The 144,179-nt window shown below is 43.1% G+C and overlaps 6 protein-coding genes and 1 long non-coding RNA gene across 7 annotated transcripts in view; 3 read left to right on the top strand and 4 right to left on the bottom strand.

Moving 5' to 3' along the window:
• btbd9 (BTB (POZ) domain containing 9) overlaps positions 1 to 615 on the bottom strand; it is a 12,417-nt gene extending 11,802 nt beyond the window's left edge. Inside the window, exon 1 of the mRNA XM_084000823.1 lies at positions 430 to 615. The gene's annotated coding sequence lies outside the window, so the exon portion shown is untranslated. The remainder of the gene's footprint in view (positions 1 to 429) is intronic.
• A 39,819-nt stretch (positions 616 to 40,434) lies between these two features.
• LOC311007070 (uncharacterized protein) lies at positions 40,435 to 44,637 on the bottom strand. Its single transcript, XM_084000157.1, has 3 exons — positions 44,065 to 44,637; positions 42,239 to 42,283; positions 40,435 to 41,190 (listed from the first exon to the last, which is right to left on the bottom strand). Exons 1-3 carry the CDS (start codon positions 44,383 to 44,385, stop codon positions 40,708 to 40,710), a joined length of 849 nt encoding a protein of 282 aa, XP_083856283.1. The 5' UTR covers positions 44,386 to 44,637; the 3' UTR covers positions 40,435 to 40,707.
• A 2,503-nt stretch (positions 44,638 to 47,140) lies between these two features.
• Positions 47,141 to 65,121, bottom strand: crip2l (cysteine-rich protein 2-like; the record flags this gene model as incomplete). Its single annotated transcript, XM_084000842.1, has 8 exons — positions 47,141 to 47,205; positions 49,415 to 49,472; positions 54,170 to 54,264; positions 54,410 to 54,478; positions 55,740 to 55,871; positions 56,011 to 56,068; positions 57,077 to 57,171; positions 65,079 to 65,121. 8 exons carry the CDS (start codon positions 65,119 to 65,121, stop codon positions 47,141 to 47,143), a joined length of 615 nt encoding a protein of 204 aa, XP_083856968.1.
• Positions 65,122 to 79,905: 14,784 nt separating this feature from the next.
• LOC311007068 (uncharacterized protein) lies at positions 79,906 to 86,604 on the bottom strand (the record flags this gene model as incomplete). Its single annotated transcript, XM_084000153.1, has 3 exons — positions 86,392 to 86,604; positions 80,804 to 81,594; positions 79,906 to 80,148 (listed from the first exon to the last, which is right to left on the bottom strand). Exons 1-3 carry the CDS (start codon positions 86,579 to 86,581, stop codon positions 79,906 to 79,908), a joined length of 1,224 nt encoding a protein of 407 aa, XP_083856279.1. The 5' UTR covers positions 86,582 to 86,604.
• Positions 86,605 to 87,658: 1,054 nt separating this feature from the next.
• LOC311007067 (uncharacterized protein) lies at positions 87,659 to 96,311 on the top strand. Its single transcript, XM_084000152.1, has 2 exons — positions 87,659 to 87,867; positions 93,838 to 96,311. Exons 1-2 carry the CDS (start codon positions 87,678 to 87,680, stop codon positions 95,514 to 95,516), a joined length of 1,869 nt encoding a protein of 622 aa, XP_083856278.1. The 5' UTR covers positions 87,659 to 87,677; the 3' UTR covers positions 95,517 to 96,311.
• A 23,421-nt stretch (positions 96,312 to 119,732) lies between these two features.
• Positions 119,733 to 120,893, top strand: LOC311007598. The gene is made up of 3 exons (XR_014596427.1): positions 119,733 to 119,833; positions 119,925 to 119,953; positions 120,757 to 120,893. It is a non-coding gene; the product is annotated as an uncharacterized lncRNA (long non-coding RNA).
• A 15,957-nt stretch (positions 120,894 to 136,850) lies between these two features.
• On the top strand, positions 136,851 to 138,256 carry LOC311007596 (uncharacterized protein). The gene is made up of 4 exons (XM_084000843.1): positions 136,851 to 136,920; positions 137,258 to 137,371; positions 137,463 to 137,491; positions 138,066 to 138,256. The coding sequence occupies exons 1-4, from the start codon at positions 136,893 to 136,895 to the stop codon at positions 138,237 to 138,239; spliced, it is 345 nt and encodes a 114-aa protein (XP_083856969.1). The 5' UTR covers positions 136,851 to 136,892; the 3' UTR covers positions 138,240 to 138,256.
• Positions 138,257 to 144,179: the final 5,923 nt, after the last annotated feature.

Here is a 144,179-nt window from a genome sequence, read left to right as displayed (position 1 = left end):
CTGAAGGCAACGTGCATCAGTGGTTTTACATGTATTTCCCTCTAAAACAACTCTGTGTGGTAACGTTGTGTTATTATCTCATACTAACTAACAGGTATGAACAGTGTAAAAATCAGTATAGCCACTACAACAAACTAGACTACACCACTGGTATTGGCTGTGTAAATGACCAATAATCAGTATTTTGGCAGTAACGTGGTGCCCCAATATGAGATATCACGTTATTAGGGCCCCATGCAGGCTACAGCCGGCCCTGCTAAACAACATACATGTAAAAAACCAACTAATATCAAACAAAGTCAACACAGTGTTTGGTAGTGAACCGAGCCGAGCCGAGTTGTTTACAGCCGCTGGTGCCGCGGACATCTGACACCGGACCAGGCTGCAGCTTCAGCCCGGATATGAGCGCTGTTCTCCGGCTGAACTCACCGAGCGTCCCCGCTTCACTCCGGTTCTCTGTGTGTGTCCGTCTGTGTGTGTCTTGTGTGTCTGTGTGAGTCGGTTTAGAAAGAACAAACACCAAAACACACAAACACCGTCGTAGTTTTCCTTCCAATGTGCATTTAAAAAGAAAAAAAGGAAAAAGAAAAGGCTCTAAATTCACGGCTGTTGCTCCAGCAGCGACGGAAACTGCATCTGGGTCAGAGGACAGGAACTTCCGGTTCAGAGAGCCCGACTTCACAATAAAAGCTCCACGGATGGTTAGACAAAGCCGAAGGACAGGAAATGTAAAATGAAAATACGACTTTAAACTGTTTAAACTGCTCTTTCTGTGTAGGACACCCTGAAGATGTTTTTCATTTATTTTGGTCTTGCCCTTTCTCAACTAAATTATGGGAAGATATTTGTAACCTGATTTGTTTTTCGATTGAACCTCTTTTTTTCCCTGCAGCTTTGAACATGTATTGTTTGGCTTCACTGACAATCCATCTTCTAAAGAAAAACAATACTATATCATCAATCTTATTATACAATTAGCCAAATGGCACATTCATAAATGTCGTTACACTAATCAAAAACCACTTTTTCTTATTTTTGAAAATGAGGCCAAACAATACATTAAGTCTATTAAAAAATCCATCAACATGAAAGCTATAAAGACTTTGAAGTTATGTACACTTTACAATGTTTTTGTATGTCTCTGCATTGTAATGTCTGTATTGAAACCCCCTGGCGAATTGTATTGTACCATGCTGACTTAATAAAGTTTCTAAAAAAAAAACCAACAACAACTTTAGACTGATTGTAGTTAACGTTTAGGGTGGATTCTGGAGAATTTAACGTTTTGGATGATTGTGGTTAAAGGATCATAGGGCAGGATTAATGAGAACGGCCAGTGACGCGACGGCCGCTGCGCGTAACTACAGCAACCAGCGAAGCCACCTGCACGGGAGCGCGCACAGACTTTTCACTGTTTACTTTACTCTTTACAGTCTTTCCTATCTGGGGAGGGAGGGGGGGTATTTTACTGTAGGTTCTCGCTCTCACAGACAGACAGACACACACACACACACACACACACACACACACACACACACACACACACCTTCACTGTGCTGCAGCAGGAGGCTGCGTGTCTGTTCCTCTGAGCTCCTCTGCATGGATCTGTATGGGCTCCTACTCCTACAGGCCGGTACCGAGAATTAACGCGCCGGGTCCGGGTGTCGGACCGCATCTGTCAGGGTCCGCGGTCCCATGAAAACCAATCAACACCGGACATATTCATGATTTCATAAAAAAAAAAAAAAACGGACGCGTCGCGGACACGCCGGCCAGGACGTGAAAAGTGGACGTGTCCGGGCAAAAGAGGACGTTTGTCCACCTGCCTGATAACGTTGTTAAAGTTATAACGTCGGCTTTTAGCCGCTAGCTGCGGCTAACGGCTAATAATAAGACAGTAGTGATGAGGGAGAGGGTGTGTAAGTTAGTGACCTGCCTGCTGCTGTGTGCGTGTGTGAAGGGAGGGGGAGAGAGAGTGGCGGCGGGGAGGGGGGGGGGGGGGGTTAACAGGGCTTTCAGTTGTGCTGGGTCGTTTGCTGGCAGTAACAGTAATTTGGATCCACCGTGGTTCAGAGCGATTGATATAACGGGGAGTGTCGCCACAGTGTTACTATATCAATGGCTCTGCCGCGGTTGCCCTCTTCATGTACCATTCCATTGATCCATTCGAAGGCAGTCGTGGACGCGCTGACGTCAGGTCCGCCGGCCAGCGCGCGAAATTCACCCCCTGAATTGCAGCGCATTTTGCAGCACAGACCCCGTTCAGGGCAATGGAGAGATACGCGGATGGGCTCGTTCTTTTTGGTTTTGAACGCTTCCTCACCCATTATTATTTAAAAAACGTAAAACGCATGGGTATTTTCCGGTATTTTCTCACAAATCCTGCCCTATGATCCTTTAACGTCTGTTGTCTATGTTGTTAGCTGGTGGCTAAATAATGCTTTTAATAACGCGTTCCCGGTTTAAACTACGTATTTAATGACTACGTGTTGTGTTCAACAAAGCATGGGCACATGTATATAAATATATTAATTAAATATATATCAAAACGGTGTCCTTTACCTTTATCAAACTTCTAAACACGGAAGTGGAGAGCCGGAAACAGCTTGATTTCAAAGTAAAAGTTGTTTGTTTTGAACATACATCCATGGTTTTGAACATAGACTGTATAAAAAAGGGTTATACAGCTAAAACAAATATAATCTTCCATCTCTTTTAATGTGTCTTACAGTAAGTGAACACTGTCGTGGTTTATAAGTGCATGTAATCATTCATTAATAGACTAATCAACCTGTTGATCTGACTCTGAAATTGAAATTAAAATCGATTTTTTTTTCTTTGCTGTGTTTCTATTTTAATGGATTTTAGCAACACTGAGCAGGACTGATCCTAAAAACAAAAGGCTTCTTCTAAATAATGTGAAAAATTGTGTAAACTTTGTCAGGAAACATAACGTTGCATTGTAAAAGTGAATCACATTTATTTCACAGATTTATTTTCCTATAGGCTACATAATCAGATATTTAAGAAAAAAATGCCGGTTACACCTCCTGACACTGGGCTGTAGCCTAAAAACCTTTCTATAACCCATCCACTATAGAAGTTGTAGCGGTTTTTATTATTTTTTTTTTAGGCTGTGTAGTCTAAATATTAGCATTTTAGTCCAGGTCATGTGATCAATTGACTTAAAATGAGTGTTGGATCATAGTAGCCTACTCCGCATTTCGGTCTGATCAGAATTTTTATTAATTTTTATAGGCTCTATGGCCTAAATATTAGCATTTTAGCTCAATAGCTTCCAGGACATGACTCACTGTCTCCATCTGGTGGAACAAACTACACACCACAGGCCAAGACACCACATATCACACAATCTTTAATAAAGTTGACTGAAATTCAGGTTTGTTTACTTCTTTTTTTTTTTTTTTTTTTTACCTTTTAAAATAATAGTAAAATAGAGACTGAACATATCACAGTAACAATGAATAACAACCTCATTGTTATACAGCTCAAATAATCAAGATATTTGCCACATCTCCCATGAATTAAATTTATCTTCATTCTGTGGATAATGAAAAGTCACATTCTTTCATAAAAGGGAGGGGAATAAACATGATAATATGAATAATAACAGCTATCTTTGTAAACAGAAATTATGAAAAAAAAAAAAAAGACAAATCCAAAGAGACAGACAGATTCCAGATCAACATGGGTAACGTTTGATGGTGAAATTCATATAAATAATAATGACAGTATAATTGAATCTTAAACAATTAAATAAAATAACACATTTAAGGTTAATTTGTTAACTATTGTTTCAAACAACAACGTTGAATGTTCTGTTATTAGCCGTCTTGTTTTATTGTTTTAATTGTAGTTAGTGTGGAGATTTCTTATTTTCTGCTGTGGACTTGAACGCCATACCGACGACGGGAGACGGGCGTCCCTGCAGACTTCGTGGGGAAACCCCGTGTACCGTCAGTTACAGCGAAGATACCGGTAAATAAACCGTCATAGGTTACAGTATGTTGATGTTGAACGAGCTACGCTAAAATAAGTAAGTTTTTTTTATGGATAAAAGTGAGTTTTATTCACTGTACCTGTGGAGAAACGCTGCTGACAACTCTAACTCATGTTCTGTGATGATGTTCGGTGGTTTAAATCCGTGTGGAGTGGATTTCTATGGCAATCGCTTTGTAGCTAACTTTGCTAGCGTCGTTAGCCGTTAGCTCGCGGCTAATCTGTGGCTAATTACCTCCTAGCATCTGTTGTCTAATGGGGTTTGTTTCGTGTTGTTTCAGCTGCAGAGCTGTGGAGCCTGATTTTATTCATCAGGTACATTTTAATGTTATCTTTTTTAACCTTTGTCCTTTTATTTAGTTTCACTGTGAGTCAGATTTTTCTTTTCTGAATTCATATTAACTCACTTACAGTAGCAGCTAATGTGTGTTGCAAGTAGCCTATTTGTTGTTCCCAGCTTCGTCATGCTAAGTTGGTTTTAATTCGTTATTTGACCCCTTCGAGCTTTTATTTTGGTACTTCTGGTCACCAGCAGCGTGAATTAGCATATTAGCTAAATATTTTGTTTCACCCGAAAGTATGTATGTAACATTTATATTTAATATTTAACATTTAGATTTTGCATTTAGATATAGATTTAGTTTTAACATTTAGCATTTAGGTGTAACATTTAATATTTAGGTTCAACAGTTAAATATATTTCCATGGAAACATATTATGTCCTTTTAATATTATCTTTTTAACCTTTGTCCTTTTATTTAGTTTCACTGTGAGTCTGTTTTTTTCTGTGTTTAGTATTAACCCACTTACAGTAGCAGCTAATGTGTGTTGCGAGTATTTGTTAACGTTAATGTTCCCATGCTAAATTGGTTTTAATTAGTTATTTGACCTCTTCGAGCTTTTATTTTGGTACTTCTGGTTACCAGCAGCGTGAATTAGCATATTAGTTAAATATTTAGTTTCAACTGAAAGATTTAGCCTATGTTTAACATTTAGATTTAATTAACATTTAGATTTAGGTACAGATTTAGTTTTAACATTTAGCATTTAGGTGTAACACTTAATGTTTAGATTTAACAGTTAAATATATTTCCAAGGTAACATATTATGTCCTTAAAAGTGACTTTAGAAAATTCACACCGCTTTTTAAAACATTGTTTAGTGAAAAAAATGCTGCTGTTATTTTCAGCATGAGCCAATTTACCATTTACCATCACCCCACACTCACAAGACTCACCATGAGAAGTGAATGAATGAATGAATTAATTTGAGGAGACTAAGGAAGTTGTAAATGTTCACAGGGGACCAGGAACCTGTTGTAGCTGCCAGACTCACCTGCTCTTCACCTTTCACCTTGAGACGACTCGCCATCATCTTCTCCTGCTGCAGGTGGGAACTGACTGATTTGTGAGTAAAACTGACCAGTACACTATTGTTTTTTTTTCTTGGCAAGTTAAGGGGTCCGCCCGCTATTCCGACATCCCGCTATTCCGACATGTCTCTATTTAGACATCCCGCTATTACGACATCCCTCTATCTAGACATGCCGCTATTCCGACACTTTTTGGTATCGCTAGTCCGACATGTCATCCTTTTTTTTTTTTTTTTTTTTTTTTACAGCTGCGATACCCAGGCGCGTCTCTCTCTCTCTTTTCTTTTCAGCATGCCTATCACCGGTTTGATGAGGGAGTGATGTTCTTAAACTCAACAACTCAACTATCAAGTCGCAAACAGAACTGACACATGATAAACAAACAGAACTATGCTGCAGTTTGTTTGTCAAGTTAACCTGTGACCTTCAGCACCACGGACAGCGCCGCGGATGAGCCGCGGAGAAGCTGCATCTATGAGCGTCTGGGCTCTGGGCTTAGGGCCTGGGGCCTCATTTATCAAAACTGTAAGTAAGCAGTGTAAAACTGCTGCTACTAAATGTTTTGCTTAGGCCTACGGCGAAAAGACACCCAAAATATTTACACCTTTTTCAGATCTATCAAACTGTGCGTGCACAACTCTCCGCAATTTCTCTTTGATAAATCAAACTGGACCCAAGAATGGTGCGCACGTGAGCACACCTCATATTTCCGCCCCCGGAACGTCTAGACACAACCATATATGGTCAGCACGTGCATATTAATTAGCCATGTGCTCTGTGGAGCAAAGTGACAACAAAGTGAGCAGCGCTGCTGCCGGTGTGTTTTTAAACTTGGAGGGTTTGTTTTTTCTTCTCTAATAGGCCTATGTATTTGTGTATGAGAAACAGTGTCTCAGATGGAAAAAAAAAAATCAGAAGGACACGTCTGACTATAACGTAGCCTAATCAATCAATGTCGGAAAAGCGGAATGTTTGAAAAATAATGTTAATGCCGCTATTCCGACAATTAAAAGTCAATGTCGAAATAGCGGCATGTCGGAATAGCAGCATGTAACCGCAAGTTAAACATCCATTCATATTTGGTCACAATGCCTCCGTGTCACCAGAGTTCATATTCGGTTTAAAGTATCCTAATTTAATTGAGTGTGGGTGCCCAGGTGAAAGTTATAGGCCTAACACATATTTAGTGTGTGTCTTATGGTTTTTTGTGTTCAAAATATTTCTTAACTTAATTCTTAACGTGAATCTGTATTCGTATCGCATTACATTTCTTCATGGTCTTTACATTTCATTAAGGTAAGTTTGGAGTTTAATATGAAACAGTAGACAACACATCATTCTTAGTGCGACGTAAAATCGGCATTTCACATGAGAGACACCGCTATTTAACTAAACTGTATTAATAAACTTAAAGTTAAAATAACAAAAACAAAACAAATGGATTGCTATGTCAACCTCACTTTATTTAGTTAACCATCTACGTTCAAGCTTGGGGAGTAATGGATTACATGTAACAGCGTTTTGTAATCAGAATACAAAAAAAAGGTAACTGTAATCCGTTACATTACGGGACAAAAACATGTAGTCACATTACCTGTATATTTGATAATAACGGGAATTACTTGGCAGGATTACATTACATAAAATCAACCACAGGCTATGGAGCGACATCATCATCATCATCATCATCATGACACGTCACTTCCTGTCTGTCGCCGCTCCGTCCTCCACGTTCAACAACACAGGCTGTCGTTGTCCTGTCCGCAAATCTGTTTCCTGGTCTGAGCCTCTTGATTCCATTTTTATTTTACTAGCTGAAGCTGATGAGGTAAGTTAACACTCTTCAATGACTAAAAAAAAAAATTTAACGCTACCTGACATTAGCTAGCACCTAGTAGCATGAGCCGTAGCAAACTTAGGTAACACCGCTAATATTAGCTTCACATGTTCCGACGCGATTCTTGTGTGTTTTTCCGTATCTGAACTTTTGGACCTGGAAGTGGAGATTACGAGCAAAGGGAAAAGAGCGGTGACATGTTTATTATCGTTGCCATTACAAACAAGGTCCGGTATTTACTAGTGCTGTCGGGTTCGTCGTTCAGCAGGCGCTGTTAAAGGTTAAGATGATAATTAAAGGTATAATATGTAGGAATTGCCCCCATCTAGCAGTGCAGTTGCATATCTGAACGTATTCTTGATGTTGCATTCAGGTGAAATGGGGCAGACGTCAGACAGACAACAGACGCTGCATGTAACAGGATAAACAAGCGTCTATGTAAACAAGTGGTCCGCCAGCACGAGGCAAAACAATACAGGCCTGACAACATGTTGTCATGGTGATGTGGTATTGTTTTAGTAAAATGACATCCGGTTGGTTTGCCGACGGCCGTCTGCCTGACTGCACCTGAATGCAACACCAGTGCCTCCGTCCTTCCTCACACTACACAGTGGTGACAGTTTTAACAGGCCGAGCCCACAGCTCCGCTCAGTTTCCGTGGTTACCTACGGTCACGCTGCCACTCAACGTAAAAAATGGCGATGCAACATGGCCGCCTTGGTTACTTATGTATTTGTAACGACTTGTAACAACTCATTCTAAGGAACCAGAAAGCTTTCATTTGTATGCGGGTGTGATTCGACTTCAGTGAAATACGTATTTATGAAAGACATGTTTGATTTTTGCCAATAAAAAAAGCCAAATAAGTTACATAGTACTGGGGTTTTAAGAATATGTTGAATTATGCACAAATGAATATTCAATCTATGGATGCATGTTTGTTAAAGCAGCATATACTGTATCTTTTCCATATGCCCATGTACTGTATTTTCTTCTTAATTCCCACATAAATAGGGACGTATCTTCACATTTTGAGAAGACAAGCATTGAGCCATCACAATGCAGGAAAAAGGAGGGACGACCAGACACAAGTTTGAAACTCATTAAGTAGTTTATTTTTCTTAACTGCAAAGGAAATCAAGCTAAAGATATACTGTCAACCATATATACTGCAGCCACATCAGGTAAAATGAATCACTGACACCAGACTCCACCCATCAGGCTCCTGCAGAGAGGCCTGCCTGGAGATGGTCGTCACAATATAAGCACAAGTATGTATTTGTATAGGCAAGACATGTATTTAATAATAAGTTTATTTGAAAACAGGGACAGTGCACATTAATAACATTACTGTAAATGTGCCAGATTTAGCCAAGAGGCTATTTCTCATCTGTAGTCCCTAGACAGATGTTAAAAAGTCACCCTAAAAACAGAGTATGAATATGAATGAGAAATAAGATTATTTATACTTTTATTTCATTTGTGTTTATCTATATGTATCAAAAGCTGAATAACATAGTTTCAGTTCCTCCTTACACAGGAGCACCATTGTAGCAGCTGAAGCAAGAAGTTGCGTTTGGATCTTTTTTCTGTGGAGATCAGCTTGGATGGACTCGTCTCTGAGGGGACGTTCATGTTTGGCTGATCATTGGAGTCTGATGGAGGCGGGGGGGGGGGGGGGGGGGGGGGGGGGGGTCTGCGGATCCCTCAGAGGTTCTCAGAGGTCACGCCACCATCATCTTCATCGTCTCGCACCTGAGAAACACAACACAACTCTGAGTTGACTTACCTGTCCTTCAGGTGTCCACTGTCACACATTCAACATACAGTATACTCATTGGCCCCCATTTATCAAAGTTGCATACGATCTGGTGTCGATCCTGGTGTGAATATCAGCAGTGTAAAACTGGCGTGGCGTTGATAAATCTGCCGTCTGAAAACGTAATTTAAATGGCATGCCTCTATATATTCCTGCTTTAGAGGCCTCGTCCTGCCCCCTTTACGACATGGGGACACGTAACACGGCCAAGGAGAGGGACTTGAGTGACATTACCACATTCATCAGGGAGAGGGCGTTCAGATTGATGAATGTCGAACTTTGCGGGAAATTTGGTGTGCACCGTTTTTTTGGGGCCGTACGTTTTGTGAAACACATGGATAAATCTTTTCTTTCTGTTTGGTTAAACTTCTCACCACATGGGGGAGTTGTGGTGCCATCAGGCAGACACCGCCAAAGAATACTTAACCATAGAAGTGGAGGCAGGTGTGTTATGCGAGTGAAAGTCAGTTTTGTTTATTTTCTACACTTATTGACAACTTGCAAATAAAACAGTTTGCAAGAGAAAACAAAGCGACACTGTTCCTGTGTTTTAAAACTACTGTAACCGATTTTTGTTATGGCAGCTCTCAGTAGAGCTTTGTCAGGTATTGTTCATCACACAGGATGTGTAGAGTTTTATTGTAAAGGGGAGACCGGAAGTTGACTGGATGTGTACATGTGAAGAGGGAATAAAAGTAAGACACATCCCGTTGAAAACGGTCATTCGTGTCCTTTTATTATTTTGTTATTAATCCAGTATAGGCGCCCTTAGGCTCGGTAACACGATATCCATCCTCTGAAGTCCTGGACCCTCTGAGCAGGATCAGTGGACAGTCCTCACATTTCATCATCAGTCGAATTTTTCGAAATGAGCTGAGAACAAACATCACACAATGTTGCTTTACACATTGTGAGGTCATTTTATCCCTCAGGGGGAAAGACTCACCTCATCTTCATCCGCTGCTGTTGTGTTCCCTAACAAGACAAAGCAAAGAGTCGACTTAAGTCTCTACTGTGAAAATCCAGGCACGTCCAAACTCCTCGTGTTGTATCTGTTTATGGTCTCACCCGCAGCTCTGGAGATGCTCTCTCTCATCATGGCGATGATGAAGATGGTGATGGACACTGTTGCACCCACAGCCACAGTAATTAACAACCAGTCCACTGGAAACAAAAGTGTCACATGATCAGTGTTTCTGACTTTAGAGAGGGACAAACAGAAACTGGGACATCACACCATTGAGTCTCAAACTGTTGCTTTGGCTCTCACCTGCTTCAAAGCTGATTTCTGTTGCCCTGGTTTCCTCCTCACCTGGACAAATGAAAAAAGCCAAGGAGCTGTTGAGAAAACACTTTGTGTACCTGACTCTCATACATTAGCTACTGCTGAATAATAATGTATGACTGTGGTCACTGATGAGGTTTTAAAGCTGCTGTTGTAGGGCCTGATTTGCTAAAGGTTTGTGTGTTGCCAAAGGTAAAACCCACATTTATTACAATAGTGTAGTGGCAGGAAAAACCAATTCACATATAGGCTATGTACCAAATATTGTGTTGGTCATAGTGTACCTAGAACAAGTTACTGCTTGTCTGTTGATTTTTTTTTTTTTTAGTTAAAATATCTCCATGTATGACCCATTCTGGGTCACATTAGAAGTCAACTTAAAGTAAACTAACAAATGTAGAACCCTGTATAAGCAATGTTGAGCTTTTTGTGTTATTCATGGGTTGCAGTGACGTCACGTCGAAGGGACCGCCGCCATATTTGTGTCCGATTTGACAGGTCTCCTCATATGACAGCATGCAAACCGCAGGATGGAAATGACAGTTTCTTGACAAAATGACAGGGTTTCATACATCCTGTCTGGGTTTATATCTCTATAACAACAAACAAACTCTATATTATCCCACTTATTACACAGTTTATGAATTAATTAATTAATTTGAGACGTAATGTTGATCAAAGTCCTTAGTCCGGTCACTTCTCCGCTGTTTGCTCCTCACCCTCCTCTCGGTCGACTCGTGTGTAGTTGTTTTCAACGAGCTTTTGATAATCAATCAGTAGATTGATGAATTATCATGTAAATGTTACGATGTGCGCATTTATGTCGTCCTGTCTGTCATAAGAGATGACGATACGGGACACGTTTGTGTCACGGACTCGCGGTGGCACAGACACAGCTGGTCACAGCTGTGACACTGCGCTGGCCCGTCCGCTCTGATCGCAGGTTTGGTTCCAGCAGCGGTGAGGGAGGCAGAGAGCCTCCACTCTCCTTCTAACAAGCTACAAGTCATTTCTCTAACATCACAATTAGTCTGAAGCTGGTAAAAATGAAACACAAGGTAAAAATCCTTCATAGTTCTTCTGCCCTGCTCCGCTGATCAGAGCGGCGTCCCTAGCAACGGCCCGTTTTACTTAGCAACGGTCTGTTATACAGATATAAAAGACCCTAAATGCAGAATCAGTGAGTAATTAATAAGAAAGTAATCAAAATGCAGAATTCAATATATCCATGTTGTTAAAAAAAAAAGTGAATCCCCTCTTTTTGTGAGACTTGTCACAGCCCACGCTGCCACTGATAGATGCCTGCAGTCAATTTATTCCGCCTATAACTTATGTCTTTTGGGATGGAATAAAACTGCAGTCCGGGGTTTTTTTTGGCGACTGCTATCACAGTCAACAGCACAATATAATCCTGGCATCTTTCAAATAACGTCAATTTTCGGTCTCTTGCTGATTTCCTCCTACTACTCCACCTGTTCCGGTAACGTGACGCTGTGATCTGTGCCCAGATTGCCTTGATTCGGACACAAATATGGCGGCGCAGAAACACAGTGACGTCATGTGAATCTAATGAATAGACCCTATACTGAGGGAGATTTAGGTTCTCAGGAAAATCTTATCAATTAATCTTTAATTGATCGACAAGGTCAACCAACTAATGATTAATGAAGTAATCGATAATTTGCATTTTGTAATAATCTACCACATTTTGTATAAAAAAAATCTTCAATGCAATATTTAATGAACTTTGCAGCATTTTGTAATAAGTTGTTAAATTTTGCATCAGTTATTACAAATTGCGGTTGTTGCACTTTTTTATGAAGAAAATGTATTAATTTGGTGCATTTTGTAATAAACCACCAAAACCCGCCAATGTGTGGCACGAGTAGCCTATAGGAATATCTACATGGACTGGACCATGGACTCCCAATTGATTTGTGTAGTATGATTGTTCCTCTTGTTCCTGCCTGTGGAATTGTGTGTGTATCAGTATGTTGGAACGTGGAGTGCAAGGGGCATCGTTGGTTGACGTTAAGCACATTAACTTTGGTGTTATGTTTGATGCCCTGCTCTCCTTGTGTGAGAAAAGGAGGAGAGAAAAAAGCTTGAATGAGAATGAAAGCGGTACACAGGGGATGTAGCCCATTATAATGAATAAAGTTATATTTTATTTAGATTTGACCATCCTACTGGTTTTAGAAATTAATTATTTATGATTCATGCTGCTATGTTTAAAGTCAGTGTTGCTCTGATGGTCCTAATGTTTTTTCTAATTAAGACATACATTTTGGTGGTTTATTACATAATGCACCAAATTATTACATTTTCTTCATAAAAAAAGTGGGTAACACTTTATAATGAGTACACACTATTAAGCATTAGTTAAGCATTAATAAATATTGAATTCATCATTTATAACACATGAATACTCATTAGTATGTAGTTAGTAAACATAGTTATAAATGTTTTACTCATCATTGATAAGCACAGTAGTTATGGATTAGTAAACACTGAATTCATCATTTATAAAGCATGTTTCTGACGTAAATACTCACAGTTGTAAATGTTTTACTCTTCATTAATAAGCTCATCTATATAAATGATGGATTCAGCATTCCCAAGCGCTCTTACACGTCCAGTATGCATGGTTAGTGAGTGTTAGTAAATGTTTTATAAAAACTCACAAATTTCATTTCCAATGGATGACTTATAAACAGTTATTAATGCAGGAATTCATGAATACAGGCAGTTACAAAGCACTTACTACTTGTTAATTAAGTATTTTGTGTGAGCTCATCTAAAGTGGGCACTATCTATGCCTTATAGAGCATTTACAAATGAGATATTAAGGCTGCAATGCCTCAAGACTCATAAAAGTCTTGGTTATCTTAACAGACCAAGGAGAGACACAACACAAAGGGATAGTTCATATTGCATTGTATTTATTGCAACTTCCCAACATATTGTAACTGTTCTGTTGATGTAAAACAATGGTAAGCATGGCAGAATAAAAACGCCAACAGTGGATCACAGAAGTTTAAAGCAGAAGTAAGTGGTCCGGTCGTTTTCGCTAATGCTGCGTTCCAGGCAGGCTTTTGAAATCGTAAATTACAGCTTCAAGTCACAACTTACGACTTTGTAGCGTTCCAGGCAACCCACTCGTGTTTTTCCGACCTGTTTTACCTGTGAAAGTCACTATAACGGCCACTCGTAACTTCTGACCGGTGAACTCGTACCAGATTGAACTGGTACCACTTCACGGTCGGAAAAATACGAGTTTCCTTGAACGCACCATAACAGTCCTCGTCCCTACGTCACCACATTCACGGCGTTCCTTGGCTGCACACACAGCCCTGCATGCCGTTCTCTCTCCTCATTGGATAAAAACTGTAGGATACGATAAATGTTTTCTCCTGGGCTCAGAGCAGAGCAGAGTGACTGACAGACCCGTGTTTCAGTCCAAACACTCTATGTAAGTGATTGCTGTCGGAAGATATAACTATTTAAGACTTATATTAACACAAATATATCACTTACTTCTGCTTTAAGTTCAGCAAATAATTCTTTGAAAAAAATCCTTCTATAGCCTATTTTTCTGTATCAAAAAATTAAGTCAGTTCCTTATATTTGCTGGGGGCAGCTGCGGTTGGAGCAGTGTTCCAGTCCATCCCAACACGCTTGAAAGCAGCAGACCAAACGGCCAGAGAATTTTCTTGTACCGGGAAACAGCCTGATCCAGATTTTGGACTGCAATTTAGAGAACAAAAAAGTAAAGTTAGCAACAGTTTAAAAATAAAGAAAAGAGGGGGGATAAAAATGGATATTTAACTTAAGTCACACACACAGTCACACATTGGCTTGTAAAATCAGAACAGACGTAATAACCTGTGATTTTCAGCTATGATTATCCTTTACAGCAGGCACATTCTGACAGATGAGAGTCAGGTATTGTCCCCCCTCTATTAAATATGAAAGGAGGCTGCTCTGATGATACAAGTCAGCGGTCCTGAAATGTGTGTTTACATGTCGCGGTAGTACGTCAGGGAGCGAGAGCTAAAGCCTTCAGCTGCAGACAAGCTAACGTTAGCTATCATCCATGGACCATGTGTGGCAGCAAACAAAACAAACACATACTCACCGCTAGTGCCGCTGACGGCCGCCGACTTCGATATCCATCTCCACACCGGCTTTCTTCTGAGCCCGCGTCCGCCGGACTCGTCCATTCTGGGCAGAGTTCTCCGTCTCCAACTCTCCATTCCCGTGCTGCACCAGGCTGCACCATGGGGGCTGCACCGGCTGCAGCGTTGCCGCCTCCCAGCGTCGTCCAGGCGTCGTGACGTTGATGACGTGTAGGGCTCGTCGACGTACACGTCCAGCGACCGCCGGTGCGCGTGCAACCCAAACCAGGGGGCAAAAGACTGCTTCGGGCCGGGGTCATGGCTGCATGTTCGGAGCTTTATACAGTCTATGGTTCGGAGTGAACTGATATCAGTGTAGATGCCGTATTGTTTATAGGGCTGAAGCCGATATCCGAGTACTCGCTCGGCTTGGGCGGTACCCGGGTGCCATTTCACTACTAGGAACCCCCCCCCCATGGGGGGCGGATAGCAATTTGAACACATTAGCTAGCATTAGCATGTTACCGTCACAACACGAACACGACCTGTCCATCTGCCCGTGTGTGCGCGAGAGGGAGAGAGTCGCGGCCGCCACAGACTCGTTTATAAATACAAATGGTAAACGCTGGATGCGCTGGTTGATCAGTTTTGTTTTTACCAGACTCTTATAATATTCCCAAGTTGCAATAAATACAATGCAATATGAACCATATCGTGTTGTGTCTCTCCTTGTGAGTCTTAATATCTCATTTGTAAATGCTCTATAAGGCATAGATAGTGACCACTTTAGATGAGCTCACACAAAATACTTAATTAACAAGTAGTAAGTGCTTTGTAACTGCCTGAATTCATGAATTCCTGCATTAATAACTGTTTATAAGTCATCCATTGGAAATGAAATTTGTAAGTTTTTATAAAACATTTACTAACACTCACTAACCATTCATACTGAACGCGTAAGAGCGCTTGGGAATGCTGAATCCATCATTTATATAGATGAGCTTATTAATGAAGAGTAAAACATTTACAACTGTGATTGTAAACCACTTACTAATGAGTATTTACGTCAGAAACATGCTTTATAAATGATGAATTCAGTGTTTACTAATCCATAACTACTGTGCTTATCAATGATGAGTAAAACATTTATAACTATGTTTACTAACTACATACTAATGAGTATTCATGTGTTATAAATGATGAATTCAATATTTATTAATGCTTAACTAATGCTTAATAGTGTGTACTCATTATAAAGTGTTACCAAAAAGTGCAACACCCGCAGTTTGTAATAACTGATGCAAAATGTAACAACTTATTACAAAATGCGGCAAAGTTTATTACATATTGTGTTGAAGATTTTTATTACAAAATGCAGCGTTATTACATAATGACGTGAACATGTATTACACAATGCGGCGTTATTACATATTGCAGCATTTAAGGGCTCAACACCCCTAAAACTATAACCCTAGGATCACCCCTGGTTTGTTATTTTTAACATTTCACACAACCCAGAAATTAATGTGTGTGAAAGCCCAGGTGCGTATTGACACTGTTCTGAATGAACTGTAGTTCATGTGGCAGCTTTTCATGGTGTTGGTGCATTAGCACTAAGAGACAAGTGGCTTCTGACAGCCTGGACGCACTGCCCGTGGAACCAAACCTATCCAGCGTTGTGGGATGTGCGGCCAGTATTTGCTTGTTTTGAAGTTAATTATGCACATGATCCGTTTGACCCCAAAAAGGAAAAAAGGATCAATTCGCAGCCTCCGTTTCCTTTCTGATGGTGTCCGTCTGTCCATTCAGAGTGTGGGGGGGGGGGGGGGTAGCTTTTTCGGAATAGTGGGGTCTTTAGAAAAAAATGGGAAACCCCGCTATTACGAAGAATGGAAGTCTATTTTCGGAAAGGCAGGGTGTAACCATTCTACACAGACCCGGAAAGCCTCACTCTGACCCACACCATGACATGTGCAAATGGGTGACATGAAAACACACTAGGTAAATATAACTTAATATCAGCCACTTCCTACAGAGAAGGAGGACAGAGAAAACACCTGAAGCTGGTAAATGCTGATGAGCTCAACAGGTTCTTACCTGACTTCTCAGGTGACAGTCCAAAGAAGAAGGTCATCGGCTGTTTGGTTAAATCATCAGTGACCTCACATGACAGCGAGTTAGAGCTTGGTCCATAAATGTGATGAGATTTCTGAAACCTCACAGTGGCCTCACAGTCAGACTGTGATGTCGACACCTCACTGTGATCTTCACCCACAGCTTCACCCTGATACAACCACCTCACTGAGAGTGGACACGGTCCATACGTCCAAACAGAGCAGGTTAACGTCACGTTCTCATCGTCCTTCTCTTCTTCCACTGTGAAGACGGAGACATTGAGAGAGAAATGAGCTTCATCACTGTAATAATCAGAATGACTGAGATGTTTCTAACACAGTTGGATGTAAATACTCACTGAGGACAACATTTAGAAGAACCAGAGAATCGTCAGCTTGTGGTCGTCCTGATGTGTCAAGCTGTCTGCACTCGTACACACCAGCATCAGACACTGAGACGTTCTCTATCACCAGAGAACAGTTGTCTGTGACTCTCAGTCTGTCTGACTTATCTCCAGCGTCTTCGTGGATCTTCCCATGTTCACTCAGAGTTCTTGTTAATATGTTCCAATATTCCCAGAAGATCCAGGTGGTGTTGTCACATCCATCCTGATCATCTCTCACGTTCTCACAGGACAAAGTGACGTCAGCTCCCTCTCTGACAGTGACTAATGACAAATCATTTAAAGCTGTGACCTCTCAAAAAGAAACAAGAGAATAATCTAAAATAATGAGCATGCTGATCTACTAACGGTGCACACTGAGTACTTTGTTTTTCTAATGTGCTAAGCAACGTGTGATGCCCATTTAGCCTTAATAAATATGCAACATGGGGCATTTCTGCCCAGGTGAGCAAAATACTGGAAGGAGAAAAGTGCTTTGTAGACCAAAAGGAGTATTTTAAATCGAATTCTGAAGACAACTGGTCAGAGGAAACTCTTGCATCATTTGCCGCGGTTTCATTATAGACCAATTTTTCTTTTGTTTTTTTGCCTTATCGCCTTATCTTCTCTTAAAGTAACATTGCGGAGTTTTTCGGCCTTAAAATAATGTTTCCAGACTCATTGCAATGGTAGAAAAATGGTTAATAGGATGAATGGTGCTGCCGCTGCAGCCTGAGCCGGGTCGCGTCGGCTGAAACTGCACGATGTAACTTACCTGCACGGGTACGAATCACTGCCCCCCCTCCTCCCCCTCTCCCCTCCTCCCCTCTGCGTCGAGGGAGAGACGTGGTGGGTAAAAGCGAAACTTACTGTTCCCCTCTGGTCGTCGTCGTCACCGCCGCCGCCGCCACTCCCCCCTCCTCCACCCGCCTCACAGTCTCCTTGCAAACATGTGGGAAATACTGTCGTTTATTAATGGGAATAAACGCTGGATAAGCTCGCTGATAAGTTTCGTTTTCGTTAAGTTTCGTTTTTCCCCCCCAGACGATAGCGCTTCTCAACCAGATGGTGGAAGCACTGAGCTGAAACTCCGCAATGTTGCTTTAACTTCATCTGTTCTCTAATTGTTTCACCAACCACATTTACTTTCTCACAAATAATCTCCTGTGTTTCTTTTTTACACTGAGATGTTGTGTCCCCAAGAATGAGATGAGAAGACACACTGAAAACAGTACGGCTGCTGCTCTGACTGTTGTTGCACTGATTTTAAAGCTGTTCTTACCCAGTGTCTTCCCTCCTAATGTCTAAAGTCCAAACAGTCCTGACAGGTGCAGGTTTGAACCCACTCTGACCCACATAATGACATGTGGACTGACACGATGTGCAAATGGGTGATTTTGAAACATACAAGGTAAATATAACTTAATATCAGCGACTTCCTTCAGAGAAGGAGAACAGAGAAAACACCTGAAGCTGGTAAACAAACAGGTTCTTACCTGACTTCTCAGGTGAGAGGTTGAAGAAGAAGGTCATCGGCTGTTTGGTTAAATCAGCAGTGACTTCACATGACAGCGAGTTAGAGCTTGATCCATAAATGTGATGAGATTTCTGAAACCTCACAGTGGCCTTACAGTAAGACTGTGATGTCAACAAGCCACTGTGATCTTCACCCAGAGCTTCACCCTGATACAACCACCTCACTGAGTCTGGACACCCTCCAAACGTTACAAAATAACAGGTTAACGTCACGTTCTCATCGTCCTTCTCTTCTTCCACTGTGAAGACGGAGACATTGAGAGAGAAATTAGCTTCATCACTGTAATAATCAGAATGACTGAGATGTTTATAACACAGTTGGATGTAAATACTCACTGAAGACAACATTTAGAAGAACCTGAGAATCGTCAGCTTGTGGTCGTCCTGATGTTTTAAACTGTCTGCAGGCATACAGACCACCATCATCTACTGAGACCTTCTCTATAACCAGAGAACAGTTCTCTGTGACTCTCAGGCTGTCTGACTTATCTCCAGCATTTTTGTGGATCTTCCCATGTTCAATCAGTGTTGTTGTTTCATTGGTCCAATAATTCCTGTAGATCCAGGTTGTGTTGTCACATCCATCCTGATCATCTCTCACGTTCTCACAGGACAAAGTGACGTCAGCTCCATATCTGACAGTGACTGATGATAAATATTGTGAAGCTGTGACTTCTGAGAAAAGAAACAAGAGAATAATCTGATATTAGACTGAGGATGTTCCTACGGTGGCCTTGAAAGCTTAAAGCACTACAATTTAGAAAACACATGTAAAGCTGCCTACACACTGACAACACAACAGGAAGTGTTTTCAGGGGACAGAAAGGAGTGTTGAGAGCTGATCTGGTAGAGTGTATGACATGAAGACATAGCGCTAACTGCAGCGGCCTGGGTTCAAGTCCAACCTGTGACACTTTGTGTTATGATTAGATGTTATTACATGTTTGACCGCTAGGCGGCAGTACGGGTTAGTAGTCAGCTTACCGTACCATATAACGAGGTAGAGCAAGACTGCATGAAGCCACATGTATGTTGTTGTTTAACGTGAGACATTAAACTAAGTTACTTGCTAACAACACGGCCTCATCCTTGGAACACGAACATGACATGGTACCAGGAGTAAACTCGAATGGGCGACATGGATTTAAAACCACCGGAAAGTTTGAAACTGACGGGGAATGTCGACGAGAACTGGCGCACCTTCAAACAGCGGTTTCACCTGTATGTTTCGGCTACGGGACTCGAGGCGAAGCCAGAAGCAAGAAAGGTAGCGCTGCTGCTAACGATAGCAGGGCCACAGGCCATAGAAGTATTTAACACCTTCGTGTTTGACAGTCCTGAAGATAATGAAAAGTTGGATGTAGTGCTTAGTAAGTTTGATACTCACTGTTCTCCGAAGAAGAACGAGACGTACGAGAGGTACGTGTTTCGGTCTCGTACACAGCTGCAGCATGAGCCCTTCGATAGCTTCCTGACGGACTTGCGGCTAAAGGCGCAGTCCTGCAACTTCGAAATGCTGAAGGACTCCATGGTCCGGGACCAGATTGTATTCGGCGTGGAAGATAAAAAGGTCAGAGAGAGGCTACTACGGGAGATGGAGCTGACGCTGGCAGGAGCCATTAAGATCTGCCAGGCCAGTGAGCTGTCCCAAAGGCACGTGAGGACGTTCAGCGAGATGTCTGCAGTCGCCTCGGCGCAGAGCGACAGCGCGGCAGCGGTTGGAGCAGTGTCGTATCAGCGGAGACGGCGCACACAGACCCGGCCTGCACAGCAGGAGGACGTGATGATAAACTGCAAGCGCTGCGGCTCACAGCACAAGCCTAGACAGTGTCCAGCGTTTGGTAAGCAATGCTCCACTTGCCAAGGCAAGAATCATTTTGCTAAACAATGCTTCTCCAAACGGAAAGAGTGGAAAAAAGAAAAAACTGTAAACTTGATAGACGAGCCTGATCTAAGTGACACGTTCTTTGTTGGAATGGTGAATTGTGAAAGTGAACAAATAAATAAGCCAGACAATGTAAATGATGTCACTACAGAAGATAAGTGGATAGCTCCTCTAATGATAAATGGGACTGTAGTCACCATGAGATTGGACACTGGTGCGAAAGCAAATCTCATAAGCATGTGTGATGTGAAGGCAATGAAAAATAAGCCACAAATAAAAAGAAAAGAATCTGGACTGAAAGACTACAATGGGCGGCCAATCAAATGTTTGGGCACATGCAGGTTGAGTGTCACAGCTAAAGGAAAAGTGCACCACCTATTCTTCTTTGTTGTGAATGAGGGACGTGAATCACTTCTTGGTGACAGAGCCTGTGAAGAACTGGGGCTTGTGAAAAGAGTGTATCGAATCATCCCAACCATAAACCCAACAAATGACTCTATGGACACAATTGTTCAGAACTTTTCAGACGTTTTCCAGGGTTTTGGTGTTTTGCCCTTCACATATAAAATACAGTTGAAAGACGGAGCCCATCCAGTTGTGCATGCAGCACGCAGAGTTCCAGCGCCACTGAAAGACTGCCTAAAGAAGGAACTCGACAGAATGATCACGCTAGGAGTGATCAAAAAGGTTAATGAGCCTACAGACTGGGTCAACTCATTGGTCATCACAAAGAAAAAGAATGGTGAGTTGAGAATATGTATGGACCCTAAAGACTTAAATGAGAGCATAAAGCGTGAACATTATCAAATACCTACACGTGAAGAGATCATCAGTGAAATGTCAGGTGCCAACTACTTCACAAAGCTTGACGCCTCACAAGGCTTCTGGCAGCTGAAACTGGATGAAAGCAGCACCAAGTACTGTACCTTTAATACGCCCTTCGGCAGACACTGCTTTCTCAGACTGCCTTTTGGAATCAAGTCAGCACCTGAAATATTTCACAGAGCGATGGAGCAGATCATCGAGGGCTTGGATGGAGTTCGAGTCTACATTGATGACATCATCATATGGGGTTCCACAGCCCAAGAGCACAACGAGAGGCTGAACAGAGTTATGGAACGCATACAAAAGTACGGACTGAAACTCAACAAGAGTAAATGTGAGTTTGGCGTTCAAGAGATCCTCTTCCTGGGAGACAAGCTGTCTGCACGTGGTGTCCAACCAGATAAAGACAAAATACATGCAATACAGAACATGCCAAGGCCCACAGACAAGACAGGGGTGCTACGCATCATGGGAATGGTGAATTTCATAGGTAAATTCATTCCCAATCTGACAGCAAAGACATCATGCATACGAGAGCTTCTGCACAGGGACTGTGAGTTTAAATGGACAGAGAAACATGAGCATGAGTGGAAAAAACTCAAGGACACACTGAGCACAGCACCTGTGTTGTCATTTTATGACCACACGAAGAGGATAAAAGTGTCTACAGATGCTTCCAAAGATGGTATTGGTGCCGTTCTACTCCAGGCTGAGGGTGAGCACTGGAAACCGGTAGCCTATGCATCTCGGGCTATGACAAAAACTGAATGCCGATACGCTCAGATCGAAAAAGAATGTTTGGGACTGGCGTATGGTTTGGAGCGGTTTCATAGCTATGTGTACGGCCTGCCGTCTTTCACAGTCGAAACTGATCATCGACCGCTGGTCGCCATCATCAAAAAGAATCTGAATGAAATGTCTCCACGGATTCAGCGGTTAATGATGAAGTTGCAAAGGTATGATTTTGAACTGATATATACTCCAGGTAAACACCTAGTCCTTGCTGATGCCCTATCCAGAGCAACTACAGGCGACAGTGTGAGTGAAACAGACGAAGACATACAGTGTCACGTGAACATGGTGTCGGCTACACTGCCTGTGTCTGACACAAAGTCAAGACAAATAGCGGAGGTTACAGCAAAGGATGCTGAGCTACAGCATGTCATGAAGAACATGGATGAGGGATGGCCAGCTGGTTCGTGTCCACAATTTTACCATGTTAGAGGTGAGCTTAGTACTGTGGATGGTTTGCTGTTGAAAAAGGGCAGGATTGTTATTCCACGGGCTTTGAGAATGGACATGTTGCACAGGATACATGAAGGCCATCTTGGCATCGAAAAGTGCAAAAGGAGGGCGAGAGACACGGTTTTCTGGCCCGGACTGAACAAAGACATTGAAACACTCATAAGTAAATGTGAAACATGCCAGAAACACAGGAACAAGCAGAGCAAAGAGCCTATGGTGGTAGCTGAGGTGCCAACAGCACCATGGCACAAAGTAGGAATGGACTTGTTTCATCTCAGAGGTAAAGACTATTTAGTGGTAATGGATTACTACTCAAACTACCCTGAGATGGCGCTACTAACAAGCTTAACATCAACTTGTGTCATAACACATGCTAAATCTATCTTCGCCAGGCATGGCATCCCACACACCGTGGTGAGCGACAATGGCCCCTGCTTCAGCAGCAAAGAATGGCAGAAGTTTGCAGAGCAATATGATTTCAAGCATGTGACGTCAAGCCCACACTATGCACAGTCAAACGGGCAAGCTGAAAAAGGAGTTCACATTCTCAAGCAACTCCTAAAGAAAGCAGCTGATAGTGACTCGGATCCGTATCTGGCTTTATTGAGCTACAGAGCATCACCTCTTCAGTGCGGCCTATCACCAGCTGAACTGCTGATGAAGAGGAAGCTACGAACAACTTTGCCGAGTCATCAAAACGACAAATTAAAGCAAAAGAATCACTCAAAGATTGAACATAAGCTACGACAACAGAAAATGATGCAAAAGTCATTCTATGACAGAACAACCAAGCATCTCCCTCCACTGACTACCAACGACACAGTCAGGATTGAGGATGCTGATGGATGGAGTACAAAAGCAACTGTCCTGCAAGAAGTTGCTCCACGATCGTACACAGTGAAAACTGATGATGGACAAATCCTCAGACGCAATCGTCGCAGTCTATTAAAGACTCCTCAAGGGACTGTTGGTGAGCTCAGTGTAACCTGTGGTGAAGCTCAGGTAACTCCCACACCTGCTATGGACTGTAACACTGACTCTCACACACCTACTCCAAGCGAACCTGAGTTAAGAAGGTCCACAAGAGAAATCAGAAAGCCTGATAGACTGAACTTATAAACAAAGACAATTCAATATGCATGTTAAACATGTTGAACAAAATGTATATTGATTGATGTTGTGAATGTGTTGCAGAGTTATGCTGAATGTGAAATGGTTGAAATAACTGACACAGCTAATGTGATGATTCATGTTAATGCATTTTACCTTAGAAAAGGGGGGATGTTATGATTAGATGTTATTACATGTTTGACCGCTAGGCGGCAGTACGGGTTAGTAGTCAGCTTACCGTACCATATAACGAGGTAGAGCAAGACTGCATGAAGCCACATGTATGTTGTTGTTTAACGTGAGACATTAAACTAAGTTACTTGCTAACAACACGGCCTCATCCTTGGAACACAAACATGACACTTTGCTGCACATCATCCTCCCTAATTTTTCTTTCACTATCAAAGTAAAGACAAAAAATTCCTCAAGAGGTAACCCTTCTAATAAAATACAGTCGCCTCCTCTTTGTATCCCTCCACCACTCTGATTTGTTCCAGTTACTTCCTATTTACACACAGTCAGAGAAAATATAAAACATCTCTGATGTCGTAAGTTATGGGGAAAAAAGTATTCAGTGTGGTCGCCCTGACCTTTGACCTTTGACAACTAAATATCTGGGTGTTTTCTCACATACTGGTGCGGACCAAGCTTGATAAAATTATACATGTTTAATTTTTCAGCTGGTACGGTTCATTCACACAGTTTTACTTTCACTCTGGCCCAAAAGCTGCAGCACTGGCAGAGCATCATGTTTCCATGATGACTGACCAGAAAAAGAGTGTTGTACGTCATGTTGACATGACGACTGGGAGTATTTCAGGAGCATGGAGCGATGAGGTGAAGATCTAAACCGTTTTACCATAGGTCTGCTGTTGCCTCCTCCTCCTTCTTCATTGGTTTATTTATGAACGCAAACTTTTGAAACGTGCTCTTTGACTGGCTAGATTTTCCCTTCGGGCTGCCGTACAAACATGGTGGCGCAAGATGGCGACAATTTATTGATTGTCTTATTAACAAAAATGTTGTCCATTGTCTTATTGTCCTAAGTGTTCCTGTTTTTTGAGCTCTTGCCAATCCTTTTCCAATGTGGTCTCCTTCCACAAATGGCAAATAAACTGACTCTGACTTTCTAAAGCAAGACCCTTGTTATGTAGATATAAAAGAATAATTATAAGGCTAGGAAAACCAAACAGGTTTTATTTTATAGTGATTATACACTTATACAAATATATTGATGGGTGTCAGGGTTTGAACCTGTCAAGTTGTGTGTAATGTGTTAATTTCCTGTTTTATTTTGATGGTTTTGTCCTCCCTTGCTCTGTCTGTGTGTACTTCCTCCCTTTGTTCCTTTTCCCGCCCTCAGTAGTTACCCTCATGTGTTCCACCTGTGTCTGGCTGTCTCCCCGCCCTCTTGTGTTTTTAAGCTGTGCTTCCCTTCTGTTCCATGCCAGTTTGTCTTGTTTTCTTCTGTCAGCAGCATCCTTCAATTCTTTTCCTGATTGACTCCTCGTGTATGATCCTGTTTCTGGTTTCCTGGTTCCTGAGTCTTTTTGCAGTGCGATTCTGTACCTCAGCCTGATATCTGCCTGCTGGTTTTGACCCTGGACTGAAATCAAGACCCTGAGACTGTCTCATCCCAGAGTGCTGCTGCATTTTTGTGTCCACCAGCCTGACACACGGGTAGTATTCCAATTTTGCCAATAAACCTTGCCAATTATTACACACTGATACAAAGTTTTCATAAACTTTAAACAATCAATTTGACTCATTCCTTAATTCCACACAAAATTATGCTCATATTTCTATGATATGTGTTGAAAATAGCTTTAAAATGTATGATAGTAACGATAACACATTGAAAAATATACCAAAAAGCAATTTATAATTTCTTGGCTTGTAAAATAATTTTCTGGCCAGTAGATTTTATGGTGAGTAAACCATAAAGTTAAGTTTGATCCCTGCCTGCAGCGGGTCCATGCCTATGTTCCCACAACCTTATGTTGCCACAGCCCTATGTTCCCACAGTTCTAAGATTTTTTTCAAAATTAGGCCCTATGTTCCCACTGGACTCTCTCTCTACCTATCTGGACTCTCTCTCTCTCTCTGGCCTGTCTAGCCTCTACCTGGTCTTTTTTACTAAACTTAACCAACTCTTTTCTTTATTGCCTAAACCCAACCAATGGTGGGACCAAAGGGCTGTGGGAACATAGGGCCTAATTTTCAGTGACAACAAAAGTTAGAAATGTGGGAACATAGAAATGACCCCCCTGCAGCTGGTAAATGCTCAGTAGCTCAACATGTTCTTACCTGACTTCTCAGGTGAGGTTTGGAGGAAGAAGGTCGCCGGCTGTCCAAATAAATCATCGAGGACTTCACATGACAGCAAGTTAGAGCTTGATCCATAAATGTGATGAGATTTCTGAAACCTCACAGTGGCCTTACAGTCAGACTGTGATGTCGACAAGTCACTGTGATCTTCACCCACAACTTCACCCTGATACAACCACCTCACTGAGAGTGGACACAGTCCAAATGTTGAGTAATGGCAGGTTAACGTCACGTTCTCCTCATCCTTCTGTTCTTCCACTGTGAAGACGGAGACATTGAGAGAGAAATGAGCTTCATCACTGTAATAATCAGAATGACTGAGTTGTTTCTAACACAGTTGGATGTAAATACTCACTGCGGACAACAGTTAGAAGAACCAGAGAATCGTCAGCTTGTGGTCGTCCTGATGTGTTAAACTGTCTGCAGACGTACAGACCATCATCATCCAGGTCGACGTTCTCTATAACCAGAGAACAGTTCTCTGTGACTTCCAGGCTGTCTGACATATCTCCACCGTCTTGGATCTTCCCATATGTCCACCATCTCCAGGTGGTGTTGTCACATCCATCCTGATCATCTCTCACGTTCTCACAGGACAAAGTGACGTCAGCTCCCTCTCTGACAGTGACTGATGATAAATATTTTGAAGCTGTGACTTCTGAGAAAAGAAACAAGAGAATAATCTGATATTAGACTGAGTATGTTTCCTACGGTGGCCTTGAAAGCTCAAAGCACTACAACTTAGAAAACACATGTAAAGCTGCCTACACACTGACAACACAACAGGAAGTGTTTTCAGGGGACAGAAAGGAGTGTTGAGAGCTGATCTGGTAGAGTGTATGACATGAAGACATAGCGCTAACTGCAGCGGCCTGGGTTCAAGTCCAACCTGTGACACTTTGCTGCACATCATCCTCCCTCACTCTGACCTATTTTATCTGTAACCTCCATGAATTCAACAAGCAGGCGTTTGATTCTAAATAAGATTATGCTTGTTGATCAAGATTGAACCTTGACTATCTATAGGTTTTCTGAGGTTCTTGGTCATCTTTATAAGTCAGTCAGTGGCAGACATTTTACCTAAAATAGGAATAACAGTTCATTTTGAATGGAGGTACAGTTTGCTATCTACAATAGATGCATTTAAAACGTTTTATTTTGACCAAACATTCAGTATCATGTGTCTGATATCCATAAGAAACAGGCGTTCTTTAAAACTGTGTGATGGTAATGATTTTAATAGTGGACAGACCTTTACCTCAATAGATGAACTGTACATGTGTCAAGGAAGTGGCGCCTATTCAACGCTCTAAACTCAACAACAACAACAAGCTGGTTTATCACTTGTGTCCACTCAGTCTCTGACGTGATGTGTAAATGAGTGGTAAGAAGAAGATACTGTATGTCTTTTTAATGTGACTCGGGTCCTGTTGGACACCTGCCCACGTCAACCACCGTATCTCCATGTGCCACATGGTGCAGAGTTGTGATAAAGACCAGTATGAAGCCGTTATTTGACGTCAGCGAACATCCTGGATTTCTTAATTCTGCCTTTAGGTTCTGGGTTTGATTCCCATTCTGCTGTTTTTGTTATGGGACTATTATGGAGTTTCTAATTTACACACCATCCCACCTTTTTGGAAATGGAAAGCTCTGTTTCCCTGTGAGTATAAAGAGTGATGAAGTTGTCACTTCACACTCTGGGAAACTGGTTTCAGTTTCATTGTTTATGATATCCTTATATATTGACAGATAGATGTCTATTCATATGACATGTGTTTAAAATATAAGCACAGATACATAAACACACATGTACATAGAGGGCAGATCGGGTCTAATAGGTTTCGTCTCTATGTACATACTGTATGTCACATCTGCTGTGGCCTGTTCAAGTTCAGTTTCGTAGTGATCCGGTCATTTCTACATAAAAAGTGTGTTCTTACCTGTGAGTGGAAGCAGCAGCAGCGTCACCACAAACACTTCAGTCCATCTGAATTCAGCCATGGTGTCTCTGTCTCTGTTCTCCGTGTTCAACACGGGGCAATTTGACATCCAGTAACGGCTTTTTATAAGTCTTTATTATCACACGTCTGCACCAGATAGCAGCAGCCCTGTGGCACACGGAGATATGAACGCTGGATGGTTCGTCCTCACATGATGCGTCTGTCTCTTATGACCAATGGTTATAAGAGTTTCTGTTGTCTTTCTATCAGCTCCACCCAGTCTGACCGTTCTCCTCTGACCTCTTCACCCGGAGAACTGACTGACTCGCTGGATCTTCTCTCTATTTAGGACCATCCAGAGATGTTTGTGGTGAAAAGTTCAGTGAGACACTCAGAACAACAACCAAGCTGCGTTCAGAGTCACTTGAATCACCTTTGTCTTCATTCATGCTCAGTTTGATCTGCAAGGGATCATCAACATCATGTCTCAGGTGTAATTGTATGATTGGCCTGTTAGATATTTGTAATAACAGGCAGGTGAACATGTGTACCTAATGAAGTGATCAGTGAATGTGTGTGTGTTACTTTATCATTATTATATTATTTTTGTCATGATTATAATAAATATACTTGTATTTATCATCTATTTCATTTTCTTTTAAAAATACAAACACTTCTATAAAAGTTGTATCAGTTCTAGTAATAAAGATAAAGATTAGTGATACTATATTAGAATAAATCCAGCTAGATAAACTCATAAATTAATTTATTGTATAGATTATAATGACAGAAAGCTTGATAGCTAATTTATGAATAGGGGGTGGGAGTAAATAAGTTTGACTTTTTCCACTCCTTTTTGGATATGAAAAAAAAAAAAAAAAGCTTTATTTTCAATAATTTTATTTTTGTTCATGCATGTTGTCTTTGCAAAGTATGTATTTGTTATGTCTGTCCATTACTGTATTATGTTTTATTTCTTTTAACATGTCCGAAATAAACTTTAACTAACTAAGTCACTGAATGTGACCTTTATTCTGTTCATGTATGTTTGAAGCTCAGCCAATCACAACACTGACACCGGTATGTTTTACACAGTGTGAAACCACCACGCCCCCTACTGGACAAAGAGCAGAAGAAGTCTGAAAAAACCCAAAATGCTGTCATAACACTGAAGAACTTTAACAGTAGAAAACAAAACACATTGCATGGGGTTACTATTGGTTTTGTTGCTATGGATACGGATATGACAGATACGAAATATGGACAATATGGATGGCAGTAGGAACGTGAGGATGATCGCACGTGAATCACATTGTTCGTTTAATGTCATCAAAGTTTTTATCTTAAATGTATCTGACAGTGTGGGCCAACGTTTCCACAAAAGTATGACATTTTATATTTTATGAACACGCTGGCCCACACACAGCCTATAACTTTATTTCTGTTTAATTTAAGCACACAGTATTAAAAGTATCTCGGTTTCATTAACTTGACCAAAATGTGCCGGCCAAGCGAGCTTCCAAAAATAATATCAATATTATATTACTGTATTTGACGTGCATAAGACTATTGTAGTAATTGTAAACGTATTATGGTCAAACAGTCGTTACACTGTCAGATACATTTTCGATAAAAACTTTTATGACATTAAACGAACAATGTGATTTACGTTCAATACTCACGTTACTGCCATCCGTGTTGTACATATTTCGTATCTGTCATATCTGTAACCATTAGCAACAAAACAGGTGGCGCTGTAACAGAAAACCAAGGGGTCTGAACGTGCAGGTCTCCGGGTCTGCAGACACACGCTTCTCATGAGGTCAGCAAATAAATGTGATAAAAGCAGCAGCAACAAGAGAGCATCTGATTAACTGCAGCGGACTAATTACTCATCAATGTAATGATACAAGGTGTTACTATTATTAATATTATTATTATCATGACTATTATCAAGGTTTGGGTTTGTTGACGGTGGTGTAGATGTTTCTGGGATCCACAGGGAACACACCAGAGGAGGAAGGAGCTTCCATAGAGGTGTAGGACACTGAGTCATCATCATCATCATCATCATCATCATCATCGTGCACCTGGGAAACAGTACAACACAACACACACATAATGAGGACGATTGTCGATGTTGGTCTGAAGGTGGTGGAGGTTAGAAGTGTGTGTGATCTCACCGTGTCCTGATGAGTCTCTGCAGGATTTAACCTGAGCCCCTGAAACAAACAAACAAACAAACAAACAAACAAACAGTGACTCTGACGTGGGTGCGTTTGGTTTCATCACAGTCTGAGAACAAGCAGAAGAAGTAGAAGAAGAACAGGAAGTTAGATTAGATTAGATTATACTTTATTTCATCCCAGAGGGGGAAATTCCTTCGTGACAGCAGCATTTAACAAAAAGAAATAAAAACAGGACAAATAATGAAATACACAATTCATAAAAAATACTTTAAAAAGAAGAGGAAGACAAAAGAAGAAAGTGCTACGGTGCTCTCTACCTGCTGGGCAAAATAACAGATTAAAAAAGTGCTTGCTGGTAGACAATAATGGATAAAAAAAACAATTTAAAGTGGTTCGTACAGTGACATCATGACTCGGAGCTGAACTCACGGCATCGTCCTCCGTCGCTGCTTTTTGTCCTGAAAACAACACACACACACACACACACACACACACACAGTCGACTGAAGCCTCAGCAGCTTAAATCCAGATCTATCATGACTGTCACCGGTGTGGACACTCACGTCTCCTCTCGTACGCGGTGACGACCACCGCTGTCGCCATGAGAGCTGCCAGCGCCACGGTGACAACGATGATCCTCCACCAAGCTGCAGGACGAAACAAGAGCATCGACACCGTGGTCAGACACCGTCAGGACTGTGGGAGGAGATCTGGGCCGCTGGACTACGACGCAGGTTCAACAGACCCACAGTATCTTCCACTTACCTGACTTCACTTAAAGGGATCGTTCAACATTTTGTCAAATTGGCCCGTTGCCATAATCCCTATAGTCATAGCAGTAGGTTTGTTACCTTTATTTGTCTGTGCAAGCTATTTTTAGAACGGCGGAGCAGAGCCGTTGGTTTCCCTCATCAAACTCATCAAATACACAATCCAACAACTCCACAATGCTCTGGTGGACAAGTTGTGAGCTGCACATTCACCACGCTATGAGCAGGGATGCAAACGGGTCAGGACCAAAAAAGAGAGGAATTGTCTGGCGGGGGGGGGGGGGGGGGGGGGGGTGTCACCATTAACAAATAATTACATTACAATATCACGGAAAAGTCAATTTCCAGTAGTTCCAGTTGCTTTAAAAAAAAAAATCCATTGCAATAATTCAATTTTGGAGATACTGATTTTTAGGTCTTCACTGAATGTTAGTCATAATTATTACTATTAAAATAAACAGAATAAATAAAGACATGGGATGTTTCATTCAGTGTGTAATGGACATATAGGCCTATATAATGTGTTAGTTTCACTTTAATTGAACACATTCTACATCGCGGAGGTTACTTTTTTTTTTTTTTTTTTTAGAAACTTTATTAAGTCAGCATGGTGCAATACAGGCGACGTCTTTCCACTTAGGGCTTCCTGCACCTCTGAAACGGGGCAGAGCTCCGTGGGAAACACCTGCTTGACACAGCAACGTAGGGAACCGTGCATGTCCACGGCGCACAGCTCCACATGCACGGGGGGAAAAAACGGCGTCGCCGTCGCACCGACTGCACGCGGATACGCGCCGCTTTAACGAGCACGCACGTCGCGCGTCTACATGGAGGTCGGCTGTTATCAGTATAATCAGAGACAACCATGAATGAGTTCGCCTCAGTTTCACGTGATTGTCACTGTCAGCCTGTTAGAAAAACATTTTACTGACCCGAGCTGAGACGCCGAGACCCCCCCCCCCCCCCCCCCTCAAAAACAAAAACTCTTCGGATCTGAACGATTCACACAAGTCACCTAATTGGTCATGAAAAAAGCGAGTTTCGCTTTTCGGCGCGCTGTTTGCATCCATGTATGAGATAATAACACAACGTTACCACACAGAGTTGTTTTAGAGGGAAATTCATGCAAAACCGCTGATGCACGTTGCCTTCAGGGACAGTTTTTCATCAAGCAGATTCTGTATTTCCCTCAAAAACGGCTCAGTTTTGTAACGTTGTGTTATTATCTCATAGCGTGGTGAATGTGCAGGTCACAACTTGTCCACGAAAGCGTTTTGGAGTTGTTGGATTGTGTATTTAAAGAGTTTGATGAGGGAAACCAAGAAATCCCATGAGCCTCTGTAGCGTAGCTCTGAGCAGCTCACGGCTCTGTTCCGCCGTTCTAAAAAATAGCTTGCACCGACAATTATAGGTAACAAAGCTACTGGTATGACTATAGGGATTATGGCAATGGGCCAATTTGACAAAATGTTGAACTATCCCTTTAACCCATGTATTGGGAAAATGAATGTTTTTGACCCTTTCACCTGTTCAAGGTTGTAAAAAGGTTGTAAAACTATGTGTGGCATAAACTATATAAAGAGTGTTTTCAGCATTTTGTCAACCCCCTGAGGCTGTTTTTGTAATGCTTACTGTAACAAAGTGGTAGCTGTCAAGGAATGTGTATATAAGCAAGTTCTTGTCTGAATGACATTGACTTTTCCATTCTGGTAACCACAGCGGTCGCTGTTCGGAAACGTCCACTTGCAAGAGTCATAAACCAGCAAGACGCTCATCTTGTTTGCAAGTACTCTTGAAATTCCCACAACACCTAACAATCACAACCCGGCTAAGTGGTCACATGACGGTGGTAAATAACTCAGTAAGTCAACTCAGGGTTTCCCAAATTTGGGTATGAGCAAGTTCAGCAAGTATCTACATTCATATCAGATCTGATCTGATCAAAACTCTTGTGTGGGACCAGGACCAGAGCCAGGACTGAGACCAGGACCAAGATATTTCTCCAACAATCTCGAACATAAGTGACGATGGAGATGTATCCCGGTAAGAAGTGAACCAACGTTGTAGAGTATATTTTTGAGCTTTTTGCAGGAAACGGGGGGAATGACATGCAGAGTTGGGATTCGATACGGCCACTCCACTCTACCAACTGAGCTTGGCGGCACGGTGGCACAGTGGTTAGCACTGTTGCGCCACAGCAAGAAGGTCCTGGGTTCGAATCCCCGGCCGCCCAGGTCCTTTCTGTGTGGAGTTTGCATGTTCTCCCCGTGTCTGCGTGGGTTTCCTCCGGGTGCTCCGGTTCCCCCCACCACTAAAAACATGTCGGCTAGGTTAATCCTCCAGTCAGCCAAAGGCACTGGCTCATAATCTGGAGTTGGTCCCCGGGCGCTGCACCGTGGCTGCCCACTGCTCCTCAGCGATGGGTTAAATGCAGAGAAAGAATTTCACTGTACTAGCTGTATATGTGACAAATAAAGTACCTTTACCTTAAACGATACCCCAACCACCATTGTAGTACTGGAAACCCAGAGTTGACCATTAAGATACCGTGTAGGACAGGATGGGTGGAATACCGACCCAACAAAGGGTTCAGTCATAACAAAACACCTTATGAAGAACAACAATGTCATCATGTCCTCACCTGTTGCCCCACCTGTTGTCCCACCTGTGGACTGATGGCTGAAGGAGAACTGATGCAGATTGCCGGTCAAAGCGTCCCTGACGTTACACCTCAGTGAGCGGCTCATCTCTGACCCGTGGGTAAAGTCCGGATCTAGGAAGGACAGAGTGGACCAGCAGCCGCTCTGCGAGGACCTCAGGACTAAACCCACCGCTGTGCTGTTGACCTTCCACCTCACCGAGTGTCTGCAGCGTCCATACGTCAACACAGAGCAGGTCAACATCACCTTGTCCCCGTCCTTCTGTCCAGTCACTGTGGAGACAGAGACAACAAGAGGCGAATCATCTTCATCGCTGTAAAAGTCCAGCTCAACGTTCCTGAAGCATCACCATGTTCAGTGTAAAGTCTCAATGGGCTCAGACATTGATTTTTATTATAAATCAGCAGCACTGGTTATAAAACATGGCTGCCATCAACCATAACATCCTCACAAAGGCCGGGGCTTGGGGAATCTTGGGGATCAACCAATGGTCCAATCGTCATAACTCAGTGGATGTGTTCGGACCGTCACAGGGGGGAAAAAAACCCTACAAATACCAAAAGTCTGCACAGGAAGACTTGGCAGACAGGTTGTCACCATATTTAAAGCATAGAAAAAGCACGCACATCCCAAAAACCTAACGCTGGGTGCTGGACAAAAAAAGGTCAATGATGAAAACGGAAAAATCCGCACTCCAGAGCAATAAATAATTTATTATCACCCAAAGGGAGTAATGTTTTGGGCTGAAAGACCCTTTCTCAGACTAACTTAGGTTAGTCTTTGAAGGGTCTTTGAGCCCGGAACATTACTCCCTTTGGGTGATTAATAAATTATTTATTGCTCTGGAGCTTTTTGCTGGTGTGCAGATTTTCCCTTTTTCATCTGTCACCATATTTACTCACATGAGCCCCAACATCTTAAGTTTAGGAGTGATTGGTGAAAGTGGACGTGGCATTCTTATCGATATTTATCATCTTCTGCCTTCAAAAGCAGAAACGAGCCAGAGATATTAAAAGAAGCATGAAAACAGGAAGTGATGTGATGTCGATACTCACTGTTAATAACAGACAGACTGATCCCAGTGTCCTGGTATCGGCCTGAGGCGTCGAACCGCCTGCAGACGTACAGACCAGCATCCTCAGCCGAGACCTTCTCTACGACCAGAGAACAGTTCTCTGTGAGGCTCAGTCGGTCCGACCTCGGCCCGGCCGCCTCATGAATCCTCCCGCCTTCAGACAGCCCAACTGACGCGTTGCTTTCTGAACGACTGAAGATCCAGGAAGTTCTGTCACAGTTTTGTTCGCCGCCTTTTACATTCTTACAGAACAAGACGACTTTGTCACCGACTCTGGCAAACAAGTTTTCATGCTCATATGCTGCTGCTGCTGCTGAAGAGATGGAGGAGAAACATGAAGACATCTGTCAGAATTCAGTAGATTTACATGTTAAACTCAAACACCCTATTGATCATTGACACTGTTATACACCTGAAGTTTTAATAATGTCTTTACCTGCAAACTGAAGAATCGGGATCCACCAGAAAAACATCGTAAACGCTCCAAGCTCCTCCGGACCGTCGGGCTTCTGAGTCCCTCGTACTCTCGACTGTCAGAGTATCTTTTAAGACAGAGGCGTCGTCTACTTCCTGTGATGTCGCTTCCTCTCACTGATTAAATTTAAATCTTTAACGGTTATTTTAACCCCGACCAACAGGAACGGACCAACCAACGGAGCAGAGGTCAGAGGTCACAGCAGCCTGACCCTGACAGAGAGAAGTGAAGTGAAGTGGGCATGTAGGACGTAGAGCCGACTGACACCGACACGGCTCAGAACCGTGAGTCTGTATTCATTTAGAACAGGATCTGAGGTCATGTGGTGTTTTTGATAGAAAACTATATTAAGAGTGACCAAGTGAAGTGTCGGCGTCGTCGCTGTGTGTGACGTGTTTGACACCCTGAAGAACACCGAGCCGAGGAAGCAGAAGGTGTGAAGACGGAAGTGTTTGTTCCTCTTCTCACCGATGAAGTCATTTCCTCAGAAGTGAAGAGTTGGGTTAGTTAAAGGTGTTCAGAAATGGCCGTTTGTCCTGTTTGTCGCGCCGAGTTGTCACGAGCTGCAACACAAGTTTACCCGAGTTAGGAAAATGAATTTGATTGGTCGTTATCGAGCGGGCGGGATATTCAAAGCTTGGGGCGAGACCGAGCTCCGTGTGTGTGTGTGTGTCTCAGACGTTTGATTGACGGATTATGGATCCAATATCAGTGGCTGGTGAATCGTGTGCAGGCTGACGTATAATCTGTGCGAATGCGAAAAAAAATACCACACTTTCATCCCGGATTTACTCAAAAATAGAATTTTGCACAAAGTTTGGCCTACATCATCTGATTTATTGAGTTATTACACTAATCTTATGACCCAGAGTGGGCTCAAATTAAAGCAGAAGTGAGTGATATATTTGTGTTAATATAAGTCTTAAATAGTTATATCTTCCGACAGCAATCACTTACATAGAGTGTTTGGTCTGAAACACGGGTCTCTCAGTCACTCTGCTCTGCTCTGAGCCGAAGAGAAAACATTTATCGTATCCTACAGTTTTTATCCAATGAGGAGAGAGAACGGCATGCAGGGCTGTGTGTGCAGCCAAGGAACGCCGTGAATGTGGTGACGTAGCGACGAGGACTGTTATGGTGCGTTCAAAGAAACTCGTGTTTTTCCGACCTGTGAAGTCGTACCAGTTCGATCTGGTACGAGTTCACCGGTCGGAAGTTACGAGTGGCCGTTATAGTGACTTTCACCGGTAAAACAGGTCGGAGAAACACGAGTGGGTTGCCTGGAACGCTACAAAGTCGTAAGTTGTGACTTGAAGCTGTAATTTACGATTTCAAAAGCCTGCCTGGAATGCAGCATTAGCGAAAACGACCGGATCACTCACTTCTGCTTTAAGTTTTCTTTTCTGTACAGCTTTAAGGTTTGAAGACCGTCAACAAAGATGGACGTCTCCTCTGTGACTCCGCCCGGTCGCCATCTTGGCAGTGTCCGACTCCGCCCTCTTTACCCGAGTGGTTGCTGCACCTGAACGCCTCACTGCTGGTGCTCTCTGGCTCCACTGATTTGTTTTTTGACAGTCTGAACAGTCATAAACCACATGAGGTCGACTTTTACAAACCTGGTTCAAACCACATACGGAGGTTGTTTCAATGTTTGTTTCGATTGAATTTGTTCAGATAAGCTTCAATCTGAACATCTCGGCTGCTCAAATAGCATTTCACAGTGTCTTCTGCATAAAACCTCGGTGAACCATCAGAAACACTTCAGTTCATTACCAACAATAAAAACCGAATTCTGGTGAAGCTAAACTGAACTGCAGCTTTAAATCTGGATCAATTTAAAGCTCCAGTTGGGAAGTTGACCAAAGTGAAAGTAAACAATACTTTCACCTTCGTCAGCTGACTACGACGTGTAGGAGCTGTGATTGGCTGCTCCTCCTGCTCCCTCTACCTGACTGGTGGAGAATCGTCGGTCGTGGTGGATTTTGGCAAATACGATTACAGGCTGTAGGTGGAGCCAGAGGAGCTGGATTTTGTCCTAAATTACTCATTTAATGTCCGGCTATCAGAATATAGTGGCAGTTCCAGCAAATATGACTGAGTAATTGTTACCAGCTGAAGCTTTTACATGTGGTGGAAATTTTACAAACACTTAACATCTCATGGATTCTTCTCAGGATCAACTCTTGTTGTTGTTTCAGGTCATATTCAGGTTGACAGCTGCTGTACGTCACGGAAATCTAGGAATGACGGCATACTGAGGTCGTTGATCTGTAATGAACACACAGAAACAAACTGTAGGGAAACCAATGTTTTTAATATAATTTAGATATGAAAAGCTTCATAAAATTCTTTTTTTTTTTTTTTTTTTTCCAAATTATGACGATGGAGGGAAGAAGTCGTTAATTTTCTTACAACTGGAATGAAATCATGTTAAAACACTGCAATAAAAAGGGCAGTTTGTGCTACGTGGACGTGACGTCAGAGAGGTGAAGAGAGTGAAACAGTAACAGCAGCACACGGTTCATCATGATCATCATCATCATCGCTCTCCAGGTAAACATTCATGACAACGGGAACAACAGCTGCATGAAAAACAAACATCAACAGTCAAAGAGTACGTCCACGACTCAGCTCCAATGTCCTGCGTCTAATCAGTGATTAACCCTTAAAGCAGAAGTAAGCGATCCGGTGGTTTTGGCTAATGCTGCGTTCCAGGCAGGCTTTTGAAACCGTAAATTACAGCTTCAAGTCACAACTTACGACTTTGTAGCGTTCCAGGCAACCCACTCGTCTTTCTCCGACCTGTTTTACCTGTGAAAGTCACTATAACGGCCACTCGTAACTTCTGACCCGTGAACTCGTACCAGATCGAACTGGTACGACTTCACAGGTCGGAAAAACACGAGTTACGGGCTGCCTTGAACGCACCATAACAGTCCTCGTACAATAAAAATTGTAGGATACGAGAAAAGTTTTCTCCTGGGCTCAGAGCAGAGCAGAGTGACTGACAGACCCGTGTTTCAGACCAAACACTCTATAGAAGTGATTGCTGTCGGAAGATACAACTATTTAATTACTTATATTAACACAAAAATATCACTCACTTCTGCTTTAATCACTATTGATTATTGATCTGTCAACAAGGCAGAGACACTGGGAACTGTCTCAGGTTGGTCCGACCAACACTTCAGATCAAGACTCATGAAACTAAAAAGGTGAGAGACCGGTGATTCATTCATTTTCTAAAACTCAAAACAGCTCAGTAAAATCTCAGGTGAGAGACAAAGGCCCAATGTGGGCGGGGCTCAGTATAAAAAAGGGGGCGGAGCCATGTGGACGTACTCTCCATCAGTGTAGAGCACTTGGAATAAGAGAGTAAGGACACCACCATTGACTCCCGTGGTAAGCCTCATGCGCCCCCTAGTGGCAGGATATGGGTATTGCAAAAGTGAAGCCCAGAAAACTCATTCACTCCAATGAATGTGTGGTGCCCACTTGCTTGTAAATTGATGAAAACGGCCGTGTTTTTGTTTTTAGGTGTCTTGGTCATATCAGATTATACTTATAATTTGTTTATTGCAAAATGTAGATTGAAACATTAATGTAGATGTGTTTTTTGTTCTTTTTTTACTGGCCTATGTGTTAATGTTTATCTGTAAAGGGTCCTCGATGATGCTATTATTGCATTGTTGCTCATTCACCAACAATGCAGAGATGTCAGTTCTTGGGCGCTTTTGCAAAACCCATATTCCTCCACCAGGAGGCGCTTCCATTGGACCAATGGATGTCGTTAACTCTCTTTTACAGAGCTCTACTCTACATCAGTGCAGTGAAGGTGACAAAGACAACAAACACTTGTTCTGGCTGCTCTGACTCTCTTCAGCAGCTTCACAGTCCCTGATCCGACTCCCCCGGCTCAGGGAGGAGGTGGCTGAGCCCTAAAGACCAGGACCAAGACCTCGGTCTCGTCCCGTGAGCTGTGATCTGTACGGTGGCCCTGAGGTGCACATCACAACAGCAAATCAGAAAACACAACGTGAAAAGAGAAAACACAACGTGAAAAGAGAAAACATAACGACAAATTACTAAACACAGCAACATAACAGAAAACACAACGACAAATTACTGTTGTTGTATTTAGTTATTTGTCGTGTTTCCTCTTTTGCTGTTGTGTTTCAGGGTTCCTACAGCTTAAGCCAAGTTAAATTTAAGACTTTTAAAGACGTTTTTAATGCCCCTTGAAATGAAATTTAAGACCGACTTCACAATAAACACAAATGCAAAAATTTTTTACATAGGGTTAGGGACAATTTTACCCACTTTCCTATGTGATCCATGGTAAAGTGACTGCTACATGAATGATTGGGGGGGAAACTGATTTGGGAGCTGGTGGCGGTAAGAAATTTAGCGTTGACGGCCACTAACTTCTCTATGTCAGAATGTTACCAATTATTTTGAGATTTGAGACTAATTACAATCATAAAATCCCACTCACCATGTGTTAACATTTTTAAGACGTTTGAAAAATTGATTTAAGACATTTTAATGCCAATTAAGACCTTGTTTTTCTCTTTTGTTGTTGTGTTTTCTCTTTTTGTGTTGTGTTTTCTCTTTTCACGTTGTGTTTTCTCTTTTTGCTGTTGTGATTTGCACCTCCGGGCCACCGTAGATCTGGCTGGTGAACGAACTCGTGGAGGTTTGTGGTGAAGCTGTGGGACGTCGGTACGAGGCGTCGCGTCCCCACACTGAAGGAACAAAGTGCCTCAGTTTGCAGGAACTCTCTCTTTTTTTTTTGTTTCTTTTTTTTTGTTTCATTTCTTTTCTTTTTTCTGAAAAAACCTCAGTAACAAAACTAGAATCTCAGTTAAAATAACAAGGAAAAATATACACAAATATATGTATACAATATATTATGTACATTAACACAAGCTCTTTTTTAAAAAAGGTGTTCAGCAGCACACGGTGCCGTCGTGGCGACGCTGCTGCTCGTCTCAGTCCTCGGTCACAAACACAGCGTTCACCCGGCAGCGCGGTGGCTGATGGGAAACTGTACTCAGGGTCATAAAAGGGATAGTTCAACATTTTTGGCAAATTGGCCCATTGCCATAATTGCTATAGTCATAGGAAACTCATCAAATACACAATCCAACAACTCCACAACGCTCTGGTGGACAAGTTGTGAGCTGCACATTCACCACGCTATGAGATAATAACACAACGTTACCACACAGAGTTGTTTTAGAGGGAAATACAGAGACTGTTGATGAAAAACTGTCCCTGAAGGCAACGTGCATCAGTGGTTTTGCATGAATTTCCCTCTACAACAACTCTGTGTGGTAACGTTGTGTTATTATCTCATAGCGTGGTGAATGTGCAGCTCACAACTTGTCCACCAGAGCGTTGTGGAGTTGTTGGATTGTGTATTTGATGAGTTTGATGAGGGAAACCAAGAAATCCCATAATGAGCCTCCGTAGCGTAGCTCTGAGCAGCTCACGGCTCTGCTCCGCCGTTCTAAAAACAGCTTGCACCGACAATTAAAGGTAACGAACCTACTGCTATGACTATAGGGATTATGGCAATGAGATAATTTGACAAAAATGTTGAACTATCCCTTGAAAACGTCCTAATTATCCTACTGCAGCGCGTTCAAAAAGGCCAAAGTCCACGTCTTCTCTCCGGTCGTCCATGTCCATGTCCATGTCGATGTCGATCGTCCGTCACGACGAGTCCTGAACCTTCAGCAGCGACTTGAGGTGAACGGTCATCTGCTCGCGGCTTTGACCGCTCGGCCGCCGCCGCCGCCCGTCGTCCTCGCCGACCCAGTGGCTCGGCGGTTTGGGCAACACGCTGGGCGACGGCGGCTCGCTGAACTTCGCTCCGGCGTAAACCTTCTCGCCGTCTTTGAGGTATTCTTCTTCTTCTTCTTCTGCTGCTGCGGCGGGTTCACCATCGACCTTCAGGCTGTTGGAGACGTGCAGCGGTTTCTTCTGTTGCCGTGGCGGCAGCGGCAGCAGCAGCAGAGGAGGAGGCAGCGGCGGCGGCTGCGGCAGCTTGTTGGGGCTGCTGCGGTGAAGATCTTTCTTCTTGGCGGCGGCAGCGGCGGCGGTTTGGTCCGGTTTGGGCTTGTGGCTTCGCCCGTTCACATTCTGGCTGCGGCCCGTCTGGACGCCGGCCTCGGACTTCACTCCTTTGGATTTCAGCTACGAAACAACAAACAACAAACACACAGGTTTTAATTCAACGACGTGAGAAACTGAACCAACGTATTTACTTTTATCGACTTGTTCACAGCTGATGACATGAACCTTAAAGGGATAGTAGCATTTTTTTAAAGTGGGGTTGTATGATCTAAAAAGAAAGTAGAAAGGCTCGCACACCGCAGGGCTCCAAAGTGCAAGAGTGAAAAAATATGTCTCTATATGGATGCCGTTATATATATTTTTTCTTTAGCACTTTCTAACATTTTTTCATGTTAAATGTTAGGTTTTGTGTATGTACCGGTATCTGCTTCCTGTTTTCTAGTTGTCACATGACATTGACTACCACATGATACTTAAGATGGCGTCTATGTGGATTTTGTATGTCTGACGAAGAGCAGCTGCTCGAAACGTTACATTTTTCCTGATAATAAATGGACTGCACTTTGGAGCCCTGCGGTGTGCGAGCCTTTCTACTTTCTTTTTAATTCTTGCACGTCTTTGGCTCAGCACCTGCCCTAAGTTTTTGGCACGGATGTGCGTGTGACTTTTTCTTTTTTTGATACACGGGTTGTATGATCTACAAATAGCCCCTAAGTACTTTAATTGCAGTAGAAGACTCTCTGCACTCCTCCCGTTAGCAACGCTATAATATATTTTTTTCCAGCCCTTCAAAGTGCAGGAAAAACACAGTTTTTATTTGGACCTAACCAACTCACGTATCCCTCCGCCCAGGGTTAGCGCCCGCCGATCAGCAGTTGGTTAGGTCCAAATAAAAACTGTGTTTTTCCTGCACTTTGAAGGGCTGGAAAAAAATATATTACAGTGAACAATGGAACTGTGTATTTTTTTTCAGGTAAAACCTCTTTTAGGCCGTGAAAATAGGCCGTTTCTTTGGGTCTGTTCACAACACTGTATGTTGTAAATCTCTGGGCAGGGCTATTATGGGCTGGCGTTGCTAACGGGAGGAGTGCAGAGAGTCTTCTACTGCAATTAAAGTACTTAGGGGCTATTTGGAGATCATACAACCCCACTTTAAAAAAAATGCTACTATCCCTTTAAAGTGAGAACAACTTCCTCCACCACTGTTTCCTGTCTGAAAGAGTGAGTGAGTTAAATAAAAGTGAAGTGAAACAGACACATTATGCTTAAAAAAAACGTACAGAAATCCTTTTGACAATTACTAAGAAATGTTTTGCAATAAAGTGGAAATCTGACGCCCCCTTCCAATTAAAATGGGGCTTGGAAAATGACTTATTTGATGCAGAAAAGAAGTAAGATTTTTTTTTCCTAACAAAATATGGCGACCATTTTTAATTTAAATGGAAAATCTACCAGCACACCAGTCTGACTAATGTTTCTCTTTGTCTGTGTATTTTTACTTATATATTTTTCCACTTTCTATTGTCCTGTCATTGTGAGTTAATTTCATTTTTACTTTGCCACTTTGTGGATATTGAGTTTTTCCTTGATTATATTCTGTCTTTAGTATCTTTATCAAATATTCAAATAAAAGTGAAGTGAAACCTCGACCACAGAAACAAGAATGTGATTTTGTTTCCGTTTTCATCTCTTTCTCCTTCCTCCCTATAACATGAACTGAAGCCGTCAGTTGCATTGAGCCGTCGTGTTTTGACTTTAAAGATGAATAATTAAAGCTCCACAGTAAATTAAAATGTCATTTAAATCACATTAGGACCAAAGTGCAACACTGAGCTGCATCAAACCTCAGGGCCGTCCGAGGCTTTTACACTGAAAGGTTCGTGAACGCTGTCACTTCCTCTCATCTTTCACCTCCACAGAAACAGGAAGACAGACTCGCTCTGTCACATGACTCATGGCCCAACGACGCTGACTAGAAACTGCGTCACACACACACACACACACACACACACCTCAGTCATGTGATAGGACAGGTGAGGAGCAGGTGAGTCGAACTGTAAACATGATTAGAGACCGACACCTGTTCTGGTTTCTCATCTTCACTTCACTTCATGATCAATATAAATATTTACTGAATCCATTAATCGACCAAAAGCTGAGATAAAGTTTTGTTTTCTATTTAACACGATGTAAAAAAAAACAAAAAAAAAAAAACACTGATGTTTTACCAGTAAATGACCTGTATGAGTTTCATTACTATTACTAATTATTCTTGTACTTGTTTATTATCAATAATTATAACAGAAGGTGTTCAGCTGAAGAAATACTGTCACAAAATAATAATACATCTGTTAAAGTATAGTACGGGTGGCAAGTGCAAGTAATTTGACATATTTGAGCGTTTTAGAGAGAGAAAAAAAAAAGTAACACAATAGTCACTTTTATAATGTTGTACTTCAGTTATTAACTCAATTACTTTTTGAGGAAAGTAAGTGGGCTCGCGCCTGTTAAAACTGTCACCACTGTGTAGTGTGAGGAAGGACGGAGGCACTGGTGTTGCATTCAGGTGCAGTCAGGCAGACGGCCGTCGGCAAACCAACCGGATGTCATTTTACTCCACCAGGGAAAGACGGTAAAACGTGGGTCAGGTAAACAATACCACATCACCATGACAACATATTGTCATGTCTGTGTTTTGCCTCGTGCTGGCGGACCACTTGTTTATCCTGTTACATGCAGCTTCTGTTGTCTGTCTGACGTCTGCCCAACTTCACGTGAATGCAACATCAAGAATACGTTCAGATATGCAACCGCACCGCTAGATGGGGGGGATTCCTACATATTAGACCTTTAACGTGACAAGTTACCACTTTTTGGAGGAAGAAAAATTAGTAACTAAAAGTAACGTGCCCAACGATGCTGGTTGTAAATAATAACCACACTAAAACCAACACCGAGGAGCTGCAGCCCCCTCCTCCCCCCAGGAGAACTCACCTCTTTCCGGGCTCCCTGCTTCAGGTGGATGAGGGTCAGGACGGTCTGGGTCTGGGTCTGAGCTGCGGCTGGCGGCTCGGTTCCGCCGGGTCCAGCCGCCGCGGTCAGACTGCTGTTGTTGTTGTGGTCGTTGAGCCGGACGCCGCCGCCGCCGCCGCAGCTCCTCGGGGCTTTCTGCTGCTGCTGCTGCTGCTGCTTCCGGCCTTTCCTCAGCAGCGCCTGTCGGGCCTTGTTGTGGTTGTTGTTGTTATTTCCCGGGTTGTTGTTCTCCACATTGCCGATGTTGGGCTCATCGCCGCGGGCTGCGCATCCGTCCAACATGTCGCTGCAGCGGCGGCGGAGGAAACAGAAACATAAACAGGCTGTGGAGCGACGTCACAGCGACAGGCCGGGCCAAGCGGGCCAAGCACGGCTCTTATCCCGGGTTACTTTAACTCTCCGGCGGGGTTAAACCGTCCTGCTGTCGCGTCGGAGGCTCCTGAGGGTTAAAACTGTCGAGTTTTAGTAGTTTCTGCTGTTAAAAACACCGACGGACCGGACGACTCGACCCGAGATGGCGCGTCTCTGTCTCTACGAGCTGGGAAGCGGAAGTAGCACAGATGCTAAATTAGCATGAGGTTTTAAAGACAGGACTTCCGGTGACGCCTTTCAAAATAAGACGACTTAATGACAACAATACAATAATACCGTAATACATAACATACAATATATAACACAACACAATACAATACCATAAACTATAATATAATATAACATAACATAACACAACACACTATAATACAATACAATGATACCATAAAATATAATACAATATAACATAACACAACACAACACACTATAATACAATACAATACAATACAATACAAACGACTGTCACTCCAACGACTGTCGTTGGCACTTGGAGCACAAAAGGGAACCAGTGACATCATCACCCTTGTGAAACGCCCACACAAGAGGTTAAATAGTGAGTCTCCACACCAGATAGTTGGACCAGTCCCAGCCTGGTCAGCTGCGTACATGAACTGATGAAGCCTCTTGGATGAGAGGTGAAACGTCTTCCTAGACAAACAACTAAGTCCAGTTGCTTTCGATTTAACCTCCTTTGAAATACTATGACCTGGACAAATGAGAATATGCACCGGCTTAATACAATACAATAAAATATAATACAGTAGCCTACAATACAACATAATATAACACACTGTAATACAACCCAATACAATACAATACAACAATATAATACAATACAATATAATATGAATATGAATATGAATTACTTTATTAATCCCAAAAGGAAAATTCATTTGTCTGTCAGCTCATCTACCATTTGCAGGAGAACCAATCAAAAAGCCTGATGGCTGAAGGTACGAAGATCATCTTATATTTTATGTAATACAATAAAATAATGGAGATTAAACCGTCTGAGTTTAGATTACTGGTTCATTTTAATTAACTTGCTTGATAGACATAATCTTATTTTAATTTTATTTGAGCTGCAGCTGTAGAAATAAAATAATAATAATAATTGTCATTACCTGTTTAAGACAAAGACACACTGATTACATCCATGTTATTTTATTCATAGTTTATTATCATATTGCTGAATTATAATGATCCTTGACACATGCAAAAGTTTGCCACTTTATCCGCTTTTATTTTGTGGATAAATTCTTCCAGCTTCCGGTATGACTGAGTGTTACCTTGACGACAGTAGCCTACCACCTGCACCGGGGGTTTTCCAGAAAGAAATGTTGGCAGCTTCTTCCCGTCAGTGACGTCATGAGCTCAACCACAGTGACGAACAGGATGTGAATGTGGGCGGGGCCACACCTGGACACACCTGGACACCTGAGACCACAAAACCCTGTACAGGTTCAGACCTGTTTGTTGTAAAGTTGTGCAGTTTGTTAGTCAGTCAGGAAATCACAGAAAACATTTAATTGTATTCATTTATTTTAGCCAATGATAGATTTAGTGACTGTTTTCCAACGATTTTGATTGATTATATTAGATACAGGCCTCATAAATAAAGTTAGTTTTGTCTTAGATAGATAGATAGATAGATAGATAGATAGATAGATAGATAGATAGATAGATAGATAGATAGATAGATAGATTTTAGGTGTTTATTTTATCTGTCTATCTATCTATCTATCTATCTATCTGTCTATCTACTGTATCTATCTGTCTGTCTGTCTGTCTGTCTATCTATCTATCTATCTATCTATCTATCTATCTATCTATCTATCTATCTATCTATCTATCTAATGACGTTATAGAAAATGGAGACTTTAATCAGAATAATAGTGAATCCAGTAGATGTTTATGTTTTATATCTTCACTTTATATGTGATTGTTTTTATAGGCTATTTGAACCTTATATCTCCTATATCTATTTAATAATAATAATAATAATAATAATAGCCTTTATTCAGGACTCTAAAGTGGTCTGTATAAAAAAGAAGTAAGAGTAGAGTATACAGTCATGATATAAAAGCCATAATATATTATCTAATATGTATTAATACTGTATAGTTTTCATACTTTTTCATGTGTTATTTGTTGTGGGTCGGAGAGAGAGAGAGTGACATCTTGATCCAGTGTGTGTGTGTGTGTGTGTGTGTGTGTGTGTGTTGTTCATGCTGCAGTGAGAATAAAGAAGATTTCTCAGGACGCAGGTTTGTTCTGACATCGTTTTACTGTAGAAAACATCTTCTGACTCCTCAGCTTCACTGCGTCTCCTCTGAACCGCCGACACAACGTTAGTGAAGCTGCTACGTCTTTAACAAAGTGCACAAAGTCCCAAAAAAACATCGATCCGTGAGTGAAAACAACTTTTTTTTTAAGCTAATTAGTGTTTGGCGTCGAGGTGAAACTCAACCTGGGAGGACGTTACAGGTGTTCGGTACAAAAAATAGATTATAAACAATATACAAATACAACACAAACATCTAGTGTCCGTCCCTGTGAGCGCGTGTGCGTGTGTACGTGTCGTCTGTTGTCTGTCGCAGTGGCGATCGAAGGCAAAAAATCGAAGAGACGTCGAGGCCGAGGGTCGTGGAGGCGGAGCTCGGTCTCAGGGCGCGGCCTCGCCCTCAGGGTCGTCGTAGATGTAGCTGCCCACGCCGCCGGTGTTCACACCTGAGAGACACACACACACACACACACACACACACACACACACACACACACACACACACACACACACACACACACACACACACACACACACAGCGTTCACAAACACCCGGGATTACCCACAATCCTCAGCGGCATGATAAGTCAGAGGAGTAAAGAAACAAATCTGAACAAATCTCTGCACAAAACCTCTCTAAGACCACATGATACAGGCTTCAGAAAATCCACAGTGTGTGCGCGTGTGTGTAGGTGTAGAAGGGCATTTAGGCAGGATAGGTAGGACAAATGATAAAAGGAGAAGCTGTTATCTCAAATATTATTTTTGCAGTTTTTTTTTTTTAAATAGCCTAAACTATTAAAATGAACATTTTTTGCAGATCTGTTTGTCTTCAAGTTTTATTGATCACTAGAGAGCAATGACTTGGAATGAAGTTGGTTTGATGTAAAAAAAAAAAAAAAAAAAAAAAAAAAAGCTTTGATGTAGCTAAGCTACTTTTGTCATTTTATTGTAGCGTAGCTTGCTACATTTCTCTGGTTTGTAGCTTCAGTGTAGTGAAGCTTCATTTCATGTAGAGTAACTTGTAGCTTAGCTCACTACATTTTCCAAGTAGCTTGCCCAACACTGTTGAAACGTCAAGAGTAAACGATGGTCCAAATTGTATTTATAATTTGAGGCATTTTATCAAACCTAATTGTAATGGAATTACACTTCGGTCAAGTTTTCAAATTGATGCCACCAAGAACTGCTGTATAAGTGTAAGGCCATCCCTATCTTGTTAATAATTTCACATTATACTTTAATTCTTAAAGCAGATATCAGCTTCACGGCCGTTTCGGCTAATGCTGCGTTCAAGGCAGGCTTTTGAAACCGTAAGTTACAGCTTCAAGTCACAACTACGACTTGGTAGCGTTCCAGGTAACCCGTAGCTCGTGTTTTTACCATCCTGTTGTCTGTGAAAGTTCCCTATAACGGCCACTCGTAACTTCCGACCCGTGAACTCGTACCAGATCGAACTGGTATGACTTCACAGGAAGGAAAAACACAAAGTACGAGTTTCTTTGAACGCACCATGAGTTAGCAGCCCCCGCCCTTGTCAGGCATCAATTGGTCCTCGTGCTACGTCACCACATTCACGCGCATCCCTTGGCTGCACACACAGCCCTTCATGCCGTTCTCTCTCCTCATTGGATAACACTTGTATCCCACAAGGAAAATTTTCTCCTCGGGTTACAGCAGAGCAGAGTGACGGAGAGACTCGTGTTTAGGCTGAAATACTTCATGTAAGTGATTGCTGACGGAAAATAGGACTATTTAGGACTTATATTAACAAAAACATTCCACTGATATCTGCTTTAATAACTTAATTTCAGCCCATCACAAAAAATAAAGGCATGTGGCCTAAACTGCAAAAACACAAAATCTTTCCAAGAATATTTGTCTTATTTCTTGTCAAAATGTCTCATCTAAACTAATCTCTTTCCACTTTAAATAAGACTCATCACCTAAAAATTAACTTGTTTTTAGATCATTTTCACTTGTTTCAAACAAATTTTCACTTGAAATAAGTAGAAAAATCTGCCAGTGAAAGAAAGTTTTTTGTAATAAGGAAGAAAAACTTGCTCCACTATCAGATTTTTCTACTTATTTCAAGTGAAAATCAGCTTGAAACAAGTAAAAAGTGTCTAAAAACAAGTTACTTTTAGTAGAATGAGATTTGTTTTGACTGTTGCAGTTGTGTTAGGCTACACATGTCACTGTGATGGCTGTGACTGAACACTGTGAGTGTCTTGTAGTTTTGCTCATAACTACAGACAGCCAGGTGTCTGTCAGTTGGGGGGAACGTACGCTACATCATCTGGCTACATCATCTGTTGATTATAAGATTTCTGCTACTTTCTGTTCCACTGAACCCATAAAGAGCTTGAAAGGTTTAACTGAAACGAAGAATGAAAGGGTCAGCACTTATAATATAATCTGAGCAGCTTCAGCCTGCACCTTTTCAGTCTATGTAACATTTATGAATTAAGTTTTAATTAACGAATGCATTATGAATGTTGACTGATTGTTGATTGATGCCTGACTGTAACAAGATCGAATAAACTACAACAACTGAAGGAGATTGTGTATGTACAGTATGTTTTATATGTTTTATGTTGGTTGTGTGAATAAACGATAAAGTTGATCGTGATCGTGAAGGCCGCTGGTTGGTACCTTTGGGTCCGAAGAGCACAGCGTAGCAGGGCTTGTGGCAGTAGGGCTGTCCATCATGCTGCAACACAGAGACACACACTCAGGGACAAAGACATCTGACTTCCTGTCACTGCAACAAATTAATATTTAATCACTTCTTCATCAGATTCACTAATAAAACTGAACCTGAGCTGCATGAACTTTAGCCACGGTGACGGTCACCTTCATACGCAGCGTCTCCTCTGATTGGTTCACCTGCTTCCCTGGACTTTATACCATTGTTTTACTTCACTTTATCATTTAATGTTCATTGATTGATTGATTTATGTTTTTTTTCAACATCACAACAAACAACACTTGACTGAGACGACTGGATTCACCAGAGACGAACCAACAGGACAGACGACGACGTCTCAGCAAAACAACAAGGAGAAAAACTAGAAGCAAAGTCAAGATGAAAGAGGAGGAGCCACAGTGATAAACATGAGGTTATAGAAGTGTTGCTTCTGTCCTCTAATGTTGTCTTTCTGTCCTCTAATGTTGCCTTTCCGTTGTCTTTCTGTCCTCTAATGTGGTCTTTCTGTCCTCTTATGTTGTCTTTCCGTCGTCTTTCTGTCCTCTTATGTTGCCTTTCCGTTGTCTTTCTGTCCTCTAATGTGGTCTTTCTGTCCTCTTATGTTGTCTTTCCGTCGTCTTTCTGTCCTCTAATGTGGTCTTTCCATCGTCTTTCTGTCCTCTTATGTTGTCTTTCCGTTGTCTTTCTGTCCTCTAATGTTGTCTTTCCGTCGTTTTTCTGTCCTCTAATGTTGCCTTTCCGTTGTCTTTCTGTCCTCTAATGTGGTCTTTCTGTCCTCTTATGTTGTCTTTCCGTCGTCTTTCTGTCCTCTTATGTTGCCTTTCCGTCGTCTTTCTGTCCTCTTATGTTGTCTTTCCGTCGTCTTTCTGTCCTCTAATGTTGCCTTTCCGTTGTCTTTCTGTCCTCTTATGTTGTCTTTCCGTCGTCTTTCTGTCCTCTAATGTTGCCTTTCCGTCGTCTTTCTGTCCTCTTATGTTGCCTTTCCGTTGTCTTTCTGTCCTCTTATGTGGTCTTTCCGTCGTCTTTCTGTCCTCTAATGTTGCCTTTCCGTCGTCTTTCTGTCCTCTTATGTTGTCTTTCCGTCGTCTTTCTGTCCTCTAATGTTGCCTTTCCGTCGTCTTTCTGTCCTCTAATGTTGCCTTTCCGTTGTCTTTCTGTCCTCTTATGTTGTCTTTCCGTTGTCTTTCTGTCCTCTAATGTTGCCTTTCCGTCGTCTTTCTGTCCTCTTATGTTGCCTTTCCGTTGTCTTTCTGTCCTCTTATGTTGTCTTTCCGTCGTCTTTCTGTCCTCTAATGTGGTCTTTCTGTCCTCTTATGTTGTCTTTCCGTCGTCTTTCTGTCCTCTAATGTTGCCTTTCCGTTGTCTTTCTGTCCTCTTATGTTGTCTTTCCGTTGTCTTTCTGTCCTCTAATGTTGCCTTTCCGTCGTCTTTCTGTCCTCTTATGTTGCCTTTCCGTTGTCTTTCTGTCCTCTTATGTTGTCTTTCCGTCGTCTTTCTGTCCTCTTATGTTGTCTTTCCGTCGTCTTTCTGTCCTCTAATGTGGTCTTTCTGTCCTCTAATGTTGTCTTTCCGTCATCTTTCTGTCCTCTAATGTGGTCTTTCTGTCCTCTAATGTTGTCTTTCTGTCGTCTTTCTGTCCTCTAATGTTGTCTTAAAAAAGAAGTAACTTTGGTGATCCTTTATATATGTAATGTTGGTTGTTTATGCATTGGTATCCATTCTGGATTATATACATGTTGTTTACTTACTTTTTTCTCTCATGATGATGAAATATTTGATTATTGTTTCACTGCTATAGGATGAAAAAACTTTTTGATTACAAATGGGTTCCCACTGATTATATTTGTGTTTTTCTGGGCCCATTTGTTTAATGATAAGTGTATGATGTTTTCTATATTTAAAAGATTTTCTATATTTAAAAACTGTATATTTAAAACCATATATTTAAAAAGTGTATAATTAAATATTGGAAGCTTAAGGATGTGCCCCTTGCCTTCAGGCTCGCCCCTCCTCACCTAATTGGACCTCACACCCATACACCTGTGAACCTATATATGGGCCTGAGTGTTCCTTTGTTCTGTTGGCACCTCATGAAGACCACACATGGTCGAAAACGTTTGTGCTGAATAAATCACTGTGACCTCCTGTAAGAGTGTGCGGGCAACCCTCTCTTTTATACGTTACTTTTTATTGCCCTGCACCTCAATAGCCTACAGCATGATGTGCGTATAAAAACCTCCTTTTTCCTCCTTCCTCTAATGTTGTCTTTCCATCGTCTTTCTGTCCTCTAATGTTGTCTTTCCATCGTCTTTCTGTCCTCTAATGTTGTCTTTCCATCGTCTTTCTGTCCTCTAATGTTGTCTTTCCGTCGTCTTTCTGTCCTCTAATGTTGTCTTTCCATCGTCTTTCTGTCCTCTAATGTTGTCTTTCCGTCGTCTTTCTGTCCTCTAATGTTGTCTTTCCATCGTCTTTCTGTCCTCTAATGTTGATGCTTCTTTCTGTCCCTCCTCATTATGGATTTGTTTTTTATTGTTTCTTTGTTCTGTTTGTTGATTTTTAAAAAAGTATTCCATGTTTGGTACTGCTTGTACTCAAGGAAAATAAAGAAATTAAATGAATTCTTTAGCTGCAGCCATGTCGTTTCTCTTCTGGTGTGGAGCTGCACTGTTCAGTCCAATCAAAGCAGATATTGATTTATTCCATGTGGACGGTGCAGATGAAGATAAGATTGTGTTTGTTCCCTGAAGAAAATAAACTCCTTATCGTCTGTTTCTGGTTGTAAAAACTGAACTGTGAGCGTGTCTCATCCTCGAACAACAACAAAAGAAACTCAATAAATAAACCATAAACCAAATGAAGGATAAATAAGAATCACATCAGACTCCAGTAGGGCTGAGTACCGAACAACCTCTTTTACCCGCACATGTCCACTTTTACATCTTTACATTTTGTTTTGTTTTTATATAAATTCATGAAAACGTCCGGTTTTCATTGTTTTTCATTCTTAAATTCACCGGCGCTTTGCACAGAATGCTCCGGTATTTCGTTGCGTTTGACGTAAATAGGCCTACCTGACCGCCATGTTTATAGGGAGACCAGGGACAGTTGTAACACTGTTTGCATTTGTCCTCAACAAATCAGAAACCATTAGCCTATTTAAAAACCTTAATGTGTCAACTACAAAAATGATGCATGAAAGTGGGTTCAAGTAATATTTTCAGGTAGAAAAATTCATCTAAATAAAGTGACTGCAATGTAATTTTTGTTCAATTTATAACTGTTATTATAAAATTGGTATCGAAAAAAGTATCGTTCAGGAACCGGTATCGAAGTGAAGGTAACGGGATTGGTACCGGTATAGAGAATGTGAAGTTACGTCACACTGTGGGACGTTGGGCGCCATCTTTGGAGGATCGCGGATGTAAACACTTGCTCGTCTCCCTAAAAAAAGTTCCCCAAAGTCGCTTAAAAGTAATCATGGTGGGACAGTACTGCTGCCACAGTAGTAGCTATATGCACTAATACCAAAAACGAGATAGTTCACGATGTCTTGATAAGTCAGTGGAGGGAGTAAATCTGGGTCTTGAATCCAGTCCCTTAACGACAAAACGTAGGATCGACACCGTTAATAAGTGGTAGTTTTTCTGTGTACCTTTGTTTCTCGTTAAAGGGATAGTTCACCCTAGAATGATATTTCGCTCATTATCTACTCACCCTCATGTTGACTAAGGGCTGGAAGAATTATCAGAGACCACCGTCCCTTCTCTTAGTTACAGGGGGTCTTGGCGTAGCAGTGAATTTCAATGCAACGGTTGCAAAGGGACACCAGAGCTCTTCGTAAAAAAAACACACACAAAAAAACATCCAAATACCTCCATGATGCTCGTATGTAATGTCCGTCTTGTGCTGAAGCCCCAAATTGCGTAATTGTCCCGAAAAAAATTAAATAAGTCTATATTTTAAGCTTGTTTGTAGCGGAAGCTTCTCGTCTTCTTCTTCTTCTTCTCCTCTTCCTGGTCCGTCCAAATATCGCGTGATTCGCAGTAACCGCAATGACGCCGGCGCAAATCACGCGATATTTGGACGGACCAGAGAAGAGGAGAAGAAGAAGAAGACGAGAAGCTTCCGCTACAAACAAGCTTAAAATATAGACTTATTTAATTTTTTTCGGGACAATTACGCAATTTGGGGCTTCAGCACAAGACGGACATTACATACGAGCATCATGGAGGTATTTGGATGTTTTTTTGTGTGTGTTTTTTTACGAAGAGCTCCGGTGTCCCTTTGCAACCGTTGCATTGAAATGCACTGCTACGCCGAGACCCCCTGTAACTAAGAGAAGGGACGGTGGACTCTGATAATTCTTCCAGCCCTTAGTCCACATGAGGGTGAGTAGATAATGAGCGAAATATCATTCTAGGGTGAACTATCCCTTTAAATTTGAGTTTATCACGATACGTTCCTCCTTCGTTTTCCTTCCCCTTCTCCATTTCTTTTTTTCTTTTTGTTCATCTTCCTCATCTTTTTCTTTCTCTTTTACTTCTTGCTCGTTTTCCTCCGTTTTCCCCACTTTCTGTTTACGTTTGCGTTCCTCCAGAGATGGCGCCGACGTCCCACAACGCAAAGCGGCGTGACGACGTCAGCTTCACATTCTCTATTGAAAATCCCTAGATTCCAGGAGGAAGAGGAGCAGCTCTCACCTCTGCGTGGCTCCCGGCCGCCAACGTCTTGGAGCAGCGTTCACAGCGCAGACAGGGCCGGTGCCAGTTCTTCCCCAGAGACGACACCTTCTCCGCTGCACACACACATACAGACACACACACACACACACACACACACACACACACACACACAGTGAAGTCACTATGGTAACCAGCCGACTTAGTTCCTGTGATCAATACGAGTGCAAACACAGAGAGACGAAGACGACGCGTCCTCACCAAAGTACACCGTCTTGTTGCACCGGGGGCAGATGTTGGGGCCGCCGGAGAACGAGGAGAAGCTGGCAGCTGCAGGAGGACAGATGTTTACAGTCACAGTGTGTGTGTGTGTGTGTCTTTGTTTGTGTGTGTGTGTGTGTGTGTGTGCACGTGCAACAAACACAATCTGTCATGTCCTCCTGCTATTTTTACCTCCCTCTCTTCTCTGATCGTCACTCAGACATCTTCATCTCTGCTTCATCTTTACCTCCTTCAGCAGCATCAAGCTTCCTCTTTGTCCTGTCGTCTTTCCGTCGTCTTTCTGTCCTCTAATGTTGTCTTTCCTTCATATTATGTCGTCTTTCTGTCCTCTAATGTTGTCTTTCCGTCATATTATGTCGTCTTTCTGTCCTCTAATGTTGTCTTTCCGTCATATTATGTCGTCTTTCCGTCGTCTTTCTGTCCTCTAATGTTGTCTTTCCTTCATATTATGTCATCTTTCCGTTGTCTTCCTGCCCTCTAATGCCGTCTTTCCGTCGTTTTTCTGTCCTCTAATGTCATCTTTCCTTCATATTATGTCATCTTTCCGTTGTCTTCCTGTCCTCTAATGTCATCTTTCCTTCATATTATGTCATCTTTCCGTTGTCTTCCTGCCCTCTAATGCCGTCTTTCCGTCGTTTTTCTGTCCTCTAATGTCATCTTTCCGTCATATTATGTCATCTTTTCGTTGTCTTTCCTGTCCTCTAATGTCGTCTTTCCTTCTTATTATGTCGTCTTTCTGTCCCCTAATGTTGTCTTTCCATCATATTATGTCGTCTTTCCGTCATTTTTCTGTCCTCTAATGTGGTCTTTCCGTCATATTATGTCATCTTTCTGTCCTCTAATGTCGTCTTTCCGTTGTCTTCCTGTCCTCTAATGCCGTCTTTCCGTCGTTTTTCTGTCCTCTAATGTCATCTTTCCATCATATTATGTCGTCTTTCTGTTCTCTAATGTTGTCTTTCTGTCATATTATGTCGTCTTTCCGTCATAATATGTCGTCTTTTCGTTGTGTTTCTGTCCTCTAATGTGGTCTTTCCGTTGTCTTCCTGCCCTCTAATGCCGTCTTTCCGTCGTTTTTCTGTCCTCTAATGTCATCTTTCCATCATATTATGTCGTCTTTCTGTTCTCTAATGTCGTCTTTCTGTCATATTATGTCATCTTTCCGTCATCTTTCTGTCCTCTAATGTTGTCTTTTCGTTGTCTTTCTGTCATATTATGTCATCTTTTCGTTGTCTTTCTGTCCTCTAATGTCGTCTTCCTGTCGTCTTTCTGTCTCTCCACCGACAGTCAGACACGAGGACGAGTGTCTCACCTTTCACTGGTCCACGGGCAGGAGCTTTTTTCACCTCCTCTGGTTTCCCGTCTGTTTCCATGGAGACAGCAGCAGGGGCTTCGTTGGCGGGAGTGTCGTAGACGTAGGAACCAGCACCGCCGATGTTCACGCCTGAAACAAACATACACACACACACACACACACAGAGACACACACACACACGCACACACACACATAAAGCTGTGAAGAGTCGTATTCTACAGGTGGTTTAGTTGTCAGATGTTTAATGTGATCCAGAGGAGAGTTGCACCTTTGGGCCCGTAGAGGGCGGCGTAGCACGGCTTATGGCAGAACGGCTTCCCATCATGCTGTGGAACACAAGGAGGGGGGGGGGGTTAAAGTTAACACACATCCGTCTGTCCGTCACCTCGGTGCCTGAAGAGTTCCTCATTGTGATTGTGAAACAGATATTTCCTCTATAAACACACGAAGCCACGCCCACTTCTGTCTGCGTGATGTCACAGTGCACGGCTCAGGTGAGTGGGCGGTACAAAAAGTTACTGATTCCCCTGTTATGAATGAATGAATGAATGAATGAATGAATGAATGAATTAATGAATTTTTATTTTGGTGTCATGCCACCACCTTGGCCCATCCCATATGGGATTACAAGACACATTTAATGACAAATACAAGAAAAAAAGACTGGACAGTCCTTCCTTTACCTGCCACACAGGTGTGACACAAGCTGGGGAATTTTGGAAATATTCCAAATTGGAAACTTTCCATGGGAATTATGGGAATTAACTGGAAATTGTGGGTAATATAAATCCAAACATAAATGTAAATACTGTATTTTGTTTTGTCATAAGCAGACATCCATGCAAAACAAGCAGTGTGCTGTGTGCATGTGATTGAGGAATAGCATAGATATTCAAGTGTACTGTCATTAAATCTGGTTGTTTTAGCCAAGATTATGCTACAATAAATTTCCCCCAACTATATATAAGTTTCCTGTTAAGGGCCAACCTGCAATTTTGTAAATTTTGCAACCCTAACAGGAGGTCAGGGGGTTGAGTCCAAGCAATTTGACATATTTGAGCATTTTCATCATCAAAAGTAACGCAATAGTTACTCTTCCTGACCATTCGTTACTTTTATTACGTAGCAAGTAACTCAATTATTAACTCAGTCACTAATTAATTCACCCTAAAGGTGTGGGGGTGGGGCCTCTCTGGTGGTGGATCGTGTGTGTTAAACGGCCCGAAGCTGTCGACATGACGCAGCACAGAGCCGCTGACCCTCCGTTATATTTAGAGTTGAGTAAGATAAGAGCGTCGCCCGCTGTCCTGAGGTCAGCTGCTCCTCCTACCTACCTCAGCGTGGCCGCCGGGGTTCAGCGTCTTGTTGCAGCGCTCGCACTTCAGACAGAACTTGTGCCAGTCTTTCCCCAGAGACGACACCTTCTCCGCTGAGGAACAACAACACAAAGACAGAAAGAAAGAAAGAAAGAAAGAAAGAAAGAAAGAAAGAAAGACAGAAAGAAAGAAAGAAAGAAAGAAAGAAAGAAAGAAAGAAAGAAAGAAAGAAAGAAAGAAAGAAAGGAAGAAAGAAAGAAAGAAAGACAGTAAGACAGAAAGAAAGAAAGAAAGAAAGAAAGAAAGAAAGAAAGAAAGAAAGAAAGAAAGAAATCAGACCTGGTGCAAACTGTAGAGGATCAGAGGTCACTCAGTACGTTTACATGACACTTGAAAAAAACGAATTATTGCCTTAATCCGACTATAACTGGACAACTGAAGTGCATGTAAACACCTTAGTCCGACTGAAATCAGAGTTGGAGAACTCCGATTAAGACACCCAGATAATGCGATTGGAATTAGATTTTCTCCGTCATGTATACACCTTAGTCGGAGTATAACTGGACAATGCATGTGCGCTGCTCCACAACCGTAGAGACGGCACCAAGTGGAGCAGAGAAGCCGCCTGAACCCGGCAAAGTAAAGACAAAAACCCAACGTCAGCACCGATTCAATGCATTTCACAGTAAGAGTAAGAAGAGTAAGAGAGAGAGATGAAGAAAGGAAGCCCGTATCCTATTCTCAGCGTGAATCCGGCCCAGGCTGACGCGTCGGGTCGGGAACTGCAGTTGAGAGTTTATTATGAAGCTACTAAGTTGTTTATATTCAGTTTTTTAGGAGGTGACAGAAAAGTCAACAGGACAGGGGGGGGTATTAACCTGCTGAAACAACGGGTGACGCCGCATGAGGGGGCGATGGACCCGTCAGTTATTACATTTTCTCAGTTGCATGTAAATTGAGACAAGGACAGAAGTCCGATTAGACGCCAAAATCGAATTTTGAGCATAGCTGGATTAAGCTCTGCATGTAAACGTACTGACTGTCACACACACACACACACACACACACACACACACACACACACACACACACACACACACACACACACACACACACACACACACACACACACTGCTGCTGTTTAAAGACGACGTCCACTGTAAACATGAATCCATTAAAAGCTGCATTTGACTGAAGCAGATTAATTTTCTCCAAACACAGAGACGGTGGAAGAAGCAGCTGCTGAAACACATCAGGGAGAATATTTAAACAGAGGGAGACGACAGGAAGAGCATCGGGACGGAGGAAAATAAAATCATCATATAAAGACCGAGGAGGAGGAGAGCGATGATGACGTCTCAGAGTCTGAAGGTTGGACTGGCTGCTGAAGCTAAAGTGGAAACAAAGCCTGATTTAACCTCTAAATCCACCGTTGTTCAGCTGCTGACACGATCTCAGTTCAATTCAAGCTTCATCTTAATCCAGGATTTGTTAATCCTGCAGCTATTTTATCACTGTGAGTTTGTTCAACCTCTGTACCGTCACGGCCAGGGGCGGAGTGGCCATCGGGAGGACCGGGAGATTTCCCGGTCGGCCGGCGGCCAATAAACTCAAGTGAGCCGGCCCGCAAGCTGCCCTGCGTGGCCGTGTGGTGTTCACGAGTTAAAAGTAACATTTACTGCGCGCCCCCACGATAATCTCCAAGCTCTACCTCTACACCTTTTTAGAAAGTCCACCCATTATTTGTACCCCTTCATGTCTCTCTACATTTCACTCATGGTTGCGATAGTGAATCAGACTCTCATCAATCCAGCCTAAATGATTTTTGTTTAGCCTCCTATCTTTATCTAATTATTTTTCTTCAATGTTACAGAACTTTCATGACCACAAAATATAAAATAACCAGCAATTTAATTTGTTTGTTTGTTCTTAAACTAATGTAGAATGGTGCAAAGCTTCATGGGAAATGCGTCAGCCTGTCACTGTGAAAGTTATCATTAAACTAGCGGCTACGGCTAAAAACAGATCGACTAGTAGTAGGCTAAATCTGCTTGGGAGGCACTAATTGCAGCTCTTTCACATACGTATTTCTGTAATTTCTTTCTTTCTTTCTTTTTTAGCTAGATAAAAGTAACAATGTGTTAAAATGCACCAGAATATGGGAAATGGTGTAGCCTTTATAAAAAAAATTCGGGGGGAGGACCCCCAGACCCCCAATTAAGTTGTTTCACCCACATTTCCTTTTTGCTTCTGGCACTCATATACGGTATTTTGCCACAAAAAGGGGGGGGGGGGGTTGGTCCGATGGTGGGCCGGTGCGGTCAGAATTTTCCCGGTAGATTTTGGTGCCCCACTCCGCCCCTGGTCATGGCTACTCAACCTAAAACTAAACCTGAAACCTTAAAGGGCAATTCGGGGTAAATTCAACTCGGGGCTAGCCTGACGCATCAGACTATATCATTACCATGTCTAGTCTGGCAACGAGCGGTAGACCTCGGCTCAATCCAGGGGGCGGGATGAAGGCTGTCTTTCAAACTGCCTCTGCACCAATAGGGTAGCGCTACGACCAATCAGAGCAAAGAGCAGGGTGACGTCGGTAGATTAAACTTTTCCCATATCCTGTCGGCAAAATGAAATGAATGGGAGCGGATTGAAGTTCCGCTGCTTAGGCTGTTTCCATCCCTCAAAGCCACAGACAGCGTCAGATGGAGACTCAAACATGCAGCCAGAAGTTTATTCACTTCAACAAGCCGACATGTTTGTAAAACTAGATCTAATTCAAAGTCTGGCGGAGTCGAGACCAAGTTGACGCTCAGTGTGTTCAGGTGCAGTGGGAAGCTCCCGTTTGTGTCATAAACACAGAAATATCAACTCTGGACTTGCTTCAAGTGAATAAACTTCTGGTGCATGTTTGAGTCTCCATCTGACGCTGTCTGTGGCTTTGAGGGATGGAAACAGCCTAAGCAGCAGAACTTCAATCCGCTCCCATTCATCGTTGCCGTGGCGACGCGGGGACAGACACAACTACCGCAAAACAGAAGCAATTAAACTGAAAACCTTCAGATTCTTTCTGTTAGACCTGAAATGTTAGGAACATACAGCCCCGAGGTGAATTTGCCCGGAATTGTCCTTTAAACTTAAACCAGATTCAAAACCTGAATCTGCAGTAAACTTAAACCCGAACCTACTCGAAAATTCAACTTGAACCTACAGTAAACTCGAACCTGAACCTACACTACCAATAAACCTGAACCTACAGTAAACGCTAACCTAAATCTGCAGTTTTTTGTTTTTTTTGGCCTTTTTTTGGCCAGTTACTGTAACTTAAACCTGATTCTACACTAAACTTGAACTGAACCTATAGGCTAAGCTTAAACCTAAATTTGCAGTAAACTCAAACCTGAGCCTACACTACAATTAATCCTGAATTTACACTAACCCTAAACGCAAACCTACTGTAAACTCTAACTTAAACCTAATCCCAACACCTTATTGAAACACTGCACCAAAAAAACCTGACTGTACAGTGAAAAGTCCTTTGTCTACAACAACTACAGTTTCATCCACAGAGGCCTTGGACGGTCTGAGGGCTGTGTGTGTGTGTGTGTGTGTGTGTGTGTGTGTGTGTGTGTGTGTGTGTGTGTGTGTGTGTGTGTGTGTGTGTGTCTCAGTCATTTATCTCTTTGTCCTCCTCCTAAAATACCCCGGCAGATACAACCGGCCGGCTGATACGAGCCGACACTCTCTGGTCCGACTCGACCTGTCACCGTGAAACGTGTCGGCTGAGTCACCTTGACGACAGGAAGTCACCGTGCTGGACCAATCACAGCCACTTCCTGTCGCTGTTCGTTTGTCTGAATCTGAACTCTGATCATCAACAGTTTATCAGCTCCATTATATCGATCTCTGTGAATCTGCTGAACCAAGCAGAGCTGCAGCGTGTGTGTGTGTGTGTGTGTGTGCGTGTGTGTGTGTGTGTGTGTGTGTGTGTGTGTGTGTGTGTGTGTGTGTGTGTGTGTGTGTGTGGGTGTGGTCCCTGCTGCTCTCCAGACGATGATGATGAACAAAGAACAGGAAGACACAATCGATCTTTAAAATCAATGAATTATTAATATTGTGTGATGCAGCATCTTCAGAGCTGACACACACACACACACACACACACACACACACACACACACACACACTGATGTTACTTGTGACTAAACTTTCGAGACGTTTTGCTTCACCTGTCGACAGATGAGCTACAACACATCATAAATATATTAATGATCAATTAGTTGATTAACGAAGAAACGATTCTTCTCAGAAAATCTGTAGCTGTTGTTGTGATTTGAACAAAAATACTAAAAATGACATTGAATAACGCTGTTTAAAGGTGTACAGAAAAGAAAATTGAATTTGATTCCACTCTGGGTCATAAAATGAGTGTAATAATAACTCATCTTTCAGACGTTGTAGGCCAAACTTTGTGCAAAATTCTATTTTTGAGTAAATCCAGGATGAAAGTGAGGTATTTTTTTTTCACATTGGATAATGCAGGCGCACAGATTATACGTCACGTTGCTCACGATTCACCAGCCACTGACATTGGATCCGTAATCCGTCATTCAAACGTCTGAGACACACACACACACACACACACGGAGCTCGGTCTCGCCCCAAGCTTTGAATATCCCGCCCGCTCGATAACGACCAATCAAATTTGTTTTCCTCACTCGGGTAAACAACAACTCGGCGCGACAAACAGAACAAACGGCCATTTCTGTAGCTACACCTTTAAAGCAGAAGTAAGCGATCCGGTGGTTTTGGCTAATGCTGCGTTCCAGGCAGGCTTCTGAAACCGTAAATTACAGCTTCAAGTCACGACTTACGACTTTGTAGCGTTCCAGGCAACCCACTCGTGTTTCTCCGACCTGTTTTACCTGTGAAAGTCACTATAACGGCCACTCGTAACTTCTGACCCGTGAACTCGTACCAGATCGAACTGGTACCACTTCACAGGTCGGAAAAACACGAGTTACGAGTTGCCTTGAACGCACCATAACTTCCTGTCAGCAGATGGAGTTAGCAGCCCCCGCCCTCGTCATGGATCTATTGGTCCTCGTCCCTACGTCACCACATTCAGGCGCATCCCTTGGCTGCACACACAGAGAGGACCGCCCCTTTATGCCGTTCTCTCTCCTCATTGGATAAAGGTTGTAGGATACAAGGAAAGTTTTCTCCTGGGCTCAGAGCAGAGCAGAGTGACTGACAGACCCGTGTTTCAGACCAAACACTCTATAGAAGTGATTGCTGTCGGAAGATACAACTATTTAAGACTTAGATTAACACAAACATTCACCTGACTTCTGCTTTTAGTCATTTGATCCATCATCACATGTTGAATATTATCCAAACGGCGACGCCCCCTAAATATGACGTCACAGAGGAGAAAACATCTGAAGTAATGAGAATAAAAACGCCCTATAGATATTTTTTTTAATCTCCTTTTTATAATGTATTTCTTTTAGACCTATTTATTTATTCACTTATTAATTTAGTCATTCCTATATTTCCTATATTATTTATCTAAATATTTTGATAATGTTTGTCCTTATATCATTTCGATGTCTTGGAATGTCTGTCACTATGTTTTTTTTGTTCCTTTTTCAGGTGTTCATACTATTTGATGATAAATAAAGTAAAAAAAAAATATAATAAAATAAAAACACTTCATTATTTTTAAGAAAATCATAGGCTATTTGTTTCTGACAGTTTTGCATTTTAATTTTCATAATGTGACTTTTGTTTTCTCCGATATTTTGTGGCTTTTTTTAAAATCAGGACTTTGTTCCTCAGACTCTGATGATGACGTCAGATGTTTCTGCAGCCTGAGGTTAGAAACACTCAGATTTAGCCTATAGATTAGGCCTATTATATATTTTTGTAGATTGATTTGAACACACAATCACAAATTCACTGTTGTTTCCAGGTTTGAATGTTAACAACATATTTATATATAAATAAATATACAGCTCTGGAAAAAATTAAGAGACCGCTTTCACAAATGTTTCTTCAAAGCATCTCTACATGTATGACTCATTCTTTTCTTTTCTTTTCTTTTTTAAACACACAACACAACTCCTTCTACTTAAAGGGATAGTTCAACATTTTGGCAAATTGGCCCATTGCCATAATCCCTATAGGTTCGTTACCTTTATCTGTCGGTGTAAGCTATTTTTAGAACGGAGGAGCGGAGCGGCAGGCTGTTCAGAGCTACACTATGGAGGCTAATGGAATTTCTTGGTTTCCCTCATCAAACTCATCAAATACAAAATCCCAAAACTCCAAAACGCTTTCGTGGACAAGTTGTGACCTGCACATTCACCACGCTATGAGATAATAATGGAACGTTACGAAACGGAGCCGTTTTCGAGGTAAATACAGAGTCTGCTTGCTGAAAAACTGTCCCTGAACGCAACGCGCATCAGCGGTTTGGCATGAATTTACCTCTAAAACAACTCTGTCTCGTAACGTTCCATTATTATCTCATAGCGTGGTGATTGTGCAGCTCACAACTTGTCCACGAAAGCGTTTTGGAGTTTTGGGATTTTGTATTTGATGAGTTTGATGAGGGAAACCAAGAAATTCCATTAGCCTCCATAGTGTAGCTCTGAACAGCCTGCCGCTCCGCTCCTCCGTTCTAAAAATAGCTTACACTGACAGATAAAGGTAACGAACCTACTGCTATGACTATAGGGATTATGGTGATGGGCCAATTTGCCAAAATGTTGAACTATCCCTTTAATGAGACTCTGATGAGGTCATCACCTGATGAGGTCATCACCTGAACCACATCTGGTTTTATAGGAAGATTATAAATAAAAACCACTGCTGGGATTAAACATTGACATTATTATCCCACAGAAACTGGTTTATAAACTCTTCCTGAGTTAAAATGTTCTTGCTGTGTTGTTTAGGAATAAATATGAACATGTTTTCTTTGCATTATTATTATTATTGAAGGTCTGAAAAGACTTGATATTTTTTTATATCTGGCCGTTTGTGGATTAGCTGGGGTTAGGAGAGCCTTGTTTTTCTTTTATTTCTTTACCTGACATTGTATCATTGTATCTTTTTGTGGAAGGACCCCCTCGAAAATGAGATGATTCATCTCAAGGGGCGATCCTGAATAAATACATTCAAATTCAAATTCAATTTTTTTTGTTATTTAGTCTAGTTTAGTCATTTTCAGCCAATAAAAGCTCTAAATGACATTTTTTTTTTTTCAATTTTGGGAGAAATGTTGTCATTGTAGTTGATAGAATAAAACAAAACAAAAATTAATTTAATTTTACTAAAACACACAGGCTAGGCTGCCTATAAATAGTAAAACTAGAAACACTGATCATTTTGGGAGTGGTCTCTTCATTTTTTCCAGAGCTGTAGCGTATGTCCAGCTGAACTCTTCACCACGGAGCTGCGGTGCCTCTGAGGAAAAACGGCCTCAGGTCCAGAGACTCGGAACCGGACTAGATCCGCTCCGAAGCCGGTAGACACACACACACACACACACACACAGCCTGCAGCCTGCAGCCTGCAGCCCCCCCGCGGTCACGATGCGGGGAGCGGCCGCTGCTTCCACTCACTCAGTTCAGTTCAGTTCAGTTTATTTCATGTCCCCAGAGGGCAGTTTGGGTTGCAGCTCATAGAATCACATTAGGTAAAAAACATACAACGCAGAGACACATAGCGACATAGAGACGCATCATTATAAATAACAATATAGATAAAATATGCACTAATTGTGATCATATAAGAGATAAAATATAGGAAATACCGTTAAAACACAGAACACAAAATCCAAGATAACACTGTTGAGAGCATAGTGGTGAAGTAAAGTGCATCAGATAAGGTGCAGTCTCACACAGAGGAGAGCAAAATGATTGGGACAGTACGGTGGCCAGTACAGACTTAAACGGGTTACAACCAGTCATTATTTCGAGGCATTCACTCATTCACTCACTCACCCACTCACCGAAATACACCGTCTTGTCACATTTGGGGCATTTGGACGCCATGGTCCCGTGTGATCAGTCTGGTTCTGGTTCTGCTCCGTCTGCAGCTCAGACTCAGACCTCAGAGGAGGATGGAGGTGCTGATGGGAGGGAGGAGGGAGGGGCCGCAGCACGGGTCCACATAGCCCCGCCCCCCCCCCCACCCCCGGTGATGACGTCATGCGGGAACAATAGATGAAGAGCAGAGAGGAGGAAGATGTTGAATTACCGAGGTGAAAGTTTGATCCTGAACGTTACACAACAACAACAACAGTGTTCAGTGTTGTATCAGGATGAGGTCATTTCTCCTGCTCACTGTCTGTGTTTCCATGGTAACAGCTGCTTCATAGTGATTCTACATCACTGGTGTCATTAAAGGGATAGTTCACCCCCCAAAAAATTGAAAGTTTCAGAGTCCTCCGTGGCTTCTCTGAGTTACAGGGGGTCTCGGCGTAGCAGTGCATGTCCATATGACGGTTGCAGATTGGATACCAACTGTCTTCGTAACAAAAAGACACACCAAAAAACATCCAAATACCTCCATGCTGCTCGTCTGTAATGTCCGTCTTGTATTGAAGCCCCGACATGAGAAATTGTCCCGAAAAAAATTAAATAAGTCTATATTTTAAGCTTGTTTGTAGCAGAAGCTCCTCTTCCCGGTTCGTCAAGCTTGAAATAGACTTATTTAATTTTTTTTCAGGACAATTTCGCATTTCGGGGCTTCAATACAAGACGGACATTACAGACGAGCAGCATGGAGGTATTTGGATGTTTTTTGGTGTGTCTTTTTGTTACGAAGACAGTTGGTATCCAATCTGCAACCGTTATATGGACATGCACTGCTACGCCGAGACCCCCTGTAACTCAGAGAAGCCACGGAGGACTCTGAAACTTCTCCCAGCCCTTAGTCCACATGAGGGGGAGGAGATAATAATGAGTGAAATTCGAATTTTTGGGTGAACTATCCCTTTAATGAAGCTATAATTGCCCCTTTTTTTTCATTTTATTTTACCTTTATTTAACCAGGAAATCCCATTGAGATCCTTTACAAGAATATCATCTATAATCAATAACATTTACATTTCATTACACGTTGATCTCATCTCTCAGTAAAATGTTGTGACTCTTCTCTTTTCCAACTAAACAAAACATTTATATCCTGTATCAGATCAAACTCAACTCTGCCCACACCAGTAGATACATCCAACCCAGAATGAGGGAATATTTTAGCTCCATAAAACGCTTCTTTATAAAAGAAAAATAGATATTTATATCATAACTGTTCAATGTATCTATACATCTATATCTATCTCTATCTGCTGTATAAATAAAGAGGATTGGAAACAGTTTGTGTCATTGCTGGTTCTTTTATTTTGGAAATGTTACTCCGTCCTCCGCCGTGGCGACGCTGGCTCCTCCTCCTCCTCGCTGTGTTTGTTTCCCGGTGTGGTTGCTAGGCGACGGTGCAGCTGTGTGTGGGGGAATGTTAAGTGATGATGATGATGAAGCTGCAGCGTCTCATGGTCAGACGACGCTGCACTGATTCAACTCCGACCTCACACTGACCTTTAGTTTTACAGCTGAGAAAAGATCACACACATTTCTCTGTATTAAAGCCCTGAAGTAAAGGAGGAGGAGGAGGAAGAAGAGAAGGAGGAGGAGGAGGAAGAAGAGAAGGAGGAGGAGGAGGAGAGAGAATAAAAGGGGAAGGAGGAAGAAGTGGAGCAAAAAAGGAGGAAAAGGAGGAGGAGAAACAGTGACTCACCTTCACACCTGTGTGAGTTTCTAAATGAGCTTCAGCAGGTGTTTCAGCTCTCACCTGTAGTGTGACTGCAGCTTCATCACCTGACAGGTCAGTGATCATGTGACCTTCTTCTGTCTGATTGGATGATAGGGATGGGAACCTTTTGCATTTGAATCGATACGGTATCGATACTCGGTACCTGGGAACCGATACCGGTACCAGTCGGTACCTGTTTTCGGTACTTTTTGTGTGTGTGGTAATTATAAAAATAAAAAATAAATAAGTAAATAAAAACGCCTGAAATGTTAATATTTACCCCTTAAAGGGATAGTTCAACATTTTGGCAAATTGGCCCATTGCCATAATCGCTATAGTCATAGCAGTAGGTTCATTACCTTTAATTGTAGGTGTAAGCTATTTTCAGTACGGCGGAGCGCAGCAGCTGGCTGCTCAGAGCTACGCTATGGAGGCTAATGGAATTTCTTGGTTTCCCTCATTAAACTCATCAAATTCAACATCCCAAAACTCCACAGCGCTTTTGTAGACAAGTTGTGACCTGCACAACCACCACGCTATGAGATAATGACGGAACGATACGAAACGGAGCCGTTTTCGAGGTAAATACAGGGTAAATACGGAGACTGCTTGCTGAAAAACTGTCCCTGAACGCAACGCGCATCAGCGGTTTTGTATGAATTTACCTCGAAAACGGCTATATACTATAGCGATTATGGCAATGGGCCAATTTGCCAAAATGTTGAACTATCCATTTAACAACATCACAACTCCTCAGCCTTTAAGAGTATTTTATGTTTTAGGGATGGGCAGTGATTTTCATATAATGGAATAGTCATTCAATGAAAAAAAAAAGTTTATGAGAATATCGTCTTGTCTGAAAAAAATTCCGTTTTTACTGTGTGAAAAGGAGAAACATGGAGAGACTCCTACAGCCTCAGAAAGCTCTGTGTGAAACTTTGTCAACAAAAAAAACCAAACTGAAACTGCTGCAAACTCTGCAACATGTGGACTTGACGTTTTGACGAGAGGAGAGGGGGAGACTTCATCCTCGTTTAGATGTTTAGATGTTTAGATGTTTAGATGTTTAAATGTTTAGATGTGCTGCTCTCATTACGTGACGAGGACTTGAAGGCGCCGCTGTGATGAGAAGCGGGACTCGGGACTTGGGACTCGGGACCGGACCTCTTCGGTACGGATCGTCACAACAGTCCGTTCTTCATGTTAAATGACGGACGGCTGTTTTTCAGGTAGTGATTTTAAACAACGGGCTGGTGCTACCGCTTCTCCGCCTCTCATTTCAGAGAGAGAGAGAGAGGGAGGCTCATGCAGACTGCACTCTCTCTCGCTGACGCACGACGAAGGTGCGTTCAGGTACCGAAATGTGGTACCGATTGACTTTATGTGAATCGATACTCGGTACTTTGGTGGGAATTCGGTCGGTACCAAAAAAGTAGGTCTGAATTTCGGTTCCCATCCCTAGAGGATGATGACGTTACTGTGCGTTCACACCAAAAGCGTCGGGAGCGTTTCGCCGGCCAGAAGTCATTCATCATTTTCAATGGAGACTGGTGTCGAGGGGCGAAGGAGCACCGAGAGCGTCAGATTAGAAGTTGAGAGAAGTTCAACTTTATGCAAATGAGGAGCGTCGCGGCGGCGGCAGCCAGTTGCAGACAAGGAGGCAGTTGTGGGTCTGAGAAGTGAAGTCACTTCCGCGTTCAACAAACTGCAATCCCCTCTTCTTCCTCTGGGGGCTGGTGTCAGAAAGCAGCATTCTCCATAGACCCCCATGTTAAAATAGCGACTTTACAGCTTAAAACAACATATTTACAGCCTGGTACATTCCATTTTTTTGGTCTCAACCGATAGTTTCTACCCCCGCACACACTCTGAGGGGGGTGAATCTTTTTAAAACTCTACCGTTTTACTGTTATTAGGTTAAAATTCTGGCCAATCAGGGCGCGGAAACGTTGAGTGACAGGTCTGGAGACCGCTGCTTCGAGGCCAGTGGGCGGGTTCTCGGCCGGCTAACTGCTGCACCGCTCCAAATATGGCAAGTAGAATCCAACATGGCGCAGCTCAAACCCCCGTAGTAGCGGCACAAAACAGACTCCCCCAAACCAATGGGTGATGTCACGGTGCTACGGCCGTTCTCTTAACAGTCTATGGTTGCAGACCGGGAGTCTCACAGCGGGAGAAACTGAGAGCGCCTGAGTGGACACATCTCCCACGCTGCTTAAAGCCCCTTTGGCCGCTGGAGCTGAACAGAGCGTCGGGAGCGTCTGCTGCCCACAATGCTGCTGACGCTGCTGACGCTCCCCACGCTGTTGGTGTGAACGCACCATTACACGCACAAACACACACAATAACAACAACACAGAGCTTCGTTCTGATCATATATTTTATTACAGTCCACTAATGTAATCAAATCTGAACAACGATGTCATCCACAAGTTCCACATGTAACCGTCACACAGCTACGTCTCATGTGGACACACGCCGTCCGTCCATGGTCACATGGTCCGGTGGCCACATCGGCCCGTATGTGTCCGTCACGTCCAAGGGGGCAGTTGTGGGTCTGAGAAGTGAAGTCACTTCCTTGTTCAACAAGCTGCAATCCCCTCTTCTTCCTCTGGGGGCTGGTGTCAGAAAGCAGCATTCTCCATAGACCCCCATGTTAAAATCACCCACTTTACATCCTCAATAAACCTGTTAAAAGCCTGGTGTCACAACGTTTTCTGGTCTCAATCGATAGTTTCTACCCCCGCACACACTCTGAGGGGTTTAACTCTACCGTTTTACTGTTATTAGGTTAAAACTCTGGCCAATTAGGGCGCAGAAACGTTGAGTGACAGGTCCGAGCAGCTCCGTGGACAGCTGCTTCGAGGCCAGTGGGCGGGTTCTCGGCCGGTAAATCCAAGGCAAGGCAATTTTATTTGTTTAGCCCGTTTTTACCAACAGTTTGTCTCAAAGGGCTTCACATGGCATCACAACAACATCCTCTGTCCTTAGACCCTCACATCCACTGAGGAAAAACTCCATGGAAAATCCAACATGGCGCTGTTCAGGCCGCCATATTTGAGTCACAAAAACGACTCCCCACAACCAATGGGGGACGTCACGGATGCTACGTCCATTCTTTTTACAGTCTATGGTCACGTCGGCTCGTACGTGTCCCTCCCGTGGGACTCTGCTCTGATGCGTTCACCCGTGACGTGTTCTTCTCCTCAGACGTGTTCACCAGTTTCTCTCCTGTGTGTTTGACGGCGTGTCTGGACAGCGCCGAGTTGGAGATGTACCTCTTCCCGCAGGCGCTGCAGGGGAACGGCTTCTCTCCCGTGTGAGTGCGTCTGTGCACCGTCAACACGGAGCTGCACCGGAAGCGTTTCCCGCACACGTCGCAGGCGTGCGGCTTCTCCCCCGTGTGAGCTCTCGTGTGCTTCGTCAGCGCCGACATGTTGGTGAATCTCTTCCCGCAGGCGCCGCAGCCGTACGGCGTCTCGCCCGTGTGCATCCGCAGGTGGATGGTCAGCACGTTGGCCCGGGAGAAGGTTTTCCCGCAGGTGCTGCAGGCGAACGGCCGCTCCCCCGTGTGCTTCCTCATGTGCACCTGCCAGACATGAAAACGGGTCATGGGTGAAGAAAATGTTGAATATTTCATATTTGAACGCATCAATCTGATGCATTTTGAGAAGAAATTCAAGCAGAACTACAAGACAGTATGAGTGTATAATAAAGTAGGGTCACATTATGCTATATAACCTTATTGTCACGATACCATTTTGTGATACTTTTCCAAATACAAAGAGAACACAAAAAATGTTTTTGATTATTGACTTTATTTTAATAGAAAATCTCAGAACTATTACGCATCAGTAAATAATCAATCACTGCTGCAGGATTAAAATTGAAATTTCCATCGATATTAATCTGAACTCTTCCTAAATTAAAACATTAGTGGTCTGTTTAAAAATGAGGTCTGAAAACACTGCATCTTTTTTTTGTTATTTTGACCAGTTGTCATTTTTGGGAGAAATTGTTATAGAATGAAACACAAACGTTCATTTTACTCAAACACACACCTATTGTTTCCCATACGATCTTCTCATCTCATGGTGACCTCTTCCTGTTTTCCTAACATTTCCATATTTCCCACATTCTGTGACATAAACTATAAACTGTTTTCTTGTCTGTAACAACATCTCTGTCCTGGGTGAGGGATCCCGCAATATTTTTTTTCGTAGGATGAGTCCGGGAAAGTCCCGCCTTCCCCGCCTCTGATTGGCTGGATGAATTCTCCTTCGATTGACGTCATCTCACAACAGCACTGTAGTAAACTAAAATACACACAACTGAAGCATGAAATGTAATCAGATGCCATGGCGTAACGGTTTGCGTTTTCACCTGCGGTGTGGTGAATCCAAGTTCGATCCCCGCTGGTTTCACATTTCAAAAAATTTAGTTTTTAAATTTATATTCCAAGTTTACATTTTGAGTTTGAGAGAAGTGTAATTGTGCCATTGGTTGGGTTTAGACAACGAAGAAAAGAGTTGGTTAAGTTTAGTAAAAAGACCAGGTAGAGGCTAGACAGGCCAGATAAGTAGAGAGAGTCCAAGTAGATCCAGGCTCTTATCACGCTTTGCCGACAGCCTGCGTTTCACAGCCGTTTCACAACCAAAACAAACAACCAATCAGGCGAGAGCTCTTCTAGCCAATCAGAGTCGAAAATGGAGCCCATCTAGCCAATCAGAGGCGGGAACGGCGGGAAAGGCGGGACTTTCCCGGACTCATCCTACGAAAAAAAATATCACGAGGGATCCCTCCTCTGTTGCTCACCCTGAGGTTTCTCCTGGTTTTCCCTGTTAAAAGGGTTTTCTATGGAGTTTTTCCTCAGTGGATGTGAGGGTCTAAGGACAGAGGATGTTGTTATGATGGGATGTAAAGCCCTTTGAGACAAACTGGTGGTAAAAACGGGCTATACAGATAAACTTGCCTTGCCTTGCCTAATCACTATATACTGTCATTTTAGTCTCAGTGTTGACCTTTGTGGCCTTACTATGGTTGTTTTGTTTTGTCCCAATGTAGTTACAATAACTGTGGTTTGTCCTTGTTTGTACTATTGTTTTTGTCTTTTTGTTTGTTTGTTTGTCTGTTGAATCTATGTTTGTCTATATGTTTGGACCCCCTCGAAATCGTGATGGTACATCTCAAGGGGTTTTATCCAAATAAACAAATTTCAATATCTATTTTGGTTTCAAAACGGCGATTTCGCCTAAAGCTGAGTGATTTTCATGGCCGACCTGCAGACTGCGCCGGTGTTTGAAGCTCGTCCCACACGTCTCGCAGCTGAACGGCTTCTCGTCCGTGTGCGTCTTCTGGTGCTGCTTCAGTTTGTTCTGAAACCGGAACTGTTTCCCGCAGGTGTTGCACGTCGGAGGAGGAGGAGGAGGAGGAGGAGGAGGAGTCTTTTGACCCGCGAGGCGTTCAGGGACTCCTCCGCTGTGTCTCTGCTGCTGCGGCGTCGACGATTCTGAGTCTCCTGTCGCTCCACACGAGTCCACCTGTCGGCAGAGATGACAAAAGTACCCTGATTCTTTACTTGAGTAGAAGTAAAAGTACCTGTGTAAAACAACTTAAAGCAGAAGTAAGTGATATATTTGTGTTAATAAGTCTTAAATAGTTGTATCTTCCGACAGCAATCACTTCTATAGAGTGTTTGGTCTGAAACACGGGTCTGTCAGTCACTCTGCTCTGCTCTGAGCCCAGGAGAAAACTTTCCTTGTATCCTACAACCTTTATCCAATGAGGAGAGAGAACGGCATAAAGGGGCAGTCCTCTCTGTGTGTGCAGCCAAGGGATGCGCGTGAATGTGGTGACGTAGGGACGAGGACTGTTCGTGTTTTCTCGTAACTCGTGTTTTTCCGACCTGTGAAGTCGTACCAGTTCGATCTGGTACGAGTTCACAGGTCAGAAGTTACGAGTGGCCGTTATAGTGACTTTCACAGGTAAAACAGGTCGGAGAAACACGAGTGGGTTGCCTGGAACGCTACAAAGTCGTAAGTTGTGACATGAAGCTGTAATTTACGGTTTCAAAAGCCTGCCTGGAACGCAGCATTAGCCAAAACCACCGGATCGCTTACTTCTGCTTTAAGGTTTACACATCACACTTATGAACATTACATTTTGGACCAGGATTGGCTTCTAAACTGTGGTGTCACAAATCATGCTCGTAGTCCCAATTAATAATCTTGTGGATTGAGACACTTTAGGGGGGTTATTATTATTATTATTATTATTTATGGCCCTTTTCCACCAGCGCGACTCGGCTCGACACGTCTCTAGTGTCTAGAGAATTAGTTTTGTTTGGTTACTTGTTACTTGCCATCACTGTCTGTCGGCTTCGCTCCTCCTCTGAGCTCTCAGCTGCAGGGGAGGTGAGAGAGAAGTGCTGGTGATCCCTGTCTGCTTCTGGTTCTGGTTCTGGTTCTGGTTCTGGTTCATTGTGGTCCCGTTGCTCGGGATCGGGATCGGGAGTCCACATCCCGGTGTGAGTCTCCTGCTTGACGAGTGCGAGCTGCTCTCCCTCCAGACCGCTGCACCGGTCCAGCTGCTCCTCTTTGATCTGTGCTGGTTCTGGTGCTGGTTTCTCCCGGTCCAGACTGGAGTTCCTCTGCTGCTCCTCCTCCTCCTCCTCCTCCTCCTCCTCCTCCTCCTCCTCCTCCTTCTTCTTACAGACATGTTGCAGTGGAAGAACTGGAAGGAACAAACACAACACAACACATGACTGGAGTCAGTTTCAGGAAAACTAAACGAGTTACAAACAGGGATGTGCACGGTTACCCCGAGTAGCCTATTCGAGTACCCGAGTAGGCGATCTGCTAATTAAAATGATACATTGTTTCATTTTTCAGTTAGTGCGGTTGCTTTCACACCTGCTTTTTGTCACTCGGGACCAAACTTGGAGAGCGTCCTGTCTCCATAACTACCGGTTGAAATCTGGAAGCGCTGACTGATAAAACTTTCATGATGGAGACTGAAGTAGGGCCGGTTGTTAGTAGCTCTGCTCATTTATTTCTATATTGTTTGCATGTATAACTCTGTTTGGTACTTCCGGCTGGTTTCCGGTTGCGTTCACCCAGCTCGGTCCCGTTAGTTCCCGGTTAAACGTTAAACACGGACCTCCGCTGCTCGGTAACCAGCTGCTCCACGGACCCGAGGGACAGACCCGCCGACCTGTCGGTGTCTGAGCGACTCAGCGGACACGCAGCGACCGGCTGCCCCGCTGCTGCTGCCGCTGCTGCTGCTGCCGCTGCTGCTGCTGCTGCTTCGTTTGTGGGTCAGAGCTGCGTAGGACCGGAGCACCGGGCGTCTCCCCGCTGCGTTAACCCGTTGTCAGTGACTACGGGAGCCCTTTTAGCTCAAACTTGTTGCGTTGGCCTGGCAGTTGGCTCGCACCAGAGTGCGGTTGCTTTCACACCTAAACTAGTGCACCAGAGTTCAGCTGGAGCCGAACCGAGACGAGATGAGACCACCTCCTCAGGCCGCACTAGTTTTGGTGCATTAGAGTCTGATGAGCTTTCACACCGACCCAAACTGGACCAAATTTAGTGAGATCTAAATTTAGAGTGCACTAACACGGCAGGTGTGAAAGCACCATAGGATTGAAAAAATTGCATGTTAGAGCGAAGTCTAGTGGAGCAGAGAGAAGCACAAGTGGAATTGTGCAAATTATGATACAAGCATGAAATTTGGTGTATTCAGTGTTTCCTCTACATTCATTTAGCAGTGGCGCACCGCCACAGCTAAATCCCAGCCGCCGCTGCTTCAAATTTCTTTCTTTTTTCTTTTTTTTTAAATTGTCGCTAATCCACCACCGCCACATGCCTCCACCTTCACAGCAGAGTCCTGCACTGCACCTCGCGAGTAGCTACTAAGGTAAACTACAGATAACTATCTTGCTCAGTATCTACTCTTTGCACCCCCTCTGCACCTCGATGACAGACCACAGCCTGTTTTTCCGCAGAATCATTGAACTCAGGTGACAGAATGACAACAGACTCAGGACAGATCAGTGGTCGCTGTTGCCGGTGTTTTTTGTTTTTTTTTAATTAGCTGGTGGAAAAGAAAAAAAAACTAAAACGTGTGTGTCAGTCCGTCGGGCTTATGATGATGTTATTGTAGCGCATACAGTAAGTTTAACAGGACATATCCTCTACTGCGCTGTAACATAAACGTGCATAAACTCCCCCTCCTCTCCGCGGCCGTCCGCTGGTGCGAGTGGGAGGAGGGTAACGGCGATGACGGCAGCGACACCGACAACGACGAGACGGCAGAACGATCCTGTGTAGGAGCTGTCCGTGCGGTTACTTAACCAAAAGTCTCCCGAAGAAGGCCCAGGTTATCAAACTAAGAGAAATATGACCTGTGGTAGTTTGTTTGAATAGCAAAAATACATCATGACATGAAGTTGTCATGAAAAAAAAAAAGAGATGTTGATTCGGTGGAAACCCGGCTTTACAGGTGCGCGGGGGGGGGGGGGGGGGGGGGGCTACGGTATGCGGGGGGCAATCACGGGGGGGGGGGGGGGGTCTGGGGGTCTGAGCGCCACTCCTTAAAAAAATCCTAGAGGAAACACTGGTATTTGTTCTCAAGAGGCTTCTGATTAAACTGGACATTTGAAAATCCAAGATGGCGGCCATTTTTCAAGATGGCTGCTAAATTAGCCTCATAAATGCGCTCTGACCGTCAGACAGTCACATCACTGACACACAGCGTCGTCAGACTAAATATCAGCTGGATAATAGAGTAGAGATGGAGTTTAAGATGCACATACGGGGCAGATGTGCATCTTTATGCTGCGGCGCCTCGGAGGAGAAAACTTTTTTTTTTCTTTTAATCATTAGCGGTGCTTATTTATTAGTCCACACTACATGTTGGTGCCTTCGGTCCTCTCTGCCTCGCATCGTCTCAGGAAATAACTGGGAAGGTTTCACAATGTTTGTAAACTGAAAGCAGCAGATTTCCTAACAGACTTGATGACACCTGTCGTCTCCGAGGGAACCACCACAGATTATTGTAAAAGGTTTGAAAGTCCGAGGCTCGATCCAAAAACACTTTTACAGCAGAAAATCACGTTGCTTGATCTGAAACAGTTTAACACTACAAAAAGCTGAACCACGGCATGATGATGTAGTTTGATCCGACACTAGACTGTTGCTCTAACGTGCCGTTTTTTAATCCTAGGTTAACCAGATAATAAATTCATAACCGGAGAGCAGATTGCCTACTCGGGTACCCGGGTACTCGGGTAACCGTGCACATCCCTAGTTAGAAGGAGATAGTACAGCATAATGTCTGACTCCTTGGTTTGGAGTGGAGTCGTGTTGGTGGGAAAGGGCCAAAACGGAAACAATGAGCTTTAAAAATAAACTTGTCCGGCCAGTTCTTCCTGAGGGACGACAGGTAACCAACCACCGTGGCTGCAGAACAAAGTTCAGTGTGTTTACAGGTGAGTCCACTGTGGACCTGACAGTACGGTCGGACTGACACACCTCTTCACATCGTTACGTTAGTGCAGGTGAAAGGTGTGTAAGTGTCACCTGTCAACACTCTCCAAGCTGCTCTGATAACATCTGATGTGTTGATATATTTGTCTCAAGGAGTGAAACTATTTGAAGAATTTAAGTCCTGTTTTGATTCACTGAGCTGGAGAAACCGGTCTGCATCAGACTTAGAGACTTTATTGTCCTTGTCATATTAACACAGTATCCATAGGGTACAGGGATATCGTTTAGAGCAGCTTAATACTGACACAAAACTAGTGCAAACGTGCATATTAGCCTACATTACATTAATGTCCAGCAGGAAAAAGAAAAGTGCATTTAGTGCATAACACAACACAATACTGTCCCACACATTACAGCAGCAGAAAAGACGTTCGATCTGCAACAAAGTGCAGTGGTGTTGTCTTCATCTTCATCTGCCATCCTCTGTATGAAACAGACCGAGGTAGGTAGGTATTGTAAAAAAAATAAATATTAAAATAAACTTCAACATTTGGTAGCCTATCGATGACAATTAATGACTTAAATATTTCAAACACTTGTTCCCCCGGCGGATTAATAACTGGTCCTATATGAAGAGATTAGATGTAATTATATTTTGACTATATATATTTGATTTTACACATTAATAGTGTTTTGAAATGTATTGATGCATAATAATCGTGATGATCGTAACACTGATTATTTCTCTGACAATAATCGTACCAAGAAAATCTATAATCGTGACATCCCTATAATTATGATGGATATTATTATTATTATGACTATTATAATAAACCTTTAGCCTTGGTATCATCTTTTATTTTATGTAATAACATAAAATAACACAACACAACCTTTGTTTTTGGTGTTTTATCAGGTTAGTTATTGAAGCTTGAGGCAACACCCAGCCTCACCCAGCAGGGTCAGAGTCACTGTCAGTGGTGGGCAGTAACGGAGTGAATTTCAAAGAGTTCATTCTCACAAACAAGAGTTAAAAGCTCCTTAGTTGATAGAAGATGAATTTTTCAATGAGGGAGAAATAATAATGGACGTGTTTTTAGTGTCTTGGAGAGTTATTTTAAACAACTTTGTGTAGGTAAGTAATTTTAATCAAAGAATAGTCATAGCAGAGCATTTTTACACATTTTAAAATGCCTCTTTAAGGGGTCTTTAAATTCATTTAGAAAAGAATAGAGTCATTCATTGATGTGAAAAATAAGACATTTACTCTGACTCTTACTTTTAAAAATGCATTTTGAACAGTAGTATTTGTACTCTTACTCAAGTGTCTTTTGTCATTACTATGTTTCATCATTCTTAATATGTTGAAACAGAGAATAATATTGGTGTTGATAGTAAGCCAATGTAATTATAACAACAGAGAGGAGCAGGTATTATACGTTTTCTTCATCCTGCTCCTTTTCATTCATGGTGACAATGTGTAGCTACATTATGTAAATATGTGCAACTATGTGAGAATATAAACCATGAATGAAATAAATCCATTGACACTTTCAGAAAACAACTCAAAACTCATCTGTTCAGAAAAGCATTTGACTAATGTCTATTTCCCCTTGCATCTTGTTGTTCTTGAAATGTCTCTTTTATTTTGTGATTGTGCTTTTGTATAAAGTGTAGCCTATGCATTATAACTGTCTTTATTCATGTGTCCATTATCTGGACACACAACTGTCTTTCTGACTCTCTGACTGTGTAAAGCACTTTGTGACACTTGTCTGCGAAAAGTGCGTTACAAATAATAAACTCAACTAAATAATAAACTACTCTGTCCCTCTGTGGTTGTGGTGGTGGTGGTGGTGGTGGTGGTGGACTCTGACTGACCTGTCCGCTGCAGCCGGACCTGAGGCTTCAGCAGCAGCTCCAGCAGTCTGCGCTGCCGCTTCACCTCCTCCTCGTACTCCACGATGCTTCTTTCAAACACGGAGAAGATTTCCTGAGCAGCAGCGGTCAGTCGCTCCGAGACCAGGTCTCTGAGAGAGTCCAGAGGACTCACCATCACCATCTTCATCATCACTCACACACACAGACACACACACACACTCTGCAGCTGCTGTTTCCTCTCTGCAGCTCCACGAGTTCACCTCACCTCGGTAACTTCCTGTAAAGTCCCATCAGCCGGATCCTCACACCTAAATAAAGTTGGAAAAAAAGAAAGAAAAGATCCTCATACCTGGCTGTAGCCCCGCCCTCTCCCTCCACCTTGACGCTGCTGCCCCCCAGCGGCCACTCGCGGCGTTGCACCGGAAACTCACCTGTAGCCTTCAAAATAAAAGTGGAAACCCAGGACGGCTCCACTGTTACTTTTTTTTTTTTTTTTTTTTAAATTATTATCGTGGTTTGACAATAAAAAAATATGAATCATTTGCAAAAGTTGCACATCAGCTACTTGTTCAGGTGAGAACAGGAAGTAAAATACAGAATATCACTGTCACTAATGCAGCTGTTACAGAACCAGATGTGAACGCTCCAGATGTTGGAACATAATAAAAGCACTTTTCTTTTTTCCCTTTTCTTTTGTTGAACAATTTAATTCTATGATAATGAGTGTAAGTGAACATTTAACATAATGTACAGTGAACACACAGTGAGGATGTGATGATGATGATGATGAGCAGGACCAGGACCATCTCAGGCCACATCACTGACCCAGTGGAGGAGTTTAAATTTAACCAGTGTTACGTTTTAATCTGTATAATAAACACAATCAGTCTGCATGAGACAGAAAAAAACATCCAAATACCTCCATGCTGCTCGTCTGTAATGTCCGTCTTGTATTGAAGCCCCGACATGAGAAATTGTCCCGAAAAAAATTAAATAAGTCTATATTTCAAGCTTGTTTATAGCAGAAGCACATTACAGCATGGAGGTATGTGGATGTTTTTTGGTGTGTCTTTTTGTTACGAAGACAGTTGGTATCCATTTGCAACCGTCATATGGACATGCACTGCTACGCCGAGACCCCCTGTAACTCAGAGAAGCCACGGAGGACTCTGAAACTTCTCCCAGCCCTTAGTCCACATGAGGGGGAGGAGATAATTAGTGAAAATTAAATTTTGGGTGGATTATCCCTTTAAGAAGATTTTTCTTTCTTTGTAAGGTTTTGTGCGCCTGGCACCAGAACGTCTTATCACAGGTTGAACAGAACCTGAGTTTGTCTCTTCTCTAAAAAAGTGAAGCTTCCTGAGCAGCGCACAGAAACCACCACATTTACATGAAGAAATACATGTTTTACTATCAACACATCAGTCTGCATTAAAGTTTATTTTATTTTATCAAGTTATATAACATAGATACAAATTGCATTGTGGGATACAGGACACAATGTAGATGTAACATTTTTCACATACTGCAGATTCTGCTTTTGTTTACATACTACATACTGCATTTTGTCCAGGTCAGTGCGTACTAGCAGGAGAGTATGTGGTTTTTACAGCCGGTGACTTCGTCCCCTCGTCAGGTTTCTCTCTCCTCCTCTGTGAGTTTTCATGTGGTTTTGAAGCTAAAGTTAAAGCGCTTCGTCCCGCGGCCGCTGCAGCGTGCGTCCTCCTCTGGTGAACTTTCAGGTTCGGTCGAGATCTGAAGCGTTTCCTGCAGGCGCTGCAGCCGTACGGCCGCTCGCCCACGTGGCAGCAGGTTGTTCTTGTCCTTGTAGCGCTTGTCACACAGCGGGCAGCAGAAGGCTCTGTGGGCCGAGTGCCTCCGCCGGTGCGTCACCACATGAGCTTTCTGTTTGTTTTCACAATGGGCTCTATGCACAGCTCCACTACTTCCTGAATTTAAGGCAGCTCCTTTATTTGCTGTCTTACATTATTGGACCAACTGATTAATCCAGGTGTGTCTGAGTAGTCACAATGGTCAGACACACCTGGATTCATCAGTTGGTCCAATAATGTAAGACAGGAAATAAAGGAGCTGCCTTAAATTCAGGAAGTAGTGGAGCTGTGCATAGAGCCCATTAATCGCGGTATTAAACGCCACATACTTAATCGTAAAGATTCCTAAATACCGTCACTTTCCGAAAAAAATTATGTTGGAACCGTATCGGCAGATGTGGCGCCAAAGTAAAGGTAAACGCAAAGATACTGGTCCATTTATCTAAAGTAAAGCTGAATTGGTAGGAAACTAAATGTTAGCGTGTCATTTGTATTGTAGAAGACTGCAGATTCTGCTTTTCTTTACATACTGCATACTGTATACCACATACTGCATTTTGTCCAGGTCAGTGCGAACTAGCAGGAGAGTGGTTTGTGGTTTTTGTGAGTTCAGCCGGTGACTTCGTCCCCTCGTCAGGTTTCTCTCTCCTCCTCCGTGAGTTTTCATGTGGTTTTGAAGCGGTTAAAACGACGTGCGCTTCGTCCCGTCTTCGTCCTCTCTCCTGCACGTGCGTCCTCCTCTGGTGAACTGTCAGACTGGGCCGAGATCTGAACCGTTTCCCGCAGGCGTCGCAGCCGTACGGCTTCTCGCCCGCGTGCGTCCTCGCGTGCAGCTTTAAGACGTTAGCGCTGGCGAAACCTTTCCCGCACGCGCCGCAGACGTACGGCTTCTCGCCCGTGTGGCTGCGCATGTGGAGTCTCAACACGTGTGAGTTGGCGTAACGTTTCCCGCAGGCGCCGCAGCCGTACGGCCGCTCGCCCGTGTGGCTTCTGCTGTGGATCAGCAGGTTGTTCTTGTCCTTGTAGCGCTTGTCACACAGCGGGCAGCAGAAGGCTCTGTGGGCCGAGTGCCTCCGCCGGTGCGTCACCAGGTGAGCTTTCTGCCTGAAGCCTTGGCCACACAGGTCGCAGGCGAACGGCTTCTCGTCCGTGTGGCTGCGCGCGTGTCGCAGCAGCTCCGACCGGTAGCGGAAGCTCTTCCCGCAGGTGCAGCACGTCAGAGGCTTTTGACCCGCGAGGCGTTCAGGGACTCGGTTGTGACCGCGGCGTCGCTTCTGCTGCGTCGGCGTCGACTTCGGTTCACTGTGTTGCTCGGGATCGGGATCGGGATCGGGAGTCCACATCTGCTCCTGAGTCTCCTGCTTGAGTACGAGCTGCTCTCCCTCCGGACCGCTGCACGGGTCCAGCTGCTCCTCTTTGACCCGTACCGGTGCCGGTGCTGGTTCTGGTTCTGGTTCCTCCTGGTCCGGACTGCAGTTCCTCTCCTCCTCCCTCTTGAAGACACGTTGCAGTGGAAGCTCTGCAGGAACAAACAAGACACAAGGAGGAGGTGAAGGTCTGACCCCGATGCAACTGTCTAGAGATGTCACAATGACTTGTTTTCACCATTAATCTCGGTATTAAATGCCACAATTATTTAATCGTAAAGATTCATAAATACCGTTACTTTCCGAAAAAGATTATGTTGCAACCGTATCGGCAGATGTGGCACCAAAGTAGGCTACACATTGCTGCACAAGGTAAATGCACAAATACTGGTCCATTTATCTAAAGTAACACTGAACTGGTAGGAAATTAACTGTTTGTGTGTCATTTGTATTGTAAAAAAAACGAGTAAAAATAAACATAAACATTTGGTATAGATGACAATCTATTCACCACGCTATGAGATAATAACACAACGTTACCACACAGAGTTGTTTTAGAGGGAAATTCATGTAAAACCACTGATGCACGTTGCCTCCAGGGACAGTTTTTCATCAACAGTCTCTGTATTTCCCTCTAAAACAACTCTGTGTGGTAACGTTGTGTTATTATCTCATAGCGTGGTGAATGTGCAGCTCACAACTTGTCCACCAGAGCGTTGTGGAGTTGTTGGATTGTGTATTTGATGAGTTTGATGAGGGAAACCAAGAAATCCCATAATGAGCCTCCGTAGCGTAGCTCTGAGCAGCTCACGGCTCTGCTCCGCCGTTCTAAAAACAGCTTGCACCGACAATTAAAGGTAATGAACCTACTGCTATGACTATAGGGATTATGGGCAATGGGCCAATTTGACAAAATGTTGAACTATCTCTTTAAAGACAGTGCACTTTTTCCTTATCTTTAGGGCTGTTCGATTAATCGATTTAAAATCGTAATCGCGATTATTTGCCTAGGACGATGTTAAAAACGTGAAATCCTAAAAATCGATTTTTTACTCTAACTAGGGTAATTACGGTAAGCCCCCGTTCATGAATCTGCGCTGCGCTGAATTACCGTAATGACTGCCGCCTCCTTCCTCTCATCACGCTCTCCCACTGCTCTCCCCACACACTGTAAACAAGCATGTCGGCATTCTGCTATGACCAGTGAGGATTTCATTGCCGAAAAGACCAACAGCCCTTTTCCACTACACAGTTACAGGTCTGCTCGGCTCAGCTCGGCTCAGCTCGACTCGGCCGTCATATCACAGCGGTACTGTGATATGACAAGGATTAGGTCTAAGTTACAGCTGAGTTCTTCAGCGGGGGCGGGGTCGTCATATAACAGCGGCTACAGCCGTGTTGTCTCGATTACGGACCGCGTGGTTTTCCACACAGCAGACATTTAACTCGGGTGACAGAATAACAACAGTTTGTCGGTGTGTTTTTACTGTAAAATGAGCGGTATTGATTCTCGTGACGGACGTATGGTCGGACGTCGCTCTTCCGGTGACAACGCTCTGGCCAATCAGTGGAAGGCAGTCAGTTGACGTCACGTTTTTAGATAGATAGATAGATAGATAGATAGATAGATAGATAGATAGATAGATAGATAGATAGATAGATAGATAGATAGACAGACAGACAGACAGACAGATGTGCTTTATATATTGCATATTATTTTGAAAAACTGTTTTGTATTGTGAAACAAAGTTTTTAATAAAAATAGATAGATAGATAGATAGATGGATAGATGGATAGATAGATAGATAGATAGATATTTTTTTTTATTAGACTCTAGGTCCATTTAAAAAGACACAAACAGCACACAAAATAATTTGTCATTTAACAAAAAAAATCGTAATCGTAATCGGAAATCGATTTTTGAGAGAAGAAAATCGAGATTTTACTTTTGGGCAAAATCGAACAGCCCTACTTATCTTAGTTCTCTTTCTTTTCTCCTCCCTTTGTGCCCTTGTACTATTTCTTTATGTGTCTTGCTTTAACGCTAGATGCATTCATAGTCAGTCCATGATGAACACCACTAAGTAGACCTATGTCTCCTTTAACATAAAGGGAATAAATAATGTGGTTAAACGTAAGAAATAAACTATTATGCTGCTTAAAGAAGGAAAACGCTTTCATAGTCCTGTTAAAAACATCTGAGTCAGGATCCACAGAGGAGGCTTTGTCAAGTCTTTCTTTATCAGTTATCCTGGATATCTGCTCTGTTGGCTGCTGTTTAATGGAGCAGCACTGTGTGTTTAGATAGATTATACATTTATAACAGAGTAGAGACGTTGTGGTTCTGGTCCTGGTCGTGGTTGAGCTCACCTGTCCTGCACCGACAATTAAAGGTAACAAACCTACTGCTATGACTATAGGGATTATGGCAATGGGCCAATTTGACAAAATGTTGAACTATCCCTTTAAAGAGAGTGCGCTTTTTCCTTATCTTAGCACTAGACACAGTAATAATCTTACCCTATATTTACCCTTCACCCGCACATCACACCATCAGTTTAATTTGACTTATAGAGGTCCTATGTTTGGAATGGACTACTGTACCTCCTTCACTAAGATCCATTTCTTCTTATTCACTTTTTAAAAAACAGTTAAAAATACATCTCAACTTCTCTTTCATTTCCCGCTCTTTCCTCTCTCTCTCTCTCTATTTCTCTCTCTCTATATCCCACATCCTCACTTTGTCTCTTTATGAGTTTAATTAATTAATTGTTTTTGTACCTTATCTCTATTGTCTCTATTTGTTACCGAATCACTTTGCACTTTATCTCTTTATTTTTTTCTCATTTCTGTTTGCTCATATAACATGCACTTTGTCTCTTTTTTTTTTTCCTCTATGTTTATTTGTTAGCCATTGAAATCTGTCTTGCTGTAATTTGTTATAGGGGTGGAACCTATGTACAAGCCAAGAAAGAAGGAAAATGTTGCTTTTTAATAAATCTGTTTTTATTTTTTGCAAAATTTCATATTCATAAAAGTACATTTTCTAAGAAAACCCTCTTGCTTTTATGTTTTTCAAAAAGAAATGGAACTTTATTTCAGTGGCGTAGCCAGAAAAAAGACATTGGGTGTGCACCTGCAAAGACTGGGTGTGCCAAATTTATTTTCAACAAACTGAGCGTTACACCTCCATAAATATTCAAAAGAATTCCAACATTATACTGTATGTTGTGTGCGTTCTCATCAGTAATAACAAACCATGTGTTATTCGCTCTCAATAAGCCATAGGCCTTTAACAAGCATCAGACACAGACTGCACATAATAACTTGGGTTTAACAGTGGTATAGTAATCTATATGCAACGCTGAGTAAAAAAAAACTGCTTAGTAACTGCTCTTATAGTCAACAGTACAACAGGTCTAAACATTCACACATATGACGTGCTCAAATAAATCAATAACAAAGTCATAAAAAAACACACTTTTGCGTGTCTGGTTAGCGCACGCACAATAGGTGATCTACTAAGAGTAACACACTAAATGACAACACGTGCAAACCGCAGTATTTAAATGAGGGTTTTGCGCGTAACCGTTTCCGCCATGGAGAGTATGGACAGAGCTGGATGGATACAAACGCAGAATAAAAATTTGATCCGACGCATTAATAGAGAGAGGGACAAATAAACATATTGTGGGGCTGCAGCATAATAAACGTGGGAGATTATCTATGAGAAAGTAAAAATGTGGTTGGTAGAACAAGAAGAGAAGAGATGAAGTGAAGAGAAGATGGGGAGATATAGGTATGCGGCAAAGAACAAAAGAAGATTTTAGTTTATAATAAAACCTCAGCAAACGAGGGAGAGCTGCTCTGATCAGTGTTGAGCAGCAGCTGAGCAGGTAACTGGGAGACCTGCTGTCATTCACTGAGCTGGAGCTGCGCGCTATGGCACAGAGCTCAGGTGGGACACTCAGGCCACTCGGATCTAAACGCCCCGACCAGAGGGATCACGGACGGAGTGAAGGCAGCGGTGACGTCTCTCAGCCCCGGTCCCAGAGCAGAGCAGCCAGGTACTGGAGAGGGAGGAGAGGAGAGGAGGAGCGCACTGGACGAGAGAGGTGCGGCGTGCGTAACGGCGCTTAAGTTACTTTGATCGCATGATCAACATCTGAACACAACTACTGGGCTCATCATTCATCACATATGATTATGTAACAGCCTGGCCTGATGGTTTTATATCGCAAAGCAGAAGAGGACAACAATATCGCTGTTTACCTGTGCGCACTGTGCAGCTCTCAATTTAAAGGGCAAGATGGCGTGGCTTGGCCTTGAACTCGTTAATTATTCCACTAGTCCAGTTTCTCCGCGAGCCGGTGCAGGTGTCGCAACGCATCACCTGACGGCAATTTTTACAAATGTATTGACTGATCGATAACATGTTAGTAGCTATAGACTATAACAAAAAATGCATCAAATTTTTGGGTTCCTCTGTGGGTGGCACTGGCACACCCTGGCACACCCGTGGCTACGCCAGTGCTTTATTTTAAGCTAATCACCAAATCAGCAAATGAAAAGGCTTTAAAACCATAGACCTTTGTAATATGTGTAACCTTGTTGTAATGAACATCACCCCTGGCACATGTTCTTTGTGTTTTCATTGTATACTGTTCCCTGTAGACTATTTGTACCTGTCAACTTCTTTTAAATAAAGCTGTTGATTTAAAGACAAAAAAAAGGAACCTATGTACAAGCCAACCGGCTTCGTTCCCTCCTTGCACCATTGACATTTGTGTGCTAAATAAATAAACTCTAAACTCTAAAACTCTTTGTCAAGTCTGTCTTCATCAGTTACATCTGTTCTGTTGGCTGCTGTAGGCTGTTTAATGGAGCAGCACAGTGTGTTTAGATAGATGCTACATGTATAACAGAGGTGGTGGTGGACTCTGACTGACCTGTCCGCTGCAGCCGGACCTGAGGCTTCAGCAGCAGCTCCAGCAGTCTGCGCTGCCGCTTCACCTCCTCCTCGTACTCCACGATGCTTCTTTCAAACACGGAGAAGATTTCCTGAGCAGCAGCGGTCAGTCGCTCCGAGACCAGGTCTCTGAGAGAGTCCAGAGGACTCACCATCATCATCTTCATCATCACCGCTGGACTGCACACACAGACACACACAGCTCCGCTCCGGACCGACACACACACAGCTCCGCTCACTTCCGCCAAACGGTGTCTCACTTCCTTTTTTTTCTTCTTTTTTTTTTTTTGCATTGCTTTATTAACAATTAGCCTATAAAAACAATACCGTTTTGCCATGTGTAATAGTTATATAAATGATATACACAAATAGTAGGGAAAAAACTAAAATAAATAATCAATTAAAATAATATATAGGACATAATAAAAAAATGACCGAAATATTGTTTGTTTTTAATGCCTTTTGTTTACAGTCCATCCATAGTGGTGTTATACTGATATAGTTCTCAAAAATAAAATTAGTTGTAAAAAAAAAAAGTCTTTTTCCTTCCTATTGTCTTCAAAGTAAATAAAAAGTCCTTTTCTTGCAGCTGGATCGTGTGTCCGATCGGTTTTCCTTCTAATATAGTTTTGTACATCTAAACATACAGTGAAGGAGGAGTTTCTTAGATAAATGTAAGTCCCTTACAAGCATCACATCCACAGATATAGGCTATACGAGTTTTTTTTTTAAGAGGAATCTGTTCTGTTTTATCCCTTTTTTCTTATCCCTGTGTAATTTTATGTATTTATTTACCTACCTACTTTTTTTCATTATTATTATAGCTACTGATCATATCCTTATGAATAGTAAATCGTGATTAATTTTTTTCCAATGTGTAAAATTGGAGCGCCTCTGTTTGTTTGTATGAATCATTCTCAATAAAGTTCATTGAGAGAGAGAAAAAAAGTAGGAAGTCGGAAAGTTCCGAGAATTACGCAAACGTTGTGTGACTGTTAGAGCTCGTTACACAAAGACTCACAACTCAGCACAGTTAAAAACTAAGTAGGCTATAGTAGCTATAGATCTCAGCGTGACACAACTTGAAGAAAAGTTTTTGAGAACTGGTTTAGACTGAAGGCTGAAAGCTGAAAGCTGCGGTCCTTTTCGTTCCGCTCGGTGTCTGCAGGCAGCCGGAGCGTTTACAGTGTGACACCGTGTGGCGGAAGTGAGCAGAGCGGAGCTGTGTGTGTCTGTGTGTGCGGTCCAGCAGCAGCAGCGGTGGTGATGATGATGAAGATGATGGTGAGTCCTCTGGACTCTCTCAGAGACCTGGTCTCGGAGCGACTGACCGCTGCTGCTCAGGAAATCTTCTCCGTGTTTGAAAGAAGCATCGTGGAGTACGAGGAGGAGGTGAAGCGGCAGCGCAGACTGCTGGAGCTGCTGCTGAAGCCTCAGGTCCGGCTGCAGCGGACAGGTCAGTCAGAGTCCACCACCACCACCTCTGTTATACATGTAGCATCTATCTAAACACAACGTGCTGCTCCATTAAACAGCCTACAGCAGCCAACAGAACAGATACCCAGGATAACTACGGTGGCCCTGAGGTGCAAATCACAACAGCAAATCAGAAAACAGGACAGTAAAAGAGGCAACACAACACAAAAAGAGGAAACACAACAAAAAGAGAAAACACAACGCAAAAAGAGAAAACAAATGAGAGGCAAATGAGAAAACACAACACAAAAACCCTAGATAACTGATGAAGACAGACTTGACAAAGCTGTGGATCCTGACTCAGATGTTTTTAACAGGACTATGAAAGCGTTTTCCTTCTATAAGCAGCATAATAGTTTATTTCTTACGTTTAACCGCATTATTTATTCCCTTTATGTTAAATGATAATGATACTTGGTGTTTATCATAGACTAACTATGAATGCATCTAGCGTTAAAGCAAGACACATGAAGAAATAGTACAAGGGTGCAAAGGGAGGAGAAAAGAAAGAGAACTAAGATAAGGAAAAAGCACACTCTTTTTAAAGGGATAGTTTAACATTTTGTCAAATTGGCCCATTGCCATAATCCCTATAGTCATAGCAGTAGGTTCGTTTCCTTTAATTGTCGGTGCAGGACAGGTGAGCTCAACCACGACCAGGACCAGAACCACAACGTCTCTACTCTGTTATAAATGTATCATCTATCTAAACACACAGTGCTGCTCCATTAAACAGCAGCCAACAGAACAGATATCCAAGATAACTGATGAAGACAGACTTGACAAAGCCTCGGTCCGCTGCGTGTTTGCTGATTCATGATGACTGAGGCTGGATTTATCAAACCCTTCACTGGTTTACTGATGAAGAAGCAGAAAAGACACGCGGAGCTGATCGGGCAGAAATAAAGCTGCTGTCATAGAGAAAAAGACTGAGAGCCAAGAGCCAATTGACTGAATGTGTTGGTTAAAAAACACACATAGGGTATTGGGTATAATTATAATTAAGTGAGTCACTGAACACTGTTTCCAAATAGGCTAAACGGTTGTTTTGTAGCAGAGTTAAATAATGTAACAGAAATACAGTCTAATGATAATGATCACAGTTAATTGATATTCATACAGATTAGCCCACTACAGGTGATTAGCATCAATAATGATAGTCCAGAAAATAAAGTTAAACAATTTTATTACAAATGCTCTGCTTGACAGTTGATAGGCCCACTTTAACCTCCTCGGTTTACTTCCCTAATACCACTAGCAAGCCAGGGATTCAGTAATACAAACCACTCAGCTGCACACTTGATTGATTGATTCTTTTAATGACCACACAGCCAGGCTGGTGGAATTTGCTTCCAGTACAGCTCATTGGTAAAAAAAAAAAAAAAAAAAGTCTTAACACTGCACTTAACACTTAACACTTAAAAAGTCTTAACACACTCAGTGAAATAACACACCTAGAGTTTGCACACAGATTCATCCAAACAACAGGGCTCCAGAATAACTAGGAGCACAGTGACTAGGGATGGGAATCGAAAACCGGTTTCAACTTGGATCAATTCTTGGGATCATCATGTGCGTGTCTGCTTAAAGGGATAGTTCACCCAAAGTAACCCAAAGAAGTTTCAGAGTCCTCCGTGGCTTCTCTGAGTTACAGCGGGGCTCCGTGCAGCACTGCATGTCCATATGACGGTTGAGAACGGAGCTCACTTTTCTTCATCCAAAAAGACACACCAAAAAACATCCAAATACCTCCATGCTGCTCGTATGTCCCTCTTGTATTGAAGCCCCGACATGAGAAATTGTTCCGCCGGTCAGTTCAAATCACGTGAGATTTGCATTGACACAGGCAGAGCAGTGAACTGAGACACTGGGAGCTTCCGCTACAAACAAGCTTAAAATATAGATTCATTCCAACATATTCCAAATAATAATAATAGTACAATAAAGAAAAAACAACTACCGTAAAACACCAAATAAAGGCCCGGGCGTTTATTTGCTTAAATCGCTCAAATCAACAGGCGTTTATTAGGGACCTGCGTTTATTTGGGACCTGCGTTTATTAATAGTGTTCAACCTGGACCTCCTTCTGGGTAAAGAGGCTTCACTCCGTGGCGGCAGGCGGCGGTGGAACGATACGTGCGTTTCTCAAGGCATTACTGTAAATACGGCCAGGGCGGACTCGTTCTCTGTCTCGCTGACCTCCGCCGTCCTGGCCCGCACAGGTACCAGGAGACTGAGACCCCCGTCATGTCGGTCCTCCGCCCTTCTTGATCCGCCGCAAGTTACAAAAACCCTGCGGACGCCCAGTCTCTCCACTCCTCTCCCACACATCAGCACCTGTGTTGGCTCGCTCCACCGTCCTTTTTTTGTTGATTGAATGAATAGGCCTATAACTAATAACAATGCAACGTATAGCCTAACTAAATACGCGCATGAGTAATCAGAGAACAGTAGGCTGTTTACGCTACTTTGTAAAAGGAGTAAAGTCATTTAAAACGAGGAGCAAGCCGAGCCGAGTCGACACTGTGCAGCCCAGCACAGGTGCTGAAGTGCGGATGAGAGGAGTGGACAGAGCGGGCAGGAGCAACCAGCCCAGAGGCATCTCGTCGGTCCTCGGCCGTCTTTAATGTCTCGAGACAGCCGCTATATTTGCATAGAATATTTTTTGGCAACCAGAAAAACAATGTTTGACCCAGCGTTTATTTGGGATGGGCGTTTAATATAAAAAAATATTTTGCTACACCCGGCGGTTAATTGGGACCGGCGGCAATAGAGGGTATGCACATGACGTCACGGTACTCGGAAGTCGCTGTGGAACGTCCACTGAGTGGCAAAAAGACGAGTGGCAGAGCCGCCAAAGTTTAAAAACGAGCAAGTAACGAAGCGATTTTCTCCGAGCCCATACAAGTCTGACATGTCTAGCTTTGCCAGCATGTAAAGCATGCATGACGTAACAGAGCTGCTGAAAATCTTGAGGATACGTCTCACTTTGACCGAGTTACATTCAAGAACCTGTTCTCAATGACGGAAAGTAAATTCACTGGAGCGGTCATTTTTTTTCGATCGATCAGCTGTGTTTACAGTTTCAGGTGTCATAGTTATGATGTTTAGACAGATAAATTAGTCTCTAACACATCCTACAGTTTGACTGGTCAGAGTTTTTCAGAATAAAAGCAGCTCGTGTTTTAGTGTCGGGAGTCACTGTCAGGACGACAGTAACAGCTGTAATCTCGTCCCTCTGCACAGTAACACTGAGCCTGTCAGTCACTCTGCAGGTGCCGCGGTCACACTGCGTGTTACAGGAAGTGTCAGTGCAGCAGACGGTTTTGGGGAGCTGGTTGTCGATTCCTTTTGACATCAATTTGTTTTGATATAAGATATTTTATCCAGTTTATGAGTCCACCGCTATCCGCCAGCATGTTGAGGGACGCTTGTTTTGCCACTCAGTCCGATCGAACGGGGCGTTGCTGGGGCAACGTGACGTAAACGCATACCCTCTATTTGGGACTCGGCCATTATTTGAAGTTTTACGGTAAAACAAAACAACAAAAAACAACAAACTAAACTAAAACACAAACAACATTTCCCTTTCATTCATGATCCTCACACACTGGCCTGGCACACATTCCAGATACTTTGAGTCGCTCCTTCCACGTTTCACCAGTAGGCTATTTAAAAAAAGAAAAAAAAGAAGCAAATTTACTGTTTGTAGATGAAGTAGATGAAAAATTTACTGGCGTTGTCTCAAATTTTAGTTGCAAAATGGCTCCATCTAGGGGCAGAGTCTGGAGCCCTGAACAAGAAAAACAGAAAACTAGTTCTAGTGGGCAGCAATACCCAGATCTTTCCTGCCCGTTACCGGGGCTCACTTGCCGGGCAAAAAAACCCAAAACAACAGAACTAGCAACAATGGCAAGAAAACCGCTAATAGGCCGCCGATATTCCGGGGAAACGAACTGTCCCCTTACCGACTCCCAGCTACTTTCAGCCCAGCAGGGAAACAGGTCAGAGCTCCTTTGTTTCCCTATGCCAGCATGGAGTGAGGTGTGCACCTGCCTCAATCCCCAAACCAGAACCAACAGACACAACACTTGTTCCTCCTGCAGGTAGATATATTTCTATTTCTACCTCTTAAATTTTCAATTTAATCAAAATAAATTTTAATAGCCCTCTGGTGTTGGTCTGACAACAGATGATGATGATGATGATGAGACTTGAAGTTTTTTCCTTATGAGTGAAACCTTCAGAGGAAGCTTCAGGTTCTTAATTTTTTTGTCAGAGTCAGTGTTAATGTGGCTCTTGTTTTGTTTTATCTGCTGCCACAATTGATGAAGATGAAATAAAATGAAGATTCATGAGCATGACGGTTTTTTTTTTTTCAATCAGGGTGAAAGATTCAGCAGCAACTTGGTCGTTTGGAGTTAAAGCTGAAGGCCACTGGACCTCTGTTCAGTTCACCTGAAGGACTTCTTCAGCACTAAGACTGATGTGTTGATGAGATGAACACCTGGGGGCGTTAACGCAACGATTCTGGGGGTTGTTAAAGGGATAGTTCACCCAAAATTGAAATTTCACTCATTATCTACTCCCTCTCATATGGACTAAGGGCTGGGAGAAGTTTCAGAGTCCTCCGTGGCTTCTCTGAGTTACAGGGGGTCTTGGCGTAGCAGTGCATGTCCATATAACGGTTGCAAATGGATACCAACTGTCTTCGTAACAAAAAGATACACCAAAAAACATCCAAATACCTCCATGCTGCTCGTATGTAATATCCGTCTTGAAGCCCCGAAATGCGAAATTGTCCCGAAAAAAAATTAAATAAGTCATTTCTAGCTTGTTTTGTAGTTGGACGAACTGGGAAGAGGACAGACCCTGGTTCGTCCAAATTTGACGAACCGGGAGGACGAGCTTCCGCTACTAACAAGCTACAAACAACCTGTAGGTTGAGGGCACAGTGTGAAGTATATACTGTATCCAATCAACACTGAGGTTAAGGTATCCCTAGATTAGTGATCTGAACTCCTCCAGTACTCTTCGGAATGTAGGATGAGACATACCCCAAGTCTAGAGACCTTGGTATGGTAGTTAACGATGAGCACACAGCTTCTATTTGTGCCTAGTAGCACTTGATCTTTGATCTGGATAGACATTGATTAGTTTTTCAGAGATATGCCCGATCCTGGGCATCAGTCCAATAGAACTGAGGTAGCATCAAACTTACATTTGGGTTGATGTGTCCTGAAGATCCCTCTGTTGTTCCCAGTCAAGTGTCCTTCAATAAATCTCGCCAACATTAAGGAGTCTGAGCCACAGCAGTAGAAAATCTCCCTGACAGTTAGCATCCTCAAAACAGAGTCCCTTCTCCTTAACCTACAACCTATAGCTGAGTTTCCACTGAGGAAGTTCCAGGTGAAAACAGAAGGCAAGAACTTTAGAGGATCGTCCTCTCACTCGCCCACCATGTTGTTGAGGCGTTGGCATCACATCCCTCTTTGAGTATACAAGTACCTACCCAGGCAGGGACTTGTTTAGCCCCTGTAAAAGTTCTGTGAGATGGTTCTTCAGGGGTGGTTCCTGCTATGGAGACACAGCCCGTAAAATTACCCCAGAGTTCCCAGTAAGTTATATAACAGTCTAGAGTGCCCATCCGAGACTCTAACCCAAGTGACCCTAATGACCCTGATGGGTTTGCTAACGCCCCCAAGGTGTCATCTCCACTGCAGCTTAAATACCTGGGACTCGCACTTCAGTTTTAGAACTGAAGAAGTCTTTCAGGTGAAACGTCTTCGAGAACTGAACAGAACAATCCAGTTTCCTTCAACTTTAGCTGTTGACGACCACCGGGACCTGGAAGACTGAGAATCTGCAAAGACAACAGCAACTCAACCTTTCACTCAGTTCTTGAATCTGAAGTTGTCTGACTCCTCTTTGTGTCTGTTTGTTTCTCCAGAGCTTCCACTGCAACATGTCCATAAGAGGGAGGAGGTTCTCACTGAGCAGCAGCTCTGGAACCAGCAGAGTAACTCCAGTCTGGACCAAGTGGAACCAGAACCAGAGCCGGAACCAGAGCCAGAGCCAGAACCAGCACAGATCAAAGAGGAATTGCTGGACCTGTGCAGCGGTCAGGAGGGAGAGCAGCTCGTACTCAAGGAGGAGACCCACACCTGGATGTGGACTCCTGATCCTGTGCTACTTGACCACAGTGAACCAGAACCAGAACCAGAACTAGAACCAGACAGTGACCACCAGCTCCTCTTTCACATCTCAACTGGAGCTGACAGCTCAGATGAAGAGGGAAGCCAACATGTGGACTCGGGACAAACCGGAGACTCAGAGTCGAGACGTCACAGTCACAACAGAGATGACAATGAAGACGATGAGTCCAACAGAGACCCTGAACGTCTCACAGGCAAAAAGGCTCCAACATGTGACTACTGTCAACAAACCTTTAAGTACAAATATCAACTGATTCAACATCTCAAAATACATAAAGGTGAGAAACCATACTCCTGTGAAACATGTGGGAGAAATTTCAGAAAGAAAGGGAACTTGAGGATCCACATGAGAACGCACACAAATGAGGACCCGTACACTTGCCAAGTATGTGGGAAGACTTTGACCAGTAAAATGGGTTTGTTATTCCACATTAGAACCCACACAGGTGAGAAACCATTCTGTTGTGAAACATGTGGGAAGGGACATTGTAGCATGTCGGCGCTGAGAGACCACGTCAGAACTCACACAGGTGAGAAACCCTATACCTGCGGAACATGCGGGAAGAGTTTTGGACGAAGGGGCAATCTGAAAGTCCACATGAGGATTCACACAGGCGAGAAACCGTACACCTGCAACATCTGTAGGAAGGAGTTCACCTACAAGTCGGTTATGAAAGCTCACATGAGGCAGCACACAGGAGAGAAACCGTACACCTGCGACTTCTGTAGCGAGAAGTTCGCCTACAGGTCGGTTCTGAAGTCTCATTTGATGGTGCACACAGGAGAGAGACCGTACACCCACAAACGCTTCACAGATAAAAAGGCTCTGATGTGTGACTTCTGTCAACAAACCTTTAAGTACAAGTATCAACTGATTCAACACCTGAAAACACATAAAGGTGCGAAACCGTACACCTGTGACATATGTAAGAAGAGGTTCAGAAAGAAAGGGAACTTGAAGATCCACATGAGAATGCACGGAGGTGAGAACCCGTACATGTGCAAAATATGTGGGGAGACTTTGACCAGTAAAATGGACTTGTTCATCCACATTAGAACCCACACAGGTGGAAAACAATACAGTTGTGAAACGTGTGGGAAGAGACATTTTTGCATGGCGGCGCTGAGGGACCACATCAGAACTCACACGGGTGAGAAACCCTATACCTGCGGAACATGCGGGAAGAGTTTTGGACGTAGGGGCAATCTGAAAGTCCACATGAGGATTCACACAGGCGAGAAACCGTACACCTGCAACATCTGTAGGAAGGAGTTCACCTACAAGTCGGTTATGAAAGCTCACATGAGGCAGCACACAGGAGAGAAACCGTACACCTGCGACACCTGCGGGGAAAAGTTCTCTCGGCTGTCCGACTTAAAGAGGCATGCAAAAATACATGTAGATGACATGTAAGAGCAGATGCATCAGGAAACTCAACCAATCAAACTATAACTGTAAGGAAATCACTCAGTTATGTTCCAGTGAAATACGTCTCAAGATTAACACCTCCAATAAGATTGGAAGCATGATCCAGTTCTGTGACGTTCGGCTGCTTTTCATCCTTCAGCTTCATGTTCTCCTGTTTTTTTTCTGTTTGGGATTTTGCTGCACTTTGTTTTTTTTAAACCGTCGTCTTGTTTTCTGTCAAATCACATAAGAACTTGGACTAAATGAGATTAAGGGCGCTTTCACACCTGACCATTTGTTCCGAAACAGGGAGCGTTTTACGTCATAGATCGTTTCCATCCGAGCCCTGGAGCGGTTCGTTTGTAGTGAGAACGTAACCGACACATGCATCGGAACAAATTGACTGGTTACCTGGCAACCGGAGGAGGAGGACCACGGGCAACTGCCCCAAAAACATAATGGAGCATCAGCAGCGTGTCGTCTTGGCCTTTTAAAAATGTACACAAAACAGGAATCGGAACAACTGCAGGTGTGAAAGCGCCCTAACTGAGCTTTTCACTAGATTTTGATTTTTACTTTCATCCTGGCAACTTAACATGTTCCTCTTCTACCTTCAAAGTGTTGATGAACTTAATGTTTGGGTGTGTTTAGAATTTCAACAACTTGGAATTGATGTTAACAGTTGTAAACAGTTTGACGGAGGAACAGAGCGGTGACGGTGAGTCGGCGATGAAGGGCTGAGGAGAAGCTGCTCTCTGCTGTCAGCTGATGAAGACACAGCTTCACATGGCCGGAGAAGAAGAGGAGTTGTTGTCTTTGTGTTCTTCACTCTGCTGCAGCTTCATCTTGGACATGATGCAGTTTCAGTTGGACTAAAACAAAATGTGTGATACTTAACTTATTTTCAGCAGTGACCTGGAACTGACACATGAACACAAGTTGGGTGCGACAGCGACCGTGTCTACGTGACCACGACTGGTCGTACGCCACGTGTGGAGAACGTCGGTGTTGAGGACAGCTTACTCTACTCTGTTGGACACACTGATCTGATAGAGATTAACCCTGAGGAGAGAGACTAAACCTCCTGTAGCTGCAGCTCTGGCTCGCACTTTACTGATGTTCAGCTTTGATTATTAAACCACACGAGTGCAGAGATCCTCCAGTCAGAGGCCTGTTCAATGAATTTTGTTTTACTGTTGTTTAAGTTGTATCACTGGTTTGTGCTGAAGTAACCAAAATCTTTTTTTTTGTTCAGGGCTACATGAATAAACGTGTTCATTTGTGACAACGACAACATTTGTCTCAGGTGTGTGTGTGTGTGTGTGTGTGTGTGTGTGTGTTCGTTCTCAGCAGAACACTTCCGCCTGACTTCGATGGAAACACTCCTCTGAGCCACAGTCCTTCCTCTCTTTTTCATGCGGTCAGACTCGTCTTGTGTCACAGATGCAGTGCCATCTTGTTGATTTGAGATAAGCATCATTAACATGAAGTGACTGAAAGTGTCTCATGTTTAACTTTAAAAACAGGACATGTAGTCATGGAAATAACAGGAAGTGACACGTCTCTCTTCACAGGAAGTGGAGGCTGAGTTGATCTCAGACTAAACGACTTCACTCACTTTGACAGCGAGTGAGACAGAGACAGAGACATGACAGCTGAGCTCAGGTGGATTTTCCTGCTGCTTCACTTCACAGGTAAAAACTCACATTAAATGAGTGGATTTGATGAGTAATTGAGTGAATGAGTAAATGAGTGAACCAACCTAAAGAGCAAGGGTGACAGAGCTTTTCAGTTGCAGCGGGGCGGGGCGGTGATCCGACCCATGCAGGGAAGTTACATAAGCCTTGTTTCCACTGTCAATACGGTATGACACAGTATGGCCAGTTTGGGGCGGCAGTGGCTCAGGTGGTAGAGCGGTTCGAATCCCGCTCTGTCCCGGTTGCTGCCGTAGTGTCCTTGGGACAAGACACCTTACCCACCTTGCCTCTGATGGGTCGTGGTTCACGCCTTGCATGGCAGCTTCCGCCATCAGTGTGTGAATGTGTGTGTGAATGGGTGAATGTGATGTGTACTGTAAAGCGCTTTGGGTATCGTTCAGATGGAAAAGCGCTATATAAATACAGACCATTTACCATTTACCATTTATGGATCGGCTCGGGTCGGATATTGTCAGCTTTGCGTTTCCATTGTATACTCTCTTTTCAAAAGCCTGATCTGTAGGGATGTGAATCTTTGGGTGTCTGATTAGTTTCAAAATCAATTCTCACATGCACATGCACATAGACATGTATCATCTGTAACAAAGGCGCTAATAAATTTAAAAAAAGACGGCACTCTGCTCTCACATCCGTTCACCTGCAGCCTGTCTGCAGCGCCACAGAGGAGCTGCTGCTGCTGTTCCTGTCTCTTCAGTCTGGTGTTTGGCTGCACTTTGTAGGCTATGAAAGAGTTCAAAATGTGAAGATCTAACGTCACCTGAGCACCGATCAGCTGATCCAGAGCACAGTGGATGTGGCTGCTCAGCTGGAGCGTGTGCAAAGAAAAATATTCTCTAAATAACATACGAAAGATTGTTATTTTGAGAATATTTGGTAACGCTTTACTTGAAGGTATCGTCATAAGAGTGACATGACACTGTCATAAGACTGACATAACACAGTCATGAACGTGTCATAAACATTATGTCAATGTCATAACATTATCATTAAGTGTCATTCGGTTAACCCTAACCCTACAAAAACCGAATGACACTTAACCCTGTAAAACCCAAATATAGAAAAACGCAAAAAAAAAAAAATTCTACCATTCAGATGTTGTTGTAGGAGGCCTTTGGGGCTGAAAATGGAGTGTTTTCAAAAATTTTATGTTTTAGTAAGGTTTTACGGAAATGTTGTAATATTGCAACATTGGGCTTAATGGGGAGCAGAATCTCCTGTATTTCCACTCATTGTCTGAACAGCAATACAGAACTAAGGATTCAGTTGCAGGTTTTGCTTTTCCCAAGCCAGTATATAACACGAATAATAATCTCAGTCATGTTGTTATGAAGAGTCATTTATTCCAACAAGAAGAACTTTGACATTTATTTATATTATTTACAGTGATAGTCCCAGAAGCAGTTCTTGTCCTCTGAAAAACAGAGGCAGACATCCAACACAGTCTCACAGCATCACACTTGCTTTGGGTATTAGTATACCTTTTTGAATGCTGTACTCATTCGTATTTGTTGCCAGAGCTTCAACCATGTCTTCTGACACAAACTTTTGGAAGTAGTTGCAGTGGTGTGAGGAGGGAGTTGACATCATCAGTGAGAGCTGGACCAGAAAAATCAGTATTGGGACTGATAAAATCTTTTTTTTTTGCCAGCGATATCTGTCACAGGGCATGATGTGTTTGTTTGATTGGGGCTTGTAACGCCGCATTATGTAATAATGACGCATTATGTAATAATGTAATAAATCTTCACGTCATTATGTAATAACGCCGCATTTTGTAATAATCTGCCGCATTTTGTAATAAAAATCTTGAACGCAATATGTAATAAACTTTGCCGCATTTTGTAATAAGTTGTTACATTTTACATCACTTATTACATATTGCGGGTGTTACACTTTTTTATGAAAAAAATGTAATAATTTGGTGCATTATGTAATAAACCACCAAAATGGATGTCTTAATTAGAAAAAAAAGACATTAGGACCATTAGAATAACACTGACTTTAAGCATACCAGTATGCATGAATCATAAATATGAATTAATTTCTAAAACCAGTAGGACGGTCAAATCTAACTATCTATCTATCTATCCCACTGACCAACCTGGGTGCTCCCTGAGGGGCACGCCACCAGATGCGCTTTTCTCCGTGCCGCTCGGCAGGCGCCTCGGCCCCTCAGATGTGTGTGTGTGTGTGTGGGTATGTGTATCATGTGTAGCCCGTATGTGTGTGTCGCCTGTGTGAATGTGTGTGTTAAATCTCGCTCGCGCTCTGTTAAGATGAATAAACAAATCGCTGCAGAGCACGAGCCTGGCACAGAGGTGCGCGCTCTGGCACAATCTGTTAAAGGAAACTGGCTCCGCTCCGCGGCTATTTCGCGTCCGACGTCTATGTTAAGCACATGTTTTTATTGATATTGTAGCGTCCGACCCAACGTAACTACAAACTTTATCAGACAGCTCTCACTTCTTCCTCTGCTCCACCTCACTCACTCACTCACCTACACATGCACACAGGACCCTCAAACTCACCTTTCAGTTGTGCAGTATTATTAATAATACTGTGACCTTATGTCTCCCGATATTTCAGTGCACCGGTAATGTTTGTGCCAATAACACTCATTAAGCAGTTTTTCAAACACACTCTCTTGACCAGGGACACATCCTACTAGTTTAAGAAATTAATTTATGATTCATGCTGGTATGCTTAACCCTCAGATCCTGTTAAAAGTGACTAACATCCTTACAGGGACATTTTTGTGCCCTAGTAAAAATAGGTATTACAATTATTATTTTTTTCGTGCATAGGGTTAGTTGTCTTCTAATGAATGATGTGTAAATTTCATCAATATTTTTTTATAATGTATCCCTTTCATGGCCTGTTTTGGCGAGGGACCGCTAATATCCTTAATAAAAATGTTGAAAAACTGCAATAAAATAAAAATAATAATAATTATTATTATTTCCTCCAACTATTATGAGAACAGTCACATGTCTGCCTTTGAACAGGGCCAACATTGATTGATTTGTTTACTTATAGTTTGCTGGAGCATTTTTCTTTCTTTTTTTTTCATTTTATATGGCCATGTCCTACCATACAGTTTTTTGTGACAAAAACTCTTACACTCTGTGTAAAAACATGACATCATAATACACACATGGCTAGAGGAGAGTTAAAAGACCATCATACTTTTTACTGGACCTCAATCGACCAAGGGAAAGTGGTATAATCTGATATTTTAGATCGGAGTTTTGAAAAAAGCGTCAAATCATCCAGCCCTCTCCCTCACGTATTTTACCCGGGCGGCGATGCACCATTCTTGGGGAGCGCTCTGGCAGGGCCCCCTCTCTGGTTCTCCGGGCCTGGAGCTTCTGGGACTGGTTCTCGTTTTACAGCTGCAGCTTGCAGATGATGATAATTTTTCAGTAATTTAAATGGATCAGCTGGGCAAATTTTGATAAAATGTTAAATCTGGTGAAAATCAGAGGCAAAATTACTTCCAGCATCATCAGCCCGATGAAATCCCACAGCTCGTGACCACGACTGGTCGTACGCCACGTGTGGAGAACGTCGGTGTTGAGGACAGCTTACTCTACTCTGTTGGACATACTGATCTGATAGAGATTAACCCTGAGGAGAGAGACTAAACCTCCTGTAGCTGCAGCTCTGGCTCGCACTTTACTGATGTTCAGCTTTAATTATTAAACCACACAAGATCCTCCAATCAGAGGCCTGTTCAATGAATTTTGTTTTACTGTTGTTTAAGTTGTATCACTGGTTTGTGCTGAAGTAACCAAAATCTTTTTTTTTGTTCAGGGCTACATGAATAAACGTGTTCATTTGTGACAACGACAACATTTGTCTCAGGTGTGTGTGTGTGTGTGTGTGTGTCTGTGTTCGTTCTCAGCAGAACACTTCCGCCTGACTTCGATGGAAACACTTCTCTGAGCCACAGTCCTTCCTCTCTTTTTCATGCGGTCAGACTCGTCTTGTGTCACAGATGCAGTGCCATCTTGTTGATTTGAGATAAGCATCATTAACATGAAGTGACTGAAAGTGTCTCATGTTTAACTTTAAAAACAGGACATGTAGTCATGGAAACAACAGGAAGTGACACGTCTCTCTTCACAGGAAGTGGAGGCTGAGTTGATCTCAGACTAAACGACTTCACTCACTTTGACAGCGAGTGAGACAGAGACAGAGACATGACGGCTGAGCTCAGGTGGATTTTCCTGCTGCTTCACTTCACAGGTAAAAACTCACATTGAATGAGTGGATTTGATGAGTAATTGAGTGAATGAGTAAATGAGTGAACCAACCTAAAGAGCAAGGGTGACAGAGCTTTTCAGTTGCAGCGGGGCGGGGCGGTGATCCGACCCATGCAGGGAAGTTACATAAGCCTTGTTTCCACTGTCAGTACGGTATGGCACAGTATGGCCAGTTTGGGGCGGCAGTGGCTCAGGTGGTAGAGCGGTTCGAATCCCGCTCTGTCCCGGTTGCTGCCGTAGTGTCCTTGGGCAAGACACCTTACCCACCTTGCCTCTGATGGGTCGTGGTTCGCGCCTTGCATGGCAGCTTCCGCCATCAGTGTGTGAATGTGTGTGTGAATGGGTGAATGTGATGTGTACTGTAAAGCGCTTTGGGTATCGTTCAGATGGAAAAGCGCTATATAAATACAGACCATTTACCATTTATGGATCGGCTCGGGTCGGATATTGTCAGCTTTGCGTTTCCATTGTATACTCTCTTTTCAAAAGCCTGATCTGTAGGGATGTGAATCTTTGGGTGTCTGATTAGTTTCAAAATCAATTCTCATATGCACATGCACATAGACATGTATCATCTGTAACAAAGGCGCTAATAAATTTAAAAAAAGACGGCACTCTGCTCTCACATCCGTTCACCTGCAGCCTGTCTGCAGCGCCACAGAGGAGCTGCTGCTGCTGTTCCTGTCTCTTCAGTCTGGTGTTTGGCTGCACTTTGTAGGCTATGAAAGAGTTCAAAATGTGAAGATCTAACGTCACCTGAGCACCGATCAGCTGATCCAGAGCACAGTGGATGTGGCTGCTCAGCTGGAGCGCGTGCAGAGAAAAATATTCTCTAGATAACATACGAAAGATTGTTATTTAGAGAATATTTTTCTCATCTTTTGTTGTGTAATGCAGGGAGGGCTTAGCCCTGCTAGCCCATTGATACCAGCCGCCACTGCACGCGTGTGTTTAATGGCAAAAAAAAACATTAATCGTCCTCCATCGATGATAGAGGGTCGGGTTGCTAATGGGCACAAGCCTAGTCACAGACATTCAATAGAGCATTTAAATCTGACCAGTTAACGTTAGTAATCGGTTAACGAGCGTCTTAGCGTCATGGCTTGCTGCAGCACTTTGTACGGATCAGTGGCGGAGCCAGAACGTGGCTAATGGGTAGGCCTGGAAAGATCAGGATGGGCCTGATTATTTAAGGCACTAGAACCCCCCCCCCCCCCCCCCCCGTTACCGTCGGGGGTGTATTTTTGTGATGACGTAGCTTACACACCCACATCCGTTATTACCATATTGGACAGCAGCCGAGAGATTTATAATAGGTTAGGCTACGTTATAAGTCAATAATCATCATGACAATATGGCCCCCCGCTGTGGCCGAGAGACGCACGAGCACGGTGCGTCTGTGTTACTTACTTACTTACTTACTTACTTACTACTTTCTTACACAAGCCCTTTGATCCAGAAATGCGAGTGTCAGAAGAGCGACAGACACAAACAGAGCACCTTTCATTCTATCTCCTTTTCTAGAAAAAAAGCAGGGAACGGAGGCTCGTAGAAACAAACGGTTTGTGGCCATTTGAAGCATAAAGTTTCACCTTTCAAATGAGCTACAGTATGTGTTGGTGGCAATAATATAGAATACACTATGGCTCTACAAAAATCTTCAAAAATGGTCTAAATTGCCGGTACACTTGACTAAAACTTTGGAAAGGAGCGCAGCACTCAATGAGTTAAAAAAAAAAAAAGTTTTTTTTTTCATGAATCTCAGTGGGTGGGCAATCGAATCAGTCAATCTGGGTGGGCCTGTGCCCATCCAGGCCCACCCATAGCTCCGCCACTGGTACAGAAACCTGATAGTGCGCGTATTGACACGTGAAACGTAAGGAAATGTGAAAAAAATATTTTTTTCAAGATTATGAATCGATCCAGAATCGTAGAGGATAAGAATCACGATTCTTACATGAATCGATTTTTTCTCCCACCCCTACTATATAAATAAAATTAGAGTTGAGTTGAGTTGATTTGTCCTGATCCTCAGGGAAGTCGTCTTCTAACTCACTGTTTGTCTCTTTTCTCTTTTCTCAGCTGCAGCAGCTGAACTAAACGTTTCATTTGTCACTGACGGAGACAGAGCTGATGTCACTTTACCTTGTTATGCTGGGACAGGTGATCAGAGGAGATGTGATGATACTGAATGGCTCTTTGTTGCTTCAAGTGGCTCATTTGTACCAGTGTTTAGAGATGGGAAGTTTCATGCAGCTGTCAGATCTATGTCAGACAGACTGAGAGTCACAGAGAAATGTTCTCTGGTTATAGAGAAGGTCTCAGTAGATGATGCTGGTTGGTACGGCTGCATACAGTTCAGAGAGGGACAACAACAATATGAAGTGGCTCGGGTTCTTCTGTCTGTTGTGACCGGTGAGTATTTACACTGAATCATCTCACTCATTCTGATTATTACAGTGATGAAGCTCATTTCTCTCTCATTGTCTCCATCAGTGACTGAACAGAAGGTCGGTGGTGGTGATGAGGTGACGTTGACCTGCTCTGTGACGACGTATGATGGACGGTGTAGACACTCAGTCCAGTGGCTGTTTGATGATGAAGATAAAAACATGGAGACAGTCAGACAGTCTGACTGTTCTGACTCTGTCAAGATTAAAACGTCTGAATTGAATCAGAAGAAGAAATCACTGGGGTGTAAAGTGACAGATCACCATGGAAACACAGAGAAGCTGTTTGATTTCAAGACTCAGAGATCAACAGGTGAGATGATGAGCTCTCTCTCCCCCCTCTGTCTCCCTCCCTCTCTCTGTCAATTCAATTCAACAAGCTTTATTGGCATGACTGTGTTTTACAATACTGCCAAAGCGCCAGGACAACAGAACAATAACACATAGACAAGCAATCAACAATTAATAATAAACAATAACAACCATAATAATAACAAAAACAAATTTAAAAGGTGCAGATTTATTCAGCCGCAATATATTTGAACCATTTTAAAGTAAACTGCTACATTTAGCTTATCTTATACTGTCTTTTCAAAAGCCTGGACTGTAGGGATGTGAATCTTTGGGTGTCTCATTCGTTTCAAAATCAATTCTCATATGCAGATGCAGCACTCTGCTCTCACGCCGGTTCACCTGCAGCCTGTCTGCAGCGCCACAGAGGAGGTGCTGCTGCTGTTCCTCTCTCTTCAGTCTGGTGTTTGGCTGCACTTTGTAGGCTATGAAAGAGTTCAAAATGTGAAGATCTAACGTCACCTGACCACTGATCAGCTGATCCAGAGCACAGTGGATGTGGCTGCTCAGCTGGAGCGCGTGCAGAGAAAAATATTCTCTAGATAACATACGAAAGATTTTTATTTAGAGAATATTTTTCTCATCTTTTGTTGTGTAATGCAGGGAGGGCTTAGCCCTGCTAGCCCATTGATACCAGCCGTCACTGCGCGCGTGTGTTTAATGGCAAAAAAAAAACATTAATCGTCCTCCATCGATGATAGAGGGTCGGGTTGCTAATGGGCACAAGCCTAGTCACAGACATTCAATAGAGCATTTAAATCTGACCAGTTAACGTTAGTAATCGGTTAACGAGCGTCTTAGCGTCATGGCTTGCTGCAGCACTTTGTACGGTACAGTGGCGGAGCCAGAACATGGCTAATGGGTAGGCCTGGAAAGATCAGGATGCGCCTGATTATTTATGGCACTAGAACCCCCCCCCCCCGTGACCCAGAGACCCTCACGTTCCGCGGCGAGAGGCTGTGACACGGCACGGTGCGTCTGTGTTATTGTTGTTTAGTGGCGCCCCCCCCGCCCCCGATGGTGGTTTTGTGAATAAAACAACATTTGTGGTATATATTTATCTTACACGAGCCCTTTGATCCAGAAATGCGAGTGTCAGAAGAGCGACAGGCACAAACAGAGCAGCTTTCATAAAAGACGCTCTATCTCCCTTTCTAGAAGAAAAGCAGGGATTTTGGTGAAACCCAGCCATGTTTAGCTTGACTTTTCTCAGGAACGGAGGCACGTAGAAACAAACGGTTTGTGGCCATTTGAAGCATAAAGTTTCACCTTTCAAATGAGCTACAGTATGTGTTGGTGGCAATAATATAGAATACACTATGGCTCTACAAAAATCTTCAAAAATGGTCTAAATTGCTGGTACACTTGACTAAAACTTTGGAAAGGAGCGCGGCACTCAATGAGTTAAAAAAAAAAGTTTTTTTTTTTTTCATGAATCTCAGTGGGTGGGCAATCGAATCAGTCAATCTGGGTGGGCCTGTGCCCATCCAGGCCCACCCATAGCTCCACCACTGGTACAGAAACTTGTTAGTGCGCGTATTGACACGTGAAACGTAAGGAAATGTGAAAAAAATATTTTTTTTGACATTATGAATCGATCCAGAATCGTAGAGGATAAGAATCAAGATTCTTACATGAATCGATTTTTTCTCCCACCCCTACTATATAAATAAAATTAGAGTTGAGTTGAGTTGATTTGTCCTGATCCTCAGGGAAGTCGTCTTCTAACTCACTGTTTGTCTCTTTTCTCTTTTCTCAGCTGCAGCAGCTCAACTAAACATTTCATTAGTCACTGACGGAGACGGAGCTGATGTCACTTTACCTTGTGATGTTGGGACAGGTGATCAGAGGAGCTGTGATGGTACCGAATGGCTCTTTGTTGCTTCAGGAAGTGGCTCATTTGTACCAGTGTTTATAGATGGGAAGTTTCATGCAGACGTCAGATCTATGTCAGACAGACTGAGAGTCACAGAGAATTGTTCTCTGGTTATAGAGAAGGTCTCAGTAGATGATGCTGGTCTGTACTTCTGCAGACAGGTCAGAGAGGGACAACAACAAGGTGAAGCTGCTCAGGTTTATCTGTCTGTCGTCACCAGTGAGTATTTACACTGAATCATCTCACTCATTCTGATTATTACAGTGATGAAGCTCATTTCTCTCTCATTGTCTCCATCAGTGACTGAACAGAAGGTCGGTGATGATGATGATGATGAGGTGACGTTGAACTGCTCTGTGACACCGTTTGATGAACACTGTAGACACTCAGTCCAGTGGCTGTTTGATGATGAAGATAAAAACATGGAGACAGTCAGACAGTCTAACTGTTCTGACTCTGTCAAGATTAAAACGTCTGAATTGATTCAGAAGAAGAAATCACTGAGGTGTAAAGTGACAGATCACTATGGAAACACAGAGAAGCTGTTTGAGTTCAAGACTCAGAGATCAACAGGTGAGATGGTGATGAGCTCCCCCCCCCCCTTCTGTCTCCCTCCCTCTCTCTGTCAATTCAATTCAACAAGCTTTATTGGCATGACTGTGTTTTACAATACTGCCAAAGCGCCAGGACAACAGAAGTTGTTTTTACCTGTTTCCATTGTCAATCCTATAAGCAAATATTTATAGCAGCAAAAGGAAATGCGCAATAGGAAACCCACATAGGTTCTCAAATCAGCTGCCACTCTGCAGGGACGGCGCGTGTCATAAGCCATTGGAGCCATATGTGATCATAATGATGATGAGAAAAGGAAACACATTAACGTAAGGTACAACCTAAACTGAGATTCGAACCCGTACTAGGAGATGATGCTGCTTACTGAGGGAGCTGCTCTACCAGGGGAGCTATACATTAGTCATAATGCTCTCATGTGTCTTATCGATCACTGACCCGCTGCTCCAGCTGACACACATCAGCGTCTGGACATAAGTGCTGCTGTCGTGTCTTCAACCTAAAAACTGATCTTTATACAATTTTTCGTTGAGTAAAAATCCTCCCTGAATGTATGGAAGTTGAAACTTCTGTAGGCTGTGCCTAATTGTTTCTGCTTCCGCTTAGCCGTGGCTGCAGCGAGCGAGGAAAATCACAACCTCAGACGTCTTTAGGGTCTTTGACGTGTGCACAAAAAAAGACCACAGTTAAACATAAAAGCAAAACGAAAACAAATAAACATAAAATGGGAATATCACAGATAAATACAAAATACAAAGAATAAGACCTTAAAAGACATTTAAAAGGCGTCATAGTGAGTTGTTGATGATGTTGATGGCGGATGAGATTAATGATTTTTATCACTAAGTTTGTCCTTGCTATGCGCCACTTTTTTTTCATGAATCTCAGTGGGTGGGCAATCGAATCAGTCAATCTGGGTGGGCCTGTGCCCATCCAGGCCCACCCATAGCTCCGCCACTGGTACAGAAACCTGTGAAACGTAAGGAAATGTGAAAAAAATATTTTTTTCAAGATTATGAATTGATCCAGAATCGTAGAGGATAAGAATCACAATTCTTACATGAATCGATTTTTCTCCCACCCCTACTATGTAAATAAAATTAGAGTTGAGTTGAGTTGATTTGTCCTGATCCTCACAGGAAGTCGTCTTCTAACTCACTGTTTGTCTCTTTTCTCTTTTCTCAGCTGCAGCAGCTCAACAAAACGTTTCATTTGTCACTGACGGAGACGAAGTTGATGTCACTTTACCTTGTTATGTTGGGACAGGTGATCAGAGGAGATGTGATGATACTGAATGGCTCTTTGTTGCTCCAGGAAGCAGCTCATTTGTACCAGTGTTTATAGATGGGAAGTTTCATGCAGACGTCAGATCTAAGTCAGACAGACTGAGAGTCACAGAGAAATGTTCTCTGGTTATAGAGAAGGTCTCAGTAGATGATGCTGGTCTGTACTTCTGCAGACAGTTCAGAGAGGGACGACAACAAGGTGAAGCTGCTCTGGTTCTTCTGTCTGTCGTCACCAGTGAGTATTTACACTGAATCATCTCACTCATTAGTGTGAATGCTGGAAGCATTCACACTATTGTTATTCAAATCTTTATTCTCTTTTTTTAATATTCTTACTACTTTCCGCCTTTCCACGGACTTAAACTAGTCCTTCATACTTTGTGCGATTTCAACAATTCATATATCAAAACGTGCAGCTTTTTTTGAACTTTATCGGCATTACTTTTCTCTTTTTAACTATTTATACTTTTTAAATTATTTAACTTTTTCTGCTATTTTTTTCCCATAGGAATGCATTGAAAACATCTTCAAACTTTTAAAATTTTCTTACTACTTTGAACCTCTAAAACGTCAGCATACTTTCTCCCACAGACTCCATTTGACTTTTAAACTGTAGACAAACTTTTAATCTATTCACATATTACTCAGCTTATTGATATCTTCAACAGTTTTTAGGTATTTGGCTGTTTTAAAATCATTAAAATTTTCGACAAAATCCAACTTTATAATGGTTGTGTATTGCGCTTAACGAGCAGGGCTTAGAGTGAGTGACATCATCGTTAGAGTGAGAGGGATCGAAAAAACATTCAGGATTTTTTCTGGATAAATTGCCAGCACGGCCACAAATTAAACTCTAGACACATGATTTCTTCACCGGTTTGTACCACACTTGTCGTCTCTCATTTGATGTGCTCAAAACAGCAGACAGACTTACAGAATTGTCTCTATGAGCCTAATTGTGCAGCTAGACCCGCTCCAGTGGCTCATCCACTTCAATATAAAAGTAGGAGCTGATTTTTTTAGAAAAGCAGAAATGCCCCCCTTTTCTACCTTGCGACCCTGAGAAAAGTTTTTGCCCTACAAACATTTAATGCACATCAATGTGCTCAGGAAGGTCTCCTTGCCCCAGTAGTCATGGCCACATTCTGATAAAAGGTACGGTTCTCTTTTACTGGGCTGTTTTGGAAAGCTGCACAGAGCCCAAATCTCTCTGCTCTGCTCTGCTCTGTGTAGCGCAGTGGCAGCTGTACTGGCCAGCTCGTTATCAACGTCTATAAATAGAACAGTGCAGGTGCAGCCTGGCCGCTCGTTAAGATGTTTTTAAACACAGCCCCACACAGACACATGATAAACCAGACTGACAGAGGATGTCCACGCACAAACACAGGCATCACACTCACACAGACAGACACTCACACACAGTCACACATGCACACATACACAAACAGACACAACACACAAACACAACACTGTTCCACACAGTAAAATGTAAGCATGGTAGTCACCATGGTAACTTCTGAGGGCAGGCTGCCACGCAGGTGTAATCAATCAGATCATTAGGGAGAGAGGAGTTCTGTGGCGCTTATCAACAGTTTTACTTTCTGCACATGTACACGCAGACAGAGAGACCGTCAGACTCACACACCCAGACACACACACACAGGTTTTCAGCTCAAATTCATCAGTCTCTCAATTATTTTATACTTTTGATGTAAACATCTCCAACAATTTATATTTTTCTCATGAATTTAAGTTCAGACGTTTAGTCTTTCCAACTCTATTAATAGTAGTACAATTACAGGTGGAGCCTAGGACATAGGATGCAGCTTTTAACACGTGTCCTATCTATCTATCTATCTATCTATCTATCTATCTATCTATCTATCTATCTATCTATCTATCTATCTATCTATCTATCTATCTATCTATCTATCTATCTATCTATCTATCTATCTATCTATCCCCCTCCCTATTTTTTAACCCCTCTGTCTCCTTTCTTTCTTTCTTTCTTTCTTTCTTTCTTTCTTTCTTTCTTTCTTTCTTCTACTCCTTCATTTGTATTTTACGTAACTTTTTCTATCCTTCCCTCTCTATCCATCCATCCATCCATCCATCCATCCATCTACCTCTTTCTATCTATCATCCCCCTCTCTCTTTTTCTTCTTTCTTTCTTTCTTTCTTTCTTTCTTTCTTTCTTTCTTTCTTTCTTTCTCTTTCTTTCTTTCTTTCTTTCAGTCCATTTCTGTCTTTTTACTTCTTTGTTTGTTTGATTGATTCTTTCTTTCTTTCTTTCTTTCTTTCTTTCTTTCTTTCCTTTTCTTTTTTCTCTCTTGTTTCAATCTTTCTTTCTTTCTTTCTTTCAACAATTTCTTCAGCTCATTCAGCATTGCTTTCAGCATTCACACCATTTCCATTCTTGGAAATGTTTTTTCTAGTTCTGATTATTACAGTGATGAAGCTCATTTCTCTCTCATTGTCTCCATCAGTGACTGAACAGAAGGTCGGTGATGATGGTGATGATGAGGTGACGTTGACCTGCTCTGTGACACCGTTTGATGAACTCTGTAGACACTCAGTCCAGTGGCTGTTTGATGATGAAGATAAAAACATGGAGACAGTCAGACAGTCTAACTGTTCTGACTCTGTCAAGATTAAAACGTCTGAATTGATTCAGAAGAAGAAATCACTGAGGTGTAAAGTGACAGATCACTATGGAAACACAGAGAAGCTGTTTGAGTTCAAGACTCAGAGATCAACAGGTGAGATGATGATGAGCTCCCCCCCCCCCCTTCTGTCTCCCTCCCTCTCTCTGTCAATTCAATTCAACAAGCTTTATTGGCATGACTGTGTTTTACAATACTGCCAAAGCGCCAGGACAACAGAAGTTGTTTTTACCTGTTTCCATTGTCAATCCTATAAGAAAATATTTATAGCAGCAAAAGGAAATGCGCAATAGGAAACCCACATAGGTTCTCAAATCAGCTGCCACTCTGCAGGGACGGCGCGTGTCATAAGCCGTTGGAGCCATATGTGATCATAATGATGATGAGAAAAGGAAACACATTAACGTACTGTAAGGTACAACCTAAACTGAGATTCGAACCCGTACTAGCAGATGATGCTGCTTACTGAGGGAGCTGCTCTACCAGGGGAGCTATACATCAGTTATAATACTCTCGTGTGTCTTATCGATCACTGACCCGCTGCTCCAGCTGACACACATCAGCGTCTGGACATAAGTGCTGCTGTCGTGTCTTCAACCTAAAAACTGATCTTTATACAATTTTTCGTTGAGTAAAAATCCTCCCTGAATGTATGGAAGTTGAAATTTCTGTAGGCTGTGCCTAATTGTTTCTGCTTCCGCTTAGCCGTGGCTGCAGCGAGCGAGGAAAATCACAACCTCAGACGTCTTTAGGGTCTTTGACGTGTGCACAAAAAAAGACCACAGTTAAACATAAAAGCAAAACGAAAACAAATAAACATAAAATGGGAATATCACAGATAAATACAAAATACAAAAAATAAGACCTTAAAAGACATTTAAAAGGCGTCATAGTGAGTTGTTGATGATGTTGATGGCGGATGAGATTAATGATTTTTATCACTAAGTTTGTCCTTGCTAGAGGGACCCTGTAGCGACAGGCTGAAGGAAGGAGTTGGGATGAGGTGTGGAGTGGTGAGGTATTATTAGCTACATTCTTGTATTTAAGCAACAACGAACAGAAACATAGGCAACTCTGTCCATGGTCACTGCTCCCTGATGCTGCATGTTATCGTCCTCCTGCTCACAGATGCCACCTGGTGGTTGTTTCAGCACATTGCCGCTTCTCATGAAAACACAATTGATCCTCCACTAAAAAGCCGCGTGATTCACGCGAGAATCACGCGTGAAGTCGGCCAGAACAAAGTAGTTCCTACTGTATCACCTGTAACAAAGGCGCTAATGAATAAAAAAACAGACGGCACTCTGCTCTCACATCGGTTCACCTGCAGCCGGTCTGCAGCGCCACAGAGGAGCTGCTGCTGCTGTTCCTCTCTCTTCAGTCTGGTGTTTGGCTGCACTTTGTAGGCTATGAAAGAGTTCAAAATGTGAAGATCTAACGTCACCTGAGCACTGATCAGCTGATCCAGAGCACAGTGGATGTAGCTGCTCAGCTGGAGCGCGTGCAGAGAAAAATATTCTCTAAATAACATACGAAAGATTGTTATTTAGAGAATATTTTTCTCATCTTTTGTTGTGTAATGCAGGGAGGGCTTAGCCCTGCTAGCCCATTGATACCAGCCGCCACTGCGCGCGTGTGTTTAATGGCAAAAAAAAAACATTAATCGTCCTCCATCGATGATAGAGGGTCGGGTTGCTAATGGGCACAAGCCTAGTCACAGACATTCAATAGAGCATTTAAATCTGACCAGTTAACGTTAGTAATCGGTTAACGAGCGTCTTAGCGTCATGGCTTGCTGCAGCACTTTGTCCGGTACAGTGGCGGAGCCAGAACGTGGCTAATGGGTAGGCCTGGAAAGATCAGGATGGGCCTGATTATTTATGGCACTAGAACCCCCCCCCCCCCGCTGTGACCTGCTGTGGCCGACAGACCCTCACGTTCCGCGGCGAGAGGCTGTGACACGGCACGGTGCGTCTGTGTTATTGTTGTTTAGTGGCGCCCCCCCCGCCCCCGATGGTGGTTTTGTGAATAGAACAACCATTGTTGTATATATTTATCTTACACGAGCCCTTTGATCCAGAACTGCGAGTGTCAGAAGAGCGACAGACACAAACAGAGCAGCTTTCATAAAAGACACTCTATCTCCTTTTCTAGAAGAAAAGCAGGGATTTTGGTGAAACCCAGCCATGTTTAGCTTGAGTTTTCTCAGGAACGGAGGCACGTAGAAACAAACGGTTTGTGGCCATTTGAAGCATAAAGTTTAACCTTTCAAATGAGCCACAGTATGTGTTGGTGGCAATAATATAGAATACACTGTGGCTCTAGAAAAATGGTCTAAATTGCCGGTACACTTGACTAAAACTTTGGAAAGGAGCGCGGCACTCAATGAGTTAAAAAAAAGAAGCTTTTTTTTTCATGAATCTCAGTGGGTGGGCAATCGAATCAGTCAATCTGGATGGGCCTGTGCCCATCCAGGCCCACCCATAGCTCCGCCACTGGTACAGAAACCTGTTAGTGCGCGTATTGACACGTGAAACGTAAGGAAATGTGAAAAAAAATGTTTTCAAGATTATGAATTGATCCAGAATCGTAGAGGATAAGAATCACTCCCACCCCTGCTATATAAATAAAATTTGAGTTGAGTTGATTTGTCCTGATCCTCACAGGAAGTCGTCTTCTAACTCAATGTTTGTCTCTTTCCTCTTTTCTCAGCTGCAGCAGCTCAACAAAATGTTTCATTTGTCACTGACGGAGACGGAGCTGATGTCAGTTTACCTTGTTATGTTGGGACAGGTGATCAGAGGAGATGTGATGATACTGAATGGCTCTTCAGAGCTTCAGAAAGCAGCTCAGCAGTACCAGTGTTTATAGATGGGAAGTTTCATGCAGCTGTCAGATCTAAGTCAGACAGACTGAGAGTCACAGAGAAATGTTCTCTGGTTATAGAGAAGGTCTCAGTAGATGATGCTGGTGTGTACGACTGCAGTCAGTTCAGAGAGGGACAACAACAATATGAAGTTGGTGTGGTTCTTCTGTCTGTCGTCACCAGTGAGTATTTACATTGAATCATCTCACTCATTCTGATTATTACAGTGATGAAGCTCATTTCTCTCTCATTGTCTCCATCAGTGACTGAACAGAAGGTCGATGATGATGATGATGATGAGGTGACGTTGAACTGCTCTGTGACACCGTTTGATGAACACTGTAGACACTCAGTCCAGTGGCTGTTTGATGATGAAGATAAAAACATGGAGACAGTCAGACAGTCTAACTGTTCTGACTCTGTCAAGATTAAAACGTCTGAATTGAATCAGAAGAAGAAATCACTGAGGTGTAAAGTGACATATCGCCATGGAAACACAGAGAAGCTGTTTGAGTTCAAGACTCAGAGATCAACAGGTGAGATGGTGATGAGCTCCCCCCCCCCCTTCTGTCTCCCTCCCTCTCTCTGTCAATTCAATTCAACAAGCTTTATTGGCATGACTGTGTTTTACAATACTGCCAAAGTGCCAGGACAACAGAAGTTGTTTTTACCTGTTTCCATTGTCAATCCTATAAGAAAATATTTATAGCAGCAAAAGGAAATGCGCAATAGGAAACCCACATAGGTTCTCAAATCAGCTGCCACTCTGCAGGGACGGCGCGTGTCATAAGCCATTGGAGCCATATGTGATCATAATGATGATGAGAAAAGGAAACACATTAACGTAAGGTACAACCTAAACTGAGATTCGAACCCGTACTAGGAGATGATGCTGCTTACTGAGGGAGCTGCTCTACCAGGGGAGCTATACATTAGTCATAATGCTCTCATGTGTCTTATCGATCACTGACCCGCTGCTCCAGCTGACACACATCAGCGTCTGGACATAAGTGCTGCTGTCGTGTCTTCAACCTAAAAACTGATCTTTATAGATAGATAGATAATCTTTTATTACGGACTCAGGTCCATTATGGGGAGACAATACAAAAACACATACAATACAAGATAAAAAACACCATCATAAATTTAAAAACACATACAGACACCTGTTCCAGTGTCTCCAGAGACCTGACAAGTATTTTGTATCACTGTGTGTGACTAGTGCGACTATGATGCTATTGCTTGACTGGTTAAGTCGACACCTGAACCTGTACATGTAATTTCTTAAAAGAGCATGAAAGGTAGATACATTGCAAGATACAAACATATGACTCGCGCTTGTCCATCTTGGGCGCCTAAGTAATATTCGAAATGCATCATTGTAAGCTACCAACAGTTTTCTCATTTTTGCAGCACTGTACTTGCACCACAAGTGTGCTGTGTACAGTGTAGTACAATATGATCTAAACAAGGCTATCTTTACATCCTCTGTACACTTATTGAATTTCCTTTTAAGCATATTGGCCTGCGCATAGAGTTTACAACACTGACGTTGAACGTCATCATCATCACATAGATCTTCTCTGATTATGTGGCCCAGATATTTAACTTTTTTCACAACACCAAGTGCTTGACCAGCTAAGAAAAAGGAGGGGAATTGTGTATTCCTATCCTCCTTTGTTTTTACAATCATAATCACACTTTTTGCTGAATTAAACACAATATCAAACTGCATACTATAACAAGAACAGATTCTCAGCAGTTGCTGTAGCCCAACACTAGAGGGCGATATAATGACCAAGTCATCAGCATAAACCAGGTGATTAATGAGTCTGTCTCCCACTATACATCCAGTCCTGCACTGGTTCAACTGTCTAGACAGATCATCCAGATACAGATTGAAGAGGACAGGTGATAGGATTCCTCCTTGTCTCACACCGTTAGTTACAAGGAAGGGTGCAGATAAACTTGTACCCCATCTAACATGCATATTTTGATGTACATACCAATAGTGCAATATTCTAATCATGTACGGTGGAACACCGCGCTCCTGCAATTTGACAAACAGTTTTCCATGATTGACTTTGTCAAAGGCTTTGGATGCATCCAGGAAACATAAAAACATTGTACTATTTTTTGTTCTATACACACTAACCATCTCTTTCAATGCATAAATGCACAAATCTGTGCTGTGTTTACTTTTGAAACCAAACTGGTTATCTGTGGTGATTACATATTGTTGGAGTCTATCCAGGAGAACTTGTTCCAGTACTTTGGAAAGTACACTGGCCAGCGCGATGGGTCTATAGTTTTCTATGCTAGATATCTTTCCAGTTTTGTCTTTGATGACAGGAACTAAGACTACAGCCATCATGAAATCTGGTAGTACACCATGCATTAGCAGTCCAGTGAAACACAGAGCAATTAACACTGATACTCTGCTGCTAGCGTATTTTAGATGTTCTGCTGCTATTTGGTCAAGGCCACATGCTTTATTCAATGACAATTTCTCTATGGCATAACACACATCATCTGGTCTGATAGTCACACCATCATGATGGGGAACATCTCCAACAGTAAAAGTATCGCTCTTAACACAGTTAAAAATGTCACAATAATGCTTCCTCCACAGTTCAACGATATTCTCAGATCCAGTGATACCAGAGATACTAGATGGTAAAGGCATCTTGCTGTTATTAATTGCTTTAACTTCTTTCCAGAATTCATATGTCTTATTTTGTTGAAGCTTTTTGGCCATTGAATTAGCCCTCATTGCTTCCTCATTTCTTTTTATAAATCGCACAGCATATTTGAATCTGGCATTTGCTATTTTCTTTCTTTCACACTCTGGACCGTGCCTTACTTTTCCTGATGTTACCCAGTTACTGAAAGCTTCTTTGGCTTCTGCATGTAATTCACGTACATATTCATTCCACCCAGGCCTTATATTATGTTTAACCTTTTTTTGGCAGAAACATTTACTGTCATTGACAAGACAATTCACAATTGTGTCATACATAGTACACAGCTCCTTATTGTGCTTTTGGCTCTTACAGTTAATATTACCACATAGTATAGCCTCAACAGGTAGATCAATATTACTAAGGCTATAGTCAGTCAGTGACCTATAATGTCTGAGGTCAGCGTCTGTGAGGCTCATCCAGTCTAATCTCTCACTCCGCTCAGAGTTATTAATACTGTTACATACAGGTAAATTTCCAACATTTAACATCATGGAGACGGGAATGTGGTCTGTTGTCGCTAGCCCATACAATATTTCAACATTCTCCAGACTGTCATGAGCATCGGCTGTACACACAATGTGATCGAGCCAAGATGTACTATGCCATGCTTCACTGACGTATGTGTAGCTTTCTACAGGCAAGAGTATTTTGCTGGAGAGAACCAGTTTATTATCTTGACAGAACTGTATTAATCGCTGACCAAAAATAGACTTGTCATCAGCAACATCAGCATTCATGTCCCCCATCACGTATATATTTGTATAAGCACTTTCCTCAATGAATGAGCCTATAAATGCTAATCTATCTAAGTATTCCTCCTCGTTTTTGTGACAGTCATATGGAGTGTATACATTTAAAATAATAAAAACATTCATGTTATGTACAACTTTAATTGCTACACACCAGTCCACCTCAAGGCTGATCACACTGATCAGTGGGTCATAGTTTTTGCGCCACAAGATGGCCACCCCTCCGGGTATTCTTCCCCGCACTATTCCCGCACTTAGGTCCGTTGTGGACTCTCCTGCCCCGTGGAAGTCATTATGAACAGAGTTCAGTTTATCCAAATCTTGTTTGGCTAAAAAAGTCTCTTGTAAACAGAGAATGTCAGTGCTCTCCAGGAGCTGGTCAATAACAACACGACGCGCTCTATCTCCAGCACTCTGTCCCAGGCGCAAGCCTCGTGAATTATATGACACAACTCTGATAGCCATGGCTGAGGCTTCTACACGGCATCTGATGACCCAGCCTCCGGTACAATACAATTTTTCGTTGAGTAAAAATCCTCCCTGAATGTATGGAAGTTGAAACTTCTGTAGGCTGTGCCTAATTGTTTCTGCCTCCACTTAGCCGTGGCTGCAGCGAGCGAGGAAAATCACAACCTCAGACGTCTTTAGGGTCTTTGACGTGTGCACAAAAAAAGACCACAGTTAAACATAAAAGCAAAACGAAAACAAATAAACATAAAATGGGAATATCACAGATAAATACAAAATACAAAGAATAAGACCTTAAAAGACATTTAAAAGGCGTCATAGTGAGTTGTTGATGAGATTAATGATTTTTATAATACTGCCAAAGTGCCAGGACAACAGAACAATAACACATAGACAAGCAATCAACAATCAATAATAAACAATAACAACCATAATAATAACAAAAACAAATTTAAAAGGTGCAGATTTATTCAGCCGCAATATATTTGAACCATTTTAAAGTAAACTGCTACATTTAGCTTATCTTATACTGTCTTTTCAAAAGCCTGGACTGTAGGGATGTGAATCTTTGGGTGTCTCATTCGTTTCAAAATCAATTCTCATATGCAGATGCAGCACTCTGCTCTCACGCCGGTTCACCTGCAGCCTGTCTGCAGCGCCACAGAGGAGCTGCTGCTGCTGTTCCTCTCTCTTCAGTCTGGTGTTTGGCTGCACTTTGTAGGCTATGAAAGAGTTCAAAATGTGAAGATCTAACGTCACCTGAGCACCGATCAGCTGATCCAGAGCACAGTGGATGTGGCTGCTCAGGTGGAGCGCGTGCAGAGAAAAATATTCTCTAAATAACATACAAAAGATTGTTATTTAGAGAATATTTTTCTCATCTTTTGTTGTGTAATGCAGGGAGGGCTTAGCCCTGCTAGCCCATTGATACCAGCCGTCACTGCACGCGTGTGTTTAATGGCAAAAAAAAAAACATTAATCGTCCTCCATCGATGATAGAGGGTCGGATTGCTAATAAGCATGAGCATTTAAATCTGACTAGTTAACGTTAGTAATCGGTTAACGAGCGTAGCGTACGGCTTGCTGCAGCACTTTCTACGGAAGCCTGTGAGTGCACGTATTGACACGTGAAATGTGAAGAAAAAAAATTTGACATTATGAATCGATCCAGAATCGTAGAGGATAAGAATCACGATTCTTACATGAATCGTTTTTTTTCTCCCACCCCTACTATATAAATAAAATTAGAGTTGAGTTGAGTTGATTTGTCTTGATGTAAAATGATCCTCACAGGAAGTCGTCTTCTAACTCACTGTTTGTCTCTTTTCTCTTCTCTCAGATGTCACTGTCAGAGACGGAGCTGATGTCACTTTACCTTGTGATGTTGGGACAGGTGATCAGAGATGTGATGATACTGACTGGCTCTTTGTTGCTCCAGGAAGCAGCTCAGTAGTATCAGTGTTTGAAGATGGGAAGTTTCATGCAGACGTCAGATCTAAGTCAGACAGACTGAGAGTCACAGAGAATTGTTCTCTGGTTATAGAGAAGGTCTCAGTATATGATGCTGGTCGGTACTACTGCAGACAGTTTAACACATCAGGACGACAACAAGGTGAAGCTGCTCAGGTTCTTCTGTCTGTCGTCACCAGTGAGTATTTACATTGAATCATCTCACTCATTCTGATTATTACAGTGATGAAGCTCATTTCTCTCTCATTGTCTCCATCAGTGACTGAACAGAAGGTCGGTGATGATGATGATGATAGTGAGGTTACGTTGACCTGCTCTGTGAAGTCGTATGGACGACGGTGTGAACAATCAGTTCAGTGGCTGTTTGAAGATGAAGATAAAAACATGGAGACGTCTCAGTTTTCCTGTTCTGACTCTGTCAAGATTAAAACGTCTGAATTTAATCAGAAGAAGAAATCACTGAGGTGTAATGTGACAGATCGCCTTGGAAACAAGAATGTGTTTGAATTCAAGACTCAGAGATCAACAGGTGAGATGATGATGAACTCTCTCTCTCTCCCACTCCCCCCCTTCTGTCTCCCTCCCTCTCTCTGTCAATTCAATTCAACAAGCTTTATTGGCATGGCTGTGTTTTACAATATTGCCAAAGCGCCAGGACAACAGAACAATAACACATAGACAAGTAATCAACAATTAATAATAAACAATAACAACCATACCTCCCCCCCTCTCTGTTTGTGTCTTGAAACAGTGAATGTGCCTCCAGGCTGGTGGTGGCTGCATTTCATCGTTGTAGCTGCAGGTTTTGCAGCTCTCACAACAGCGGTCATCTGGACGAGACGTAAAGGTGAGGACTCTCACTGACCAAGCTGTTTCCATGAAGCTGGAGTTTTCCTCTTGAAGCTGAAGTCCACTCTTTTCTCTTTGTGTCTTTTCAGGAAACCAAACGCAGACAGAAGGAAACACAGTGAGTTCAAACACTCATCAGCTCTTTATGAAAACACAACTCTACAGAACAGAACCACTGTTTATCAGTTTGATGGATGGATGGATGGATGGATGGATGGATGGATGGATGGATGGATGGATGTTGGATGATGGATGATGGATGGATGGAAGGAAGGATGGAAGGAAGGAAGGATGGATGGATGGATGTTGGATGATGGATGATGGATGATGGATGGATGGAAGGAAGGATGGAAGGAAGGATGGATGGATGGAAGTTGGAAGGATGCATGGATGGATGGATGATGGATGGATGGAAGGAAGGATGGATGGATGGATGGATGGATGGATGTTGGATGATGGATGATGGATGGATGGAAGGATGGATGGATGCATGGATGGATGGATGATGGATGGATGGATGGATGGATGGATGGATGGATGGATGGATGGATGGATGGATGTTGGATGATGGATGATGGATGATGGATGGATGGAAGGAAGGATGGAAGGATGCATGGATGGATGGATGGATGGATGGATGGATAGATAGAAGGTTGGATGATGGATGGATGCTGTTGGATGGATGGATGGATGGATGTTGGATGATGGATGATGGATGGATGGAAGGATGGATGGATGCATGGATGATGGATGGATGGAAGGATGGATGGATGCATGGATGGATGGATGATGGATGGATGGATGGATGAATGGATGTTGGACGGATGGATGATAGATGGATGATAGATGGATGTTGTTGGATGGACGGATGGATGATATTGGATCCATGGATGGATTGATGAATGGTCTTCTTGTGTTCAGGTGCGTGATGATGATGCTGGTGCTGATGAAGAGGAAGGTGAGGGTGCTGTGTTCTATGAAAACGTTGGAGAGTCTTCTTCCTCTGATGTTGGACAGCGCGTCACCATCATGTTTCACACGAGGACACAACATCAGAGTCCAGAGATGATTCCAACACGTGGGACGACTGAGTGACTGTGAACACAACACAACACAAACACACAAACACACTGCAAGTAGCACACACCTCAACAGGAAGCTCCAGGTTTCTGTCTCTTCAGTGGATGTTTGTCTTCAGCTCTGTCTCCATGTGTCCTCACTGTTGGTGGGACTGTTGTGAAGAGAAGGTCTGGACCTGATCTGGTTCTAAAGTTCCTTGTTGTTGTGAACTGGCTCTAAAAGACAGACAGGAAGAGCAGACTTCGAAACAGCCGTCATTTGGATAAACTGACCGGATATTTGGGGTCTAAACAGTTACTTTCTAATAAATAAATGAAGTGCATAATAACAACTTTACAGCAGGAAATAAAACAGCTTTTCGCCTGTTTTATAGCTGTTTTGTCTTCAGATGTCATCAGGTGGGATCTCTGGTTGTAAATAGTCGCAAGTCCGTCACTGACCAATCAGCATTCATTAGCAGAATGCTAGCGTGTTATGGCCAACAAGAGCCCAACCTGTAGGAAATCGAAAGGACAAAACTTCTCAACAATTTCACTTCTAACCTATAATCCATATTGAACTTTCAGAAAACACAACAATATTTGCGATTTTTCGCCGATTACCAGGTGAAAGGGACAAATTTAGCCTTCTAGCTCCATAGGGCCCCGTTCATTCTGCACTCGCCCGCAATCACTCCTAGTGGAATTCTGGTGGAACTGCAACCAAGTTCGATACAATGGGGCTAATGGAGAGTGGCAAGGCTCGTCGTAGACTGGCTCTGACTTGTCCTAGTTGTGTCCGTCACTTTTTTGTGGCCCCTGGAAACACTTGAATTGTAGTGTGTGTGCTACTTGCAGCCTGTTTCTTTGTGTTGTATATGAATGTGTTAGTGAAGTGTCAGTGTGTTGATCTGGGGCTCACAGTGGGAACATGCAGACTGTACATAAATGATATTTTTATGCCTCTGTCTCTTCTTCTTCTTCAGACGTCAGGTCAAAACTAAACATGTTTGTGTAACAGCTCAGAAACAGAAGATTTGCTTCTTGAAAACACACTGTAGACAACCACATGTATGATGCAGTGTTTGTGTTCCTGTGCTTCTCTGAGCTGGTTGGACTTTGTTAGATTTCTTGACCTTTACCTGGAGGTGGACATGGCCTCCTGCACGCCTGTGCTGATGATAAAACAATATGAAGCTCTGTAGCTTTTTCTTTTATTTGCTTTGATGGACTGAATTCCTGTTTACACTTTTGAGCACAAAATAAACTTATGAAATGAATTCATGTTGTGTTGTACTTCTTTAAAAAATTTCCCTCATTATCTCCTCCCCCTCATGTGGACTAAGGGCTGGGAGAAGTTTCAGAGTCCTCCGTGGCTTCTCTGAGTTACAGCGGGGCTCCGTGCAGCAGTGCATGTCCATATGACGGTTGAGAACGGAGCTCACTTTTCTTCGTCCAAAAAGACACACCAAAAAACATCCAAATATCTCAACAGTGCTCGTATGTAATGTCCCTCTTGTATTGAAGCCCCGACATGAGAAATTGTTCCGAAAAAAATTAAATAAGTCTATATTTTAAGCTTGTTTGTAGCGGAAGCTCCCAGCACTGCTCAAATCTCGGGTGATTTGCATTGACATCGGTGCAAATCGGCGCGAGATTTGGACGGACCAGGAAGAGCAGTGCTGGGAGCTGGACTAGAATATGGACGAGAGGACAAACTGTCCACTTCTTATCAGAGTAAAACATGATGCAAGGTGTGTGTGTGTGTGTGTTTGTTCTCAGCAGAACACTTCCCCCTGACTTCGATGGAAACACTCCTCTGAGCCACAGTCCTTCCTCTTTTCCTCCTTCTTCTTCTTTTCATGCGGTCGAACTCGTCTTGTGTCATCTTGTTGGTTTGAGATAATCATCATTAACATGAAGTGTCTGAAAGTTTCTCACGCTTTAACTTAATAATAGACAACAGGACCTGTAGTGATGTCACCAACAGGAAGTGACATGTCTTTCTCCACAGGAAGTGGAGGCTGAGTTGATCTCAGACTAAACGACTTCACTCACTTTGACAGCGAGTGAGACGGAGACAGAAACATGACGGCTGAGCTCAGGTGGATTTTCCTGCTGCTTCACTTCACAGGTAAAAACTCACATTAAAGAAACACGACCAGTAAATGAGTGGATTTGTCTTGATGTGAAATGATCCTCACAGGAAGTCGTCTTCTAACTCACTGTTTGTCTCTTTTCTCAGCTGCAGCAGCTGGACTTAACGTTTCATATGTCTCTGTCAGAGACGGAGATGATGTCACTTTACCTTGTTATACTGGGACAGGTGATCAGAGGAGATGTGATGGTACTGAATGGTTCTTTGTTGGTTCAGGAAGCAGCTCATCAGTAACAGTGTTTAAAGATGGGAAGTTTCATGCAGACGTCAGATCTAAGTCAGACAGACTGAGAGTCACGGAGAAATGTTCTCTGGTTATAGAGAAGGTCTCAGTAGATGATGCTGGTCGGTACACCTGCAGTCAGAACAGAGAGGGACGACCACAAGGTGAAGCTGCTTGGGTTTTTCTGTCTGTCGTCACCAGTGAGTATTTACACTGAATCATCTCACTCATTAGGGCCACGGGCAATCGCACCGGGCACTGGTCCCAACAGCTATGAAATAGCTGCAGGGACCAGTAAAAACTGCGCAAAATTTTGCATGTAAGTCAATGGGACGGGCGGGAAAAAAAGAGCGAAAAAGACCAATCATTGGAGTTTAACAAACGTCTACTGCTCAGGCATACTTTCACCTAGAGACTCCATTTAAACTTTAAACAGTAGACACAAGTCTTGTGTATTGTCGTATTACTCCACGTTTTGATAGGTCATATAGTTTTTGATCAATCCCTGTTCAATGACCATGATCATTTTTGGAGAAATTATGAGATTATAATGGGTGTGTATTGCACGGAATGTTCGTGTCAGAGTGCGTGACATCATCGGTTAGAGTGGGAGAGATGCCAGAAAAACTCCAGATTTTTTCTCTTTCCAAACTCGGCCCGGCCACAATTTACACTCTACACACATAATTTTTTCAGAATTTGTAAGACAAACTTGTTATCTCTCTTGTCATCTGCTCAAAATATCAGAGAGACTTACAGAATTTAAACTCTGAGCCTCTAAGTGCGGCCACGTCTGTCTCTGCTCCTCATTGAGTCCAATACAAATATTTTCTGAGAGAAGCAGAACGGCCTGATGTTTTAAAACTGCCAGCGTCGCCAAAATATTTACTGTAGAAACACCAAATCGTACCAACATTTTCAGTAAGTCCTTAGAGCAATGTGATCTGTGTTTTGTTCTGATAGGAGTTACCATTTTGTCATGCTAAGCCTAATTGTGAGGCCGGTGCAGAGGCAGAAAATGGCTCTTTTTCTCCACGTTTCTGTCTGTCTCAGCCTGGGGGGCCCCTATCGCCGTGGTAACCTCTTTGATCCTCAGGCCAGAGCTCGTTAACTTCATAAACAATCCACCTGGCGCTCGTTTAAATGTTTATAAACAGAGACACAGATAAATCAGACTGACACAGGATGCAGCTACTAACTAACTATGTGTCAAGTCAGTCACACACACACACACACACAGACTCTAGAGCCAGCTTCATGTGATTACAGTCACACACACACACACACACACACACACACACACACACACACACACACACACACACACACACACACACACACACACACACACACACACACACAGGTAACCTAATGTGGTTACAGCTCCTCCATATCAGTGCTTATAGAAAGATGATCATGTGTCTGTCTGATCAGCTCTGATCAGCTCTGTCTTGACCTTAAGATCGTGGGTTTGATTCCCATGTTGACAGAGATGGCACAACCGGCAGTAGCCCCGTGGCCCATTCAAAATTTCCCGAGAGGAAATTTTCTAGTTCTGATTATTACAGTGATGAAGCTCATTTCTCTCTCATTGTCTCCATCAGTGACTGAACAGAAGGTCGATGATGAGGAGGTGACGTTGACCTGCTCTGTGAGGTCGTATAGACGGTGTGAACACTCAGTTCAGTGGCTGTTTGATGATGAAGATAAAAACATGGAGACGTCTCAGTTTTCCTGTTCTGACTCTGTCAAGATTAAAACGTCTGAATTTAATCAGAAGAAGAAATCACTGAGGTGTAAAGTCGGAGATCGCCTTGGAAACAAGAAGCTGTTTGAGTTCAAGACTCAGAGATCAACAGGTGAGGCGATGCTCTCTCTCTTTCCCTCTTCCTCCCTCTCCCTCTCTCCCTCCCTCTCTCTCCCTCTCTCCCTCCCTCTCTCTTTTCCCCTCCCTCTCTTTCCCTCCTCCCTCCCTCCCCCCTCCATCCCTCTCTCCCTCCCTCTCCCTCCTTTCCTCCCCCTCTCCTTCCCCCCCTCCTTCTCTCTCCCTCCCTCCCCCTCTCCCTCCTTCTCTCTCCCTCCCTCTCCCTCTCTCCCTCCCTCTCTCCCTCTCTCCTTCCCTCCATCTCTCTCCCTCCCTCTCTCTCTCTCTCCCCCTCCCTCTCTTTCCCTCCTCCCTCCCCCTTCCTCCCTCTCTCCCTCCCTCTCTCCCTCCCCCTCCATCCCTCTCTCCCTCCTTCTCTCTCCCTCCTTTCCTCCCCCTCTCCTTCCCTCCCTCCTTCTCTCTCCCTCCCTCCCCCTCTCTCTCACTCTCTCTCCCTCCTTCTCTCTCCCTCCCTCTCCCTCTCTGACTTTTCATTCTTTCTTATGCTGACCTTTTTCAACCTGTAGTTGATGGTCGGTGAGTCTGTACATTGTTGGTGTTGGTCTTTGTTTGGGGTTGTGTACACTGACCAGATGTTGTGCTGGAGAATACTCTCTATCCAGTGAGCGATAGCATTCCAGTTTATTGATGGATTTGATTTCATTCTTACAATTGTCAATGTAAGTCTTTTTATTCTCTTTGTGTATAGATAGCAGGTGAGTTCTGGAGAGTTTGGAGGTCTTGGATTTTGAGGTGGCAGGTTTCTCTGGTGTTTCTCAGAGGGTCTGTCTCTCTCTCTCTCTCTCTCTCTCTCTCTCTCTCCCTCCCTCTCTCTCTCTCTCTCCCTCCCTCTCTTTCTCTCGTTGCTACCATTAAAGCAGAAGTAAGTGGTCCGGTCGTTTTCGCTAATGCTGCGTTCCAGGCAGGCTTTTGAAATCGTAAATTACAGCTTCAAGTCACAACTTACGACTTTGTAGCGTCCAGGCAACCCACTCGTGTTTTTCCGACCTGTTTTACCGGTGAAAGTCACTATAACGGCCACTCGTAACTTCCGACCGGTGAACTCGTACCAGATCGAACTGGTACGACTTCACAGGTCGGAAAAATACGAGTTTCCTTGAACGCACCATAACAGTCCTCGTCCCTACGTCACCACATTCACGGCGTCCCTTGGCTGCACACACAGCCCTGCATGCCGTTCTCTCTCCTCATTGGATAAAAACTGTAGGATACGATAAATGTTTTCTCCTCGGCTCAGAGCAGAGCAGAGTGACTGACAGACCCGTGTTTCAGACCAAACACTCTATAGAAGTGGTTGCTGTCGGAAGATATAACTATTTAAGACTTATATTAACACAAATATATCACTTACTTCTGCTTTAATAATCAATTTTTTTTCAAATTCATATATATTACTTTATTATTCATGATTATTAGTGTTGTTGTTGTTGTTGTTTAGAAGATTCGAAGTTTCTCTTTCTCATCATTCTGATCTCATGACGTGTTTTATCTTTGTTGACTTTGTTCAGGTGGAGACACAACAGCAACAACAACATCAGCTGTTGACCTGACAACAACCAACACAATGACAGGGGGGACAAACAACAGTCAAGGTAATGACTGAATATCCCTCCCTCCTCTCCCGTCTCTCTCCTCTCTCTCTCTACCCTTTCTGTCTTTTACAACACCAGTGATACAAGACTTCCCAGGAGTATTGCAGAAGGCCTTGTGGCTGTGGCTACAAACAGACATGTTGTTGCCATGGGTGTCGGACCCATTAGATATATTATACCTACTTTTACCGTCTATAATTGAGCTCATCTGTCTGTTGACACGGTGCTACTTTCAGAGTACTGTTAGTTAACTCCCTTCCTCTGAGGAATGTCCTGGCCATTGAAGTATAACTTAAAAGTCAAAGCCCCCCCTCTCTCAGCTGATAACCAGTCCTGTTTGTCTCTTCAGACTCAGAAACAGTGAATATATCTCCAGGCTGGTGGTGGCTGCGTCTCATCGTTGTAGCTGCAGGTTTAGCAGCTCTCACAACATCTGTGCTGACGGTCAACATCTGGACGAGACGTAAAGGTGAGGACTCTCACTGACCAAGCTGTTTCCATGAAGCTGGAGTTTTCCTCTTGAAGCTGAAGTCCACTCTTTTCTCTTTGTGTCTTTTCAGGAAACCAAACGCAGAAAGAAGGAAACACAGTGAGTTCAAACACTGATCAGCTCTTTATGAAAACACAACTCTACAGAACAGAACCTCAGTTTATCAGTTTGATGGATGGATGGATGGATGGATGGATGGATGGATGGATGGATGGATGGATGGATAGATAGATGAATGTATAAATGAATGGATGGATGGATGGATGGATGGATGGATGGATGGATGGATGGATGGATGGATGTATAAATGAATGGATGGATGGATAGATGAATGTATAAATGGATGGATGGATGGATGGATGGATGGATGGATGGATTGATGGATGGATGGATAGATGCATGTATAAATGAATGGATGGATGGATGGATGGATGGATGGATGGATGATGAATGGATGGATGGATGGATGGTTTGATGGATAGATGAATGTATAAATGAATGGATGGATGGATGGATGGATGATGGATGGATAAATGAATGGATGGATGGATGGATGGATGGTTGATCTTCCACTCAGACTAGTTCCAGCTTCTTCCTGTTGATCCAGAGTCGTGGAGAATTTGATCTGTGTCACCATGACCTTTGACCTTTGACCTTTGTTGTTTCCACAGGTGCGTGATGATGATGGTGGTGCTGATGAAGAGGAAGGTGATGGTGCTGTGTTCTATGAAAACGTTGGAGAGTCTTCGTCCTCTGATGTTGGACAGCGCGTCACCATCATGTTTCACACGAGGACACAACATCAGAGTCCAGAGATGATTCCAACACGTGGGACGACTGAGTGACTGTGAACGCAACACAACACAAAAACACAAACAAACACACTGGAAGTAGCACACACCTCAACAGGAAGCTCCAGGTTTCTGTCTCTTCAGTGGACGTTTGTCTCCATCTCTGTCTCCATGTGTCCTCACTGTTGGTGGGACTGTTGTGAAGAGAAGGTCTGGACCTGATCTGGTTCTAAAGTTCCTTGTTGTTAACTGGCTCTAAAAGACATACAGGAAGAGCAGACTTCGAAACAGCTGTCATTTGGATAAACTGACCGGATATTTGGGGTCTAAACAGTTACTTTCTAATAAATAAATAAAGTGCATAATAACAACTTTACAGCAGGAAATAAAACAGCTTTTCGCCTGTTTTATAGCTGTTTTGTCTTCAGATGTCATCAGGTGGGATTTCTGGTTGTAAATAGTCGCAAGTCCGTCACTGACCAATCAGCATTCATTAGCAGAATGCTAGCGTGTTATGGCCAACAAGAGCCCAACCAGTAGGATATCGAAAGGACAAAACTTCTCAACAATTTCACTTCTAACCTATAATCCATATTGAACTTTCAGAAAACACAACAATATTTGCGATTTTTCGCCGATTACCAGGTGAAAGGGACAAATTTAGCCTTCTAGCTCCATAGGACCCCGTTCATTCTGCACTCGCCCGCAATCACTCCTAGTGGAATTCTGGTGGAACTGCAACCAAGTTCGATACAATGGGGCCAATGGAGAGTGGCAAGGTTCGTCGTAGACTGGATCTGACTTGTCCTAGTCGTGTCCGTCACTTTTTTGTGTCCCCTGGAAACACTTGAATTGTAGTGTGTGTGCTACTTGCAGCCTGTTTCTTTGTGTTGTATATGAATGTGTTAGTGAAGTGTCAGTGTGTTGATCTGGGGCTCACAGTGGGAACATGCAGACTGTACATAAATGATATTTTTATGCCTCTGTCTCTTCTTCTTCTTCAGACGTCAGGTCAAAACTAAACATGTTTGTGTAACAGCTCAGAAACAGAAGATTTGCTTCTTGAAAACACACTGTAGACAACCACATGTATGATGCAGTGTTTGTGTTCCTGTGCTTCTCTGAGCTCGTTGGACTTTGTTAGATTTCTTGACCTTTACCTGGAGGTGGGCGTGGCCTCCTGCACGCCTGTGCTGATGATAAAACAATATGAAGCTCTGTAGCTTTTTCTTTTATTTGCTTTGATGGACTGAATTCCTGTTTACACTTTTTGAGCAGAAAATAAACTTATGATATGAATTCATGTTGTGTTGAACTTCTTTAACCTGTTCACGCAGGCCCCCTAGTGGTTGGGACGCCGGCGTCCCAAATCAATAACACATGAACGGCGTCCTTAATATAACGGAAAGTAGGCATGCTGTAATGAAAACTCCACCACAGACCTTTTAAGGACACTTTCGGCAACAAGTAGGGAAAAAAATGAAGTTTCTAGGTGCTACGGTTTTTTCACAGTCACTGAAAATGTCTCAAACAATATCAGACTACGGCAGCCCACAAGCGACGTCACGTCAACAACGAAGGTGATTTTAACATATATGTACCATCTGTACACCTCTTCTTTCACCACCAAAAAATCATATACTGTCATATAAACAAAAGCAAAGCATAAAAATGCAGTTTTTACCCCATTAAAGGTTTAAACAAGCCTGCTCACTCAACACACACAAACCCGGAAGTCATTTTCGAGTGCCGAAAAATACGGACATTTGTCAGTCACAGACCCACTAAAACACTGAATAAAATTACAAGCTTACCCTCTTTTTCAAGCTGAAGATGTGCTCGACAAAACAGGCACCGGCGATTTAATCCATCGTGACCAGATAATCCATTAATGGTTACGTTTACCCGCAGTGCTAATGCTATGAGCTATTATCCGTCAGACTGCGCACCCGCTTTGTGCATCTCTCGTCGCCTGTCAATCAAAGTCACGGGGGTGAAAACTTTTTGGTCCAATAGCAGAGACTCTAAGGTGTGACCTGATATATAATGATCCCTGATTGGGCAAAGCTTAAGCCTGCACCCAGCTGGTTCCTGTGGTTCCCTCTCCCCCTAGTGTCAACAAGTAAGCAATACAAGTCTCCACAAAAAGTGTGTTTTTACTGCCCCAAGTTTAATTAAAAATAATAATAAAAGACAAAATGAACTATTTCAAATGTCCTTGTTAATTTAAGCCATCACTGATGGTTGTGGGATGTTTACTTCTGGAGTAATAAAGGAAAATAACAATATAATACAGGCGAAAATAGGTAAATTCATGTTTGGATGGGTTTTGGACACTAAATATTCATCCCCATTAATTAAATTTTCAAATGGCATTTTACTTATGTAACTGGTGTTCCTAAAACCCATCAAGTGTGTGATTGGCCCCAATAGGTTATCTGTTGGACTGGACTGGACTAGACTGGATCAGACTGTACTGGAGATCGGACTGGTCCAGCCACGATCGGACAGGACTGGGCAAGAATGGACAAGACTAGGACTGGACTGGACCGGATTGGATTGGATTTGACCGGACTGGACCCTTTTGGTCTGGACCGGAGCAGACATGAGTGGACTGGACTGGACTCGATTGGACTGGACTGAACCTGACCGGCCGGACTGGACCCAACCCCACTGGACCTGACCCGACCTAACTGAACCTGAGACAACTGGACCGGACTGGACTGCAGGTTCTCCTCCTGCCTAGGGCTCAGGTTGGACTGGATCTTTGGGTCTGATCTCACCTTTAACCTCAGGCAGAGAGAGGTGGAGCTGCTTCATGTATTGGATATTAATACACAATGTTGGTTTTTAGCTTTTGCAAGTTTCATTGGTTTTTTAAATAAAGTTTTCTTTTTGCTCCATGTTTCATAGTCTCAATTTTTGAGTTTCAACACGTCCCTGTGGTTTTCAGCTGGTGGATGAGTTCTCAGAGGAGACACACACAGAGTGCTCAGGTCACAGGAAATGATGATGTCAGTGTACAGAGAGTGACAAGAGAGAGAGACAGACTCTCACTCTAGAACTGACAGTAAATGTTACTTCTTTCTGGAAAATGACAACAAAGATAAATAAATAGTTAAGTGTCTTAATTTCCTACAATTCATCTTCGGTGGAACTGGTAAGCTGGTTGCTGCCCATCCAGATCATGGAGTGGAGGCTGTGGCCCAGCAGGAGCAGGGAGTGGGATGGTGTCCACCCGTATCCTTGATGCTGAGACAGGAATGTGTCCCCAATGCCAAGACAGGAGTGCCATCCCAGCCGGTGAGGGTAGGTGGGCTGCAGGAGCGCAGGACATGGTTGGGGCAGCTTCAGCTTCAGTTTCAGTTTCAGTTTAATTTATGGACAAGGGACAATGTACAATTGTACATGGATAAAACATTGTAAAAAAACAATGTAAATGCACCCGAGTTAGCTAAAAAAGTTAATTTTCATCGCCAGTCCCTCTGCCTGATGATAAAAGGCAACCTTAGAAAAGCTGACAGAGGTGAGAGGAATCTCCTCTGTATGACCTCCCAGAAAGTGAATCTGGGACTGATGACTCCTTCCTGGCTGTCTTTTCTGCTTGATAGACAGTAAGTAATTCAGAAAAGGTAAGAATGCTGGAGGGTGATCTGACTGCTGGGTTCATATTTAGACCAGTTTGTAACTTCATGGTTCAGGGAAACACTCAGGACATAGTTACAGACATGAATGCAGGTGAATGGGTACACAGTTATTTATTGGAGGAACAAAAGGGACAAAGGCTAAAGGTCTCTAAACAGTTCAAACAAAGTTCTGACAATAAAATCAACTGGTCAGAGTCCTGGACGTCACAAAAGGGAACACAAAGGGTTCATCCATTCATCTTCAACCGTCTATCCGAGGTCAGATCATGGGAGCAGCAGATCCACCAAAAAGCCCCAGACTTCCCTTTCCTCAGCTTGGTCAGCTCTGACTGGGGGATCCTGAGGTTTTCCCAGGTCAGGCTGGAGACATAATCTCTCCACCTAGTCCTCGGTCTTCCCTGTAGTCTCCTCCCGGCTGGACGTGCCAGGAACACCTCCCAGTGGAAGTGTCCTGAAACGGCATCCTTACCAGATTCCTGAACCACCTCAACTGGCTCCTTTATACTCAAAGGAGCAGCAAGTCTACTCTGAGTCTCTCACGAATGACTGAACTTCTCACCTTATCTCTTAGGGAGACCCCACCCACCCTCCTGAGAAAACCCATTTCAACCGCTTGTATCCGTGACCTTGTTCTTTCAGCCATGACGCATCACTCATGACTCATCAGTGATGGTAGGAATGAAGACTGAGTGGTTGATTCAGAGTGGTTGATAGAGAGCTTTGCCCTTTGGTTGCACGGTGCGGTACAGCGATTACAATACTGCTTCCTCTGTGCCGATTCTCCAGCCAATCCCATGCTCCAGTGTTCCCTTTATCATGAAGGGCTTGAACTCCTTCTTGACCAAAAGGGGTCTCCAAGAATTACCGGTTAAAAAATGAGTGGGCAAGCGCGTCGTCTTTTTTCCCCCCTGAGCGTCAAGTGCGACAAGCGCAACAAGTGCGAATGACGCAAATAGTCCAAAATGATCAAGCGGCGCGATACAAGCGTCTCAAGCGATTGTATTTGCGTCTGTCGCGTTAGGTGTGAATGCAGCATTAAACTGAGGGCAGTGGCGAAAGTACCATTAATGCCGTTGCATTAGGGCCTGTGGCCAAAAAAGGCCCGTGGTGAACTCTGGTAAAAAATAAATTAAACATTAAAAAAAATAAAATTATCAATTGGTGGTACTGGATTATGAACATGCACGCGGGCATAGCTGGTAACGGAGGTGGGGGGGGGGGGGGGGGGGGGGGGGTTCTCCTGTTGTCAACAGCGCGACGGCATCTTCTCACTCAGCGCCATCCCTGACCGTCTCTCTCCCTGTCTCTTTCTCTCTCTGTCTCTCTCACCAGCAGTGACACGTTCTGTCATTCATTCATATTTCAGCACCGAGACAGTGGACAGCGCGCTTGGTCACTCCCTCACTCACTCACGGGCAGTGCCAGGGTGCGATTTGCCGGGGGGGATTTGCTTTCGATGCCCCCCCCCCTCCCCCGATGCCCTCCTGCTCTCTTGTGGTGTCGGGCCTGATACACACAAACGACAGGAAGAAGACACAAATGATTTTCAAAATAAAACAGGACTAAAGTCAAACTAAACAGAAGATCACAGAGAATAGTGACAGAGAGCTGTTGCTCTGTGATGGACGCTCCAGAGTGATCTACCTGTGTTGGACTTTATATGAACATCATCACTGATGGAGGTGTGGGCCGCACCTAGAAACACACTGTACACTTCTTATTGGAGTTAAAGCAGAAGTAAGTGATCCGGTGGTTTTGGCTAACTTCCTGTCAGCCGATGGAGTTAGCAGCCCCCGCCCTCGTCATGGATCTATTGGTCCTCGTCCCTACGTCACCACATTCAGGCGCATCCCTTGGCTGCACACACAGAGAGGACCGCCCCTTTATGCCATTTTCTCTCCTCATTGGATAAAGGTTGTAGGATACAAGGAAAGTTTTCTCCTGGGCTCAGAGCAGAGCAGAGTGACTGACAGACCCGTGTTTCAGACCAAACACTCTATAGAAGTGATTGCTGTCGGAAGATAGAACTTTTTAAAACTTATATTAACACAAACATTCCGCTTACTTCTGCTTTAAATATGATGCAAGATGTGTGTTAGTTCTCGGCAGAACACTTCCCCCTGACTTCGATGGAAACACTCCTCTGAGCCACAGTCCTTCCTCTTTTTCTTCTTCTTGTGTCATCTTGTTTGAGATAATCATCAAGTGAACGTTGAAGTTCCTCAAGCTTTAACTTAATAATAGACAACAGGACCTGTAGTGATGTCACCAACAGGAAGTGACACGTCTTTCTCCACAGGAAGTGGAGGCTGAGTTGATCTCAGACTAAACGACTTCACTCACTTTGACAGCGAGTGAGACAGAGACAGAAACATGACGGCTGAGCTCAGGTGGATTTTCCTGCTGCTTCACTTCACAGGTAAAAACTCACATTAAAGAAACACGACCAGTAAATGAGTGGATTTGTCTTGATGTAAAATGATCCTCACAGGAAGTCGTCTTCTAACTCACTGTTTGTCTCTTTTCTCTTTTCTCAGCTGCAGCAGCTCAACGGAACGTTTCATATGTCACTGACAGAGACGGAGATGATGTCACTTTACCTTGTTATGCTGGTACAGGTGATCAGAGGACATGTGATGATACTGACTGGGTCTTTGGTGCTCCAGGAAGCAGAGACACAGTAACAGTGTTTAGAGATGGGAAGTTTCATGCAGACGTCAGAGTCAGACAGACTGAGAGTCACAGAGAAATGTTCTCTGGTTATAGAGAAGGTCTCAGTAGATGATGCTGGTGTGTACTACTGCAGACAGTTCAGAGAGAGACGACAACAAGGTGAAGCTGCTTGGGTTCTTCTGTCTGTTGTCACCAGTGAGTATTTACACTGAATCATCTCACTCATTCTGATTATTACAGTGATGAAGCTCATTTCTCTCTCATTGTCTCCATCAGTGACTGAACAGAAGGTCGGTGATGATGAGGTGAAGTTGACCTGCTCTGTGAGGTCGTATTATCAAGGGTGTGAACACTCAGTTCAGTGGCTGTTTGATGATGGAGATAAAAACATGGAGACAGTCAGACAGTCTAACTGTTCTGACTCTGTCAAGATTAAAACGTCTGAATTTAATCAGAAGAAGAAATCACTGAGGTGTAAAGTGAGAGATCTCCGTGGAAACACAGAGAAGCTGTTTGAGTTCAAGACTCAGAGATCAACAGGTGAGATGATGATGAGCTCTCTCTCTTTCCCTCTTCCTCCTTCTCCCTCCTCCTCTCTCCCTCCCTCTCTTTCCCTCTCTCCCTCCCTCCCTCTCTCTTTCCCTCCCTCCCTCTCACTCTCTCTCCCTCCCTCCCTCTCTCTTTCCCTCCCTCCCTCTCACTCTCTCTCCCTCCCTCCCCCTCTCTTTCCCTCCCTCCCTCCCTCCCCCTCTCTCCCCCCCTTCCCTCTCTCTCTCTCGCTCTCCCCTCTCTCTCTCTCTCCCTCCCTCCCCCTCTCTCCCCCCCTTCCCTCTCTCTCTCTCTCGCTCTCCCCTCTCTCTCTCTCTCTCTCTCTCTCCCCCTCCCTTCCCCCTCTCTCCCTCTCTCCCTCCCCCTCTCTCTCTCTCTCTCCGTCTCTCCCCCTTCCCTCCCTCCCTCCCCCCTCTCTCCCTCCCTCCCTCCCCCTCTCTCTCTCTTTAACTCTTCATTCTTTCTTATGCCGACCTTCTTCAACCTGTAGTTGATGGTCGGTGAGTCTGTACATTGTTGGTGTTGGTCTTTGTTTGGGGTTGTGTACACTGACCAGATGTTGTGCTGGAGAATACTCTCTATCCAGTGAGCGATAGCATTCCAGTTTATTGATGGATTTGATTTAATTCTTCCAATTGTCAATGTAAGTCTTTTTATTCTCTTTGTCTATAGATAGCAGGTGAGTTCTGGAGAGAGTTTGGAGGTCTTGGATTTTGAGGTGGCAGGTTTCTCTGGTGTTTCTCAGAGGGTCTGTCTCTCTGTCTCTCTCTCTCTCCCTCCCTCTCTCGCTCTCGCTCTCTTATTGCTACCATTAATAATCAATTTTTTTGTAATTTATTCAATTTTTTTCGAATTCATATACAGCGGGGAAAATAAGTATTGAACACGTCAACATTTTTCTCAGAAAATATATTTCTAATAGAGCTATTGACATGAAATTTTCACCAGATGTCGGCATCAACCCAAGTAATGCACACATACAAAGAAATCCAAACATTAATGTCCATAAATTAAGTTATGTGTAATAAAGTGAAATGACACAGGGAATAAGTATTGAACACATGAAGAAAAGGAGGGGCAAAAAGGTATGGAAAGCCAAGAAAGCAGCTGGAGTTTGTCAGTATTTAGAATGTAATCCTGTCTCCTATCAGTGCAAAGTAATATCTGCTGGTTTAGTCCTGATTGATGCCTTTTAAAAAGGTTTCTCACCACCAAGGTGTCAGACAAGAAGTATTGCATTATGGGTAATAGCAAAGAGCTGTCTAAGAGCTGTCTAAAGACCTACGCAACCAAAGATTTCAGACAGAAGAGTCAAAACAATAACAGTTCCCTAACAGTCCAGGACACTGGTGGAGAGCTTCAGAAAGACCTGGAATCAGCAGGTACAGTTGTTTCAGAGAAAACAATAAGTAATGCACTCAACCGCCATGGCCTCCATGTCTTGCATGGTGTGCGTGCATGGAGGCCATGGCGGTTGCGTGCATTACTTATTGTTTTCTTGACTAAACCAGCAGATATTACTTTGCACTGATAGGAGACAGGAATACATTCTAAATACTGACAAACTCCAGCTGCTTTCTTGTCTTTCCATACCTTTTTGCCCCTCCTTTTCTTCATGTGTTCAATACTTATTCCCTGTGTCATTTCACTTTATTACACATGACTTAATTTATGGACATTAATGTTTGGATTTCTTTGTATGTGTGCATTACTTGGGTTGATGCCGACATCTGGTGAAAATTTCATGTCAATAGCTCTATTAGAAATATATTTTCTGAGAAAAATGTTGACGTGTTCAATACTTATTTTCCCCGCTGTATATTACTTTATTATTCATGATCATTAGTGTTGTTGTTGTTGTTTAGAAGATTAGAAGTTTCTCTTTCTCATCATTCTGATCTCATGACGTGTTTTATCTTTGTTGACTTTGCTCAGGTGGAGACACAACAGCAACAACAACATCAGCTGTTGACCTGACAACAACCAACACAATGACAGGGGGGACAAACAACAGTCAAAGTAATGACTGAATATCCCTCTCTCCTCTCTCTCTACCCTTTCTGTCTTTTACAACACCAGTGATACAAGACTTCCTAGGAGTATTGCAGACGGCCTTGTGGCTGTGGCTACAAACAGACATGTTGTTGCCATGGGTGTCGGACCCATTAGATATATTATACCCACTTTTACCGTCTATAATTGAGATCATCTGTCTGTTGACACGGTGCTACTTTCAGAGTACTGTTAGTTAACTCCCTTCCTCTGAGGAATGTCCTGGCCATTGAAGAATAACTTAAAAGTCAAAGCCCCCCCTCTCTCAGCTGATAACCAGTCCTGTTTGTCTCTTCAGACTCAGAAACAGTGAATGTGTCTCCAGGCTGGTGGTGGCTGCGTCTCATCGTTGTAGCTGCAGGTTTAGCAGCTCTCACAACATCTGTGCTGGCGGTCAACATCTGGACGAGACGTAAAGGTGAGGACTCTCACTGACCAAGCTTTTTCCATGAAGCTGGAGTTTTCCTCTTGAAGCTGAAGTCCACTCTTTTCTCTTTGTGTCTTTTCAGGAAACCAAACGCAGACAGAAGGAAACACAGTGAGTTCAAACACTCATCAGCTCTTTATGAAAACACAACTCTACAGAACAGAACCACCGTTTATCAGTTTGATGGATGGATGCATGGATGGATGGATGGATGGATGGATGGATGGATGGATGGATGGATGGATGGATGGATGGATGAAAGGATGAAAGGATGGATGGATGGATGATGGATGATGGATGGATGGAAGGAAGGATGGATGGGTGGATGGATGGATGTTGGATGATGGATGATGGATGGATGGAAGGAAGGATGGATGGATGGATGGATGGATGGATGGATGGATGGATGGATGGATGGATGGATGGATGATGGATGGATGTTGTTGGACAGATGGATGATGGATAGATGGATAGATGAATGGATGTTGGACGGATGGATGATAGATGGATGATGGATGGATGAATGGAAGGATGGATGATATTGGATCCATGGATGGATGATGGATGGATGGATGGATGGAAGGAAGGATGGAAGGAAGGATGGATGGATGGATGGATGGATGGATGGATGGATGGATGTTGTTGGATGGATGGATGGATTGATGAATGATCTTCTTATGGTCAGGTGCGTGATGATGATGATGGTGCTGATGAAGAGGAAGGTGAGGGTGCTGTGTTCTATGAAAACGTTGGAGAGTCTTCGTCCTCTGATGTTGGACAGCGCGTCACCATCATGTTTCACACGAGGACACAACATCAGAGTCCAGAGATGATTCCAACACGTGGGACGACTGAGTGACTGTGAACACACAACACACCACAAACACACAAACACACAAACACACTGCAAGTAGCACACACCTCAACAGGAAGCTCCAGGTTTCTGTCTCTTCAGTGGACATTTGTCTTCAGCTCTGTCTCCATGTGTCCTCACTGTTGGTGGGACTGTTGTGAAGAGAAGGTCTGGACCTGATCTGGTTCTAAAGTTCCTTGTTGTTAACTGGCTCTAAAAGACAGACAGGAAGAGCAGACTTCGAAACAGCCGTCATTTGGATAAACTGACCGGATATTGGGGGTCTAAACAGTTACTTTCTAATAAATAAATAAAGTGCATAATAACAACTTTACAGCAGGAAATAAAACAGCTTTTCGCCTGTTTTATAGCTGTTTTGTCTTCAGATGTCATCAGGTGGGATTTCTGGTTGTAAATAGTCGCAAGTCCGTCACTGACCAATCAGCATTCATTAGCAGAATGCTAGCGTGTTATGGCCAACAAGAGCCCAACCTGTAGGAAATCAAAAGGATAAAACTTCTCAACAATTTCACTTCTAACCTATAATCCATATTAAACTTTCAGAAAATACAACAAAATTTGCGATTTTTCGACGATTACCAGGTGAAAGGGACAAATTTAGCCTTCTAGCTCCATAGGACCCCGTTCATTCTGCACTCGCCCGCGATCACCCCTAGTGGAATTCTGGTGGAACTGCAACCAAGTTCGATACAATGGGGCTAATGGAGAGTGGTAAGGTTCGTCGTAGACTGGATCTGACTTGTCCTAGTTGTGTCTGTCACTTTTTTGTGTCCCCTGGAATCACTGTGTTGTGGTGTGTGTGCTACTTGCAGCCTGTTTCTTTGTGTTAGTGTTGTATTTGAATGTGTTAGTGAAATGTCAGTGTGTTGATCTGGGGCTCACAGTGGGAACATGCAGACTGTACATACATGATATTTTTATGCCTCTGTCTCTTCTTCTTCTTCAGACGTCAGGTCAAAACTAAACATGTTTGTGTAACAGCTCAGAAACAGAAGATTTGCTTCTTGAAAACACACTGTAGACAACCACATGTATGATGCAGTGTTTGTGTTCCTGTGCTTCTCTGAGCTCGTTGGACTTTGTTAGATTTCTTGACCTTTACCTGGAGGTGGGCGTGGCCTCCTGCACACCTGTGCTGATGATAAAACAATATGAAGCTCTGTAGCTTTTTCTTTCATTTGCTTTGATGGACTGAATTCCTGTTTACACTTTTTGAGCAGAAAATAAACTTATGATATGAATTCATGTTGTGTTGAACATCTTTAACCTGTTCACGCAGGCCCCCTAGTGGTTGGGACGCCGGCGTCCCAAATCAATAACACATGAACGGCGTCCTTAATATAACGGAAAGTAGGCATGCTGTAATGAAAACTCCACCACAGACCTTTTAAGGACACTTTCGGCAACAAGTAGGAAAAAAAATGAAGTTTCTAGGTGCTACGGTTTTTTCACAGTCACTGAAAATGTCTCAAACAATATCAGACTACGGCAGCCCACAAGCGACGTCACGTCAACAACGAAGGTGATTTTAACATATATGTACCATCTGTACACCTCTTCTTTCACCACCAAAAAATCATATACTGTCATATAAACAAAAGCAAAGCATAAAAATGCAGTTTTTACCCCATTAAAGGTTTAAACAAGCCTGCTCACTCAACACACACAAACCCGGAAGTCATTTTCGAGTGCCGAAAAATACGGACATTTGTCAGTCACAGACCCACTAAAACACTGAATAAAATTACAAGCTTACCCTCTTTTTCAAGCTGAAGATGTGCTCGACAAAACAGGCATGGGCGATTTAATCCATCGTGACCAGATAATCCATTAATGGTTACGTTTACCCGCAGTGCTAATGCTATGAGCTATTATCCGTCAGACTGCGCACCCGCTTTGTGCATCTCTCGTCGCCTGTCAATCAAAGTCACGGGGGTGAAAACTTTTTGGTCCAATAGCAGAGACTCTAAGGTGTGACCTGATATATAATGATCCCTGATTGGGCAAAGCTTAAGCCTGCACCCAGCTGGTTCCTGTGGTTCCCTCTCCCCCTAGTGTCAACAAGTAAGCAATACAAGTCTCCACAAAAAGTGTGTTTTTACTGCCCCAAGTTTAATTAAAATAATAATAAAAGACAAAATGAACTATTTCAAATGTCCTTGTTAATTTAAGCCATCACTGATGGTTGTGGGATGTTTACTTCTGGAGTAATAAAGGAAAATAACAATATAATACAGGCGAAAATAGGTAAATTCATGTTTGGATGGGTTTTGGACACTAAATATTCATCCCCATTAATTAAATTTTCAAATGGCATTTTACTTATGTAACTGGTGTTCCTAAAACCCATCAAGTGTGTGATTGGCCCCAATAGGTTATCTGTTGGACTGGACTGGACTAGACTGGATCAGACTGTACTGGAGATCGGACTGGTCCAGCCACGATCGGACAGGACTGGGCAAGAATGGACAAGACTAGGACTGGACTGGACCGGATTGGATTGGATTTGACCGGACTGGACCCTTTTGGTCTGGACCGGAGCAGACATGAGTGGACTGGACTGGACTCGATTGGACTGGACTGAACCTGACCGGCCGGACTGGACCCAACCCCACTGGACCTGACCCGACCTAACTGAACCTGAGACAACTGGACCGGACTGGACTGCAGGTTCTCCTCCTGCCTAGGGCTCAGGTTGGACTGGATCTTTGGGTCTGATCTCACCTTTAACCTCAGGCAGAGAGAGATGGAGCTGCTTCATGTATTGGATATTAATACACAATGTTGGTTTTTAGCTTTTGCAAGTTTCATTGGTTTTTTAAATAAAGTTTTCTTTTTGCTCCATGTTTCATAGTCTCAATTTTTGAGTTTCAACACGTCCCTGTGGTTTTCAGCTGGTGGATGAGTTCTCAGAGGAGACACACACAGAGTGCTCAGGTCACAGGAAATGATGATGTCAGTGTACAGAGAGTGACAAGAGAGAGAGACAGACTCTCACTCTAGAACTGACAGTAAATGTTACTTCTTTCTGGAAAATGACAACAAAGATAAATAAATAGTTAAGTGTCTTAATTTCCTACAATTCATCTTCGGTGGAACTGGTAAGCTGGTTGCTGCCCATCCAGATCATGGAGTGGAGGCTGTGGCCCAGCAGGAGCAGGGAGTGGGATGGTGTCCACCCGTATCCTTGATGCTGAGACAGGAATGTGTCCCCAATGCCAAGACAGGAGTGCCATCCCAGCCGGTGAGGGTAGGTGGGCTGCTGGAGCGCAGGACATGGTTGGGGCAGCTTCAGCTTCAGTTTCAGTTTCAGTTTAATGTATGGACAAGGGACAATGTACAATTGTACATGGATAAAACATTGTAAAAAACCAATGTAAATGCACCCGAGTTAGCTAAAAAAGTTAATTTTCATCGCCAGTCCCTCTGCCTGATGATAAAAGGCAACCTTAGAAAAGCTGACAGAGGTGAGAGGAATCTCCTCTGTATGACCTCCCAGAAAGTGAATCTGGGACTGATGACTCCTTCCTGGCTGTCTTTTCTGCTTGATAGACAGTAAGTAATTCAGAAAAGGTAAGAATGCTGGAGGGTGATCTGACTGCTGGGTTCATATTTAGACCAGTTTGTAACTTCATGGTTCAGGGAAACACTCAGGACATAGTTACAGACATGAATGCAGGTGAATGGGTACACAGTTATTTATTGGAGGAACAAAAGGGACAAAGGCAAAAGGTCTCTAAACAGTTCAAACAAAGTTCTGACAATAAAATCAACTGGTCAGAGTCCTGGACGTCACAAAAGGGAACACAAAGGGTTCATCCATTCATCTTCAACCGTCTATCCGAGGTCAGATCATGGGAGCAGCAGATCCACCAAAAAGCCCCAGACTTCCCTTTCCTCAGCTTGGTCAGCTCTGACTGGGGGATCCTGAGGTTTTCCCAGGTCAGGCTGGAGACATAATCTCTCCACCTAGTCCTCGGTCTTCCCTGTAGTCTCCTCCCGGCTGGACGTGCCAGGAACACCTCCCAGTGGAAGTGTCCTGAAACGGCATCCTTACCAGATGCCTGAACCACCTCAACTGGCTCCTTTATACTCAAAGGAGCAGCAAGTCTACTCTGAGTTTCTCACGAATGACTGAACTTCTCACCTTATCTCTTAGGGAGACCCCACCCACCCTCCTGAGAAAACCCATTTCAATCTCTTGTATCTGTGACCTTGTTCTTTCAGCCATGACGCATCACTCATGACTCATCAGTGACGGTAGGAACGAAGACTGAGTGGTTGATTCAGAGTGGTTGATAGAGAGCTTTGCCCTTTGGTTGCACGGTGCGGTACAGCGATTACAATACTGCTTCCTCTGTGCCGATTCTTCAGCCAATCTCATGCTCCAGTGTTCCCTTTATCATGAAGGGCTGAAATACTTGAACTCCTTCTTGACCACAAGGGGTCTTGGACAAGAAATACCGGTTAAAAAATGAGTGGGCAAGCGCGTCGTCTTTTTTCCCCCCGAGCGCCAAGCGCAACAAGTGCGAATGACGCAAATAGTCCAAAATGATCAAGCGGCGCGATACAAGCGTCTCAATCGATTGTATTTGCGTCTGTCACGTTCGGTGTGAATGCAGCATTAAACTGAGGGCAGTGGCGAAAGTACCATTAATGCAAGTAATGCCGTTGCATTAGGGCCCGTGGCCAAAAAAGGCCCGTAGTGAACTCTGGTAAAAAATAAATTAAACATTAAAAAAAATAAAATTATCAATTGCTGGTACTGGATTATGAACATGCACGCGGGCATAGCTGGTGATGGAGGTGGGGGTGGGGGGGCAGTTCTCCTGTTGTCAGCAGCGTGACGGCATCTTCTCACTCAGCGCCATCCCTGAACATCTCTCTCCCTGTCTCTTTCTCTCTCTGTCTCTCTCACGAGCAGTGACACGTTCTGTCATTCATTCATATTTCAGCACCGAGACAGCGGACAGCGCGCTTGGTCACTCCCTCACTCAGTCACGGGCAGTGCCAGGGTGCGATTTGCCGGGGGGGGATTTGCTTTTCTCCTCATTGGATAAAGGTTGTAGGATACAAGGAAAGTTTTCTCCTTGGCTTACAGCAGAGCAGAGTGACTGACAGACCTGTGTTTCAGACCAAACACTCTATATAAGTGATTGCTGTCGGAAGATACAACTATTTAAGACTTATATTAACACAAACATTCCACTTACTTCTGCTTTAAATATGATGCAAGATGTGTGTTAGTTCTCGGCAGAACACTTCCCTCTGACTTCGATTGAAACACTCCTCTGAGCCAGACAACAGGACCTGTGGTGATGGCACCAACAGGAAGTTACACGTCTTTCTCCACAGGAAGTGGAGGCTGAGTTGATCTCAGACTAAACGACTTCACTCACTTTGACAGCGAGTGAGACAGAGACAGAAACATGACGGCTGAGCTCAGGTGGATTTTCCTGCTGCTTCACTTCACAGGTAAAAACTCACATTAAAGAAACACGACCAGTAAATGAGTGGATTTGTCTTGATGTAAAATGATCCTCACAGGAAGTCGTCTTCTAACTCACTGTTTGTCTCTTTTCTCTTTTCTCAGCTGCAGCAGCTGGACTAAACGTTTCATATGTCACTGACAGAGACGGAGATGATGTCACTTTACCTTGTTATGCTGGGACAGGTGATCAGAGGAGATGTGATGATACTGAATGGGCCTTCAGAGCTGCAGGAAGCTCATATGTAACAGTGTTTGAACATGGGAAGTTTCATGAAGACGTCAGATCTAAGTCAGACAGACTGAGAGTCACAGAGAAATGTTCTCTGGTTATAGAGAAGGTCTCAGTAGATGATGCTGGTGTGTACGACTGCAGACAGTTCAGAGAGGGACGACAACAATATGAAGATGCTCTGGTTTATCTGTCTGTCGTCACC

Source organism: Trachurus trachurus, assembly GCF_905171665.1.
Source record: "Trachurus trachurus genome assembly, chromosome: 24".
In the NCBI taxonomy this organism is placed as follows: domain Eukaryota; kingdom Metazoa; phylum Chordata; class Actinopteri; order Carangiformes; family Carangidae; genus Trachurus; species Trachurus trachurus.
Note: the sequence above shows the minus strand (reverse complement) of the source record. Positions and strands in the feature narration are given on the sequence as shown.

Excerpts from the sequence above, each read along its gene's own strand:
- LOC311007070 (XM_084000157.1), bottom strand. The coding sequence starts at position 44,385 with ATGTTGGACGGATGCGCAGCCCGCGGCGATGAGCCCAACATCGGCAAT. Across the intron at positions 42,284-44,064 it reads AGCAGGGAGCCCGGAAAGAG|ACAGGAAACAGTGGTGGAGG; the intron begins GTGAGTTCTCCT and ends TCACTCTTTCAG. Across the intron at positions 41,191-42,238 it reads GTTCTCACTTTAAAGGGATA|CTGAAATCCAAAGGAGTGAA; the intron begins GTAGCATTTTTT and ends GTTGTTTCGTAG.
- LOC311007067 (XM_084000152.1), top strand. The coding sequence starts at position 87,678 with ATGATGATGAAGATGATGGTGAGTCCTCTGGACTCTCTCAGAGACCTG. Across the intron at positions 87,868-93,837 it reads GGTCCGGCTGCAGCGGACAG|AGCTTCCACTGCAACATGTC; the intron begins GTCAGTCAGAGT and ends TTGTTTCTCCAG.
- LOC311007596 (XM_084000843.1), top strand. The coding sequence starts at position 136,893 with ATGACAGGGGGGACAAACAACAGTCAAA. Across the intron at positions 136,921-137,257 it reads GGGGACAAACAACAGTCAAA|AAACAGTGAATGTGTCTCCA; the intron begins GTAATGACTGAA and ends CTTCAGACTCAG. Across the intron at positions 137,372-137,462 it reads CATCTGGACGAGACGTAAAG|GAAACCAAACGCAGACAGAA; the intron begins GTGAGGACTCTC and ends GTGTCTTTTCAG.